General features: G+C 44.5%; 10 protein-coding genes across 17 annotated transcripts in view; 5 read left to right on the top strand and 5 right to left on the bottom strand.

Moving 5' to 3' along the window:
* Positions 1-25,440: 25,440 nt before the first annotated feature.
* Positions 25,441-29,001, bottom strand: LOC123483517 (DNA-directed RNA polymerase II subunit RPB4). The gene is made up of 5 exons (XM_045213708.1): positions 28,921-29,001; positions 26,937-27,051; positions 26,667-26,847; positions 26,435-26,530; positions 25,441-25,679 (listed from the first exon to the last, which is right to left on the bottom strand). Exons 2-5 carry the CDS (start codon positions 27,010-27,012, stop codon positions 25,601-25,603), a joined length of 432 nt encoding a protein of 143 aa, XP_045069643.1. The 5' UTR covers positions 27,013-27,051; positions 28,921-29,001; the 3' UTR covers positions 25,441-25,600.
* Positions 27,501-34,238, top strand: LOC123483513. 3 transcript variants are annotated; one of them, XM_045213701.1, is made up of 4 exons: positions 27,501-28,033; positions 32,013-33,087; positions 33,230-33,485; positions 33,738-34,238. In XM_045213701.1, exons 2-4 carry the CDS (start codon positions 32,117-32,119, stop codon positions 33,984-33,986), a joined length of 1,476 nt encoding a protein of 491 aa, XP_045069636.1. In that variant the 5' UTR covers positions 27,501-28,033; positions 32,013-32,116; the 3' UTR covers positions 33,987-34,238. The 3 variants fall into 3 exon arrangements, with proteins under 3 accessions (XP_045069636.1, XP_045069638.1, XP_045069633.1); XM_045213703.1 differs by lacking the exon at positions 27,501-28,033 and adding an exon at positions 28,090-28,705 and having other exon boundaries at positions 33,230-33,380; XM_045213698.1 differs by lacking the exon at positions 27,501-28,033 and adding an exon at positions 28,096-28,705.
* A 6,464-nt stretch (positions 34,239-40,702) lies between these two features.
* Positions 40,703-48,219, bottom strand: LOC123481250 (PHD finger protein 13-like). The gene is made up of 4 exons (XM_045215944.1): positions 47,783-48,219; positions 44,199-44,285; positions 42,227-43,148; positions 40,703-41,949 (listed from the first exon to the last, which is right to left on the bottom strand). The coding sequence occupies exons 1-4, from the start codon at positions 47,792-47,794 to the stop codon at positions 41,720-41,722; spliced, it is 1,251 nt and encodes a 416-aa protein (XP_045071879.1). The 5' UTR covers positions 47,795-48,219; the 3' UTR covers positions 40,703-41,719.
* Positions 48,220-49,172: 953 nt separating this feature from the next.
* LOC123482767 (kelch repeat and BTB domain-containing protein 3-like) lies at positions 49,173-51,014 on the bottom strand (the record flags this gene model as incomplete). Its single annotated transcript, XM_045211515.1, has 5 exons — positions 50,898-51,014; positions 50,470-50,537; positions 50,062-50,188; positions 49,645-49,929; positions 49,173-49,427 (listed from the first exon to the last, which is right to left on the bottom strand). Coding segments are annotated over exons 1-5 (852 nt in total), but the record flags the coding sequence as incomplete, so codon positions are not given.
* Positions 51,015-55,229: 4,215 nt separating this feature from the next.
* Positions 55,230-59,278, bottom strand: LOC123485080 (solute carrier family 35 member F2-like). The gene is made up of 8 exons (XM_045215949.1): positions 59,123-59,278; positions 58,454-58,629; positions 58,028-58,155; positions 57,728-57,887; positions 57,373-57,529; positions 57,203-57,255; positions 56,282-56,436; positions 55,230-55,682 (listed from the first exon to the last, which is right to left on the bottom strand). Exons 1-8 carry the CDS (start codon positions 59,236-59,238, stop codon positions 55,395-55,397), a joined length of 1,233 nt encoding a protein of 410 aa, XP_045071884.1. The 5' UTR covers positions 59,239-59,278; the 3' UTR covers positions 55,230-55,394.
* A 547-nt stretch (positions 59,279-59,825) lies between these two features.
* Positions 59,826-71,577, top strand: LOC123483521 (cullin-5-like). Its single transcript, XM_045213713.1, has 19 exons — positions 59,826-60,037; positions 61,210-61,319; positions 61,430-61,529; positions 61,760-61,936; positions 62,160-62,301; positions 62,417-62,562; positions 62,663-62,743; positions 62,860-62,953; positions 63,054-63,184; positions 63,524-63,631; positions 63,791-63,855; positions 64,198-64,330; positions 66,127-66,258; positions 66,352-66,475; positions 66,665-66,840; positions 67,012-67,173; positions 67,347-67,465; positions 67,933-68,056; positions 68,282-71,577. Exons 1-19 carry the CDS (start codon positions 60,014-60,016, stop codon positions 68,474-68,476), a joined length of 2,343 nt encoding a protein of 780 aa, XP_045069648.1. The 5' UTR covers positions 59,826-60,013; the 3' UTR covers positions 68,477-71,577.
* Positions 71,578-72,236: 659 nt separating this feature from the next.
* Positions 72,237-80,457, top strand: LOC123483525 (DCN1-like protein 5). 3 transcript variants are annotated; one of them, XM_045213718.1, is made up of 11 exons: positions 72,237-72,355; positions 74,757-74,825; positions 75,029-75,071; positions 75,173-75,275; positions 75,873-75,964; positions 78,044-78,114; positions 78,226-78,317; positions 78,430-78,538; positions 79,462-79,566; positions 79,741-79,840; positions 79,943-80,457. In XM_045213718.1, the coding sequence occupies exons 4-11, from the start codon at positions 75,205-75,207 to the stop codon at positions 79,999-80,001; spliced, it is 699 nt and encodes a 232-aa protein (XP_045069653.1). In that variant the 5' UTR covers positions 72,237-72,355; positions 74,757-74,825; positions 75,029-75,071; positions 75,173-75,204; the 3' UTR covers positions 80,002-80,457. The 3 variants fall into 3 exon arrangements, with proteins under 3 accessions (XP_045069653.1, XP_045069651.1, XP_045069652.1); XM_045213716.1 differs by having other exon boundaries at positions 72,239-72,355; positions 79,738-79,840; XM_045213717.1 differs by lacking the exon at positions 75,029-75,071 and having other exon boundaries at positions 72,239-72,355; positions 79,738-79,840.
* A 2,813-nt stretch (positions 80,458-83,270) lies between these two features.
* LOC123485081 lies at positions 83,271-85,956 on the bottom strand. Its single transcript, XM_045215958.1, has 5 exons — positions 85,817-85,956; positions 85,416-85,567; positions 85,147-85,333; positions 84,847-85,050; positions 83,271-84,523 (listed from the first exon to the last, which is right to left on the bottom strand). The coding sequence occupies exons 2-5, from the start codon at positions 85,555-85,557 to the stop codon at positions 83,704-83,706; spliced, it is 1,353 nt and encodes a 450-aa protein (XP_045071893.1). The 5' UTR covers positions 85,558-85,567; positions 85,817-85,956; the 3' UTR covers positions 83,271-83,703.
* An 867-nt stretch (positions 85,957-86,823) lies between these two features.
* Positions 86,824-106,539, top strand: LOC123483526 (calpain-5-like). 4 transcript variants are annotated; one of them, XM_045213730.1, is made up of 13 exons: positions 86,824-87,043; positions 93,785-93,947; positions 97,460-97,591; positions 102,474-102,682; positions 102,803-102,995; positions 103,077-103,270; positions 104,565-104,642; positions 104,787-104,982; positions 105,080-105,202; positions 105,299-105,495; positions 105,603-105,724; positions 105,830-105,966; positions 106,120-106,539. In XM_045213730.1, the coding sequence occupies exons 2-13, from the start codon at positions 93,792-93,794 to the stop codon at positions 106,297-106,299; spliced, it is 1,917 nt and encodes a 638-aa protein (XP_045069665.1). In that variant the 5' UTR covers positions 86,824-87,043; positions 93,785-93,791; the 3' UTR covers positions 106,300-106,539. The 4 variants fall into 4 exon arrangements, with proteins under 4 accessions (XP_045069665.1, XP_045069666.1, XP_045069663.1 ...); XM_045213731.1 differs by lacking the exon at positions 86,824-87,043 and having other exon boundaries at positions 93,184-93,947; positions 105,299-105,372; XM_045213728.1 differs by lacking the exon at positions 86,824-87,043 and having other exon boundaries at positions 93,185-93,947.
* A 26,973-nt stretch (positions 106,540-133,512) lies between these two features.
* LOC123482768 (unconventional myosin-VIIa-like) overlaps positions 133,513-140,964 on the top strand; it is a 24,606-nt gene continuing 17,154 nt past the window's right edge. The window contains exons 1-12 of the mRNA XM_045211517.1: positions 133,513-133,617; positions 134,284-134,412; positions 134,601-134,753; positions 135,810-135,994; positions 136,094-136,215; positions 136,420-136,562; positions 136,772-136,885; positions 137,407-137,560; positions 137,700-137,776; positions 139,849-139,968; positions 140,062-140,204; positions 140,345-140,555. Of these exons, the coding sequence (XP_045067452.1) occupies positions 133,513-133,617; positions 134,284-134,412; positions 134,601-134,753; positions 135,810-135,994; positions 136,094-136,215; positions 136,420-136,562; positions 136,772-136,885; positions 137,407-137,560; positions 137,700-137,776; positions 139,849-139,968; positions 140,062-140,204; positions 140,345-140,555 (1,656 nt within the window). The remainder of the gene's footprint in view (positions 133,618-134,283; positions 134,413-134,600; positions 134,754-135,809; positions 135,995-136,093; positions 136,216-136,419; positions 136,563-136,771; positions 136,886-137,406; positions 137,561-137,699; positions 137,777-139,848; positions 139,969-140,061; positions 140,205-140,344; positions 140,556-140,964) is intronic.

The raw sequence follows: 140,964 nt of genomic DNA on the forward strand, positions 1-140,964 counted from the left end.
ATGTTTTAAGTACCAAATATTGAGCTGATAAGCCTGCACCAACTTTTTGAAGGTCCTAGCAGATTTGTTAAACAACAGGTTTCATATTTTGACTAGTTGATGTCACAGTCAGTACAGATCATATGTCAATGCAACAGGTAAAAATGATAAGATTAAAAAGAGAGGGGCTCTGGGATTGTTTACTTTAGAAGGTGCCTATTCCACTTGATGTGTCTGAAGTATAATTCTGTATACGCATAGTTTTATCAAGACTTCCTGTCCAAGATGCAGTAAACTCGATTAAGATTAAGAATGTTTAAGACTGATTAAAATGTAGCATTGTGAAAACTAAGTACATGTTTATTTTCTTTCTTCCAGGACTGATGGAATGTCCACTATCAAGTTTTTTAAACATGTTTACCAATGATTCTGTAACTCTCCCTTTGAAAGGCTTCCTGAGGCAGGTGCCTTAGGAGAGCAGTTATTGAGACTGTGTACCATACAGTATGAAGGTACCCAGATCCGCCTGGTAAGGGAGCTCCAAAATTAAGTAAGGCCTGGCCATTGTTTTCCCCCCCTATGTTTTACCACACACGCCAGCACACACACACAACCGACCTGTTATGAATAGTTGTTAGTGGTGTTAATACCGTGTTTGATTTATTGTGTGGGGTCTTTTTATTTTGGTTTTAGTGGGTTTTTCAAACGTTAGAAAGGATGCACCTTAAAGGGCACACAAATAAAATTTTCGGAAGTTTCTTTTGTCAGAACGTTGGTTGCACATACACTACCAGTCAAAAGTTTGGAAACACCTACTCATTCAAGGGTTTTTCTTTATTTTTACTATTTTTTACATTGTAGAATAATAGTGAAGACATCAAAACTATGAAATAACACATATGGAATCATGTAGTAACCAAAAAGGTGTTAAACAAATCAAAATATATTTTATATTTGAGATTATTCAAATAGCCACCCTTTGCCTTGAGGACAGCTTTGCACACTCTTGGCTAAATTGAGGTGAGTGCTAATTATAATCTTTATTCAAGTTTGCTCATATATTAGCTGATCAGAACACTTGCGTAGTAGCCTGTCCTACACCCGACCAAAAGCCTGTGACTTGTCTGATAATCAATCAATGTGATTTTGTTTCACTGAATCTCTGTCTGTATATTTGGCTAACTGATCTCTGGCTGGACAAGTGGAACTGGTAGCTAATTTATTAATTTGCTCATCTATCACTGATCAGAAACATTTAGCATGCAATAATGTAGCCTAAATCAAGTGTAGGCCTTTTATTTATCTATTGAATCACGTTGTAGCCTTATATAGCCTTATACAGTGCATTCGGAAAGTATTCAGACCCCTTGACTTTTTCCACATTTTGACAAAAACCAAGCCATGAGGTCAAAGGAATTGTCCGTAGAGCTCCGAGACAGGATAGTGTCGAGGCATAGATCTGGGGAAGGGTACCAAAAAATGTCTGCAGCATTGAAGGTCCCCAAGAACACAGTGGCCTCCATCATTCTTAAATGGAAGAAGTTTGGAACCACCAAGACTATTCCTAGAGCTGGCCGCCCAGCCAAACTGAGCAATCGGGGGAGAAGGGCCTTGGTCAGGGAGGTGACCAAGAACCCAATGGTCACTCTGACAGAGCTCCAGAGTTCCTCTGTGGAGATGGGAGAACCTTCCAAAAGGACAACCATATCTGAAGCACTCCACCAATCAGGCCTTTATGGTAGAGTGGCCAGACGTAAGCCACTCTTCAGTAAAAGGCACATGACAGCCCGCTTGGAGTTTGCCAAAAGGTACCTAAAGGACTCTCAGACCATGAGAAACAAGATTCTCTGGTCTGATGAAAACCAAGATTGAACTCTTTGCCCTGAATGCCAAGCGTCACGTCTGGAGGAAACCTTGCACCATCCCTATGGTGTAGCATGGTGGTGCAGAGAAGAATGGGAGAAACTCCCCAAATACAAGTGTGCCAAGCTTGTAGCGTCATACCCAAGAAGACTCGAGGCTGTAATCGCTGCCAAAGGTGCTTCAACAAAGTACTGAGTAAAGGGTCTGAATATTTATGTAAATGTGATATTTCCGTTTTTCTTATTTTTATAAATTAGCAAAAAATTCTGAAACCTATTTTTGCTTTGTCATTATGGGGTATTGTGTGTAGATGAATTTCAGAATAAGGCTGTAATTCCTCCTCTCCTCCCTTTCTGCATCCTTTGACTCTCTATGTCCCCTATCCTCCCGGCCGGCTCGGTCCTCCCCTCCAGCTCCGTGGCTTGATGACTCATTGCGAGCTCACAGAACAGGGCTCCGGGCAGCCGAGCGGAAATGGAGGAAAACTAGACTCCCTGCGGACCTGACATCTTTTCACTCCCTCCTCTCTAAATTTTCTTCATCTGTTTCTGCTGCTAAGGCCACTTTCTACCACTCTAAATTCCAAGCATCTGCCTCTAACCCTAGGAAGCTCTTTGCCACCTTCTCCTCCCTGCTGAATCCTCCTCCCCCTCCCCCCCTCCTCCCTCTCTGTGGATGACTTCATCAACCATTTTGAAAAGAAGGTTGACGACATCCGATCCTCGTTTGTTAAGTCAAATGACACTGCTGGTCCTGCTCACACTGCCCTACCCTATGCTTTGACTTCTTTCTCCCCTCTCTTTCCAGATAAAATCTTGCGACTTGTGACGGCCGGCCGCCCAACAACCTGACCGCTTGACCCTATCCCCTCCTCTCTTCTCCAGACCATCTCCGGTGACCTTCTCCCTTACCTCACCTCGCTGATCAACTCATCCTTGACCGCTGGCTATGTCCCTTCCGTCTTCAAGAGAGCGAGAGTTGCACCCCTTCTCAAAAAACCAACACTCGATCCCTCTGATGTCAACAACTACAGACCAGTATCCCTTCTTTCTTTTCTCTCCAAAACTATTGAGCGTGCCGTCTTTAGCCAACCCTCTTGCTATCTCTCTCAGAATGACCTTCTTGATCCAAACCAATCAGGTTTCAAGACTGGTCATTCAACTGAGACTGCTCTTCTCTGTGTCACGGAGGCTCTCCGCACTGCTAAAGCTAACTCTCTCTCCTCTGCTCTTGTCCTTCTAGACCTGTCTGCTGCCTTTGATACTGTGAATGTCAAAATACTGCTAAAACATTTTCCCCGCTTCTCTGCGCTGTCTCGTATTGATGCCCATATGAGAGCTTCGGGTGGAGAATGTGTGATCAACAAACGGTATGAGAGTAGATATGGATATTTCTTTTAAACAGAGATACACTACATGACCAAACGTATGTGGACACCTGCTCGTCGAACATCTCATTCAAAAATCATGGGCATTAATATGGAGTTGGTGCCCCCTTTGCTGCTATAACAGCCTCCACTCTTCTGGGAAGGCTTTCCACTAGATGTTGGAACATTGCTGCGGGGACTTGCTTCCATTCAGCCACAAGAGCATTAGTGAGGTCGGGCACTGATGTTGGGGATTAGGCCTGGTTCGCAGTTGGCGTTCAAATTCATCCCAAAGGTGTTCGATGGGGTTGGGGTCAGGGCTCTGTGCAGGCCAGTCAAGTTCTTCCACACCGATCTCGACAAACCATTTCTGTATGGACCTTGCCTTGTGCATGGGGGCATTGTCATGCTGAAACAGGAAAAGGCCTTCCCCAAACTGTTTCCCCAAAGTTGGAAGCACAGAATCGTCTAGAATGTCATTGTATGCTGTAGCATTAAGATTTCCCTTCACTGGAACTAAGGGACCTAGCCCGAACCATGAAAAACAACCCCAGACCATTATTCCAACTCCACCAAACTTTACAGTTGGCACTATGCATTGGGGCAGGTAGCGTTCTCCTGGCATCCACCAAACCCAGATTTGTCCGTCGGACTGCCAGATGGTGAAGCATGATTCATCACTCCAGAGAACACGTTTCCACTGCTCCAGAGTCCAATGGCGGCAAGCTTTACAGCCCTCCAGCCGACGCGTGTGGCATTGCGCATGGTGATCTTAGGCTTATGTGCCAGTGCTCGGTCATGGAAACCCATTTCATGAAGCTCCCGACAAACATTTATTGTGCTGACGTTGCTTCCAGAGGCAGTTTGGAACTCGGTAGTGAGTGTTGCAACTGAGGACAGACGATTTTTACGCGAGTGTTGCAACCGAGGACAGACTATTTTTACGCACTTCAGCACTCTGCGGCCCCGTTCTGTGAGCTTGTGTGGCCTACCACTTCACGGCTTAGCCGATGTTTCTCCTAGATGTTTCCACTTCACAATAACAGCACTTACAGTTGACCGGGGCATCTCTAGCAGGGCAGAAATTTGAGGAACTGACTTGTTGGAAAGTGGCATCCTATGACGGTGCTATGTTGAAAGTCACCGAGCTCTTCAGTAAGGCCATTCTACTACCAATGTTTGTCTATGGAGATTGCATGGCTGTGTGCTCGATTTTATACACCTGTCAGCAACGGTGTGGCTGAAATAGCCAAATCCACAAATTTGAAGGGGTGTCCACAGACTTTTGTATATATAGTGTACCTTGACATTTAAACAATTTCCTCTCTTCATCTCCCCATTATTCATGAGCTGATCTGCTATCTGTATAATCATCAACTCAAATAGGAGATATTCTGTCATTCGTTGTAGGTTATCTAGAAAGCTTAGCAACTTTGGCCATTTGACTTTTGTTTGACTGCAGTAACAAAGTTTGTATGATTCGACAACGCTATAGCCTACTCGTGGTGCGCTCTGTGTGTCCTGAGCGCACTGTGTTGAGATAGCCTAGGCTACTGCTGAAATGTGCTGAATTAATTGAGGAACTTGATAACGTTCTGAATTTATGAACGGCCTGTTTTGCAATTCACAACAATGTCATTGGCGATCAAAGTTAGGCCTACTCTATTATTACTTAATATCAGTTTCACTTGCTGTGAAATCTTTACATAGTGGTGCAGTCAAGCCCGCATTGTGGCCCAGCGACAATCTTATTTTGGGAGAACCCTGACATATTTTCCGGGACTGTCTGGATAAATAGGAATTATTCCCGGTATTGAAACTTGGTAATATATGAATCCCTAATTTCTACCATATAGTGTCCAGACAACCCATTTTAAGCTGTTTGACCACAGTAAAATGCCAGCAACACTCCTACTATTCAGAGCCCCATTAAATGACACCATATATACATTCTACAGACCCTACTGAGTATTCCCTACAATACTTTTACTGCGGCACCCAGAATAGTTTTTGCTCTATAAGCCAATATGTATTCCATATACAGTGATTCACATTGTGGCGGCCAATGGAATGGGTGGAGTAAAAGGCCTGCAACACTCCGTATTATTCAGATATGACACCATATAGGCTACATATGTCTCTCTAAATCTATATTAGCCTATACATCTTTATTACACTATAATAACCACATTTTTTCCGCGTCTCTTAACCCTTCTCCTATGAATAACACGATTAGAAACAATTACTATTCCTGAATAAATTATAAAAAATAAGTTTTTAGTTCAAGAGACAATCAAAACTGGGCTGCATTCAGTAAGGTTTTACGTTCTGGAACGTTCAGTTGAACAGAAACGTTGCTGTACTGAACAACCAGTTGAAAAACAGGGCGAGGTTGGGTTGTGGGCGGATCACTTTTGTCAAGTTGCATTCAGGGGATAATGTCGACTGCATGAACTTTACAAAAATCATGTGATCAAAGGTCATGAAGTTTTGACTGAGGTCAACTGCTAGTTTCTGTAGTTGCTCTTCACTAACATCATCCTGCAGCCATCAGCTGCATTGTGGGAGGCTATTGTCAACAATCATTAGGATGTTTTTGTTTGATCCACCCGAACACAACCAAAGACATGGCTGAAAACAGGAACCAATTTGTTGTGATTTATGTGTACAGTGGATATACAGAAAACAAATAAATGTGATATTTGAGGCTCTCTCACTAATTGATTGTACACTGTGTAGCCTACATACACACATATTATTATATGATTTCAGTTTGTGAGTGTGTGATATGGGGGTTAGATATGCCTACATATTTATTTCGACATTATAAAGATAATAAAATGGCAACACTGCCATGTTGATCTGAGACTTGCTGTTGGAAAACCACATTAGTGTCCGACTTTCGGCTGTCACAGATGCACCTCCCTCGACTTCACTCTTCGACTTTTGTCTACAGTCAGTTGCTTTGGCCTTACCACTCAAACGCGCCCATAGGTTGTGAGTTGGGGAATGCTGTCAGCTTGCCACTGCCCTTTAAAATACATAATTAATTGCTTCAAGCCACACCTCGCCACACCCACCAAATGGGAGCAAACGTACCTCAAAGTCTGATCAAGAACGTACAACTACAGCTCATCCATGTAGTTTATGGGCCAATCCATGTAGTTTAGTCTGAGGACAAAGTGAGGGAAATGATCTTGGAGAAACGGAAGATGGACCACAGGAAGATTGAGGTGGGGCGCGCCCACAGGACTGGAAAACCCACTGTAATATTCATATGTGTAACCATACTGAATTGTAATTGGATGCATCATACTGTGCAATGATTGGTTAAGACCACCCAGGTGGTGAGGTCATTCTAAGATGATCATGGCCAGAGACACATGGACATGCACGTTATAGCTAGTTAATAAAGAGCTACGTTTATAAATATCCTGTCGTCCTGCATTTTATTATTTTGTACAAAGCGTACAAAACAAGACATGGTGTCAGAGTAAAAGGACTAAAAGATGGATTTTGCTGGAGTTCCTTCACCTCGAATGGATTGGGGGTCTACAAATCTACCCGATGCATGGCGTAAGTTCAAACAGCATGTGGAGCTGATGTTCACGGGTCCTCTGAAGGAAAGAGGAGAAGAGGAAAAGTGCAGCTACCTGCTCCTCTGGATCGGTGAAAAAGGGAGAGACATTTACAACACATGGACACTTACCGAGGCTGAATCAAAGGTACTGAAAACATACTACGATCGTTTTGAAGCATATGTTTTGCCAAAGACCAATACAATTTTCGCTAGGTACAAATTCCATGAGAAAGTACAAGGCGCTAGTGAATCGTTTGAACAGTTTGTCACTGAGCTGCGTCTGCTTGTGAAAGACTGTGATTATGCAAACAAGGATGAGATGGTCAGGGACCGTATTGTATTTGGAATACAATCACCGCGAGTGAGAGAGAAACTTTTGAATGTTGGATCAGAGTTAACGCTGGACAAAGCTATCGACATAGCCAGATCTCACGAGCTAGCACAGGTTCAGATGAAAACCATTTCAGGCGGCAGCACGAGCGCATCACGTGAACAAGCAGTGCACGCAGTCAGGCAGACATCAAAGCACACCTCCAGTGCCCAGAGAGCATGTTTCAGAACGGAGACAGACAGAACTCCAAAACAGAGCGACACAGACTCCAAACGCCCCAAAACATGTGGATATTGTGGATACAAAGTGCATGGCGAACAGGGGAATTGCCCAGCTAAAGGCAAACAGTGTACTAAATGTGGAAAATGGAATCACTTTGCAAAAGTGTGCAGAGTTTACCGTGGAAAAACAGTACATACAGTGAGTGAAGATGAAATGTCAATCAAAGAGTCAAATGCTGATGAACTGTTTATTGATTCAGTGACACAGAAAAGTCAGATATCAGAGACAGAGCAAGCCTTTGCTGACATTGAGATAGGAAGACAAGGCACAGAGCTAAAATTCAAACTAGACACTGGTGCACAAGTAAACATTATTCCTCTGAGTAAGTACAGAAGCTTGACATCTGAGTGTGAGCTACAGCCCACCACGCGCAGACTGACTGGTTATGGTGGTGAACAGCTCCCAGTAAAAGGCACATGCACTCTCAAATGCAAATACAAGGAAAGGGACATGATGTTGGACTTTTACGTTGTTGACACTCGAGCACCTGCAGTGCTAGGGTCTTAAAGCATGTTTAGACATGGACCTTATCAAGCTAGTTTTATCAGTGACAGCACCAGTAGAGATAGAGAATGTCATGGAGGAGTTTGCTGATGTTTTTACAGGAATAGGACTATTCCCAGGAGAATGTACCATTCACCTTGACCCAGACGCAACCCCTGTGGTCTACCCACCGAGAAAGATTCCACTTGCTCTCCGCGCCCGTCTGAAGAAAGAGTTGGAGAGCATGGAGCAATCTGACATCGTCACCAAGGTTACAGAACCGACGGATTGGGTCAGCAGCGTTAGTGGTGGTGGAGAAACCACGCACAGGCAAGCTCAGAGTATGTCTCGACCCAAGAGACTTGAACAAGGCTATCAAACGCCCCCATTACCCTTTACCGACGCTAGATGGCATCACACACAAGCTAGCGGGCGCACGCTACTTCAGTGTCATGGGACGCCAGATCAGGCTACTGGGCTATCAAGCTCACAGAAGAGTCATCTAAGCTCACAACGTTCAACACACCGTTTGGGACGCTACAGGTTCCGTCGCCTGCCTTTCGGGATTATCTCAGCCCAAGACGAGTTTCAGCGAAAGATCGACGAGGTGTACGAAGGCCTCGACGAGTCGTGGCAATTGTGGACGACATCCTTGTCTATGGTCGAACCAAAGAGGAACACGACAGAAACCTCAACGCGATGCTGCAAAGGTCCCGCGAGAGAGGAGTCCGGCTCAACCCCGAGAAGAGCACAGTCGGGCGCTACAGAGGTCAGCTACTTCGGGCATCTTCTCACAGCGAATGGAATCAAGCCAGATCCGCAGAAGATCTCAGCCATAAAGGAAATGGAGCCACCAAAGAACCGCGCAGAGCTGGAAACAGTGCTTGGCATGGTCAACTACTTAGCCAAGTTCGCACCCAGCCTCTCCAATGCTAATGCACCCCTGCGTCAGCTGCTAAAGCAGTCCAGTGAGTTCCTCTGGGACAACCAACACGACATCGCTTTCCAGAAAGTGAAAGACTTGATCACGAGAGAACCAGGACCAATCCTTGCCTACTACGACCCCAACAAAGAGCTCAGACTCCAGGTGGACGCGTCAAAGTATGGACTAGGGGCAGTGCTACTGCAAGAAGGAAAACCCATCGGCTACGCTTCCAAATCTCTCACAGACTGTGAAATCAACTACGCTCAAATCGAAAAGGAGCTGTACGCCATTCTGTTCGGATGTAAGCGTTTCCATCAGTATGTCTATGGACGACAAGTCATTGTGGAATCAGACCACAAGCCCCTCGAGTCAATCATGAGGAAACCGTTAGCCGCAGCCCCGCCAAGGCTACAGAGAATGATCCTTCAACTACAAAAATACGACTTCACAATCACTCACCGTCCAGGCAAAGACATCCCTGTCGCAGACACACTCTCCAGGAAGTTTCTTACCTACAAGGACAGCAGCCTCAGTGAAGGCATGGACATGCAGGTGCACACTGTGTACAGCAACTTACCAGTTAGTGACACAAAACTGAAGGAGATCCGAGCAGAAACAGAAAAAGACACACAACTCACACAGCTGAGGAAAGTCATACAGTCAGGATGGCCTGAGGAGAGGAGAAAATGCCCTCAGAGCGTCTCAGAGTTCTGGAACCATCGTGACGAACTATCACAGATCAACGGAATCATTTTCAAAGGAGAGAAAATCATCATTCCTACCAGTCTCAGAGAAGAGATTTTGACAAAGATCCATGCTGGACACATGGGCATGGAAAAGTGCAAACAGAGAGCACGGGACATTTTGTTTTGGCCCGGAATGTGCAAACAAATAGAGGACATGGTTGGTAAATGCCCCACCTGTCTTGAACGACGCCCCTCAAACACCAAAGAGCCAATGTTACCTCACCGTATCCCAGACCGGCCCTGGCAAGTCGTGGCAACCGATCTGTTCACGTGGAACAACGAGGACTACATTATAACAGTGGACTACTACAGCAGATACTTCGAACTCGACAAGCTTCACAGCACCACATCTGCAGCTGTGATACACAAGCTGAAAGCAGCCTTTGCCAGGCATGGCATTGTAGAGACTTTAATATCTGACAATGGGCCCTGTTACAAATCAAATGAGTTTGAATCCTTCACAAAAGCATGGGAGTTCACACACGTCACCACAAGCCCACATTACCCTCAAAGTAATGGCCTTGCTGAAAAAATCTGTGCAGATCGCTAAATCACTCATGGACAAAGCAAAAGCAGACAAGAGAGACCCCTACCTCAGTCTCCTTGAATACCGCAACACTCCAGTTGACAACTTCAAATCACCAGCCCAGCTGTTGATGAGCCGCAGACTTCGCTCAATCCTCCCCAGCACCAACCAGCAGCTGCAACCTGAGGTCGTCAGCTACAAGGAAGTGCATGCAAAACGTGCACAGAGACAGCAACAGCAAAAGCGATACTACGACAGGTCAGCCAGACCACTGCCACCACTGAACGACGGAGAGTCAGTTAGAATCCAGGAGCATGGCTACTGGAAGCCAGCAGTCGTCATCCAACCAGCTGACACTGAACGTTCATATCACGTTCGCACCGCAGAAGGAGCGGTGTACCGCCGCAATCGTCGTCACCTACTGAACACAAAAGAACAACACACTGACGAGATGAACTGTTCCCCTGAAAGAGAACGGGATGGACTAAACACAGACACAACACAACATATACCATACTTACCTGCAACACCACAAGAACTGTTGACTGACACAGAAGCATGCTCAGCTTCATATCACACAAGGTCAGGAAGAGAGGTCAAGCCTAGAGCTGTCCTAGACCTGTGAAATGTCAAAGGGTGTAGGCGGATCGCTGCCCTAAAAGAGTTTCCAGACTGTAAACTTGTTATTGAAAGTTAACTTGAAATGCTTTGGTATTGTATTTGTTTGATATGTTGAGATGTCATTGCTACAGTGAAAAGCTGAGTTGCTGAGAAATATTTGTTCTAAAAATAACAATATGCTGAATCATTGTTTGTCTGTTATGTTGATGCAGTTGGTGCAGTTTAAATGGTTACTTACCTCGAGTTCAAACTACAGAGCATATATTCAAAGAAACGCTTTATTGTTCTACATATTTTTTCTTTTTTTTAAAAGAAGGGGGATGTAATATTCATATGTGTAACCATACTGAATTGTAATTGGATGCATCATACTGTGCAATGATTGGTTAAGACCACCCAGGTGGTGAGGTCATTCTAAGATGATCATGGCCAGAGACACATGGACATGCACGTTATAGCTAGTTAATAAAGAGCTACGTTTATAAATATCCTGTCGTCCTGCATTTTATTATTTTGTACAAAGCGTACAAAACAAGACACCCACCACCGGCCCAGGTGACAGGCCCGATAGTGGTCAAGTTCCTGAGGTTCAAGGACAAGGTAGATGTTCTGGAAAGAGCCAAGAACTTGAGAGGAATGTACATCTTCCTCAACAAGGACTATCCTGAAGCTGTGCAACCAGAAGAGGAAATAACTTATCCCAGTCATGAAAGCTGCCAGAGCATGTCGGCACATTGCTTACATCCGTTATGACAGGCTCATTATCCACCCTCCCTCCCAAAAGCCTGGAAGTGATGAGAGAGCCAAGCCTATGGGTTTGTAGCTTCAACCCCACAGCACACACACACACACTTACACACACAAACTGATTAATGGACTGCAGAATGTATAATATTTTTTATCTTGCTTTGTTTGCTCTTTTCCATATTAAGCTACCCATGAAAGGGCTGAAAATAGCCCATATTAATATACAGTGGGGAAAAAAAGTATTTAGTCAGCCACCAATTGTGCAAGTTCTCCCACTTAAAAAGATGAGAGAGGCCTGTAATTTTCATCATAGGTACACGTCAACTATGACAGACAAAATGAGAATTTTTTTTCCAGAAAATCACATTGTAGGATTTTTAATGAATTTATTGGCATATGATGGTGGAAAATAAGTATTTGGTCAATAACAAAGTTTCTCAATACTTTGTTATATACCCTTTGTTGGCAATGACACAGGTCAAACGTTTTCTGTAAGTCTTCACAAGGTTTTCACACACTGTTGCTGGTATTTTGGCCCATTCCTCCATGCAGATCTCCTCTAGAGCAGTGATGTTTTGGGGCTGTCGCTGGGCAACACAGACTTTCAACTCCCTCCAAAGATTTTCTATGGGGTTGAGATCTGGAGACTGGCTAGGCCACTCCAGGACCTTGAAATGCTTCTTACGAAGCCACTCCTTCGTTGCCCGGGCGGTGTGTTTGGGATCATTGTCATGCTGAAAGACCCAGCCACGTTTCATCTTCAATGCCCTTGCTGATGGAAGGAGGGTTTCACTCAAAATCTCACGATACATGGCCCCATTCATTCTTTCCTTTACGGATCAGTCGTCCTGGTCCCTTTGCAGAAAAAACAGCCCCAAAGCATGATGTTTCCAACCCCATGCTTCACAGTAGGTATGGTGTTCTTTGGATGCAACTCAGCATTCTTTGTCCTCCAAACATGCGAGTTTAGTTTTTACCAAAAAGTTATATTTTGTTTTCATCTGACCATATGACATTCTCCCAATCCTCTTCTGGATCATCCAAATGCACTTCAGACGGGCCTGGACATGTACTGGCTTAAGCAGGGGACACGTCTCGCACTGCAGGATTTGAGTCCCTGGCGGCGTAGTGTGTTACTGATGGTAGGCTTTGTTACTTTGGTCCCAGCTCTCTGCAGGTCATTCACTAGGTCCCCCGTGTGGTTCTGGGATTTTTGCTCACCGTTCTTGTGATCATTTTGACCCACGGGGTGAGATCTTGCGTGGAGCCCCAGATCGAGGGAGATTATCAGTGGTCTTGTATGTCTTCCATTTCCTAATAATTGCTCCCACAGTTGATTTCTTCAAACCAAGCTGCTTACCTATTGCAGATTCAGTCTTCCCAGCCTGGTGCAGGTCTACAATTTTGTTTTTTGGTGTCCTTTGACAGCTCTTTGGTCTTGGCCATTGTGGAGTTTGGAGTGTGACTGTTTGAGGTTGTGGACAGGTGTCTTTTATACTGATAACAAGTTCAAACAGGTGCCATTAATACAGGTAGCAGTGGAGGACAGAGGAGCCTCTTAAAGAAGAAGTTACAGGTCTGTGAGAGCTAGAAATCTTGCTTGTTTGTAGGTGACCAAATACTTATTTTCCACCATAATTTGCAAATAAATTCATTAAAAATCCTACAATGTGATTTTCTGGAATTTTTTTTCTCAATTTGTCTGTCATAGTTGACGTGTACCTATGATGAAAATTACAGGCCTCTCTCATCTTTTTAAGTGGGAGAACTTGCACAATTGGTGGCTGACTAAATACATTTTTTCCCCACTGTAGGTCAATGAAATCAATAACTTGCTAACATCAGATAACATTCATATATTAGCCATTTCTGAGATTCACTTAGATAATTCATTTGATGATACACCAGTAGCAATACAATGATATAACATCTAAAGAGCAGACAGAGATGCTTACGGGGGAGGTTTTGCTGTATATACAGTGGGGATAAAAAAAGCATTTAGTCAGCCACCAATTGTGCAAGTTCTCCCACTTAAAAAGATGAGAGAGGCCTGTAATTTTCATCATAGGTACACGTCAACTATGACAGACAAATTGAGAAAAAAAATCCAGAAAATCACATTGTAGGATTTTTTATGAATTTATTTGCAAATTATGGTGGAAAATAAGTATTTGGTCACCTACAAACAAGCAAGATTTCTGGCTCTCACAGACCTGTAACTTCTTCTTTAAGAGGCTCCTCTGTCCTCCACTCGTTACTTGTATTAATGGCACCTGTTTGAACTTGTTATCAGTATAAAAGACACCTGTCCACACAACCTTAAACAGTCACACTCCAAACTCCACTATGGCCAAGACCAAAGAGCTGTCAAAGGACACCAGAAACAAAGTTGTAGACCTGCACCAGGCTGGGAAGACTGAATCTGCAATAGGTAAGCAGCTTGGTTTGAAGAAATCAACTGTGGGAGCAATTATTAGGAAATGGAAGACATACAAGACCACTGATACTCTCCCTCGATCTGGGGCTCCACGCAAGATCTCACCCCGTGGGGTCAAAATGATCACAAGAACGGTGAGCAAAAATCACAGAACCACACGGGGGGACCTAGTGAATGACCTGCAGAGAGCTGGGACCAAAGTAACAAAGCCTACCATCAGTAACACACTACGCCGCCAGGGACTCAAATCCTGCAGTGCCAGACGTGTCCCCCTGCTTAAGCCAGTACATGTCCACGCCCATCTGAAGTTTGCTAGAGTGCATTTGGATGATCCAGAAGAGGATTGGGAGAATGTCAAATGGTCAGATGAAACCAAAATATAACTTTTGGGTAAAAACTCAACTCGTCGTGTTTGGAGGACAAAGAATTCTGAGTTGCATCCAAAGAACACCATACCTACTGTGAAGCATGGGGGTGGAAACATCATGCTTTGGGGCTGTTTTTCTGCAAAGGGACCAGGACGACTGATCCGTGTAAAGGAAAGAATGAATGGGGCCATGTATCGTGAAATTTTGAGTGAAAACCTCCTTCCATCAGCAAGGGCAATGAAGATGAAACGTGGCTGGGTCTTTCAGCATGACAATGATCCCAAACACACCGCCCGGGCAACGAAGGAGTGGCTTCGTAAGAAGCATTTCAACAGTCTCCAGATCTCAACCCCATAGAAAATCTTTGGAGGGAGTTGAAAGTCCGTGTTGCCCAGCGACAGCCCCAAAACATCATTGCTCTAGAGGAGATCTGCATGGAGGAATGGGCCAAAATACCAGCAACAGTATGTGAAAACCTTGTGAAGACTTACAGAAAACGTTTGAACTGTGTAATTGCCAACAAAGGGTATATAACAAAGTATTGAGAAACTTTTGTTATTGACCAAATACTTATTTTCCACCATAATTTGCAAATAAATTCATTAAAAATCCTACAATGTGATTTTCTGGATTTTTTCCCCTCATTTTGTCTGTCATAGTTGACGTGTACCTATGATGAAAATTACAGGCCTCTCTCATCTTTTTAAGTGGGAGAATTTGCACAATTGGTGGCTGACTAAATACTTTTTTTCCCCCACTGTATATTCAGAGCTATATCCCTGTAATGCTTATAGAAAATCTTATGTCAAGTGTTATTGAAGTGTTATGGTTGCAGGCTCACCTGGCACATCTAAAGCCTTTTCTTTTGGGGTGTTGCTATAGTCCACCAAGTGCTAACAGTCAGTATCTTAATAATATGTGTGAAATGCTTGATAGTGTATGGGATGTAAACAGAGAGGTCTACTTTCTTGGGGACCTGAATATTGACTGGTTTTCATCAAGCTGTCCTCTCAAGAGGAACCTTCTCACTTTAACCAGGGTGTTTACAAACACTACAGGAACAAGATCATCCACATGTATTGATCACATTTTTACTAGTACTATAGAACTTTGTTCAAAAGCTCTATCCGTACCTATTGGATGAAGTGATCACAATATAGTGGCTATATCCAGGAAAGTCAAAGTTACAAAAGCTGGGCCTAAAATACTGTATAAGAGATCATACAAAATATTTTGCTGTGACTCTTATGTAGATGATGTTAAAAAATACTTGTTGGTCTGATGTGATTAATAAGGAGCATCCAGCATCCAATTGCTTATTCCAATTATTGATAAACATGCACCTGTTAAGAAACTGACAGTTAGAACTGTTAAGGCTCCATGGACTGATGAGGAATTGAAAACTGTATGGCTGAAATAGATGGAGCAAAAGGAGGGCTAATAAGTCTGGCTGCACATCTGACTTGCTGCAAATTGAGAAATTATGTGACTTTATTTATTTATTTTTTATTTAACCTTTATTTATCCAGGTAAGCCAGTTGAGAACAAGTTCTCATTTACAACTACGACCTGGCCAAGATAAAGCAAAGCAGTGCGATAAAAAACAACAACACAGAGTTACATATGCGGTAAAACAAAACATAAAGTCAAAAATACAACAGAAAATAGATATACAGTGTGTGCAAATGTAGCAAGTTATGGAGGTAAGGCAATAAATAGGCCATAGTGCAAAATAATTACAATTAGTATTAACACTGGAATGATAGATGTGCAAGAGATGAAGTGCAAATAGAGATACTGGGGTGCAAATGAGCAAAATAAATAACAATATGGGGATGAGGTAGTTGAGTGGGCTAATTTCAGATGGGCTGTGTACAGGTGCAGTGATAAGTAAGGTGCTCTGACAACTCTGACAACTGATGCTTAAAGTTAGTGAGGGAGATAAGTCTCCAGCTTCAGAGATTTTTGCAGTTCGTTCCAGTCATTGGCAGCAGAGAACTGGAAGGAATGGCGGCCAAAGGAGGTGTTGGCTTTGGGGATGACCAGTGAGATATACCTGCTGGAGCGCATACTACGGGTGGGTGTTGCTATGGTGACCAATGAGCTAAGATAAGGAGGGGATTTGCCTAGCAGTGATTTATAGATGGCCTGGAGCCAGTGGGTTTGGCGACGAATATGTAGTGAGGACCAGCCAACAAGAGCGTACAGTTCACAGTGGTGGGTAGTATATGGGGCTTTGGTGACAAAACGGATGGCACTGTGATAGACTACATCCAATTTGCTGAGTAGTGTTGGAGGCTATTTTGTAAATGACATCGCCGAAGTCAAGGATCGGTAGGATAGTCAGTTTTACGAGGGCATGTTTGGCAGCTTGAGTGAAGGAGGCTTTGTTGCGAAATAGGAAGCCGATTCTAGATTTAACTTTGGATTGGAGATGCTTAATGTGAGTCTGGAAGGAGAGTTTACAGTCTAACCAGACACCTAGGTATTTGTAGTTGTCCACATACTCTAGGTCAGACCCGTCGAGAGTAGTGATTCTAGTCGGCTGGGCGGGTGCCAGCAGCGTTCGATTGAAGAGCATGCATTTAGTTTTACTTGTGTTTAAGAGCAGTTGGAGGCTACAGGAGGAGTGTTGTATGGCATTGAAGCTCATTTGGAGGTTTGTTAGCACAGTGTCCAATGAAAGGCCAGATGTATACAAAATGGTGTCGTCTGCGTAGAGGTGGATCTGAGAATCACCGGCAGCAAGAGCGACATCATTGATATACACAGAGAAAAGAGTCGGCCCAAGAATTGAACCCTGTGGCACCCCCATAGAGACTGCCATAGGTCCAGACAACAGGCCCTCCGATTTGACACATTGAACTCTATCTGAGAAGTAGTTGGTGAACCAGGCGAGGCAGTCATTTGAGAAACCAAGGCTATTTAGTCTGCCAATAAGAATGCAGTGGTTGACAGAGTCGAAAGCCTTGGCCAGGTCGATGAAGACGGCTGCACAGTACTGTCTATTATCGATCTCGGTTATAATATCGTTTAGGACCTTGAGCATGGCTGAGGTGCACCCATGACCAGCTCGGAAACTGGATTGCATAGCGGAGAAGGTATGGTGTGATTCGAAATGGTCGGTGATCTGTTTGTAAACTTGGCTTTCAAAAACTTTCGAAAGGCAGGGCAGGATGGATATAGGTCTGTAACAGTTTGGATCTAGAGTGTCACCCCCTTTGAAGAGGGGGATGACCGCGGCAGCTTTCCAATCTTTGGGGATCCCAGACGTTAAGAAAGAGAGGTTGAACAGGCTAGTAATACGGGTTGCGACAATTTCGGCGGCTAATTTTAGAAAGAAAGGGTCCAGATTGTCTAGCCCAGTTGATTTGTAGGGGTCCAGATTTTGCAGCTCTTTCAGAACATCAGCTGTCTGAATTTGTGTGAAGGAGAAGCTGGGGGGGGGGGCATGGGCAAGTTGCAGCGGAGGGTGCAGAGCTGGTGACTGGGGTAGCGGTAGCCAGGTGGAAAGCATGGCCAGCCGTAGCAAAATGCTTGTTGAAATTCTCGATTATTGTAGATTTATCGGTGGTGATAGTGTTTCCTAGCCTCAGTGCAGTGGGCAGTTGGGAGGAGGTGCTCTTATTCTCCATGGACTTTACAGTGTCCCATAACTTTTTGGAGTTAGTGCTACAGGATGCACATTTCTGTTTGAAAAAGCTAGCCTTTGCTTTCCTAACTGCTTGTGTATATTGGTTCCTAACTTCCATGAAAAGGTGCATATCGCGGGGGCTATTCGATGCTAATGCAGTACGTCACAGGATGTTTTTGTGCTGGTCAAGGGCAGTCAAGTCTGAGGAGAACCAGGGGCTATATCTGTTCTTATTTCTGAATTTTTTGAATGGGGCATGCTTATTTAAGATTGAGAGGAAATCACTTTTAAAGAACAACCAGGCATCCTCTACTGACGGAATGAGATCGATATCCATCCAGGATACCTGGGCCAGGTCAATTAGGAAGGCCTGCTCGCTAAAGTGTTTTAGGGAGCATTTGACAGTGATGAGGGGTGGTCGTTTGACCGCGGACCCGTTACAGACGTAGGCAATAAGGCAGTGATTGCTGAGATCCTGGTTGAAGACAGCAGAGGTGTATTTAGAGGGTAAGTTAGTCAGGATGATATCTATAAGGGTACCCATGTTTACGGATTTAGGGTTGTACCTGGTAGGTTCCTTGATCATTTGTGTGAGATTGAGGGCATCTAGTTTGGATTGTAGGATGGCCGGGGTGTTAAGCATATCCCAGTTTAGGTCACCAAGCAGTACGAACTCTGAGGATAGATGGGTGGCAATCAATTCACATATGGTGTCCAGGGCACAGCTGGGGGCTGAACACAACAAAAAGAAGAAGAAACTGTATTATGAAGCCAAGATCAATGATATAAAGAATGATGGGGAAAAAAACGTATGTTGCCTATTATTTTAATGATTACTTAATTGGCAAATTGGGCAAACTTAGGCAGGGCATGCCAACAATGAACAGTGAGCCATCGTACTCATGCATAAAAAACAAGTTTTAATTTTGTAAAGTTAGTGGGAGAGGTGGAAAAATTATTGTTATCGATCAATAATGACAAACTTCCTGGCAATGATAATTTGGATGGAAAGCAACTGAGGATGGTAGGTGACTCTATATTCACTCCTATCTGTCATATCTTTAATCTGAGCCTAGAGGAAAGTATTTGTCCTCAGGCCTGGAGGGAAGCCAGTCATTCCTCTACCCATATGGTAAAGTGGCCTTTACTGGTTGTAACAGCAGACCTTTCAGCTTGCTGCCAACTCTTTGCAAACTGTTGGAAAACATTGTGTTTGACCAAATACTGTACAATTGTATTTCTCTGTAAACAAATTAACAACAGACTTTCAGCATGCTTATAGATGAGGGCACTCAACATGTACTGCACTGACAAAAATTACTGATGATTGGTTGAAAGAAATTGATAATAAGAAGATTGCAGCCTTTGATATTATTGACCATAACCTGTTGTTGAGAAAACTTATGTGTTATGGCTTTTCAACCTCTGCCATATTGTGGATTCAGAGCTATCTATCTAATAGAACTCAGAGGGCTTTCTTTAATGGCAGCTTCTCTAATGTCAAACATGTAAAGTGTGGTGTACCGCAGGGCAGCTCTCTAGGACCTCTACTCTTTTCTATTTTTATCAGTGACCTGCCACTGGCATTAAACAAAGCATGTGTGTCAATGTACGCTGATGATTCAACCATATACGCATCAGCAACCACAGCTAATTAAGTCACTGAAACCCTTAAACAGTTGCAGTCTGTTTTAGAATGGGTAGACAGAAATAAACTGGTCCTGAACATCTCTAAAACTAAGAGCATTGTATTTGGTACAAATCATTCCCTCAGTTCTTAAACCTCAGCTGAATCTGGTAATGAATAGTGTGGCTGTTGAACAAGTTGAGGAGACTAAATTACTTGGTGTTACCTTAGATTGTAAACTGTCATCAAATCAAATCAAATCAAATTGTATTGGTCACATGCGCCGAATACAACAGGTGCAGACATTACAGTGAAATGCTTACTTACAGCCCTTAACCAACAGTACATTTATTTTTAACAAAAAAAGTAAAAATGAAACAACAACAAAAAGTGTTGAGAAAAAAAAGAGCAGAAGTAAAATAAAATAACAGTAGGGAGGCTATATATACAGGGGGGTACCGTTGCAGAGTCAATGTGCGGGGGCACCGGCTAGTTGAGGTAGTTGAGGTAATATGTACATGTGGGTAAAGTTAAAGTGACTATGCATAAATAATTAACAGAGTAGCAGCAGCGTAAAAAGGATGGGGTGGGGGGGCAGTGCAAATAGTCAGGGTAGCCATGATTAGCTGTTCAGGAGTCTTATGGCTTGGGGGTAGAAGCTGTTGAGAAGTCTTTTGGACCTAGACTTGGCACTCTGGTACCGCTTGCCGTGCGGTAGCAGAGAGAACAGTCTATGACTAGGGTGGCTGGAGTCTTTGACAATTTTGAGGGCCTTCCTCTGACACCGCCTGGTATAGAGGTCCTGGATGGCAGGGAAGCTTGGCCCCAGTGATGTACTGGGCCGTACGCACTACCCTCTGTAGTGCCTTGCGGTCGGAGGCCAAGCAGTTGCCATACCAGGCGGTGATGCAACCAGTCAGGATGCTCTCGATGGTGCAGCTGTAGAATTTTTTTGAGGATCTGAGGACCCATGCCAAATCTTTTCAGTCTCCTGAGGGGGAATAGGCTTTGTCGTGCCCTCTTCACGACTGTCTTGGTGTGTTTGGACCATGATAGTTCGTTGGTGATGTGGACACCAAGGAACTTGAAGCTCTCAACCTGTTCCACTACAGCCCCGTCGATGAGAATGGGGGCGTGCTCAGTCCTCTTTTTTTTCCTGTAGTCCACAATCATCTCCTTTGTCTTGGTCACGTTGAGGGAGAGGTTGTTGTCCTGGCACCACACGGCCAGGTCTCTGACCACCTCCCTATAGGCTGTCTCATCGTTGTCGGTGATCAGGCCTACCACTGTTGTGTCGTCGGCAAACTTAATGATGGTGTTGGAGTCGTGCCTGGCCATGCAGTCATGGGTGAACAGAGAGTACAGGAGGGGACTGAGCACGCACCCCTGAGGGGCCCCCGTGTTGAGGATCAGCGTGGCAGATGTGTTGTTACCTACCCTTACCACCTGGGGGCGGCCCGTCAGGAAGTCCAGGATCCAGTTGCAGAGGGAGGTGTTTAGTCCCAGGATAACTGATAGATGCACACACACACACTACAGTTTAAGTTTACATACACTTAGGTTGGAGTCATTAAAACTTGTTTTTCAACCACTCCACAAATTTCTTGTTAACAAACTATAGTTTTGGCAAGTCGGTTAGAACATCTACTTTGTGTATGACACAAGTAATATTTCCATCAATTGTTTACAGACAGATTATTTCACTTATAATTCACTGTATCACAATTCCAGTGGGTCAGAAGTTTACATACACTAAGTTGACTGTGCCTTTAAACAGCTTGGAAAATTCCCGAAAATGATGTCATTGCTTTAGAAGCTTCTGATAGGCTAATTGACATCATTTGAGTCAATTGGAGGTGTACCTGTGGATGTATTTCAAGGCCTATCTTCAAACTCAGTGCCTCTTTGCTTGACATCATGGGAAGATTGTAACCTCCACAAGTCTGGTTCATCCTTGGTAGCAATTTCCAAACGCCTGAAGGTATCACGTTCATCTGTACAAACAATAGTACGCAAGTATAAACACCATGGGACCACGCAGCCGTCATACCGCTCAAGAAGGAGACGCGTTCTGTCTCCTAGAGATGAACGTACTTTGGTGCGAAAAGTGCAAATCAATCCCAGAACAACAGCAAAGGACCTTGTGAAGATGCTGGAGGAAACAGGTACAAAAGTATCTATATCCACAGTAAAACAAGTCCTATATCGACATAACCTGAATGGCCGCTCAGCAAGGAAGAAGCCACTGCTCCAAAACCGCCATAAAAAAGCCAGACTACGGTTTGCAACTGCACATGGGGACAAAGATTGAATCTTTTTGGAGAAATGTCCGCTGGTCTGATGAAACAAAAATAGAACTGTTTGGCCATAATGACCATTGTTATGTTTGGAGGAAAAAGGGGGAGGCTTACAAGCCGAAGAACACCATCCCAACCATGAAGCACGGGGGTGGCAGCATCATGCTATAGGGGTGCTTTGCTGCAGGAGGGACTGGTGCACTTCACAAAATAGATGGCATCATGAGGAAGGAAAATGATGTGGATATATTGAAGCAACATCTCAAGACATCAGTCAGGAAGTTAAAGCTTGGTCGCAAATGGGTCTTCCAAATAGACAATAACCCCAAGCATACTTCCAAAGTTGTGAAATAAAAGCCGAAATAAGTCATTCTCTCTACTATTATTCTGACATTTCACATTCTTAAAATAAAGTGGTGATCCTAACTGACCTAAGACAGGGAATTTTTACTAGGATTAAATGTCAGGAATTGTGAAAAACTGAGTTTAAATGTATTTGGCTAAGGTGTATGTAAACTTCCGACTTCAACTGTACATGTTAATGTTTTAAAACGTATGCACATTCTGAAGTATATTTTTAGTCTGTAATGTTTTTTTTCTCTATGTGTCAGACCCCAGTAAGACTAGTGGTAGCCATTGGCGTCGGCTAATGGGGATCCTAATAAATCAAATCAAAGTAAATCAAATCAACGTTTTGGGAAAACGTGTTGTTCAGTACAAACCGTTCCGCAAAGTAGCAAACTTTCAAGTGAACTGAATGCACCTCTCTGTGACAATTCAGTCACTTGACTGAACGCAGATAATTGAGTACAAATCTATGTAACAGGAAAAAAGGACACTGTAAAATGGAAAATAAAAATACACAGTAAGTTGAAAGATGATCTATATTGGCTTCGCCCCTTCTTTTCTGGTAAGTTTAAGTCAAATCGCAATTAAGTAAAGATATTCACGTTTGTGCTGTACTGACCTAAAGACTTGTGTTTGTGCATCTTTTTACAATTGAATCTTGGTTCTCTGTTGCAGTGAGCCAGCCAGGAAGCTGTCAATTTCCATTCCCCATGTCAGTCTCCCAGATCACCCAATCTCTGTATCTGAGTGGTGTGGATGCAATCTTCATGTCCACCAGTCTCTCCAGGAGGAACATAACTCCGATAGTCAATGTCACAGCAGAGCACCCCTGTCCTCTGTATGAGGGGGAGTGTCTCCAGGTACCCATCCTGGACCAGCCTCACGCCCTCTTGGCCTGCCACTTACTGCTGTCGCAGTGTATCCATAACAACCGGGCTCCCGAGTGGGGCAGCGGTCTAAGGCACTGCATTTCAGTGCTTGAGCCGTCACTACAGACCCCCGGTTTGATTCCAGGCTGTATCACAACCGGCCGTGATTGGGAGTCCCATAGGGCGGCGCACAATTTCCCCAGCGTCGTCCGGGTTTGGCTGGTGTGGGCCGTCATTGTAAATAAGAATTTGTTCTTAACTGACTTGCCTAGTGAAATAAAGGTAAAATAAAATAAAAAATCCCTGGACGGACAGGAGGCGGCTCTTTACTGTGTGAGTGGTTTATGGATATGTGTCCCAAATGGCACCCTATTCCTTATATAGTGCACTACTTTTGACCAGGGCCTAAAGGGAATAGGCTGCCATTTGGGACAGAACGATGGCTTGTCAGTTGGCTTTCTTCAATGTCTGAGAAAATAATGAGTGCAAGTAGACCCGATTGACATGTCCTAACTTGGGGAAAATTGCTGTGAAATGGTCTGTGGCTTCGCTGGGACTCCTTTCATGCAATGTTTCTCTACCAGCAATATCCAACTGTATATACAGTTTCATACAGCGGCATTCATTTGAGAAAATTGTTGAATGCATTTGACAAGATGAAGTGATCAACCACTTTGTATAGCAGCTAAATGTATTATTAATACAGATTTCTCATATAGATGTATTTATGAGAACATAAAACAAATTACTATGAAAAGTATTTCAGATGTTTATTTGAAAAGTATTTACATTTAGGAATGTATGTATTCATCCTAGCTTGGTAAAACAAAAACATGGTGTACAGTCTGATCTGGCGGTACCCATCCTGGGGAGAACGGTCCAAAGTAGTGCACTATATACACTACCGTTCAATAGTTTTTTTTGTCCATTAAAATAACATCAAATTGAACAGAAATACAGTGTAGACATTGTTAATGTTGTAAATGGCTATTGTAGCTGGAAACGGCTGATTTTTAATGGAATATCTACATAGGCGTACAGAGGCCCATTATCAGCAACCATCAGTCCTGTGTTCCAATGGCACGTTGTGTTTGCTAATCCAAGTTTATCATTTTAAAAGGCTAATTTATCATTAGAAAACCCTTTTGCAATTATGTTAGCACAGCTGAAAACTGTTGTGCTGATTAAATTAGCAATAAAACTGGCCTTCTTGAGACTAGTTGAGTATATGGAGCATCAGCAATTGTGGGTTCGATTAAAGGCTCAAAATGGCCAGAAACAAATAACTTTCTTCTGAAACTCGTCAGTCTATTCATGTTCTGAGAAATGTAGGCTATTCCATGCGAGAAATTGCCAAGAAACTGAAGATCTCGTACAACGCTGTGTACTACTCCCTTCACAGAACAGTGCAAACTGCCTCTAACCAGAATAGAAAGAGGAGTGAGAGGCCCAGGTGCACAATTGAGCAAGAGGACAAATACATTAGAGTGTCTAGTTTGAGAAACGCCTCACAGGTCCTCAACTGGCAGCTTCATTAAATAGTACCCGCAAAACACCAGTCTCAACGTCAACAGTGAAGAGGCGACTCCGAGATGCTGACCTTCTAGGCAGAGTTGCAAAGAAAAAGCCATCTCAGACTGGCCAATAAAAATAAAATATTAAGATGGGCAAAAGAACACAGACACTGGACAGAGGAAGATTGGAAGAAAGTGTTATGGACAGACGAATCTAAGTTTGAGGTGTTCGGATCACAAAGAAGAACATTTGTGAGACGCAGACCAAATGAAAAGATGCTGGAGGAGTGCTTGATGCCATCTGTCAAGCATGGTGGAGGTAAGTTGATGGTCTGGGGGTGCTTTGGTGGTGGTAAAGTGGGAGATTTGTACAGGGTAAAAGGGATCTTGAAGAAGGAAGGCTACCACTCCCTTTTGCAACGCCATACCTTGTGGACGGCGCTTGATTAGAGCCAATTTCCTCCTACAACAGGACAATGACCCAAAGCACAGCTCCACACTATGCAATAACTATTTAGGGAAGAAGCAGTCAGCTGGTATTCTGTCTATAATGGAGTGGCCAGCACAGTCACTGGATCTCAACCCTATTGAGCTGTTGTGGGAGCAGCTTGAGCGTACGTAAGAAGTGCCCATCAAGCCAATCCAACTTGTGGGAGGTGCTTCAGGAAGCATGGGGTGAAATCTCTTCAGATTACCTCAACAAATTGACAACTAGAAGGCCAAAGGTCTGCAAGGTTGTAATTGCTGCAAATTGAGGATTCTTTGACGAAAGCAAAGTTTGAAGGACACAATTATTATTTAAATTAAAAATCATTATTTCTAACCTTGTCAATGACTACATTTCCTATTCATTTTGCTATATTTCCTATTCTAACTCATTTCATGTATGTTTTCATGGAAAACAAGGACATTTCTAAGTGACCCCAATCTTTTGAACGGTAGTGTATATAGGGAATAGGGTGTCATTTGGGAAGCACTGTGTCCTTCTGGGTGGGTATATTCTGACATTATAACGATGGGTTTAGGTTAGAATAGGCCAGATGAGGAGGAATTGTCCTTAGTACTGGAAACTTCTCTTGGTCTGAATGTCATCAAGGATTTGCTGCAGCTCTTCATCCTCGAACCGCCCCTCCAGACTGCAGACAGAAGAAACAGGCTTCAGAACAAAACAGCACAACTACTGTCACTAAATTTATACCAAACTTTTACGCCTGATTTCCTGGTCAAGAGCCGACTGCTACCCAACTAGAGACCAGGTTTAGAGTCTGGGTTAGAGCAGGGGTTCCTACACTTTTTCACTCAGGCCCTCCTTCCAGCATTGGGGACATCCAGCGCCCCCCTGCGTAAGCTCCACGTCTATTTCTATGGGCACAAGCACTGTTCATGACACAAACTGTTCACACCCCTCTTGTTGGCGGAGAGAACATGTTGCAGGTTTAAAGCTTATTTTCTGCAATTCTACACATTTTGTCATGGGGTGCAGAGAAAATGTTGCAGTTTTAAAGCAAATTTTCTTGCAATTCTATACATTTTGCCATGTCTAATATGTGTTTATGTGATATTTCAGTGACTCAAACATTTCAACAAAATCTTCAGGCTAAAAAACTTAGATAAAAAACATTAACTGACATGGGCTAGTTGATCTGGACATTTTTGACAAGTTATAAAATAGCTCTTTAAGGTATGCAATGACTGACATGACAAGAGGAAAACTGATGATACACTACCCAATTTCGAAATTGCACCTTGTGCATTCTACCATTACAACTTTCTAGAGTATGTTGAAAGCCAGACTGACGACACCCCACCCCCCACCCCCCCTCCCCGCAGTTTGGGAACCCCTGGTTTAGAGGGTGGTGATAAGTGAGGAGACAGTAACAGCAGGTCTTACCTAGGGATGAGGGCTTTGGCCTCCTCCGCTGCTTCTGGACAAAGGTTGGCCAAACTGGCCAGCTCAAACTTATGCAGCTTCTTCTGCAAGAGCAAGCTGTGGGATACAGGACAATAATTGCAGTCATCACGAAAAGTTAATAAACACATTCACCACCATATAAATGTACATATACTTTTATAAGGTATTGACGTTTGTTTTTGGTTGTGATAGTGACAACAGTTACACTGACCTGCGAACGCTTGCGATAGTTTCTCTGTTTTTGAACCGGCTGAAACGTGCAGTATAATTCAGAGTTTTCATGAAGACCTCCGATAGCTCTTGTTCGTCCTCTGCACTCTCGTTCTGCTGCTTGCGATGCTCCAGAAGCATGTGTACCTCAGAGTTTAGAAGTGTCTCCGCGTTCTCGAACTCTGAAGAACACAGGGGAGGGGTGGGTTTTAAGTGAATTAAGTGAATCGTAATATTCAATCTAGTTAACATAAATAAGTTGGATACGAACCTTTGGGGAAAAGTAGCTGAGAAGCGTCCTCCTCAATATCTCCGACAGTTGTTGTTGAACCGCCACTGGACGCCATGCTACTTGTCACACTGAATGAATGATCCTTCCTACCTAGCTGCCGTTACAAAAAAAAAAAAAAGGTACAGAGCTGATATCCAGTTGCTTGCTCTGAACCAAAAGTTCCGTATATCGGCGCCTTATAATTTTTTGCACAATTGTTTTGGCATTACAAAAACATTAGCAAGACGAGTCTCCAAATTCATCAAGGAAGGAAGCTCCTAGTAGCTAACAACAACAAAAAACAGCGTACCAATTAGCGTCTCCTCAGAAACACTTATAAAGTACTTCTGGGTCACGGAATTTCTGAGATTTTCAAAATAAAAGTTCCCCACGTAATAGTAGAAAGGTGTCAATAACCTGTATTTATTCATGAAAAATAATTGTCTAAACCTTAACAATGATCAATATTTGTTCATATTTAAGATACATTTGCATAAAAATTGGGTTTCAAAACATGTAAAAAAAAAAAAAAAAAAAAAAAAAAAGGGTTTTAAATCATGTTCCAAGGTCAAATAAATGCCCCCATAATAATATAATACATATTGGTTTATAGATTAAAAACTATTCTGGGTGCCACACAAAGTATTCCACACTAAAAGTATTGTAGCGAATCCTCAGTAGGGTCTGTAGAATGTATAGGCTATTTTGTTTCACTTGGTGCTTTCAAAACAACTTGGAACTCAGAAAAAAACGAGGTCAAATTATTACTTCGGAAAGTCGGTGCTCTTGAAAGATGCCCGAGTTTCCGACTTGGAATTCCGAGTTGAAAGACCCTTCAAAACTATTTTTCCCAGTTAAAAGTCAGAAGTCTGAGATTTCCGAGTTCCCAGTTGTTTTAAAGGCGGCAATTTATACTGGACATGTTCAGGACATGCCCAACACACACAGCAGAGCAGCAAGCCAATAGGATGAATCTGACGTGCTTGTCATGAGATAGGGAGTCACGGGCTGCTTTTCAAACTGAAAGTAGACAGCCCTCCGCCTTGAATGAAGTTTTACATCGTCACATCCGAGTGTAGGGAGAGTGATGATCGGAGGTAACGTCCTTGGTGGAAATCTTGAAGTTGATCTTAAAAACAACTACCCTAAAGCTATTAATGTACCTAGTAAGCTAACGTATCTAGCTAGCACTCAGGTAGCTAACTACAGTTACCCATAGCTGGCTAACTAGTTTTAATAGTTTGGTCATTTATTCCAATACATTTCAGAATTCCAAAACATATGTTTATGAATCTAGTTACGTTTTATAGGCTCCTCACTACGAGACTAAGCCAATTTGCCAATGCTAAAATCTATGTCTATATGTATTTTTTAGCAAGCTAGCTTCATACTTTTTGCAGACATGCCGAAAATGCAGCCTTGTTGATTAAATTTAACACTTCGCGGCCACCAGAGTTTGACATGTGACTGCAGTTTGCGTTGAATTGTGGGTCATATCAACCCCGCAAGTGACCAAAGTTGTTCACTCGCTCCCTCGAGCTAAATCGAGGGCCGAGGGATCAACGTTAGTAAATTGGACCTGCACTTAAAATGGCAATCAAACTGCATCCGGTTTCGATAGGGATTCCCCCTAGGGAAAGTGGCTAGCGCAAGGACTGAGGGGGTAAAAATAACGTGTTTGGACTGCTGCCATGTTGTATATCTTCAATTCCACCTTTGAACCAGTTTCACTTTCATACACAACTCTAGACTACACAGAACTTAATCGGGTAAGCAAAACAAATATTTTGTGGAATACCATTCTTGCCTGTAGTTTAATAGACAATTATGTCCTTAGTTTATACGTCTTTATAGCCTATTGACATAGGTCTGCTGTATTCTTTCTAAAACTATTAGTTTTAAACGGCCAAATACCTTTAAACACAGAGTTAGCTGGGATTATTCTATCAGATCACGCCAGATAAATCAAAACCATTTAGCTCACCTGACTGTCGAAAAGGGAACAGAATGCAATGTGCGTATAGTTTCGGTTCCTCGCCTCTTACAAAAAAAAGGTGCTATCTAGAACCTAAAAGGGTTCTTCGGCTGTCACCATATGAGAACCCTTTGAATAACTTTTTTGGTTCCAGGTAGAACCCTACTGGAACCCAAAAGAGTTCTACCTGGAACCAACATTTTTTTATCCTATTGGGTTCGTTTCCCACGGGGGGCCAGTATATAAAAAAATAAAAAAAATAAACGTATGCATTCATTAACTGTAAGTCGCTCTGAATAAGAGCATCTGCTAAATGACTGAAATGTAAATGTAATGTAATGGATGAGCCATGAGTAGAATACATTGTATACATACAGTGCCTTCGGAAAGTATTCAGACCCCTTGACTTTTTCCACATTTTGTTACAGCCTTATACTAAAATTGATTAAATAAAACAATTTCCTCAGCAATCTACACACAATACCCAACAATGACAAAGCAAAAACAGGTTTTTAGAAATGTTTGCAAACGTATTAAAAAATAAAAAACAGAAAGACCTTATTTACATACAGTATGTATTCAGACCCTTTGCTATGAGACTCGAAATTGAGCTCAGGCGCATCCTGTTTCCATTGATCATCCTTGAGATGCTTCAACAACTTCATTGGAGTCCACCTGTGGTAAATTCAATTGATTGGACATGATTTGGAAAGGCACACACCTGTTTATATAAGGTCCCACAGTTGACAGTGCATGTCAGAGCAAAAACCAAGCCATGAGATAGAAGGAATTGTCCGTAGAGCTCCGAGACAGGATAGTGTCGAGGCACAGATCTGGGGAAGGGTACCAAAACATTTCTGCAGCATTGAAGGTCCCTAAGAACACAGTGGCCTCCATCGTTCTTAAATGGAAGAAGTTTGGAACCACCAAGACTCTTCCTAGAGCTGGCCGCCCGGCCAAACTGAGCAATCGGGCGAGAAGGGCCTTGGTCAGGGAAGTGACCAAGAACTCGATGGTCACTCTGACAGAGCTCTAGAGTTCCTCTGTGGAGATGGGAGAACCTTCCAGAAGGACAACCATCTCTGCAGCACTCCACCAATCAGGCCTTTATGATAGTGGCCAGACAGAAGCCACTCCTCAATAAAAGGCACATGACAGCCCGCTTGGAGTTTGCCAAAAGGCACCTAAAAGACTCTCAGACCATGAGAATAAATAGTCTCTGGTCTGATGAAACCAAGATCGTACTCTTTGGCCTGAATGCCAAGCGTCACATCTGGAAGAAACCTGGAACCATCCCTACGGTGAAGTATGGTGGTGGCAGCATCATGCTGTGGGGATGTTTTTCAGCGGCAGGGACTGGGAGACTAGTCAGGATCGAGGGAAAGATGAACAGAGCAAAGTACAGAGAGATCCTTGATGAAAACCTGCTCCAGACTGCTCAGGACCTCAGACTGGGGCGAAGGTTCACCTTCCAACAGGACAATGACCCTAAGCGCACAGCCAAGACAACGCAGGAGTGGCTTCGGGACAAGTCTCTGAATGTCCTTGAGTAGCCCAGCCAGCCGGACTTGAACCCGATCGAACATCTCTGGAGCGACCTGAAAATATCTGTGCAGCAACGCTCCCCATCCAACCTGACAGAGCTTGGGAGGATCTGCAGAGAAGAATGGGGTTAATACGCTTGAATGTCTAACTCGTGTCGGCCACGGAGATCGGGAGCACACAGTCCTCGTGAGCGGTGGTGGGGGGGGGGGGGTAATAAACACGGCAGTGACAATAACCAAAGAAAATTCTCTCGGGAGGTAATGTGGTGGGCATTTGATGTTAGAGTTTGAGTGGATGGCTGAGCTAGTCCGGAGAAAGAGATATTTGAGCTGACCAACAGCTCACACTGTTGTGTGTGTGTGTGTGTGTGGCAGCCAGCCTAATGCCGCGTTCATGTCATGTCGGGAACTCTTAAATACGTCCCTCCTACTGGGGGAAATGCACGTGAACACCTCTTCAACTCGTAATTACGACTAGGAAACTTGGGTATGATCTCTGGACCCTGATCTTTCCTACATGCTGAACTCAGACTTCATACACCACTGAAAATGGCAACAAAAATGGCTGCGATTTCCGCTGTCAATGGTGAGAATGGTTCTTGCATTCCTTCAGAGCTCTGAGCACGTGAACGCTCGAAGTCGTTCCTCCGAAGTAGGCAAGTCGTTCCTCCAATCTCTCCGACCTTGATGTGAACGCAGCCTAAGCCCCTGTGCTACTCGGTGGTGTGTGGGGCTGTGCGTTGCCACAAACGTCTCTAGGTGATTATTAGCCTAGCTCCACACATGATGTTACCTCACCGGCTCCTCTGCCTGGTCTGGACATAGACTACACAGGCCTACCCGGGGGAAGGGATATAGTTTGGTTGCATCCCAAATGGCACCCTATTCCCTTTATAGTGCACAAAAAGTGCACTGGTCAAAAGTAGTGCACTATATAGAGAATAGGGTGCCATTTGGGACAAAACCTGGGAGATCATGTTACTGTCCTGTCCACTCTCAGGGAATTAACTATACGTCTACTACCACTCAGTCTGTACTATACTCAAAACCTGCTACCCATCAAAGTCACTATAGATTATACTGTAAACAGTGTCTTCATGCTAGACTATAGTAGTGTTGTAGTAGTCTTAGTTTGTACGTCTGATTCTGAACCCTCACTGAACACTGTCCGTCTCTCAAACACCTCAGAAATACTACTATCCATTAAGTTGTGTTTAGTGGGCGGAGGAGGGCATCACTGAACAAACAGAGCAGACCATTAGAGCAGCAAACAGACAATTGAACAGAATATGAAGTCAATGAGGCTTGTAATGATCAAAGACAATTGGAGTATGTCAACAAAGACCCTCCTAGACCCCTCCCGTAATCCTATTCTCTATCAAGGATAGAGTTGATCCTCCCAGTCTCTGTTTGTGTCCACAATGGCACCCTAAGATTATTTCATTCATTCAGATCTAGGATGGGTTATTTTAGTGTTCCCTTTATTTTTTTGAGCAGTGTATATATATATGAGAGAGATCTTACCACCTCTTATTTTTTTTTATTTTTTATTTACAGAATCCTTCTAACTTCTTCAAACTCACGGAACCATAAGTCCCAGAAAGACAAGCCAAGATGGTTCTCACGCTGACAGCTCAGCCTTAAAGAGCCCCCTGAAACAAATGCATTTCAACCAAGGTTCCACCCTAAATCCCTCTAATGGTTCAGGGGACTCAGGGACCAGCAGAACCACGGCCAGCCAGGCCAGGGGAGCAGACACACGTTACGCCAAGAAGAACGTCCCTACTGTCAGATATCATCCTGACATCGCAGAGCAAAGAGCTGAGGCCCATCAGCATAGTCATAGCCCTGTCAAGAGCAGTCAGGTTAGGGGTACGCCTGTGGTCTCTCCCCCCAGGACCAACCAGGTTCAAATAAAATCTAATAAAATCAGCAGAGCCATGGCCAGCCAGGCCAGGGGAGCAGGAGAAAAGACCACAGATACATGTTACGCCAAGAAGAACATCCCTACTGTCAGATATCATCCTGACATCGCAGAGAAGAGACCTGAGGCCCATCAGCATAGTCATAGCCCTGTCAAGAGCAGTCAGGTTAGGGTTACGCCTGTGGTCTCTCCCCCCAGGACCAACCAGGTTCAAATAAAATCTAATAAAATCAGCAGAGCCATGGCCAGCCAGGCCAGGGGAGCAGGAGAAAAGACCACAGATACATGTTACGCCAAGAAGAACATCCCTACTGTCAGATATCATCCTGACATCGCAGAGAAGAGACCTGAGGCCCATCAGCATAGTCATAGCCCTGTCAAGAGCTGCCAGGTCAGGGGTAAGCCTGTGGTCTCTCCCCCCAGGCCCAAAGCCCTGCCCCTGGGGTTAGGTCAGAAGGTAGAAGATGGTGTTGTGGAGGCGGTGGAGCTCCAGACCCGGGGCCAGCGAGAGAACCCCAGCTGGTTTTCCTGGCGTCAGAACCGAATCACAGCGTCGGTCGCTCACCGCCTCGCCCACAGCCGCTTCGTTACTGGCCAGAGCACTACCCCGCCGGCTTCCTACCTGGCCGCCATCACAGGCCACGGCACCAACGTCAAGACCCGCGCCATGACCTGGGGCATCATGCAGGAGGCCGAGGCCGTGCGCAGGTACCACCTATGTATTTACTGTAATTGTCCTGCGATTGTTTTAAAATGTTGTATTTGTATTGTTTTTCTGTGGCTGTAAGGATGACAAACTAATTTCCCCTCTGGGATTAATAAAGTACAATCTCATCTAATTTTATCTCAGATATCAGATCCTGAAGAGCAAGGCCCTGGGCTGGGCGGTGAGGGTGCAGGAGTGTGGCCTGTTCATCGACCCCCAGCGCCCCTGGCTAGCAGGCAGTCCTGACGGCATCGTAGAGGACCAAAGGACCGGCCAACGGCTGCTCTGCCTAGAGGTCAAGTGTCCCTATAAGCACCGTCAGAACACTGTAGCCCAGGCCTGTAGAGAGGACCCAGCCTTCTGCGTGACGATACAGGACCAGGGGGAGGAGGGGGGACAGGTTAGTTAGGACATGTTTGTTGTGTCATTGTACGCCCTGACTTTGGCTATGCCAAGCTTTATTTATTTTTTGTTCGAACATACTATCATAATAAAGGCATTTTAATTATATGAAGAGTGCCTTGCCTTGGTCCCCTTGTTTTTTGATGACCAGTTAACCCCTTAACCAAAGAGCACCTTCAATCTACAAAGATCTACCTTCTAGTGTATTCTAGCAGCACTTCCCAATTATTTTTTCTTATTTTCTCTACAGGTGAGGTACCATCTGAAGCCAGACCACAGCTACTACACCCAGATCCAGTGCCAGCTGGCGGTGACAGGGTTAACACAGGCTGACCTAGTGGTGTTCACCCTGAAGGAAACAGCCATCGTCCCTGTGACCTTTGACCCTGCGTTCTGGGACGACACCCTGGCCAAGCTGGAGATGTTCTACACCGACGCTGTCCTGCCCTACGTCAGAGACAACGGACTGGACGTACCAGCTATGAGGCCGGAGGAGTAGCTAGCATGCCTGGACATTGTGGTAGAACCATGTGGCTAGCTGGTTGAGGATGTCAGATATAGAAGTCCCTAGACAAACTGTAGTTTTGTCTGTGGTGAAGGACTGGTCTGGGTTGTGTCTGTGGTAAAGGGCTATGGCGACTGCATAGATAAGTGGAACCTTCTGCTTTTGACAGGCAGGCTTGGAGATTTGAACCTATTACTTTACTTTACTGTGAAATATTTTAATGTAAATAAACCATGCCTGCCTTAAGACATCTCAGATACCTGGAGCTGATTTCGTGTGAGCAGAGATCAACCTATTACTGAACAAAAATGTAAACACAACATGCAACAATTTCAAATATCTTACTGTACATAGAAGGAAATCAGTCAATTAAAATAAATAAATTAGGCCCTAATCTATGGATTTCACATGATTGGGCAGGGGCACTGTTATGGGAGGGCATAGGCCCACCCAGTTGGGAGCCAGGTCCACCCACTGGGCTGGCGTGGTTATACGTGGTCTGCGGTTGTGAGGCCAGTTGGACGTACTGCCAAATTATCTACAACAACGTTGGAGGCGGCTTATGGTAGATAAATGAACATTAAATTCTCTGGCAACCGCTCTGGTGGACATTCCTGCAGTCAGCATGCCAATTGCACGCTCCCTCAAAACTTGACATCTGTGACATTGTGTTGTGAGACAAAGCTGCACATTTTAGTGGTATTTTATTGTCCCCAACACAAGGTGCACCTGTGTAATGATCATGCTGTTTAATCAGTTTCTTGATATGCCACACCTGTCAGGTGGGTGGTTTATCTTGGCAAAGGAGAAATGCTCACGAACATGGGATGTAAACACATTTTTGAGAGAACATTTGAGAGAGATATGCTTTTTGTGCGAATGGAAAATTTCTGGGATCTTTTATTTCATCTCATGAAACATGGGACCAACACTTTACATGTTGCTTTTTTATTTTTGTTCAGTATATATGATCAACAGTAGTGTGGCAGCTGACAGGAACATAGCGTAGTTGTGCTGGAGATCGGTTGCTTAAATAGGCACTGGAAGAATACTTGCTTATTAATGGTGATGCTTTGCTCCATTAAAACAAGACAGAACCATATTATCTGGTCTGGTGACTGATTTTGTGTACAAGGTGCTTGTGAAAATAATATGTAAACCAGGGCTGCCCAACCCTCTTCCTCGAAATCTACTGTCCCGTAGGTTTTCAGTCCAACCCTAATTTAGCGTATCTGATTCAGCTAGTTAAGGTCTTGTTGAGCAGCTAATAAGTAGAATGAGGTGTGCTAAATTAGGGTTGGACTGAAAACCCACAGGACGGTAGATCTCCAGGAAGATGGTTGGGCAGCCCTGATGTAAACAGTACAGAACAACGATGAGACTTACGAGTTAGTCGTTGACCTTTATTACTGCATGTGTCACATATAAGATATAATAAACAACTCTAAAAAAGCAAACTATTTACATCTTACTAAAGGTTTACCATCTGATATAAACTGAGTGTACAAAACATTATGAACACCTGCGCTTTCCATGACAGACTGACCAGGTGAAAGCTATGATCCCTTATTGATGTCACTTATTAAATCCACTTCAATCAGTGTAGATGAAGGGGAGGAGACAGGTTAAATAAGGATTTTTAAGCCTTGAGACAATTCAGACATGGATTGTGTATGTGTGCCATTCAGAGGGTGAATGGGAAAGAAAATATATAAGTGCTTTTGAACGGGGTATGGTAATAGGTGCCAGGCTCACCAGTTTGTGTCAAGAACTGCAACGCTGCTGGATTTTCACGCTCAACAGTTTACAGTGTGTATCACGAATGGTCCACTACCCAAAGGACATCCAGCCAACTTGACACAACTTGTGGGAAGCATTGGAGTCAACATGGGCCAGCATCCCTGTAGAACGCTTTCGACACCTTGTAGAGTCCATGCCCCGACGAATTGAGGCTATTCTGAGGGCAAAAGGGGGGAGGTGGGGGGTGCAACTCAATTAGGAAGGTGTTCTTAATGCTTTGTATGTACGCTCGGTGTAAATATATAACGTGTTTGGAAGAGTGGCAGGCATCCACTGGGCACTGTATAATAATAATACAACTGAGAGTCAGAAAGTCGCACTCGTGACAATCTTATACATCTTAAATGGCAACAACTGTGGAAATAACTGAAAATGCATATTTTGAGAAAGCAGTCCCCAGAAACCTGTCCATGTGTCTCAAATTGCACCCTATTCCCTACATTGTAAAATACTAAGGAGTGAATTGAACATACTAGTGTAGATGAGCCAAGGCAAGCCCTTAGGTTCAGTGATGCACAAATGAAGAGATGGGTGGATGGAGGGAGTAATGAAGGGAGGGGTGGATGGAGCCTGGAGGGACCTGGCCTTTACGACCAGGTCCACCTAAAGGATATCGCCCTCAACAGCAGACCCAACACCTCACACAGGAGCAACAGATCAACAGACACCCTGCCCAGACCAGCAAGACACTCTCCAAGACCTGCGGGACCCCCCCCCACCCCCCCAGACCTACACATAGAGGACCCCCGCCGAGAGGACCTACATCCAGACCAGAGCACCACAAGCCACATCCACACCCCCACCCCAAACAATTAACACCCCCCCAAGTCAACCATGCCCACACCCCATTTAGGCCCCCTCAGATCAGATCTATGCCCTTCCTACCCACCCCATGCCCCCTACTCCCGCAAAGAGGGCCTCAACATGAAAGTCACACATACGCCCAGGCCGTGAGCAGGCAAATAGACCCAACCCCCACTTACACTAGCCCAAGCCAATGGCATGTACCAGATGCTCAGCAGGCTCTGCTCACAATTGCTGGCCTGAGGCCAAACCACACGACCAACAACATTAGACACTTTATGGAACACAAAGCCTTCACTATTTCATCCTGGAATATCCAAGGCCTGAGGTCATCTGCCTTTGGCCTAAAGAGCAGGAACCTGGACTTCACCAAAGAAAAGGGAAATACAGACATTGTCACCCTACAAGAAACACGGTATAGAGGAGATGGACCCACTGGTTGCCCTCTAGGTTACAGAGAGCTGGTAGTCCCATCCACCAAACTACCAGGTGTGAAACAGGGGGCTCAGGGGGTATGCTAATTTGGTATAGAGCAGACCTAACTCACTCTAATAAATTAATCAAAACAGGAACATTTTACATTTGGCTAGAAATTCAAAAGGAAATGATCTCAACAGAGAAAAATGTCCTCCTGTGTGCTACCTATATCCCCCCACTAGAATCCCCATAGTTTAATGAAGACAGCTTCTCCATCCTGGAGGGGGAAATCAATCATTTCCAGACCCAGGGACATGTACTAGTCTGTGGTGACCTAAATGCCAGAACTGGATAAAAACCTGACACCCTCAGCACACAGGGGGACAAACACCTACCTGGAGGTGACAGCATTCCCTCCCCCATATGCCCCCCTAGGCACAACTACAACAACATAACCAACAAAAACGGGTCACAACTCCTGCAGCTCTGTCGCACGCTGGGTATGTTCATAGTCAATGGTAGGCTTCGAGGGGACTCCTATGGTAGGTACACCTATAGCTCATCTCTTGGCAGTAGTACTGTAGACTACTTTATCACTGACCTCAACCCAGAGTCTCTCAGAGCGTTCACAGTCAGCCCACTGACACCCCTATCAGACCAAAGCAAAATCACAGTCCACTTGAACAGAGCAATACTCAATCATGAGGCATCAAAGCCAAAGGAACTGAATAATATTAAGAAATGCTATAGATGGAAGGAAAGTAGTGTCGAAACCTACCAAAAAACAATTAGGCAACAACAAATTCAATCCCTTTTAGACAACTTTGTGGACAAAACATTCTACTGTAACAGTGAAGGTGTAAACCTGGCAGTAGAAAACCTAAACAGTATATTTGACCTCTCAGCTTCCCTATCAAATCTAAAAATCTCTAACAGAAAACCGAAGAAAAGTAACAACAGTGATAAATGGTTTGATGAAGAATGCAAAAACCTAAGAAAGAAATTGAGAAACCTATCCAACCAAAAACATAGAGACCCAGAAAACCTGAGCCTACGCCCTCACTATGGTGAATCACTAAAACATTACAGAAATACACTACGGAAAAAGAAGGAACAGCATGTCAGAAATCAGCTCAATGTAATTGAAGAATCCATAGACTCTAACCACTTCTGGGAAAATTGGAAAACACAAAAAAAAAAAAACACGAAGAGCTATCTATCCAAAACGGAGATGTATGGGTAAACCACTTCTCATTTTACATTTACATTTTAGTCATTTAGCAGACGCTCTTATCCAGAGCGACTTCCAATTAGTGCATTCATTTTTCATACTGCCCCCCGTGGGAAGCCAAAGGAACTGAATAATATTAAGAAATGCTATAGATGGAGGGATAGTGTCGAAACCTACCAAAAAACAATTAGGCAACAACAAATTCAAATTCAACAACAAATTCAAATTCAACAATATTTTTGGCCCTATAACAAAGAACAAACAGCAAAAAAATATACATGATCAAATGCAAATCTTAGAATCAACTATTAAAGACTACCAGAACCCACTGGATTCTCCAATTACATTGAATGAAATATACAAACCCTCCAACCGAAAAAGGCCTGTGGTGTTGATGGTATCCTCAATGAAATGATAAAATATACAGACCACAAATTCCAATTGGCTATACTTAAACTCTTTAACATCATCCTTAGCTCTGGCATCTTCCCCAATAAGGACTGATCACCCCAATCCACAAATTTGACAGCAATAACTACCATGGGATATGAGTCAACAGCAACCTTGGGAAAATCCTCTGCATTATCATTAACAGCAGACTAGTTCATTTCCTAAGTGAAAACAATGTACTGAGCAAATGTCAAATTGGCTTTTTACCAAATGACCGTACGACAGACCACGTATTCCCCCTGCACACCCTAATTGACAAACAAACAAAACAAAACAAAGGCAAAGTCTTCTCATGCTTTGTTGATTTCAAAAAAGCTTTTGACTCAATTTGGCATAAGGGTCTGCTATACAAATTGATGGAAAGTGGGGTTGGGGGAAAAACAAACGACATTATAAAATCCATGTACACAAACAACAAGTGTGTGGTTAAAATTGGCAAAAAACACACACATTTCTTTCCACAGGTCATTGGGGTGATACAGGGATGCAGTTTAAGCCCCACCCTCTTCAACATATATATCAACGAATTAGCGAGGGCACTAGAACAGTCTGCAGCACCCGGCCTCACCCTACTAGAATCTGAAGTCAAATGTCTACTGTTTGCTGATGATCTGGTGCTTCTGTCACCAACCAAGGAGGGCCTACAGCAGCACCTAGATATTCTGCACAGATTCTGTCAGACCTGGGCCCTGACAGTAAATCTCAGTAAGACAAAAACAATGGTGTTCCAAAAAAGGTCCAGTTGCCAGGACCACAAATACAAATTCCATCTAGACACCGTTTCCCTAGAGCACACAAAAAACGATACATACCTCGGCCTAAACATCAGCGCCACAGGTAAATTCCACAAAGCTGTGAACGATCTGAGAGACAAGGCAAGAAGAGCTTTCTATGCCATCAAAAGGAACATAAAATTCGACATACCAATTAGGATCTGGCTAAAAATACTTGAATCAGTTATAGAACCCATTGCCCTTTATGGTTGTGAGGTCTGGGGTCTGCTCACCAACCAAGAATTCACAAAATGGGACAAACACCAAATTGAGACTGCATGCAGAATTCTGCAAAAATATCCTCAGTGTACAACGAAAAACACCTAATAATGCATGCAGAGCAGAATTAGGCCGATACCCACTAATTATCAACATCCAGAAAAGAGCCGTTAAATTCTATAACCACTTAAAAGGAAGCGATTCCCAAACCTTCCATAACAAAGCCATCACCTACAGAGAGATGAACTTGGAGAAGTGTCCCCTAAGTAAGCTGGTCCTGGGGCTCTGTTCACAAACACAAACAGACTACACAGAGCCCCAGGACAACAACAACAACACAATTAGACCCAACCAAATCATGAGAAAACAAAAAGAGAATTACTTGACACATTGGAAAGAATTAACAAAAAAACAGAGCAAACTAGAATGCTATTTGGCCCTAAACAGAGAGTACACAGTGGCAGAACAACTGACCACTGTGACTGACCCAAAGTTAAGGAAATCTTTGACTATGTACAGACTCAGTGAGCATAGCCTTGCTATTGAGAAAGGCAGCCGTAGGCAGACCTGGCTCTCAAGAGAAGACAGGCTATGTGCACACTGCCCACAAAATGAGGTGGAAACTGAGCTGCACTTCCTAACCTCCTGCCAAATGTATAACCATATTAGAGACACATATTTCCCTCCGATTACAGAGATCCACAAAGAATTTGAAAACAAACCCAATTTTGATAAACTCCCTTATCTACTGGGTGAAATACCAGTGTGCCATAACAGCAGCAATATTTGTGACCTGTTGCCACAAGAAAAGGGCAACCAGTGAAGAACAAACACCATTGTAAATACAACCCATATTTATATTTATTTATTTTCCCATTTGTACTTTAACTATTTGCACATTGTTACAACACTGTATATATACACATAATATGACATTTGAAATGTCTTTATTCTTTTGGAACTTCTGAGTGTAATGTTACTGTTAATATGTATTGTTTATTTCACTTTTGTTTACTATCTACTTCACTTGCTTTGGCAATGTTAACATACGTTTCCCATGCCACTAAAGCCCTTACATTTAATTTAATTGAATTAAAGGGTTGGGTGAAGGTAAGGGAGGATGAAGGGAGGGGTGGGGGTAAATGAGATTAGCATGTGAGAAGATGTTATGTTCTCACCACAACAGTAACAACAGACTGTTACCAACCACATCCCTCTTTCACCCCTGCCCTCACTCCATCCCCCCATTCCCTCTTTCGCTCTCCTGTAGCCCCTCATTCCTTCCTGAGTAGACATGATTGTCTGTGAATGTTCTGGAGAGAGTGATAGGATCTTACAATGCCTGGATAGGTATTTTAAGTATCAGCTAGCCACATCATATGTTATAACAATCTGGTGCCTGTCGGCACAGTTGATGACCATTGGTTGATGAATGCAACATCTGAGCAGGGGAACACAACCGTAGACTCATGGCTTAGTTGCTGATGGCAGTGTCCTGGGTCGTGTTCATTAGGCACAAAATTTAAGAAAAAGGACTGAAACAGGGAGGACTACCTGGACTTGTCCAATAACAAAAGTTAATTTACTTTTTCTGTGTTTTACTGAACACAACCCTGGTGGCTGGAGGTGGTTTTTGCAGAGTGGCAAAATGGACCAGCATAGAACTTGATGCTCACTAGTGGTCAATGTCCCAAATGGCACCCTATTTCCTACATAGGGCTCTGGTCAAAAGTAGTTCACTATATAGGTTACCTAGTCAGTTGCACAACTGAATGCGTTCAACCGAAATGTGTCTTCTGCATTCAACCGAACCCCTCTGAATCAGAGAGGTGCGGAGGGCTGCCTTAATCGACATCAACAGCGCTCGGGTTGAGTTATTGTTGGGGGTTAACTGCCTAGCTCAAAGGTAAAACTGCAGATTTTTCCACCTTGGGGATTCAAACCAGTGACCTTTCGGTTACTGGCCCAACACTCTTAACCACTAGGCTACCTGCTGCCAATTGGGATGCAGCCAATGAACCAGCTGGTGCTCTCTAGTCGCTGAAGCGTTTGCGGGGGGCGATCCGCGCCCGGTTGGAGCGTCTGATGTTGGTCTTGGCATCTCGGCAGGGCTGGCAGGTGAAGACTTCAGGAACGTGCGTGCGGCGGATCTTAGCGCAGGACAGGTGCACCCAGGTGCCACACTCACTACACTCTATCATGGGCCGACCCGCGAACGGCTTCAGGCAGAAACAGGTGATCAGGTCCCACGAGTCGTCCTCATCTGAGAAAAGAGAGAAATAGAAGAGAGACGTTATATTAAACACAGCCTCTGTTTTAAACTATCAATGATGGTTGTAGATAGTAATGAGGTAATGAGTGAGCTGTGTCCAAAACGGCAACCTGTTCCATATTACTTTTGACCAGAGTCCTACTAGGGTCCTGGTCAAAAGTAGTTCACTATATAGGGAATATGGGCCTTGGTCAAAATTAGTGCTATAGAGGACAGCGTTCCATTTGGGATGCACCTTTAGTCTCAGGTGGGATTCCTTTCTACTCACCCTCCATCTTGCTGTTGTCTGCAGACATGTCCTCTCCATCGCTCCCTCCCTGGTCTGTCTGGTAGTTGCTCCTTCCATGGTCCCGGTCCTGGTCGGGACTGCTGCCCTCCTCTGTGTGGTAGCCTGTCTCTTGGTCTTCAGCTAGCTGACCTCTCAACCTCCTGTCCATCACCATCCTCAGGATATCTGACCTCTGACCCCTGTCTATCCCTCCTTCACTACCAGACCCCTCCCAGCTCTCCCTAGACCCCTTCTCCTCTTCTTTTCTTATCTTATTTTCTGTGTCTCCCGGCCTGTGAGGACTGCTCCCCTCCGTCTCACAGCTTGTCGTTGTCATGTCAACAGGCTGCTCTGTCACTTCCTGTTCCAGTTCTTCACTTCCTTTCTTCTGAGGGGTTGTAGCGTCGCTTGTCTTCCCAGCTGACCCGTTGGGGTCTGGTGTGTCTGTCTGACCGATGTTGGTCTTGTTGTTGTGGTCAGAAAGAGAGCTGCTGGGGGTGGCTTCAGGGAAGAGTTGAGTCAGGGAAGATTGGGGAAGTTTACAGTCATGGTCATGTTTGGGAACCGTGAGAGGATGTATTTTGTTGTAAGTAGGACAGCTGTTGTGGTTGGTCCGTCCAGACTGGGGCTGGTGCTGCTCATGGAGCTCTGGCGTTCTGCTGACTGTTGATCTAGGGGCAGCCTGTTTCGTATTGGGAGACTTCTTGGCACTTCCTCCTCTAGGCTTCTTCTCCCCCTGACCAGGCCCAGCTGGATTCTTGTCTGACCTCCTCCTCTTCACCTCCTTCCCTTTCTCCTTCTGGCTCTGAGCGGAGGAGCCACAGTCTGAGTTAGGAGAGGACTGGTAGGCCCATGGACTGGTACTGTGGCTGGTGCTGCAGGGGTTACTGTCCCTGGGCTTGCTCTCACTACACCACCACTCCTACAGGGGGATACATCACCATGTAAACACCAGCAGAACTGGATACATCATTCAACAGAAATATACTGAACAAAAATATAAACGCAACATGCAACAATTTCAAAGATTTTACTGAGTTACAGTTCATATAAGAAATCAGTCAATTGAAATAAATTCATTAGGCCCTAATCTATGGATTTCACATGACAGAGCATACAGATATGCATCTGTTGGTCACAGATACCTTTAAAAAAAAAAAAGGTAGGGGTGTGGATCAGAAAACCAGTCAGTATCTGGTGTGACCACCATTTGCGGCGTGACACATTTCCTTCGCATAGAGTTGATCAGGCTGTTGATTGTGGCCCGTGGAATGTTGTCCACTCCTCTTCAATGGCTGAGCGATGTTGCTGGATATTGGCGGGAACTGGAACACACTGTCCATGGGGCACTCTGTTCACAATGTTGACATCAGCAAACCGCTCGCCCACACGACGCAATACACGTGGTCTGCGGTTGTGAGGCCGGTTGGATGTACTGCCAAATTCTCTAAAACGATGTTGGAGGCAGCTTATGGTAGAGAAATTAACATTGAATTCTCTGGCAACAGCTCTGGTGGACATTCCTTCAGTCAGCATGCCAATTGCATGCTCCCTCAAAACTTGAGAAATGTGGCATTGTGTTGTGTGACAAAACTGCTAATTTTAGAGTGGCCTTTTATGGTCTCCAGCACAAGATGCACCTGTGTAATGATCATGCTGTTTAATCAGCTTCTTGATATGCCACACCTGTCAGGTGGATGGATTATCTTGGCAAAGGAGAAATGCTCACTAACAGGGATGTAAACAAATTTGTGCGCAAAACTTGTGAGAAATTAACTTTTGTGCATATGGAAAATGTGTGGATCTTTTATTTCAGCTCATGAAACATGGGACCAACACTTTACATGTTGCATTTATATTTTTCTTCAGTGTAGAAACAATAAGAATCAATTAATTACAAGAGCAATTTGGTGTTAATAAGCTACATCTGAGTCTTACTTGAACAGGAGAAAACTGTGTTTTATCAATCTACCTCTGTTTGATAGGGGATGTATCCAGCATAGGCCAACACAAAGGTGCAAAACTGGTTGAAGTCTTCCACAGTGCGTTTTCTCTTTCTCTGCGGAAACAAACACCTTGTTATTATATACCATTAATAACCACATTGTAACATATGCCGGGTCCCTCCCATCCATGCAGCTGGCTCGTAACGCTGGGTAGGCAGAGTGTGTGCATTTGAGACCATTCCATTGGTCTTGAAAGCAAACTCTGGCTACTCGGTGCACCCAGCGAGCTGAAACAAATGCACCTAAGTGCAATAGTAAACTGCCGTGAGCCAAAGCGCGGGAGGCACTGTCACACCGACCAACCAACCAGTTGTAGGCAAGCCTACACTTCGTTCGGTTGACAACATCGAGACAGTTATGTAACAGACAAACCCGATGTGTGAAAGCAGGCTTTACGGTAATGATACAACGATTTCCAACTGCTTTAGAACGTCAGGGCCCACGCCTTTTGAAATGTAAACGTTATTAACATGGATAGATGGTGGGACTGACTCGGTGTGGCCAAGAGAGATACCTATACTGCAAAAACGGCTATATATCCTAGAAGTAGTGATCAAGCTCAAGCTAAACTAGAAAAGTACATTTCCTGAAGAAAATGTGGTGTGCTTGCTAGCTTGTTTTAAAGTATTTATGGTTGTGAAATAAGTTATAGTAGTGGTAGTGACTGCAGTAGTAATGGTAGTGACTGGTTATAGTTGAAAATGTAGGTAGATGGAAAGATTGATTGAATGATTGATAGGATAAGATATGATGGGCCCGTGTAGTTCAGTTGGTCGAGCATGGCGCTTGCAACGCCAGGGTTGTGGGTTCGATTCCCACGGGGGGTCAGTATGAAAAAATAAAAAAATAATGTATGCACTCACTAACTGTAAATCGCTCTGGATAAGAGCGTCTGCTAAATGACTAAAATGTAAAATGATAGCCTGAACATGTGAAAGTTGGTTTGGTGTCTCTAGCTTGATCGGTTAAAGAGTTACTGTTGGTGGGATAGCTTATGCTAATTTATGCAAATGTATATAGTTATAGCTTATAAAGATTTAAAACAATTTGAAATTAGGATAGCCTGAACATGGTCAAGTTGGTTTGGCATATCTAGCTTGAACGGTTCAAGAGTTATTGTTGGTGAGTTATTTTATGCTAATTTATGCACATTTATATAGTTATAGTTGATAAAGATTTTAAAGAATTTTAAGTTAGGATAGCCTCAACATTTTAAAGTTGGTCTTATAGCTTAATTGGCAAAGGAGCAGGACCATTTTGAATAGCTACCTCTGTAGTCATATTGTTCTCATTCAAACCCATGGTAATTTATGCAAATGTTAAATGGTTATAGGTGAAAAAGTATCAATACAATTTTATTTTATTTTAAATTCTGTTTAGGAAGGTCATAAAAAACATGATACAAGACAATTTATTTCAAAAGAACAGAATAACATGTTTTGAGTTGTATTTATCTGTGCTTCATAGCAGAGGCTATGAAATCAACAGCAGATTTATATTCCCCTGCCCTACCACAGTCAACACATATATTTTATAGTAACAATGTAATGGAATATATACTAGAAAATAGAAAGGATCTTTTCCCCAAATGGCTATTGCTGATTGTCGCCTTGGTTATTCTAGGAAAAAGTAATACTTTGAATCTGAGACAATCTGCACAATTTGTAGAGTTGTTTGGCAAAAATAGGTTAATTAAAAACCTTGGAATCTGCTCTGTCAAATAGGGTATAGCAATCAAAACGTCTGGCCTGCATGGACCTCTGTAGACTGATATGGAAGAAGTGCTATTTGGTAAGCTCCAGTCCCTTCTTTTCCAATGCATTGGTGCGTTTCTCAATGCACAATGCGCTGGTGCACTGGTCATCAGTCTCTTCATTCTCAATTGATAATCTTGTCACCCATCAGACTATTGTCAATTTAATATTTTCTTTAGGCCACATCTATTATTATTATAATATGTGTGAAATTTGTTTCAATATAGTTTAGGTGTAGTTTGGACGGGCTAGATGGGCAGGCAACTGTTGTCTTACAGTCAGAAAATACACTATAGTCTTCTTTTAGTATTTACAGTCTATCCGCTTCTGGATCAATCAATACATTTTCTGACTGATTACAATTTACATTTGGTGTCCTGAGGTTTCTTATGACCTATTTTAACATAATAAATGCATTCATTCAGCAATTTATTATAGAATATTTACACAATTGAAATAACAACTGACTGTCATGGCCATTCTAGTAGTTATGGATTTCCGGCCCGCTGAGTGGTAATAGCTGAAGCAGTTTAAGCGCTAGAGCGAGTAGAATAATAATAATAACAATAATAATAATATGAGTATATAAGAAATCTAGAGTTGTGCTTTTAAGGAACCCACAACTTTAGGCTAAGATTATCGAAATAAACTTTCAAAAGGCCTGACACTGGAATGACACAAAATGGACATCCCTTCAAAAACGTGTAGCCAAATAGCCTACAACGAGTGAAAACCTAGTCTATAGTTCAAGAAAGACTCGTGAATATTGCATAGACCTGTGTTGATATACAGAGGCTATTGCAACACTGTTGCAACTCGATTGGACATTATGTTTCACTTAATGGCAACATTGTGTCGGAGTGTGTAAAGCCGGGGCGGAAGGGCTTAATGGGGGAGGGGAGGAAACGAGGGCTGAAACAGATTGTAGGTGCACGTATAACAGAAACACTGACAACGAAGCCGGTCTCAATGGTTTCTCGGAGTGCCAAAGGTAGCCTAGTCGTCATTTCAACAAGACAACTTTTCGTGTATAGGCTGGCTAGTCTTATTGTAATTTTCATCCCATCCGAGATTTGACAGTCAGGAAAAAATGTACTTCATGTCTGTCTCTACACAGGGGTCATCTGCATAGGAACTGATCAACGCATAACGAATCAAACACAGTGCCCAAAATCACTCAAATGATCCTCTACTGTCCTTAAAAGTAATTTTATCTAAAGATGGCGACGAAGATGTCACTTCATCGTAACCTGATTGCTGGGCGGTCACCAGAGAAAAATGACAGTTGAAGTAGGCTAGTAAAATGTAACCTTCGCTTCTCCAAATAGTTTATCTAAATTAGAGAGCTTGATCAGAAGGCATCCTAGTCTAGTTTACTCACGGATCTAATTTGTCATGAACATAAAGTTGCGATAGCGGAGTGCCAAATATTTCAGTGACACAATAGAATTCCTCCTGACATGGCTTCTGTAGTCTAGCCTAGACTACACACACTCGATGCTGCGCAGGAAAAAAAACAAGTTGTGTCAACGTTTTCTGGACACACAAACTAGTGGACACGTTTCACACGAAGCATCCATCGTCGTCGACGTTTTTTTCACTGACCATCATTTAAAGGTGTTTGATTCATTAGGCTACGCGGAAAGAACATGGTCGTATCCAAGTCCAAGACGCGCGCCCTGGACACACCACACACAACAACAAGCTAGTAGCCTACACAGAAACGTATTTCTTACCACTTTGGAAAACATTTACCAACAATGTAGGCTAACGACAATGTAATAAACCATACATACCTGGGTTAACATTATTGTATGTCCCTGTAGATCAAATGGGGAAAAAATGCTGAAGGTGATGTCTTGTCCTTGCTCGGCTGTAGCCTTGTCCTGATTATCTTCAAATCAACGAAATTGGGTCTTTTGAGAAAATAAATCTCAATGTTCTAGTTACAGCAAAACAGTCACCATTTAGCTACTAGACATTCTAGCATTGTCAGCAACTCCCCAGTTGAAATGTAGCCAATTATCTTGTTTGATCCACATTACAAAAAAAAAGATAAACCATTGATCAACTGTCCTAGAATGCAGACTAAGAGCGAAAATTCACTTTTCTTTGATAGTCTCTCTACGAACAATCGTCTTTGTCGCTGCGGCACAAGCTGTCCTACGATTAAAAAAGCAACGAAAAGTACACGGACTCGTAAGAGTGGGAGATCAGCGAAACGATCACATTCTATTAGTAACATCAGTTCCCCGAGCAGGACAGGACCGCTTTAACTCAAAAGAGGAGGGTAACTCCCGTTTCGTAGAGCGATTAACGAATACTATCTAAAATACCTATTGCAGTATAAGAAATATGCGTTATAAATTGTAGCACAATATTATAATACTATAACACATTTGCATGACACAACAAAAACAAAACTTACTACATACAGCGTATACTTTGTGCAACACCCCTGTCCAGTCAGATGGTTGAGGCCGTCCGTCATCTAGTAAGACACTGAACATTAGGACACATTATCATATCTCCCGCGAAAAGTCGGCAACCGATCATGGAGCACAGGCGCCCTCATTTATTTTGAACTGATTTGAAGCTCCATGTTTTTAGCTTTGAGAAAGTCACTATGTGACCATGTAAAATCATAATTTCATTATGTTTGTGTCAAATGGTTAGCCCTCTGCGCAAGTGTTTACAAATATTTCAACATTACCACATTGTGTTTGGCTAGACAAGCCTACTCTGGCACAAAAACATTCCATAGTCTACCAATAGATGGTGTTGTAACACTTGTTACCTGGGACAGTAAGCTCTCACTTTCTCACTTCTAAAAAGTGAAGGCAGGCCCAGTCCAGTTACACTGAAAATAAAGACAGAAAACCTGCACACAGAAAAAATGCCATTCCAGAGTTCTTTAATAGATCCTGCCCCGCAATAGATGACATGTCAGCTGCAACAGCCGTGGTCAGGTGATCAGACATATCCAGAAACAACCAAGAAAAGTCTGTGGGCCAGAAGACTCAGAAACCTCTACTGTGGCTTTGAACCCATATAGCATTCTTGGGAATAGAAAATGTTTTAAATAAACTAATAAATACTTGAGATATGACAAAACATAATTTATTTCATTGATGCTGAGTGCAGCTTTTTTTGTGTGTGTGTGTGTTACATGTCCCTCCCTCCCCAGGGGTCTCTGTATCTGTTGAAGCTGATGACCTGACAGTGAAACTCTGTCAGGGGGTGTGGCATTGGTGTCACTTCCTCCCACTGGCCCCGCCCACTGTGGTACGCCTGGACTTCGTCAGTGATCTCATCAGGTGAGTAGTCTCCTCCCAGGATGTAGATTCGGTTGGCCATGCCCACGGCACCTACGTTGCACCGGGCACACTCGAACGACCCCTCCCCTTGCCACACACACGTCTCCAGACAGAAGCTGTACACCTGGACAGAACACAGAACACAGGAATTTCGTAGAATTGTTGTCAAGTTTGTTTTAATGACAAAGTCCCTATGTACTGTATCTATGTCAATAGGACCTGCCTGATTAAATGAAGGATAAAGAAATACAAAAATACTTGTAGATGGAGACATCCATCAATCAAATAATCAGTCAATCAATCAATCAATCAATCAACCAGTCAATCAACAAGTCAGTCACCTTATACATAGACAAGTCACAGAGGTGTAGAGTGTTGTTGACGGACACAGCCTTGACCAAGGTGGCGTGGAAAAACTGACCAAACTCTGCCAACAGGTGGCTCCACTGGTCAGAGACGGCATCGTAGCGCAGGAAACAGTCCAGCGAAGGGTTGAAGGAGTCCGATATCTCCACCGATGACCCCAATGTGTAGATTGCACTGGATTCTGGGTAATACGAGGCCACAGGGAGGGTTAGAGGTATGTGTGTATGTGTGTGGGGGTTTCTGTATTTTTGTGCGTGTATCTGTGTGCATTGTGTGTGTGTGTGTGTGTGTGTGTGTGTTTTGGCCAGGGGGTCGTAGTACTCCATCATCATCATCATCATCATCATCATCATCATCATCATCATAATTATCATAATTATCCTCATCCTCACCTCCATTAGGCTAGGAGCCCCATCCCTCTCTCCTCTGGTCCTCCCTCCTAGCACATACAGTCTGCCCAGGGTGGTGACACATGTGTGCATGGTACGGGGTTTCCCCATGTCTGGGGCACTGCTAAGGCTACACCACGTACCCACACACACCCTGCTGGTACACACACGCGCGCAGGCGCACGCACACACACACACACACATTTTGACTGGTAAAATCCCCATTCATATGTGTGTGTGTGTGGGTGTGTGGGTGTGTGGGTGTGTGTGTGTGTGTGTGCGTGCGCCTGCGCGCGTGTGTGTACCAGCAGGGTGTGTGTGGGTACGTGGTGTAGCCTTAGCAGTGCAAGTAGCCGTGGCAACAGCCTCTGTCTGGTCTGGAGGTCGTGACTTGTCCACCTCAGCAATGACCTCACCGCCACCTCCTCACTGGGCACGCTCAGACTGTCCGACCCCAGACATACCTCCAGCATGCCCACCTGGGAGGACAGGAAGTAGATCAGTGTTTCCCAACATTAGTGTTTAAAAGCAATCCAATGCTTTTAAATCCTTTTAAATCCTTCAGGGGGAGTGGACCCATGCACACTTTTACATGGCTCACATAGTGACTATCTCAAAGCTAAAAGGAGTAGCTATCTACTTCAGTGTTTCCCAATTCTGGTCCTGGGGACCCAGAGGGGTGTATTTGCTCTAGCACTAACACACCTGATTCAACTTGATGATGAGTTGATATGTTGAATCAGGTGTGCTAGTGCTAGGGCCCTTTTATTTCAATGCACAAACTTATTTTTGTGAGTCTCAATAAATTACAATGGGAACCTATCAGAGTGGCTCCTCACCGGCATATCCAGGAAGTCTGGAGTCATTGAGAGGTCGTGAAAGTTCTGAACTACAAACTCATTGGCCCGCTGGAGGAGGGAGGCGGAACTGTATCCCTCGGTGAGGATCAATAGCATCAGGCAGTTGGAGAGCTCCAGGGTTCCGATCAGGAAGTCACTGCATGCTCTGAAGAGCACAGACACCTGGGAAACGGAACACCGGTCAATATATCAACATCATCTCTCAAGTTTCTGAATGGATTTGACATACAGTATGTATCTGACCCAGATCTAGGGTATGTTGCAAATACTCTCCAGAGTAACAGAAGTCCAGGAACCAGCGTACGGCTTCCGGAGACTGGTTACCCAGGATTACCATCCCATCCCCACACTCACGCATGTCCAACTCAAACATGGCCCGCAGAACACCAGTCTCAACGTCAACAGTGAAGAGGCGACTCCGGGATGCTGACCTTCTAGGCAGAGTTGCAATGAAAAAGCCATATCTCAGACTGGCCAATAAAAAGAAAAGATTAAGATGGGCAGTCTGATATATGGCTTTTTCTTTGCAACTCTGCCTAGAAGGTCAGCATCTCGGAGTCGCCTCTTCACTGTTGACGTTGAGACTGGTGTTTTGCGGGGTACTATTTAATGAAGCTGTCAGTTGAGGACCTGTGAGGCGCCTGTTTCTCAAACTAGACACTCTAATGTATTTGTCCTCTTGTTCAGTTGTGCACTGGGGCCTCCCACTCCTCTTTCTATTCTGGTTAGAGCCAATTTGCGCTGTTCTGTGAAGGGAGTAGTACACAGCGTTGTACGAGATCTTCAGTTTCTTGGCAATTTCTCGCATGGAATAGCCTTCATTTCTCAGAACAAGAATAGACTGACAAGTTTCAGAAGAAAGTTATTTGTTTCTGGCCCTTTTGAGCCTGTAATCAAACTCACAATTGCTGATGCTCCAGATACTCAACTAGTCTCAAGAAGGCCAGTTTTTATTGCTTCTTTAATCAGCACAACAGTTTTTAGCTGTGCTAACATAATTGCAAAAGGGTTTTCTAATGATCAATTCGCCTTTTAAAATGATAAACTTGGATTAGCAAACACAACGTGCCATTGGAACACAGGACTGATGGTTGCTGATAATGGGCCTCTGTACGCCTATGTCGATATTCCATTGAAAATCTGCCGTTTCCAGCTACAATAGCCATTTACAACATTAACAATGTCTACACTGTATTTCTGATAAATTTTATGTTATTTCAATGGACAAAAAAATTGCTTTTCTTTGGAAAACAAGGACATTTCTAAGTGACCCCAAACTTTTGAACGGTAGTGTAGCTGTAGATGAATCAACTGTCCATTAGGAGGTTCTGCCCAGCCTTAACCATGGAATCTCATACCTGAATATTTATATACAAATACTGTATTTTTCTTATAGTAATTGTCATTCTTTTTAAAACACAATGTGAAACCTATAAGAAAAACATTTATTTTGTAGAGGTTACATTCTCAGAACATAATTCATAATTCATATATTTCATATTTCAATTCAATATACACTGCTCAAAAAAATAAAGGGAACACTTAAACAACACAATGTAACTCCAAGTCAATTACACTTCTGTGAAATCAAACTGTCCACTTAGGAAGCAACACTGATTGACAATACATTTCACATGCTGTTGTGCAAATGGAATAGACAACAGGTGGAAATGATAGGCAATTAGCAAGACACCCCCAATAAAGGACTGGTTTTGCAAGTGGTGACCACAGACCACTTCTCAGTTCCTATGCTTCCTGGCTGATGTTTTGGTCACTTTTGAATGCTGGCGGTGCTTTCACTCTAGTGGTAGCATGAGACGGAGTCTACAACCCACACAAGTGGCTCAGGTAGTGCAGCTCATCCAGGATGGCATATCAATGCGAGCTGTGGCAAGAAGGTTTGCTGTGTCTGTCAGCGTAGTGTCCAGAGCATGGAGGCGCTACCAGGAGACAGGCCAGTACATCAGGAGACGTGGAGGAGGCCGTAGGAGGGCAACAACCCAGCAGCAGGACTGCTACCTCCGCCTTTGTGCAAGGAGGAGCAGGAGGAGCACTGCCAGAGCCCTGCAAAATGACCTCCAGCAGGCCACAAATGTGCATGTGTCTGCTTAAACGGTCAGAAACAGACTCCATGAGGGTGGTATGAGGGCCTGACGTCCACAGGTGGGGGTTGTGCTTACAGCCCAACACCGTGCAGGACATTTGGCATTTGCCAGAGAACACCAAGATTGGCAAATTCACCACTGGCGCCCTGTGCTCTTCACAGATGAAAGCAGGTTCACACTGAGCACGTGACAGAGTCTGGAGACGCCGTGGAGAATGTTCTGCTGCCTGCAACATCCTCCAGCATGACCGGTTTGGCGGTGGGTCAGTCATGGTGTGGGGTGGCATTTCTTTGGGGGGCCGCACAGCCCTCCATCTGCTCGCCAGAGGTAGCCTGACTGCCATTAGGTACCGAGATGAGATCCTCAGACCCCTTGTGAGACCATATGCTGGTGCGGTTGGCCCTGGGTTCCTCCTAATGCAAGACAATGCTAGACCTCATGTGGCTGGAGTGTGTCAGCAGTTCCTGCAAGAGGAAGGCATTGATGCTATGGACTGGCCCGCCCGTTCCCCAGACCTGAATCCAATTGAGCACATCTGGGACATCATGTCTTGCTCCATCCACCAACGCCACGTTGCACCACAGACTGTCCAGGAGTTGGCGGATGCTTTAGTCCAGGTCTGGGAGGAGATCCACATTTACATTTTAGTCATTTAGCAGACGCTCTTATCCAGAGCTACTTACAGTTAGTGAATGCTTACATTATATATATATTTTTTTTCATACTGGCCCCCCGTGGGAAACGAACCCACAACCCTGGCGTTGCAAACACCGTGCTTTACCAACATCCCTGCCGGCCAGTCCCTCCCCTACCCTGGGCCAATTGTGCGCCGCCCCATGGGTCTCCCGGTCGCGGCCGGCTACGACAGAGCCTGGATTCGAACCAGGATCTCTAGTGGCACAGCTAGCACTGCGATGCACAGTGCCTTAGACCACTGCGCCACTCGGGAGATCCCTCAGGAGACCATCCGCCACCTCATCAGGAGCATGCCCAGGCGTTGTAGGGAGGTCATACAGGCACATGGAGGCCACACACACTACTGAGCCTCAAAGTTGGATCAGCCTGTAGTGTGGTTTTCCACTTTCATTTTGAGGGTGACTCCAAATCCAGACCTCCATGGGTTGATAAATTTGATTTCCATTGATAATTTTTGTGTGATTTTGTTGTTAGCACATTCAACTATGTAAAGAAAAAAGTATTTAATAAGATGATTTCATTCATTCAGATCTAGGATGTGTTATTTTAGTGTTCCCTTTATTTTTTTGAGCAGTGTATTTCATTATATTTTGTCTCAAATATGTCTTAACATATCTTTGTAGGAAATGCACCACAATCATGTATTCAATTGTGTATGTCATATAAGTTACACATATACAAATACACCACTGCCATATAAGGAAAAACATACAAACTCTTACTAGATCCTTATTAGATTACTTAGATTTTTGTGCAAATAATGGTCATCTGCCATTCAAGATTCTTATTTGGGTCCTGTGCAAGCTCTATAGCATAGTAGTCTGTCTATAGATCATTCCTGTGGAGCTAGTTAGACAGTTTAGGAGTCAGGGAGAGAGATGGAAGATTGATTGACAGAGGGAGAGGGGTCTACCTTCCTATATCTCAACTGTCTGTGAACACACGGAGGCGGTGTCTACATGTCAGTTATTATTTGTCCCAAAGCAGTTCAGTAGCATTGCTTCGTGCCTTGTTTAGCATCATAGATAGAGTGAATCACAAAGCAGAATATTAGTTCGCTAACTGTTTATAATAGAGTTTTTGACTAGCACTAGCTCGGGAAAAAAAACGTTTTCTATCCATAGATTTGATGAGCTGATCAGATCCGATGTTTGTAAACAATGTTGTGCGCGTGCTACTAACGGTTTCAGCACCACCGACAGCTCTCTACCCTACCAGAAGAGCAAAGCCACGCGAGGATATGAAGTGAAAAATACTCAACGTATGACCTCGTTCCAAGATTTCAAGTATCAAGTATGTTTTGTTGCCTCAAATCATTATTATTTAATCAGGTAATGTTGCACGCATTGAGCCCTGCAGATAACATAGACATAGTCTATCTTCATGTGAAAATAGCATGCTTAATTGGGTTTATGCTCCAACCGGGTTTGATATCAATGAAGACTCACTCATTAACTTGACACACCCAACAATGAATGTGGAATAAAACATGTATTTATTATTCCTCCTGCCAAGTCAACTAGTGGAGAAATGATACAACTAATACACAACACCTATACTGTACATATATACACCAGTGAATCTGTAGATCTGTTAGAATGGTAAGAATGATAGAAATTAGACAAGGAGATGAACAGCTATAGACTGTTGGGAAGTGCTCATCTAGTAGATCAGATCACATCTTGGTACTCCATCCCCCTGCCGGTACTTCCTCCTTCTGTGTTCTCTGATTCCATGAAACCCCTGGGCGTTCACCCTCTTCCTCTTCCTGCTCCTCCTTCTCTTCCAAGACCGCCACCACCACGTCTTCATTGATGATGTCATCAGGGTTGTTGTAGCCGCCCTCCTCCCAGCCCACAGAGGGGGTGATGGGGCCTGCAGTGGCAGGGGTCGTTGCCACAGCATTGAAGGAGACAAAGCCCACCAGGATGATCACCAGAGACACAATGTACAGACCTGAGAACTACACACACACACCAGATGAGCTATATGAGGACATAGGAGATAACACATTAACAACAGTCATTGGTGAACAGGGTCACGGTGACCAGGGGATTTACATTTACATTTTTACATTTGAGTCATTTAGCAGACACTCTTATCCAGAGCGACTTACAGTTAGTGAGTGCATACATTTTCATACTGGCCCCCCGTGGGAAATGAACCCACAACCCTTGTGTTGCAAGCGCCATGCTCTACCAACTGATTTATTTTCAGTACTAAGATGCTTTAAGATAAGGGCAGCTATGTCCTGTGATCAGGACAGCTTTATCTCTGTTTCTGGGGACTGATCTTATCACTACTGTCTCCTTGATCTCACAGAAATTAGATTAGACTAGTTTGACAGAGATTACAGCGAGTACAGACATAGTATAGCAGCAATCAATCTATTATCCAGCTATGGAGTCATCAAATCATTGATTAACTCATCTCTTTATCTGTTTTCCAAAACACAATCAGTAACTGAACTGTCAAATGGCTCAACCTACTGTACCTACTATCCTCAGTGTTTCTGCTGCTGTGTGTGTGTGTGTGTGTGTGTGTGTGTGTGTGTGTACTAACTGTGTATTGAAAGAGAAACAGGCCACAGAAGAGGCTGAGGAGGTCTGCAGTGAGCAGGGAGAGGTTGACTGCTGTAGCACTGGTCTTCTTGACCACTATGGGCATACAGCTGTAGAGGGTGTACATACACAGGGCATAGCCAGCAAACAGCAGGCCTGGGGGGATAAGAATTATACATGATAAAATGAACATACTATACTATGCATTGTTGTTGCTTGTTTTCCCAGAGTATGATAGACAACAGCATTTCTAATATTTTTTACTTGGCTCTCTGATCTAAGGTGCATCTGTCTTTTAAATATTTTATTATGTATTCATATCTGAATATTATTGATCCTTGTCTTGTCTTTTGTAACCATTGTTGATGCTTGTGGTGATAAAACAATTTCCCAAGTTGGAATCAACAAAGTACTACTACTCTACTCTACTCTCCCTACATACAGCTGTACTGGGTGTAGTCAGAGAACAATAGGCCTGAACAGAAAACACCTACAGTCATTATACAGGGCAGAAAGTATTATTAACAAGGAAGATCAACTGTTGCAGCTCCCATAAAACACAAGATAAAGAGCAGCAAAGAGCTGTATGTGGAAACTGTACTTCAGCAAGCTGACACAGCATACATTCTGTACTCTCTGTAACCTTGCCACCACCACATCTGTAACCCTAAGAGAGCGGTAATAACCAGTGGCCTGGGGTGGTCTAGTCGTTAACACTACCGAATCTGCGGACCCGCAGCTACTTTGTAACAAACCCTCTCCTTATTTCCTTCTTCTACACTGTCCTATCTCTTCAATAAAAAAACATACAAAAATGTCAACAAATATACAGGTAACTGACAAAATTCTCAATCCCTCATTTACTCAAGTGTTTCCTTTATTTTGGCAGTTACCTGTATATTTTGTTTTATGTGGTACTAACCGATTCTCCAGTCCCATTGGATGTTTTTCACGTTGTTATGCTCCAGAACACCCCTGTAGGAACACAGCAGACCACTCAAATCAACCACATTCCCATTCTACTACCTTCTCCCCAAACATGCACACACAACACACATCCACGCGCACACACACGTAAACACACACACTTACAGCTGTATGCCACTGATGAGTGTGCCGAACAGGCCGACCATGCCTAGGAACTCCCCTCTGCTGAGGTGTTTGACGGTGTACTCCTGACACACGTTAGACACAGCATATAGACTGGCACTGAGCAGGACCAAGCCATCACCTAGCAGAACGTCTGAGGCTAGGAGAGAGGGAGGAGAAGAGAGAGGGAGGAGAGGAGAGAGGGAGGAGAGAAGAGAAGAGAGGGAGGAGAGAAGCGAGATAGGAGAGGAGGATGAGGAAAGAGATGAGGTTAATATGTTACTTTTTATTATGATATGAACTGAGAGATTGAATGAAAGAATTAATGAATTAATGAATTAATGGAGTGGGTTCTTACTGGATCCCAGGTCTCGTCCAGCCAGTAGGTCAGCTCCCACCATGGCCCCCACCCCCAGCAGACAGACACACACAGAGACGTAGTGGATGGGTCTGTAGCACGTCTTCAGGAAGCAGCAGGACAGTATCATCAACACAGGGATCACAAAACAGTCCAGCAGCTGGAAGACAGAGAGACACACCAGAATAGTCACATACATTGACATAACTCAGCACACGCACGCATACACACATGCATGCAGGCAGGCACGCAAGCTCGCACACATAGACATACACACACACACCATCTCGTAGTTCTGACCTGTATACTGGTGAGTGTAGTGTACTGGTAAGCTTTAACCACTGTGTAGTTAGCCTCGACGTCCACCAAGCCTACTAGGAGATACTTCCACCACCTCTTCTTTAAAATCTGAAACATATTGCCATCCCCTACAGTACGTTAGTAGAGGGTAGTCTGGAGGTTATTGCAATGCTACACAATTATAACATTTTATAGAATTGACAACTGTACTATTCTGATGAAGAGCACCCTAGGGTGGTGTGTGTGTGTGTGTGAGAGAGAGAGAGAGAGAGAGTCTACCTGTTCTTCAGAGCAGCACATTGGTGTGCGTGAGTGTGTGTGTGTGTGTGTGTGTGTGTGTGTGTGTGTGTGTGTGTGTGTGTGTGTGTGTGTGTGTGTGTGTGTGTGTGTGTGTGTGTGTGTGTGTGTGTGTGTGTGTGTGTGTACCTGTTCTGAACAGCAGAGCGGTGGTGTAGGTGAGGCAGAGCAGTGTGTAGCTCATAAAGCTCTGGAGCATGGGCGCGTCCACGTGGTAGTCTGAAGCCAGGTACTGGGATGTTACTGCTGTGCCGCAGATGAGAGCAGCCAAACCCTGACCCATGGCTACTGTCTTCACCAGCTGCCTGTTAGGACAAAGCATAAGTGAAGAGGAAATTCAGCAACACTTGGAAGACAGTGGACGTTGATAAAGCTGCGTCTTTATTGGTAAAACCAACATGTTTCGGCCCTCTAGCCTTCATTAGGGTTTTAACACAACTCAGTCCAAGCAGTTACTGTATGCTAGCTGCCAGGGACATACACAACTACTGGACAGTGGAGATCCTCCATTCTTGGACATTGAAAGACCTTCACTATGTCACTATCTGTCCCAAATGACACCGTATTCCCTATATAGTGCTCTACTTTCAATCAGAGCCCATAGGGAGCTGGTTAAAAGTAGTGCACTATATAAAGGATAGGGTGCCATATGGGATCCAGATAATCACTGTTATAACAAATCTCTCTCTCTCTCTCTCTCTCTCTCTCTCTCTCTCTCTCTCTCACTCTCTCTCACACTCTCTCTCTCACTCTCTCTCACTCTCACTCCAGTTGAGTTTTCTCTCCCCACAGACTCACCATGTAAACACTTCTTTAGGGTTGAACTTCAGAAGCTTCCGGATAATAAGACATTTTCTATCATCATTGTCGCTGGGGTCTGTAGCTATAATTCCCTCTGGCTCCTTCTCAGCCATGTTGTCTCAATGTAACAGTGGGGTCCTGGGATGGGGAATACACTGCTGTGTGCTGCCTGTACTGAGGCTTTTAAATGTCTACTGTGCTGCCTGGGCTGAATGATTAACAGTGTTCTCTAATCAAAGTGCAAAGATCACTTAGTGCTTTCAGATGATAGGTGTTATAGTAGTGATGAAAGTGTGTGGGACAAAGTGGGTGAACGTGTGGGGGGGGGGTATTTAGATCAGTGATTACTTCATTTCAGCCAGGTAATTACTCCATCCAAGGAAGGAAAGTGGGAGGAAAGGCTTGAATGAATGAATGAATGAATGAATGAATGAATGAATGAATGAAAAAGAAAGAAAGAAGAGGAAGGAGTAAGGCTGTGTGGATTCTAACAGGGCCCATATCCCTTTTCTATGTTGCTCACTTGTCTCCAAGTTACATAGCTACTGTGCATACCATGCACTGACCTGTAATAGAACTCAGTGGTTCCATGGCAGTCAAAAGCTAAGTTTAGCACTGGCCCAGCCCGGGCAACTGTGGCCTACTGTATTTACTTTCCAACCCCTGCAAGATCCTAGTTGGTGCAGTGTCTTACGTGCATTTAGTAGACAAAGAGCAAAGAGCAGCACATAAAAAGGGCAGTTAAAATGTCATGACACAATACTGTAAACTGGACAAATATCTAACCTTTTTCTCTGTGTCTATTTTTAAGTCGGATGCTACGTTACCTAATTCCCTCCAACCACACACTCGCGAGACTGTGCGAGGAGGGCACAAGTTGGAGGAAACATGGCGACGTCTAATTTGTTAAAGGTAAGAGCCTCTGCACTTCAGCATTTTACCCGGATTTGAACACGTAATTATGTGCCCCGATGCCCATAGTCTGGATGTAAATAAATTAATGAATGAGTTAAAAACAAACCCGACCACGGACACTGTTTGTCAGGTTTTTTTGTTGTTGCACTTAAGGCAACAGAAAGGTCTCTCTTATTAGTTAGCTAGCAAGGGATGCTAAGACAAGCTGGCTAACGATAGCTAGCCAGCCATCTGGCTAACGTGCAGTACAGTTGTCACCGGCATAAGCATATCGTCTTTTAAATTGACAGTTAATCAATAATATCATACACAGTTCATTGTAGTAACAGTTGTCTGTCCACATTAAACTGTAAGAGAATATGCAGCAGGCTTGTCCAGGTGGTGGAACAACCAGCTGAATTGGCAAGCTAACATTTGCTCTGTTTGACAGCTCTCCCAGCACCGTAGTTACTAGCTAGTTAACTGTACATACAGTCTTGACTGTTACACTGTTGACAATGTAGGCTGTAGCTAAGGTTTTAGCGGAAGCAGGATTTATTTTAGCGCATACAGTCTTGACTGCTAACTACAGATTGATCAGAGTAGGGTGCAACTAACGTTACACTGTTGACTGTAGTCTGTAGCTAAGGTTTTAGTTGAAGCAGGATTTATTTTAGCGAACTGAACCATTGTAACGTTATGTTTTAAAATAATATAATAGAAAACTATTAAACATACAATTTGATTCAGAACAGCGTCAGTAGCAAGTTACTGAGTAATGGGTTAGGAAGTAGGAACAGTGTTGTTCTCGGTCTCTCTCCAGAATTAATGGCCCTAGGTACTGGGTAGTGTGGTGGTGAGTAGTGTCATCTCTCTGCAGAATAAACACTCACTGTAGTCTGAGATACTAATTAGTAGGTAGTAACAGTAATTATTTCAGTTTCTTTCCAGAATAATGTCCCATTGCAGTTTGACAGTAGTTGTAGTGAGTACTGGGTCATATTCACTAGGCACGGAACAGAAGCAAACAGGCCGAAACAGAGAGTGACTACTTGAAATTGTCCAAAAATAAATGCTTGTTTTCATTTTCTGTTGCAAAACATTTGCTACGGTGTGGACTAATGAATACGACCTTGAGTAGTAACAGTATAGTAGTAGTGAGTAGTAACCGTAGTATCATCTCTCTCCAGAATAAAGGCTCCTTGCAGTTTGAGGACAAGTGGGACTTGATGAGGCCCATCGTCCTCAAGTTGCTGAGACAGGAGGCTGTCACCAAGCAGCAGTGGTTCGACCTCTTCTCGTAAGACACACACTGCATCACACCACACCAAACTGCACAGCAGACACACACACACACGTACTGCACCGCACACACACACACACAAAAACACTTGTTATTGTGTGTTGCAGAGATGTCCATGCTGTGTGTCTGTGGGATGATAAGGGCCCAGCTAAGATCCACCAGGCCCTCAAAGAAGACATCCTAGACTTCATCAAACAAGCTCAGAACGTAAGTGGAACTGTGAGTTACAGAGGAAGGGTTTCGGTAATGGTTGAAATCACATTTGAGGTTGGAATGTGCCGTTCTTCACACACACACACACACACACACACATACACACCTTTCCAGTACAGTGATAACAGTTGTAGGCAAGAGGCTGACTCTTAAACCCCTGAATCCTGACCTCTACCTATGCAACCTGTCTCTGACCTAACCTCTGACCTGTGTTTCCATGGCAGCGTGTGTTGAGTCACCAGGATGACACAGCATTACTAAAGGCCTACATTGTGGAGTGGAGGAAGTTTTTCACGCAGTGTGACATCCTGCCCAAACCCTTCTGTCAGCTGGAGATCACACTGATGGGGAAGCAGGGCAGCAACAAGAAGTCTAACGTTGAGGACAGCATCGTACGCAAGGTGAGGGGGAGGAGAGGGGAATGAGAGAGATGGGGAGGGAGAGGGGAGAGGAAGGAGAGAAGCAGGGCAGCAACAAGAAGTCTAATGTAGAGTACAGCATCGTACGCTAGGAAGGAGAGGTGTGAGAGGGAAAGAGGGAAGGATGAGGAAGGGGAGAGATAGACAATGGTGGTATGCATCAACTGTCTTGTCCTGCTTACTCTCCCCCCCGCCTCTCCTCTAGTTGATGTTGGACACATGGAATGAGTCGATCTTCTCCAACATAAAGAGCCGTCTTCAGGACAGTGCTATGAAGCTGGTTCACGCTGAGAGGCTGGGAGAGGCTTTTGACTCACAGCTGGTTATAGGAGTAAGAGAATCATACGGTAGGACACACACACTGAGTGGCTAACATCCACACATTTTATATGGGACGTAATGGTGAAGTATGGTATGTTTTCGGTATATTGACAAAGTGTGTGTGTGTTTGTGTGTGTGTAGTCAACCTGTGCTCTAACCCTGAAGACAAGCTCCAGATCTACAGAGATAACTTTGAGAAGGCCTACCTGGACTCAACCGAGAGGTTCTACAGAACACAGGCCCCATCATACCTACAGCAGAACGGAGTCCAGAACTACATGAAATATGTAAGGACTGCTCTCGATGTGTGTGTATGTTTGTGTGTTGATGTGACAATGTCTCTCAGTGACTGTGTATACATTCACTGACTGTGTGCGTGTCTTGCAGGCAGACACAAAGCTAAGAGAAGAGGAAAAGAGGGCAGTTCGATACCTTGAGACTCGTCGTGAATGTAACTCTGTCCAAGCAGTGAGTAGGCAGACTGTTTACCTATGAGGCTGTATAGACTGGTTTAAACTCATATTCACAGTCGACAGATGATGATGTCATGTAGATCAATGTTAGTCTCTGTTGTCTCTCTCCAGCTGATGGAATGTTGTGTGAACTCTCTGGTGACGTCGTTTAAAGAAACCATCCTGGCCGAATGCCCCGGCATGATCAAACGCAACGAGACAGACAGTGAGTAACACGTTACATTACTACTGTTACCCACTAACCTTGGGACAGGTTGTAGAAGAGGGTCCTTCTTTGTGTGACGTTAATGTCCTTCCCCCTGCAGAGCTCCACTTGATGTTTTCCCTGATGGATAAAGTTCCTAGTGGGATAGAGCCCATGCTGAAAGACCTGGAGGATCACATCATGAATGCTGGGCTGGCTGATATGGTGGCTGCTGCAGAGACTATCACTTCTGTATGTACACACACACACACACACACACACACAGAGAGCCATGTCGTACTATACTTGTGAGGACTTTTTGGGGACCAACAATAATTCCTATTCAAAATGCTATTTTCCTTAACCCCTAAACCTAACCGTAACGCCTAACCCTAATTTGAACCCTAACCCTAAACCTAACCCCTAAGCCTAAAATGTCCTAATTTCTCTGAATTTTAGTTGGTTTACTATTCTTGTGAGGACTTCTGGTACTAGTAAGTATAGTAAAACATGTATACACACACACACACACACACACTCAAAATCAGCTAGTAAATCTGTATGTTTCTCTTCTTATTCCTGTGTGTGTAGGACTCTGAGAAGTATGTGGAGCAGCTGCTGACGTTGTTTAACCGTTTCAGTAAACTGGTGAAGGAGGCTTTTCAGGACGACCCTCGATTCCTCACCGCCAGAGACAAGGTACACATACATACATACATACATACATACATACAGTGAGAGAAAAGGAGGTGAAGGGAGCAGACGGAATGGACGGGTGGAGAGAAAAGGAGGATGGACGGAGGAGGAGTAAAAAGAGGGGGGGAGCGGGAGGTTTGACAGTTCTGTGTTTCTCTCCAGGCCTACAAAGCTGTGGTGAACGATGCCACCATCTTTAAACTAGAGCTGCCCCTCAAACAGAAAGGGTGAGACAAACCTGAGTTTTATGTTTATATTATATTCCTTGGTTATGGGTCAATATGGCTGCTGGTCCACTCATCACGGAACATTAGCTGCATCCCGATTCTCCACCCTTTTCCTGAGGGGTGCATTTTCACACTCCACATCATGGATTAAAAGCATATGATTTGTGTAACCATTGTCTGGAGGTAGTTTCCATTATTGTCAAATCCATGCAAGAAAGTGTGCACATGTAGACTTCGGAAAAAGGGTGGAGAATCGGGCGCAGCCATTGACTTGAATGTGGATGCCTGTTCTAGTAACTATATTTCTGTGTGTACTACTAATCTGTGTGTGTGTCTTTACAGGGTAGGTCTGAAGACCCAGCCTGAGTCGAAGTGTCCAGAGCTGCTAGCTAACTACTGTGACATGCTGCTGAGGAAAACCACCCTAAGCAAGAAACTCACGTCAGAGGAGATAGAACTCAAACTCAAAGAAGTGGTGAGGACTCTCACCTAGTACTGTAGAATGAGCCCACGATTCTCAATCCTTGGATTGGTGTAAGCATTGGCTGTTGTGAAATCCATGACGGGAAGTCTGCACTTTCAGAGAAGGGTGTAGAATTAGGATGCATCTGTAGTCTTATATCCTGTTAACCCCCCCCCCTTGCTGGTGTTGAAGTACTGTGCCTTTGGAAAGTATTCAGACCCCTTGACTTTTTCCACAATTTGTTACGTTACAGCCTTATTCTGAAATTCATCTACACACAATACCCCATAATGACAAAGCAAAAATTGGTTTCAGAATTTTTTGCTAATTTATAAAAATAAGAAAAACGGAAATATCACATTTACATAAATATTCAGACCCTTTACTCAGTACTTGGTTGAAGCACCTTTGGTAGTGATTACAGCATCGAGTCTTCTTGGGTATGACGCTACAAGCTTGGTACACCTGTATTTGGGGAGTTTCTCCCATTCTCTGAAGATCCTCTTACGCTCTGTGAGGTTGGATGGGGAGCGTTGCTGCACAGCTATTTTCAGGACTCCAGAGATGTTCGATCGGGTTCAAGTCTGGGCTCTGGCTGGGCCACTCAAGGACATTCAGAGACTTATCCCGAAGCCACTCCTGTGTTGTCTTGGCTGTGTGCTTAGAGTCGTTGTCCTTTTGGAAGGTGAACCTTCGCCCCAGTCTGAGGACCTGAGCGCTCTGGAGCAGGTTTTCATCAAGGACCTCTCTGTACTTTGCTCTGTTAATCTTTGCCTCGATCTTGACTAATCTCCCAGTCCCTGAAAAATATCCCCACAGCATGATGCTGCAACCACCGTGCTTCACCGTAGGGATGGTGCCAGGTTTCCTCCAGACATGACGCTTGTCATTCAGCCCAAAGAGTTCAATCTCGGTTTCATCAGACTAGAGAATCTTGTTTATCATGGTCTGAGAGTCTTTAGGTGCCTTTTGGCAAACTCCAAGCGGGCTGTCATTTGCTTTTTACTGAGGAGTGGCTTCCGTCTAGCCACTCTACCATAAAGGCCTGATTGGTGGAGTGCTGCAGAGATGGTTGTCCTTCTGGAAGGTTCTCCCATCTCCATAGAGTAACTCTAGAGCTCTGTCAGAGTGACCATCGGGTTCTTGGTCACCTTCCTGACCAAGGCCCTTCTCGCCCGATTGCTCAGTTTGGCTGGGCGGCCAGCTCTAGGAAGAGTCTTGGTGGTTCCAAACTTCGTCCATTTTAAGAATGATGGAGGCCACTGTGTTCTTGGGGACCGTCAATGCTGCAGACATTTTTTGGTACCCTTCCCCAGATCTGTGCCTCGACACAATCCTGTCTCGGAGCTCTACGGACAATTCCTTCGACCTCATGGCTTGGTTTTTGCTCTGACATGCACTGTCAACTATGGGACCTTGTCTAGACAGGTGTGTGCCTTTTTAAAATCAGGTCCAATCAATTGATTTTACCACAGGTGGACTCCAATCAAGTTGTAGAAACATCTGAAGGATGATCAATGGAAACAGGATGCATCTGAGCTCAATTTCGAGTCTCATAGCAAAGGGTCTGAATACTTATGTAAATAAGGTATCTGTTTTTTTATTTGAAAAAAATATCAAAGCTTTCTAAAAACCTGTTCTCGCTTTGTCATTATGGGGTGTTGTGTGTAGATTGCTTAGTATATATATTTTTTTATCCATTAAAGAACAAAATGTGGAAAAAGTCATGGGGTCTGAATACTTTCCGAAGGCACTGCATGTAAAGAATAAGGATGTGTTTTCTCTCCCTCCCTCCCTTCTCTCTCTAGTTGCTGGTATTGAAGTATGTTCAGAATAAAGATGTGTTTATGAGGTACCATAAAGCCCACCTGACCAGAAGACTGATCCTGGACATCTCAGCCGACAGCGAGATAGAAGAGAACATGGTGGAGTGGCTCAGGGTAAGAACACACTCACACACACACTCTTTCTCTCTCTCTCTATATATCCCCTTTTGATTTAGTTTTTTCCCCTGGTTATGTGTGTGTGTGTAGGAGGTGGGGATGCCTGCAGACTATGTGAATAAGCTGGCCAGGATGTTCCAGGACATTAAAGTATCGGATGATCTCAACCAGGTCTTCAAGGAGATGCACAAACACAACAAGCTGGCTTTGCCAGGTAACACACACTAAGACCAATGGCCTGAGCTTGTGTGATTATTAACCACAGCCTCAATACTCCACCTAATGGTGTACCATAGTAATACACTAATACTCTCTCTGTGCCTGTCTCTCTTTCTCTGTCTCTCTGTTTCTGTGTCTCTCTCTCTCTCTCTCTCTCTCTCTATCTCTATCTCTCTCTCTCCAGCTGACAGTGTGAATATAAAGATCCTGAATGCGGGGGCGTGGTCGAGGAGCAGTGAGAAGGTGTTTGTGTCTCTGCCTACTGAGCTGGAGGATCTGATCCCAGAGGTAGAAGACTTCTACAAGAGGAACCACAGCGGGAGGAAACTACACTGGCACCACCTCATGTCCAATGGCATCGTGAGTGGAAGATGCGCACGCACACACAAACACACAGCAAACACACACACTCAGAAACATAATCCGTGTAAAAACTACTATCACCTCATGTCCAACGACATAGTGATCTCCCTCTTCTGCCCTGTGTGTGGGGGGGTGCCTGTGTGTTTTTGTGTGTGCGTGCGTGTTTAGATCACCTTCAAGAACGAAATGGGTCATTATGACCTGGAGGTCACGACCTTTCAGCTGGCTGTCCTATTCGCCTGGAACCAGCGGCCGCGGGAGAGAATCAGCTTCGAGAACCTTAAATTGGCCACCGAGCTGCCCGATGCTGAGCTACGACGCACACTCTGGGTAACACACACACACACACACACATACACACTCTCTGGGATAGAAAAATGAAAGCACACACGCCAATATAAACGCTATTCATACACAGAGAAGAGACTGAGAGAACAAACTAATTACCTCTCTTTCCTTCTCTTTCTCTCCCTCTCTCTCCGCTGTCTCCTCTCTGTCTTTAGTCTCTGGTAGCGTTCCCTAAGCTGAAGAGACAGGTGTTGTCCTATGAGCCTTCAGTCTCCTCCCCTAAAGACTTCACAGACAGCACCCTGTTCTACGTCAACCAGGACTTCTCTCTCATGTACGTAGCTACAACAATAGCTTTGAACCCACTGTTAGCCCGCTGAGCTTAATAGAGGCATTGAATGCACCTAGGGTGGCTAAATTCTGTTAACTTTCCCCAAATTCTCAGGTTTTCAAAAAAGTACTAATTGGAGCATTCCAGATGTAACTGCTTATTCCATCCTGATTCCAGGAATCTTCCCACAGGGATTTCTTGAAAATCTGGGATTTTTGGGAAAGATGGCAGAGTTTTGCAACCTTAATTGCACCTCACTGCAACAGTTGTTGGCTTACCATGTTGATTCATGTTCTATTTAGTTAATGTAACTGTATGTATTCTAATGCATCAGTCATTTTGGGGAAGTTTCAATGTTGATGAAAGCTTTGTTGTCATGGTTTCCTACTGAGGACCAGGGTGGAATGTTGAGGAGCAGTTTCAGGTGTGATGCTGATCAGATATTGAGTTCTTTAGTCTCTGTTTCTCAGTAAAAACTCCAAGGTCCAGAAAAGAGGCAAGATTAATCTGATTGGTCGACTGCAGCTGACCACGGAGCGAATGAGAGAGGAGGAGAACGAGGGCATCGTCCAGCTGAGAATATTAAGAACCCAGGTAACATTACACATTTTAAAGGTCCGATTTAAGGAACCTGAAGTTTCAGCATTTTTGTTTCCCAAAGACTTTAATGGAGCACTACTGCCTTCCACCCTGCAAGCCTTGAGTGAAAACTTGAAAAACTAGGTTTGATCAATCATAACAATACCAGTTGAGTGTGTGCCGCGACGTTGAGTAAAGATATAATGCTGTACGTTGTTTGACCCACCCACCCCCCTCCAGGAGGCCATCATCCAGATTATGAAGATGAGGAAGAGGATCAGTAATGCCCAGCTACAGACAGAGCTGGTAGAGATCCTCAAGAACATGTTCCTGCCCCAGAAAAAGATGATCAAGGAACAGATCGAGTGGCTCATCGAACACAAATACATAAAACGGGACGAGACGGACATCAACACCTTTATCTACATGGCATAGAACCCCTTACCTGGACTGGAACCACCTACCTACCGCTAGACCTGGCTGGACCCTCGCTGCTGCAGGAGGAAGAGGAAATGCAGGAAGAGGAGGAGGGACCAGTGGTTGTTTCAGAAGAAGAGGAAGGAGAATGTCTCTCTGCGGCCGAGAGGGGGCGGGGGGTGGCGGTTGGTTGGTTGGTTGGTTGTATGAGATAGATGGTGTAGTCTTCAGACTGTGGTGCGGACAGGAGGACAGTGGGGCTGACTGACTGACAGTCTCAGTATCAGAGTAGAGACATTATTAAATAAATAAAATCTCCCTGCCTTACCCTCCTTACGCAGTCCGCACAGAGACAGACACAGACAGACAGACAGGAGGACTAACGGACTAGTAGTCTATATCATTATGGAGTGGACACGGAGAGGAGTGTATTTTGCCAAATGTACCTTGTGTGTGTGTGTGTGTGTGTATATGTGTGGCTGCACCTTGACAGCTTGCTGCTCTGTGGAAGTCTTGCAATCATCTGAGGTCCCGTCACGTGTGTGTGTGCACATGTCTCACGTTTTCCTTTATCTCCATCCCCCCAACAGCCACACCCCTCAGAGAGGATCATGACTCCTCACATATCAGCCAATCGCTGGGTGAGAACAAACGAGAACATCAGCACTTTTCTGTGTTTGAATGGCTTTATACTGTATATCAATTTACTTCTCCTTTTCAATGCTCATCTTTATTTTTGTGAACACTTGTGTGTTGTTGTGTGTATCGTTTGTTAAATGCTGCACAGCGTCGTCCAATCGATCGAAGTCACAAAGCTCTCTAGCGATCTTTGATTCTCCTCTTCTTTCTCGCTCTCCCCCTACCCATAGCCAGTGCAGGACAGGACATGACAGGTGTATTGTTGTCATACCATGAGGGGGTGTCATGACTGTTCATGACCCAGGTTTCTTCCCAAATGCCACCCTATTCCATAGGTACTGCATTACTTTTGACCAGAGCCCTATGGGGGCAAAAAGTAGTTTCAATTCCCTATAAAGCGAAAAGTAGTTTATATTCCCTGTATAGGAAAAAGTAGTTTATATTCCCTACTAAAGGAAAAGTAGTTGATATCTCCTATATACGGAAGAGGGTGCCCCAGTAAAATCCCTCCAGTGCAATAGCTAGATAGCCCTTCCTACTAGAGCACTTCCTGTGGTGAGAGGTCATGTTGCTAAAGCAACGGCACTGCAGTGTTGCTATTAATGTACCCTACCCAATGCCTTTTACAGAAGACTGTGTGTTGCAGTATGAAATGAGTGCGGAGGGGTGAGGATGGAAGAAGAAGAAAAGTGTTGGGGCCGTGTGGGGCTGACTTATTTATTTATTTCATTTGTATCAGAATGTGGTTTGTTTGTATGCGAGTGTTTGATAAATAGGTCTGGTCTGTAGCAGGCTACTAGGTGTACATAGCCACTTATTGATTTGGAGTAATGGTACATGATGAAATGTATGAGACAACTTAATAACACTATCCCTATTTTACTCTTTTTTAGTTTGAGTTTTACTCTTGGCATTGGGATAATATTGTAGTGTGGGATATTAAAGTGCGCCCCAAATGGCACCCTATTCCCTATAGGGCCTATAGGGCTCTGGTCAAAAGTTGGGCACTATGTAGGGAATATGGTGCCATTTGGGATGCAACCTAGGTGGCAATTTCCTATTTTCTCTCACTCTGATTTGAATGCAACCACATTGGAATCAATTTAGACACCTCAAGACAAAGTTATTGTCAGATGATGGAAACGTTACTTGGGATTTAGCAGTTATGAATTGTTTGGTCATGGCTTTACTTCATCCTACCATGTTTAATTCATACACACTACATACCTACGCAGCACCGTATAGTCCACCGTTCTACAGTGGAGGACACCTATGAGAAACACACGTACACACACTGACTATTGTCAAAACAGTTAATAGTTTATTCTACCAGGTAATGTAATGTGTGGATAACTCTACTACCTGTCAACTGTTGGCAATAAGAGGCTCTCCTCCACGTGAGCTAGTTACATTTCTCAACCGACTGACTAGTTAAACTTTTTGAACAGTTACTCTGAAGGATATCTATCACTTTGTGAATAAATAGTGTGTGTTTATCATCATTGACAGTTTATGCAGTTATATCGTCCACTGAATGACATTGTGTCCAGCAGGCAGACAGGTTTTAGTAACATTGTTATTTTTCATGTATTCCTTCCCTGGAATCTGACATTAATGGTTACGCATCACTGCTGTAGTTGTTGCATCAAAACAACCTGGAGAAGAAGTGTGTCCCAAATGACACCCTATTTACTATTTAGTGCACTACTTTTGAGCAAGGCCCATAGGACTTTGGTCAAAAGTAGTGCAGTATATAAGGAATAAGGTGTCATTTGGGACGTAGGCAAAGTGTTATTACATTCTAGTAATTTAGCAGATGCTCTTATCCAGAGCGACTTACAATTAGTGCATTCTTCTTAAGATATGTTATCAGAGTAATGTACTTAATGTAACTCACTCTGATACATTTAGCTATTCTCTAGATTTGAGCCATGTTCAACAATGTTTTAAGATGACACAACTTAGGTCACTTTATGAGTAAAAACAAATGAACAGTATTAAACTATGACTTAAACTCAATATTTGTAACAACTCATGTTTTTCTCTCTGCACAGAAATGTCAGATAGAGCAGCTCTTATTGTGTTAAGAGACTAGACTGACATCTTGCTTCAGTTTAATGTGTTTGTGTGTTTGTGATGATGATGATTGTAGACAGATGGGTAATCCTAAAACATGTATCTCTCTCCCTCCCTCTTCCACTCCTTCTCTACTTGCATATCTGGAGCCTTAAGTGAAAACTTGAAAAACTAGGTTTTATCGATCATAACATTGCCAGATGAATGTGTGTCCCTACTTTGAGTAAAGATCTAATGCTGTAAATTGTTTGAATGGGAGTATCAGGCTCAACTACTTTGATGTGCTGCATTATTCTTTTTTGTTTTGTTTGTGACTTTTTGCTCATTTTTTTTTGTATAATTTATTTCCTGGCAAATATAAACTGTACTGTAAAGAGAGAGTCAGTCATCTCCACTGCTCTTGGTTTCCTTTGTCTTCTGATGTTTTCTATAGACACGGGATGTAACATTTGCTTCTTCCTCTGAGTGTACTTTGATAGTAGCCTTCCTGCATGTTAACATTTACATTTTAGTCATTTAGCAGACGCTCTTATCCAGAGCGACTTACAGTTAGTGAGTGCATACATTTTTTTTTTTTTTTTATCATACTGGCCCCCCGTGATCGAACCAACAACCCTGGCGTTGCAAACGCCATGCTCTACCTACGGAGCTACACGGGACATACCATAGCCTCTTCCAAAAGGTCTGAAACTTTATGGCACAGAAGATCGTGTGATGATGGCCTTTTGACATATAAATCATTAGTAATGGCGAAGTTAAATTGACCTGCTATGATCGCAGATGCCTCACACTGTAGGGAGATGTGGGAAAGAGACAGGCAGAAGATATGACAAGTGACGTGTATGTCATTTCTGGTAGAGGGAGGAAGGGGATTGTTTTATTTATACCTAATCCTTAGTTATTTTATATATATTTATTTTTAAACCAATTTCATGATTTCAATATTATTTAAAATCAAGCACGGTCAAATAGAAATTCGACCTGTAATTTGATTTATTTCCATAGCGAGTACGACTCAATCGCGCACCCCTTGAAATCATGTGGTACGTTCCATAGCTCTCTGTTGCCCCGGAAGAAAGCAGTTTGCTTTTACCACTTGGAAAGTGATCAGCTCGTCAGATTGCAACCGTAAAAGTGCATGATCAACTCTCATAAAAAGAAACACAACTCTTGGAATCCAAGGTTTGCATAAAATATTCACATACTTTTAATATCCAAAACTGTGTTGTAACCGTGGATGAACTGACGTAAACCTGTGACAAATATTTAGCTAGCTAGCCAACAACGGCTAAATATGTTTTCTGACTGTTGTGTTGAGAAACTAACTTGGCTAGCTAGTTAGCATTCCAGCTAATCGTTTCCATTGTTTTGGTCGAATTTGATTGATCTCTTTACCCCATGTATTCTAGCTAGCTAGACATGCTAGATAAATACAGATTGCTTTGCTGGTCCCACGTATTCGACTACTGTTGGCTTTTGAACATCATGACAGAAATAACCTGCGAACTGACTAGCTAAAGTAGCTGGCTGTTGGCTACCCGTGTTAGTTGGCTAGGTAGCTAGCTAATTAGCTTACATTTCTAGCTAACTCGAACTAACGTTAGCTAGCTATGTCTTTCTTGATAACAACAAATAAGCAACACCCCAGTCGTGTCTGTATTGTTGTAATCTTTATGCAGATAGTTACTTTTGTGGTTAAGATGATTAATCACATGTATAGTCATGATTAAGCCAGATCAAGATAATATTGCTTGCTTCACTTAGCTAGCTACTAACCTTAGGTAATTGATTGCAAAATAACGTTGATCCGGTAATTTTACATTTTAAACTGCATCGTTGGGAAAGGTTCGTAAGCAAGCATTTCGTTGTAAAGTCTACTCCTGTTATATTCGGCTCATGTGATACATTACATTTGATTTCGAAAATCAATGCATGTTGTTAGCTAGTTGTCTAGTTAGCCTTTGCCTTTTGCTTTTGTAATCGCAGTTAAATTGCCTAGCCGCTAGCTAACGTTAGCACTCAGGCTAGACCTGTCATACGAAATCTTGTCAATATATGTTTTATTGGATTTGATAACAACCGTTCTTCCGTACATTGTACTATAGTTCGTATTTAGACTATCTAGCTAGTTACCCAGTGCAGTGGGTTTATTAATTTTTCTCTCCGTTCGACATTACGGTGACGCAGTTATTCTGGCCAGCGTTGTTAAACGTTAACTAGCACCTACAACAATAATTGGGAGAAACTCCTGTATGTGTGTCGATGCATATCGTTATTTGTTGTAGTTCTGTGTACGTTAACTGGGTAGCTAGCTAGGTAACTAACGTTAGGTAGCTAGTAGAGTAGCGATCGTTGATGTGTCTGCTGTCTGTACATGAAAGCATCCGGTAGAAATGTAACATTAGCTAACTAGACGATCAAAGTAACTTGGATGAAATCTGGCCGCTAGCTCTGATTCTACAGTAGCCAGCTATTTCACATTTGTTTATCAGCTTCCAACCGAAAGGTCCACATAGGTCTCCTGATGTGGTTTAAGCATTGTTGTGGACGTAGAGCATCCAATTTTGGCTGGTAAGGTCTCCCTTCCGGTCTTTAGAGCTTGGGAGTGCAGAACCGGAATCGCAAAGCACGTGAAATACACTGAGTGTACAAAACATTAAGAACATCTTCCAAATATTGAGTTGCACCCCCCAGAACATCCTCAATTCGTCGGGGCATGGACTCTACAAGGTGTCGAAGGCGTTCCACAGGGATGCTGGCCCAGTTTGACGCCAAAAGTTTCATCCGAAGTCTTGGTTGAATCTTTGCCAAGTGCAGTTCAGTCATCATGCGCTGTTTGAATGAACATTTCTAAAGGCTTTCCTTAAAAGTCTTCCCAATTAAATGTTGACTGCAAAGTACGTCTACCTGGCAGAATGATATCTATGATCTGTATCAATCGGTAGGGCATTTGTTTAGCAAACTCACATGTACGGTACTGTAGGCCTACATTGTACAGTACAGAAACACCACTAGCCAAATGGTCTCTTGCTAGGCACACAATTGAATGAAAGGGCAGCTACACCCTCCCCACAATATTTGTTTTGATTTTCCCAGACCTCATAAATGGTCTCCTGGTGTGGTTTTAAAGCATTGTTGTGGATTTAGATCATCCAATTACTTTCGTTTTTCTATTAAAAAATATGGTGATTTCGAGAGTGACTTCATAAACTATAGGAAAACATAAAATTTTACACACAGGATGCCTTTCCTTTAAAAAAAATAGAGAGTATACCCACTTCTCCAGGCACCGCTACACCACTACAGCTACTGTCTATTGAATGGGCTAAGGTCCACATAACTTATTGACCAGATAGCAGCTAGCCAAGTAACGATGCATGCGTTGGATGAGATCTGTTTGTTTAGATGAGCTAGCTGCTTCGATATACAGCCAACTGGCTAACATTAAACATAGGAGTTATCTGATCTGTGGTTTACGCCTTGTCTGGCGCACAACCGTGAAAACCACTTACACATTACAAAGTATATTAGCTACAATGTCATCTCCCCTCTCCTCCTGCTCTCTGTCTGTCTGTTGCTGTAGGATAGTACAGTGTTCGGACTGGCTGAGGAGGCAGACCTACAGACGGTATCACAGACATTGGACAGATTTGTAAGTTAACAGACTCGAGTGAACTATTGGGATGGCCCAGTACTATAGCTAGTTGAGCCACTGCCAGAGCAGGGGCATTCTGAGAGTTGATTAGCTATGTAATGTGACCATACTGTCTTGTCTTTATGTATGCTTTATAATGTTATGGTACTATGTAGGTCATCACCTCAAGTCTCTCACTGTAAACTGTGTTTTTATTATAGAATCTTATAGATTTGAATGGACAAGGAGACCAGAAATACATAGGTACTTCTCCTATATACTATCTGTAAATAGTATACTGTTTATGGTATGGCTCTCAGCTGAGTGAGCTGACAGATTCATTGTGTGTGTGTGTGTGGACCCAGCCCAGCTAGTTAACCCGTGTGGAGACTCCGCGATGCCTGTGAAGAAGAAGAGGAAGTCTTCAGGGTCAGATGACCCGGGACTCAGGAAGTGTAAAATCACCTGGTGAGGAACCCCTCCTCACCCACCACCCGTCACCCCTGCTCCTCACCCACCACCCCTGCTCTCCTTCTCCTCACCACTCCTGCTCCTCACCTCACCACTTCTCCCACCATCCTTCACTATTGGATGTTTGGTCTTTTCCCTCCACCCCCTACACAAACCCCATTTTATGGCCCCCACCCCTCAAAAACCTGCTGTATTTAGAGCGGTAGTGGAACTCTGCCTCACCCAACCCTTCTACTGAAGACCCTCCTTCTCCTCACCCATTCCACCATGTGTGTGTGTTGCAGCTGCTGCTTGCTGGCTTTGCTCTGTGCAGTGAGCCTGGCTGCTTGACTGGGGAACTCAACACTCAGCACATATTTGTCCCCTTATGCAGCACAGACCTCAGTCAGTCCGCAGGAGAGGAGGGGGGGAGGAGTGTGTGTGACACTGAATATCTTAAGAACTCCTCTCATGCATGTGTCTGAGTCTGTTTAGTGACTATGTTCTATCCTGTGGTGTAGTTCCTGACTGTGTTCTATCCTGTATGTTGTAGTTTCTGACTGTGCTCTATCCTGTGTTTTGTAGTTTCTGACTGTGTTCTATCCTGTGTTGTAGTTTCTGCAGACCCCAGGCTCCAGGCCGGTTGATCAGCCCAGATGACCAGTTCTCCAATAAGAAATGTCTGGCCTGGTTCTACGAGTACACAGGTACAGTGCCTTCAGAAATTATTCATACCCTCGACTTATTCCACATTTTGTTATGTTACAGCCTGAATTCAGAAATTTTTTCTCACCCATCTACACACAATACCCCATAATGACAAAGTGAAAACATGTTTTTTGAAATATTAGCACATTTATTGAAAATGAAATACAGAAATATGTCATTTACATAAGTATTCATACCCCTGAGTCAATACATGTTAAAATCACCTTTGGCAGCGATTACAGCTTTGAGCAATGTTCCCTCTTATTTTTTTCCGGCACAGAGCAAATTTCTGCTCTGAGCGCAAACTTGAACGTTGTGAAAACTCTGTGCAACTTGTGGCGCGTGTTTACTTTGAACACTGAGGCTGTACCTGCTTTAAGTTAGTTATAACAGTGGTCAATTAGGCTACTGTTGCTATTTTATCATAATCTAGGCCTATTAGAGTGGCCTTCCATAAAAAACAATGGAGAAAATGCATCTCATAACATTTTAACATGGAAATAGCTGTTCTATCATTCAGCCTACAGTAGCAGCCAATGTGGTGTTCAATGTAGGCCTACATTCCATAAAAGTTTTTTGGGAAAAACAACCTTTTAAGGATTGACATTAACCTGTTGATCCACTTGTCCTTCAGACAAGGTGACTGAAAATGTTGTGGTGTTTGATGCAAGAAACCACTTTACAAAATAAAATTCATTATTATTCCCTTACCATTATTACAGAGAATCAGACAAATTATGCTACCCTCTGCCTATTGGCTACTTAGCTTATTCAAGCCTGTCTCAAAATACAACACTGCCCCTTTAAGACAGAAAAAATGCTATTTACCTGACTTGCTTTTCAAAGATGATTAGAAATGCACACGTTTTGTACTCTTGCAGGAAGCAACCACTCCCCCACTGCTGACTAGAAATGAGCTGTAACTGGGCTAATAACTCCCTTAGTAACATGCCCCAAACATAATGCTTTGTATTCAGGACATAAAGTTGATTTCTTTGCCAAATTCTTAGCAGTTGTACTTTAGTGTCTTATTGCAAACAGGACGCATGTTTTGGAATGTTTTTTATTCTGTACAGCCTTCCTTCTTTTTACTCTGTAATTTAGGTTAGTATTGTGGAGTAACTACAATGTTGTTGATCCATCCAGTTTTCTCCTATCACAGGCATTAAACTCTGTAACTGTTTTAAAGTCACCATTGGCCTCATGGTGAAATGCCTGAGCGGTTTCCTTCCTCTCCGACAACTGAGTTAGGAAGGACGCCTGTATCTTTGTAGTGACTGTATGTATTGATATACCATCCAAAGTGTAATTAATAACTTCACCATTCTCAATGTCTGCTTTAGTTTATTTTTACCTATCTACCAATGGGTGTCCTTCTTTGTGAGGCATTGGAAAACGTCCTTGGTCTTTGTGGTTGAATCTGTTTGAAATGTACTGCTCGACTGAGGGACTTTACAGATAATTGTATGTGTGAGGTACAGAGATGAGGTGGTCATTCAAAATAATGTTAAACACTATTATTGCACACAGAGTGAGTCCATGCAACGTATTATGTGACTTGTTAAGCACATTTTAACTCCTGAACTTATTTAGGCTTGCCATAACAAAGGGGTTGAATACTTATTGACTCAAGACATTTCAGCTTTTCATTGTTCATTCATTTGTAAAAATGTATAAAAACATAATTCCACTTTGACATTCTAGGATATTGTGTGTAGGCCAGTGACACATCTCAATTTAATCAATTTTAAATTCAGGCTGTAACACAACAAAATGTGGAATAAGTCAATGGGTGTGAATAATTTCTGAAGGCACTGTTTGTCATATCATGATGATCATAGATACAAAAATAGGACGGCCTATTAACTTTGATACACACTCGGATAGAACTCTTTTTAAGTCGCAAGGAACTCTGAAGTTGATTATTGGTCACTAAATATAGAGTCATTTATACCATTTTGTGTGTGTGTGTTTTGTGCATGCTTCCCGTGTGTGTGTGTGTGTGTGTGCATGCTTCCCGTGTGTGTGTGTGTGTGTTTTGTGCATGCTTCCCGTGTGTGTGTGTGTGTGTGTGCCAGGTCCAGATGAGGTGTTGGGTCCAGAGGGGATGGAGAAGTTCTGTGAAGACATTGGAGTGGAACCAGAAAACGTTAGTCTTCCTCTCCTCCTCTTTTCTCTTCATCCATCCAGCCATCCATCGTTGATAATTATGATGTATGTTCTCTCCCCCTCTCTCTCTCTCTCTCTCTCTCTTTTTCAGATTATCATGTTAGTTTTAGCATGGAAACTAGAAGCGCCAAATATGGGATTTTTCACTAAGGAGGAGTGGCTTAAGGGAATGACTTTACTACAGTGAGTAACCTTGATTTACCACATCACATGTCTATGTTTCTGATGCTTCTGACTCTATAGGTGTGACTGGGAAACCATGTGTGTGTGTTTGTGACACTACACCCCCCTATAGGTGTGACTGCATAGAGAGGTTACAGGGGAAACTGGACTACCTGCGCAATCAGCTCAACGACATGATCATCTTTAAAAACATCTACAGATACGCCTTCGACTTTGCCAGGGTGAGTCCTCTATCACTGGTTCATAGTCAGGAAATGGTTTGACTTCTTGAAGAGAGGATCTGGATGCATTCGGAAAGTATTCAGACCCCTTGACTTTTTCCACATTTTGTTATATTACAGCCTTATTCAAAAATTGATTAAATTGTTTTTTTCCCTCATCAATCTACTCACAAAACCCCATAATGACCAAGCAAAAACAGGTTTTTAGAAATGTTTGCAAATATATAAAAAATGGAAATATCACATTTACACAAGTATTCAGACCCTTTACTCAGTACTTTGTTGAAGCACCTTGGGCCACTCAAGGACATTCAGAGACCTGTCCCGAAGCCACTTCTGCGTTGACTTGGCTGTGTGCTTAGGGTCGTTGTCCTGTTGGAAGGTGAACCTTCGCCCCCAGTCTGAGGTCCTGAGTGCTCTGGAGTAGGTTTTCATCCAGGATCTCTCTGTACTTTGCTCCGTTCATCTTTCCCTAGATCCTGACCAGTCTCCCAGTCCCTGCCGCTGAAAAACATCCCCACAGCATGATGCTGCCACCACCATGCTTCACTGTAGGGATGGTGCCAGGTTTTCTCCAGACATAAGGCTTGGCATTCAGGCCAAAGAGTTCAGTCTTGGTTTCATCATACCAGATAATCTTGTTTATCATGGTCTGAGAGTCTTTAGGTGCCTTTTGGCAAACTCCAAGCGGGCTGTCGTGCCTGTTACTGAGGAGTGGCTTCCGTCTGGCCACTCTACCGTAAATGCCTGATTGGTGGAGTGCTGCAGAGATGGTTGTCCTTCTGGAAGGTTCTCCCATCTTCACAGAGGAACTCTGGATCTCTGCACTGTACTTACATTCTCTTCTTCTTTATCATCTCTCTTACCCCTCCCTCTGCCGCCCTCCCTCTCCCCCTCCCTCTCCCCCTCCCTCCCTCTCCCAGGATAAGGACCAGAGGAGTCTGGACATGGACACAGCTAAGTCCATGCTAGCATTGCTACTGGGGAGAACATGGCCACTGTTCCCTGTCTTCAACCAGTTTCTGGAGGTAACACACACCCAATGCTGACCACACAGCTGTGTGGTTCCTGTACTGACTCGCTCCTAATATTTATCACCTTTCTCCACCCCCTTATCTCCTCCTCTCTCTGTCCTCCCCCTCTCCCCACTCTTCCTCGCTTCTCTCTCCTCCCCCTCGCTTCTCTCTCCTCCCCTGCAGCAGTCCAAGTACAAGGTGATGAATAAGGACCAGTGGTATAACGTCTTAGAGTTCAGTCGTACAGTCAGCACAGACCTCAGTAACTATGACGAGGATGGAGCCTGTGAGTACACACACACACTAAACCACACAAAAACACACACACAAATAAAAAAACACACATACACAGTCCCTCTCACACTAACACTACTCTTTCTCTCTGCAGGGCCGGTGTTATTGGATGAGTTTGTGGAGTGGCAGAAAGCTCGGCTGGCAGCGTTATAGCGGAGAGAAGAAAGAGGGAGCAGGAGGAAAACGAAAGAGAGAAGCACACATGAAGATGTTCTCCCTCCGTTTGAAATATACAGAAACGGCACATATACACCTTCCATGGACTGTGCACACACACACACACACGCATACGGTGTCATGGAGCGCACACACACTTCCAGTGACGGCCTCTGTGCTTCGTGAGCCAACAGTGAAGTTCTCTCTCTCTGAAGATACTTTTCCAGTGTTCATTTAAACAAGTTCAACAAGAAGAAAACAAACAAAAAGCTAAACTAAAGAGGGAACTATTTTTCATATATATTGCATCTGTGGCCACAGTTGTCTAGCCATTGTTAAGATCGACTGGGGAATTTATCGGTTTCCTTGAACATTTTTTTCCCTTCATTTTTGAGTCTTACCTCGTTTATAGTATGTTTTCTGAACAAGAATAAAGAATGGAATTGTACCAAACCTGCTTCTAACCTCTGATTGGTACAACCAAACTTGCTTCTAACAAATAACTTAGCAAATACCAATTTCTCAAGCAAGAATTTAGCTAGGACAGTCTGGGAGTGGTCTGAGTGGGGAGGGGAAAACTATATGTTATTGGCAGAGAGGTTTGGAACTGCTTCTTATTGGTCTATTAACAAATGTACTGCCTGGTGACCACCAGACAGGCCAAAACAGGCTGTAATTTCAGGCTGTCTTTTCAAACAGCTCTTACACTGAAAGTACATTATCATAATTTTCACAGTATTACTCCAGCCTCAGTATGGAAATATACACAGTGTACAAAGCATTAGGAACACCTTCCTAATATAGAGTTGTACCTCCTTTTGCCCTCAGAACAGCCTCAATTCGTCGGGCATGGACTCTACAAGGTGTCGAAAGCATTCCACAGGGATGCTGGCCCATGTTGACTCCAATGCTTCCCACAGTTGTGTCAAGTTGGCTGGATGTCCTTTGGGTGGTGGACCATTCCTGGTGCACACGGGAAACTGTTGAGTGTGAAAAACCCAGCAACGTTACAGTTCTTGACATTCAAACCGGTGCGCCTGGCACCTACTACCATCTTTTGTCTTGCCCATTCACCCTCTGAATGGCACACATACGCAATCCATGTTTCAATTGTCTCAAGAAATCCTTCTTTAACCTGTCTCCTCCCCTTCATCTGCACTGATTTGAAGTGGATTTAACAAGTGACATCAATAAGGGATCATAGTTTTCACCTGGATTCGCCTGGTCAGTCTATGACATGGAAAGAGCAGGCGTTCCCAATGTTTTGTACACTAACCCTAACCCCATAAAATACAGGGAAATCACGTTTTTGACTGCACTGGGCCTTTAACCCAATAGAAAGAACACGAAAAAGTCCAGAGCCAATAGCCATCGGCTTTATATTTAATCAATCACTTCCCTCCGAACACTTCATCCCATATTGTGTACCTCTAATTTGGAGCCCTGTCTTGCAGTCGTGTGATTCGCTAAACTCATAATGATAAATGTTTATGTTCACTCCTATATAGGCCAGACTATAGTTGTTGTTATTCCAGGCTTATTAGTGCTACAGTGCCTTGCAAAAGTATTCAGCCCCCTTGGCATTTCTCCTATTTTGTTGCATTGCAACTTGTAATTTAAATTGATTTTTATTTGGATTTCATGTAATGGACATACACAAAATAGTCCAAATTGGTGAAGTGAAATGAAAAAAATAACTTGTTAAAAAAAATTCCAAAGAATAAATAACGGAAAAGTGGTGCGTGCATATCTATTCACCCCCTTTGCTATGAAGCCCCTAAATAAGATCTGGTGCAACCAATTACCTTCAGAAGTCACATAATTAGTTAAATAAAGTCCACCTGTGTGCAATCCAAGTGTCACATGATCTCAGTATAGATACACCTGTTATGAAAGGCCCAAGAGTCTGCAACACCACTAAGGATGGGGCACCACCAAGCAAGCAGCACCATGAAGACCAAGGAGCTCTCCAAACAGGTCAGGGACAAAGTTGTGGAGAAGTACAGATCAGGGTTGCGTTATAAAAAAATATCCCCAAACTTTGAACATCCCACGGAGCACCATTAAATCCATTATTAAAAAATTGAAAGAATATGACACCACAACAAACCTGCCAAGAGAGGGCTGCCCACCAACACTCACGGACCAGGCAAGGAGGGCATTATTCAGAGAGGCAACAAAGAGACCAAAGACAACCCTGAAGGAGCTGCAAACCTCCACAGCGGAGATTGGAGTATCTGTCCATAGGACCACTTTAAGCCGTACACTCCACAGAGCTGGGCTTTATGGAAGAGTGGCCAGAAAAAAGCCATTGCTTAAAGAAAAAAATAAGCAAACACGTTTGGTGTTCGCCAAAAGCCATGTGGGAGACTCCCCAAACATATGGAAGAAGGTACTCTGGTCAGGTGAGACTAAAATTGAGCTTTTTGGCCATCAAGGAAAACGTTATGTCTGGCGCAAACCCAACACCTCTCATCACCCCGAGAACACCATCCCCACAGTGAAGCATGGTGGTGGCAGCATCATGCTATGGGGATGTTTTTCATCGGCAGGGACTGGGAAACTGGTCAGAATTGAAGGAATGATGGATGGCGCTAAATACAGGGAAATTCTTGACTAAACCTGTTTCAGTCTTCCAGAGATGTGAGACTGGGACGGAGGTTCACCTTCCAGCAGGACAATGACCTTAAGCATACTGCTAAAGCAACACTTGAGTGGTTTAAGGGGAAACATTTAAATGTCTTGGAATGGCCTAGTCAAAGCCCAGACCTCAATCCAATTGAGAATCTGTGGTATGACTTAAAGATTGCTGTACACCAGCAGAACCCATCCAACTTGAAGGAGATTGAGCAGTTTTGCCTTGAAGAATGGGCAAAAATCCCAGTGGCTAGATGTGCCAAGCTTATAGAGACGTACCCCAAGAGACTTGCAACTGTAATTGCTGCAAAAGGTGGCTCTACAAAGTATTGACTTTGGGGGGGGTGAATAGTAATGCACGGTCAAGTTCCATTTTTTTGTCTTATTTCTTGTTTGTTTCACAATATAAAAAATATTTTGCATCTTCAAAGTGGTAGGCATGATGTGTAAATCAAATGATACAACCCCCCCAAAAAAATCCATTTTAATTCCAGGTTGTAAGGCAACAAAATAGGAAAAATGCCAATGGGGGTGAATACTTTTGCAAGCCACTGTTATGTGCAAGTATTGCCTGGGGAAAAGGTTACAACCAAATACACTGGGACTAACTTTAAATTAACACAATCATCCAAAGTTAACATGTATTTTTAATGTTTTATTTCCAATTGCTTTTTACAAAATAATCATGGAATCTGCTGGATTTGATGACAAGTTAAAATCTCAAGTGTTTCTGGGAATTTGTGTGTGAGAATTTGTGATTGAGAAAATGTTTTACAATGGAGTGAAATGGCGAGGCACTACCTGTTAAAGTTGTCCAGTAAGAAATACAAAATTTTTTCTGTTTCAAACCATTTTGGTACCGTGTCTCTGTATGCCCTATTGAACATGACCCTGATCTTTCTGCTCAGGGGCTGCATCTATCAAGACTAGGAGGGCTGATCTAGAACCAGTTTCGCCTTTTAATTCGTAATGATTAAGATTATATGGACAGGTTAGGACTGGATCATTTATCAGCAGCCCTACTCTGAGACGCTTTATGAATACAGGCCCAGATCTTGTATGTCACATCTCCAGTTGAAATACGGGTTTCTCCTGGCCCTGGGATGGGCTGGCTGGACTGGCTGTGTCCCTTTCGTCAGGGTCTGAGTCTCTGCCCGGGGGGCTCTGGGGGTCAAGGGGGCTGGCGGTGGCAGCAGCCATGATGGTGTTGAGCCTGGTGAGGGACAGTGAGCGCTGCTTGGCCCGGGGGGCAGGGGAAGTACATTCCATGGGGGAGGGGTTTGGCAGGTGACCATAGCGATGCCCCTCCTCATCGTACTGGTACAGACGAATCACACGGCTCCGTCTAGCTGGCTGGGGAGGAGAACACATCTCTTCTCCCTCCCCCTGCCTCACCTCTCCCCCCTGTCTCGCCCCAACAGACCCTTGTTCTGAATCACTGCTACTATCGCCTCTAGATCCTCCCTCTTCAACCTCTCCCTTGCTCTCTTTCCTCCTCTCCTTACATTCTGTCCTCCCCTCCTCTCCCTCTCTCCCTTCCTCACTCTCTCTTCTTCCTTCCTCCCCCTCTCTCCTGCTCCTCTCTTTTCCATCAGTGCTGTCTCCAACCTCCATCCCCTCTTCTCCTCCCCCCTCCCTCCCTTCCTCTCCTCTCCCCTGGTCGCAGCCCTCCAGATAAGCAGTGTTCTCTTCATGACGTTTGCCCCTGAAGCTTCTCTGAGGTTTGGCCGGTGGAGATGGGCTGACTTTATCCATGGTAACGCTTGTCGTCGAGGCAGAGTCATCCTCATCCTCTTGTTCCACATCCTTCCGGAATGCCACGCTGACTGTTTCACCATGGTTACGACGTCCCTGTCCTAGCGACCGCACCCAATTCACACACCTTAGAGAGAAGGAGTGCTGGTAAAATGTATCTGTATTTAATGTTGATGCTGTTTAAATGGGAAGTTCAGTGTTTTACAACTAGACTACTTTCACTCTGAAAGCAGTCTATGGGCCAAGAGAAACTAATCAATCCATGGTTCGGTTTTCTTTAAACAACCACTACAAGTTTCAGCTAACCATGATTTAGTTTCTCCTGGCCTATATTCTACTTTCAGGGTGAGGAACCATCTAACATGAAGTTGTAAAATACTGAACTTCATCTTTATCGAATGTAAAATAAAGGTGAATAGATGTTTAATATAGGTAGATAAACCCATGCACCTGTCCAGTAGAGGCCTGCTCAGAGCTCCAGAGCTGAGCCCCACCAGGAACGTCACCACTACTGATGCCGTCACCGCCGCCGCAAACGCACCGTCAGAAACCACGGGAACATCCCTCTCATCTCCATGATCACCCAGAACACTCCTGACCGTCCGCCTGGGTTCGAGCACAGGGTCCTGTCGACTGCTGGCAGTCCTGAGGGAGCTAAAGAGTGAATGCATGGGTGAGTCCCAAATGGCACGCTATTATATAATACACTACTGTATTAACACAACATGGATGCCTTACAACAGTACTTACAGCAGGTAGGATGTGAGTGTAGTTTGTCCTCCGGCCAGTAGGACGCAGTAGTACAGGCCGCTGTGGTGAGGAGAGGCAATGTGGATCCGCAGGCTACCATCTCGTTGCATAGCAACCACATCCTTCTGGTTGGCATGCAGACTGCTCAGGACCCGACCGAACGGGGTCTGCCAGTACTGGACCACTCCTACACACACAAACACCAGTATAACAGGTGTATGGGGACATTCCACAAAGGTAGTCTTTTTTGTGTGTGTGTGTTATCTCACCTGTATGTGTTGTGTTCATGCAGGGCAGTGTGAGGCTCCTCCCTTTGTGAACTCTGACCCTGGAGGTGTGGCTAAGGGTTAGACTGACCACGCCCATACAGAGGGCTGAGCCAATCAGCAGAGACCCCATAATTCTCCCCATCCCCACCACTCTACACAGGGACACAGTAAGGACAATGTTTCCCAGAATGCTACATATACCTCATAACATGTTTTTATATTCCACAGATAAATAATAAAGCAATCAACCAATCAATAAATCAATTAACCAATCAAGTATCAGACAAACTTTCTCTTGGCATACTCCTTCATTAAAACACACAGGGTGAATAAGTAATAGCCTTGTGGGAAAAATAATTGTTCAATACACTGATCCTCATCACAGTATCATTATTACTTACTGTGTAGTTTGTTCTGAGTGTATCTCCTTATACAACAAACCGTCTTAAATTAAACTAACAAGTTAGATGTTTCATGCCCATCTCCCCCGTTGTCTGATGTGAATGTTGTCTTTCTTCAGTTCAGAAAAGTGTAAAGTGCAGTTTCTCACATGACTTTTCATATGTCCGGTGACTCCGGTCCCTTGGGGTTAAACATTAATGACACAGCGCGACAGACAGACACATGGCTACCTCGGTCACGGCCACTGGCTCTACCTGGCAGTACATTACGCTGTTGTCCTTTTACCCGGTGGCCACATGGGGGCGCTGCAGTACTGTAAATAGCAGCGACGTGAAAAACGTGTTGTTTCCAAACAAACTGTAATCTGATGCGGATTAGATGAAAGCGTTACATTGTTTCCAGACTGGCAAATTGACCGATCTGCAATTTGATTTGTTCATACAGGCAGCCTAATTCTTGTATTTGTTCCACTAATTGTTCTTTCGACCAATCACATCAGATCTTTTCACGTTAGAGCTTTTTCAGATCTGATTGGCCAAGAGACCAATTAGTGAAAAAGATCCGAATTGGGCTGCCTATGTGAACGCAGCCTAAACGCATGCCACTGTGCAGTCAGGCATACATCTTCGAAAACGTTGTACACCAACATTATATCTGTCTTTGTGCGTTTTGAAACGAATTAGACCTAATTCTGAAAAAAATATAAAATAATGGGTTGTTAAGTTGCTTTAGTTTAAATTCTTTATGAAGCGTGAGGTGAGGAGTTTTGCCCGGAATCTAAAGATAGTCACTTTTTTTCATGACAAGGGAGAAATAGACTACTGTTTGGAAATTAGCCGAACTAGGCACTTTCCAAAAGAGACGTGGATTTATTCTCAAATGTTTTATGTGAAAAACAGTAGGATCCAATTAATATTTTCAAGAGCATTGATTCAACTTGATCATGTCAGTATAGCAGTATGTCGAGTCGACACTAAAATAGACCACATGTTTCTGATCAACATGGTCACGGAACCGGAGTAACTAGTAGAGCTCAGCTCCTGCCGTAAGACACTCAGCCCTCCCCTGTGTGTAAGAGAGAAAAAGAGAGCGAGAAAGGGACAGCAAGTGAGCCCTGAAGAGCTCGTGCATCAGAAGAGCAGACTCCGGGAGAGAACAGGGGATCTGAAGCCCCAGTAGGACCGGAGAGAAACAAATACGTCACCGAGGGAGTCAACTCTTCCAAGGTAAACTGGCCCTAATTAAAGCAGCCAGTCGGTTTGACGGAAATGTATGACGATAGATTAATTTATTTAAACTTTTTTATAGAAACTGATTTTTATCATACTTGAGTAAAAGTAAAGATACCTTAATAGCCAATTACTCAAGTAAAAGTGAAAGTCACTCAGTAAAATACTACTTGAGTAAAAGTCTAAAAGTATTTGGTTTCAAATATACTTAAGTATCAAAAGTAAAAGTGTAAATCATTTCACATTCCTTACATTAAGCAAACCAGAGGACACAATTTTCTTGTTTTTTAAATTTACGGATAGCCAGTGGTACACTCAACACTCAGACATAATTTACAAATGAAGCATTTGTGTTTACTGAGTTCACCAGATCAGAGGCAGTAGGGATGACCAGGGATGTTCTCTTTAAGTGCGTGATTTTGACCATTTTCCTGTCCTGCTAATCATTCGAAATGTAATGAGTACTTTTGGGTGTCAGGGAAAATGTATGGAGTAAAAAGTACATTTTCTTTAGGAATGTAGTGGAGTAAAAGTACTCAAAAATATAGACACCCCACAAAAACTACTTTAGTAGTACTTTAAAGTATTTTAACTTAAGTACTTTACACCACTGAATTGTATGTGATGTCGGAGCTCCAGTCCGCCCACACTAGTCGTTGCGCAACTCCGTTGATGTGAAGTACAGTACATCGTGGAGTTGAGTTTTACTTGGCTACCAACTGCTGTGTCTTCAAGTATAAAACACGTTTTGGCGTTAGTTCAGTTAAATAGTCTACTATCTCCTTGTGTGTGTGGTTGATATGCTTAGCTTACTCGCTGGAGAGCAGAATATACACTTTCTTTCTCCCCAGCAGCTGCAGCATCTGTAAAATGTGTTTAGACTTACTGAGCAGAGCTACTACCTTTGGGCCAAACTGTGGAGGTCTGTTATGAATCCTGACTTTCTCTCTCTCCATCCCCACCTAATTTCTCCTCAGTGAAGTTCTAAAGCCGGATGAGTCATGTAGGACTCAACTGTTCAGTGGAGTTCTATACTCTTGAGTATGGTTAATGGGGACTGAACTGTGAACAAAGAGACGGTTGTAGTATAGTTTGTCTCTGCCATTTCAGTCTGTGCCATGTCTTATGGTGTTATGCCTGAACACCCTCACACCATGCCAGTCACACCCTCTGCTAACATTGGGTTGGTGTTGTGGTTAGAGTAGCTAGCAGATTGTAACGGGCTAATGTAATGCTCGCTCCATTAGCCTTTACAGGATAGGTACTGTTTGGCCTAGCACAGAGAATTTTGACCAACCTTAACTTGGCAATACTATCTTTGTTATCGGTTCGGCCAAACATGTATTTTCTAAAATGTCTGTGTCCAGTTGCAGGTGGTTCGTTTGAATTTTAGAAAATGCTCCATTATTAAATAAATGTTTTGCTCCATGATGTAATCCAACAATGTGTACACCACCATCTTGTCTATTTCAAATCTTCTTTCATTGATTGAGACAGGTGGGTCATGATTAGGATACTGTTAGTCTTTCTAATGGTAAAGATAGAGATACAGTGCATTCAGAAAGTATTCTGACCCCTTGACTTTTTCCACATTTTGTTATGTTACAGCCTTATTCTAAAATTGATAAAATTATTTATTTTCCTCATCAATCTACACACAATACCCCATAATGACAAAGTGAGAACAGGTTTTTAGAAATTTTTGCAAATATATTAAAATACAAAACAGAAATACCTTATTTACATAGACCCTCTGCTATGAGACTAAATTGAGCTCAGGTGCATCCTGTTTCCATTGATCATCCGTGGCTGCAGTCCAAACACGTTCTTTTTACCCCCTCAGCCCTTGCGCTAGCCACTTTCCCTCGGGGGAATCCCTGTCGAAACCGGATGCAGTTTGATTGCCATCTTAAGTGGAGGTCCAATTCACTAACGTAGATCCCTCAGCCCTCAATTTAGCTAGAGGGAGCGAGTGAACAACTTTGGTCACTTGCGGGGTTGATATGACCCACAATTCAATGCAAACTGCAGTCACATGTAAGACACTCAGCCCTCCCCTGTGTGTGAGAGAGTGTTACATTTAATCAACAAGGTTGCATTTTCGGCATGTCAGAAAAAAGTATGAAGCTTGCAAAAAAATATAGACATTGATTTTAGCGTTGGCAAATTGGCTTAGTCTCGTAGTGAGGAGCCTATAAAACATAACTAGATTCATAAACATATTTTTTGGAATTCTGAAATGTATTACAATAAATGACCAAACTATAAAACTAGCTAGCCAGCTATGGGTAACTGTAGCTAGCTACGTTAGCTTACTAGGTACATTCATTGCTTTTGGTTGGTTGTTTCTAAGCTCAACTTCAAGATTTCCACCAAGGACGTTGCCTCTCTGATCATCACTCCCTCGCTTAGGCAAGGGACATTTTTAAGGTACACTCGGATATGACAATGTAAAACATAATTCAAGGGCTGAGGGTTTAGGGCCGAGGGCTGTCTACTTTGAGTTTGAAACGCAGCCCTTGAGATGTTTCTACAACTTGATTGGAGTTCACCTGTGGTAAATTCTATTGATTGGACAGGCACACACCTGACTATATAAGGTCCCACAGTTGACAGTGCATGTCAGAGCAAAAACCAAGCCATGAGGTCGAAGGAATTGTCCCTAGAGCTCCGAGACAGGATTGTGTCGAGGAACAGATCTGGGGAATGTACCAACATTTTTTTGAAGGTCCCCAAGAACACAGTAGCCTCCATCATTCTTATATGGAAAATGTTTGGAACCACCAAGACTCTTCCTAGAGCTGGCCGCCCAGCCAAACTGAGCAATCAGGGTGGAAGGGCCTTGGTCAGGGATGTGACCAAGAACCCGATGGTCACTCTGACAAAGCTCCAGAGTTCCTCTGTGGAGATGGGAGAACCTTCCAGAAGGACAGCCATCTCTGCAGCACTCCACCAATCAGGCCTTCATGGTAGTGGCCAGACAGAAGCTACTCCTCAGTAAAAGGCACATGACAGCATGCTTGGAGTTTGCCAAAAGGCACCTAAAGGCAGTGGTGGAAAAAGGACTGTTGTCATACTTGAGTAAAAGTAAAGATACCATAATAGAAAATGACTCAAGTGAAAGTCACCCAGTAAAATACTACTTGAGTAAAAGTCTAAAAGTATGTGGTTTTAAATATACTTAAGTATCAAAAGTAAATGCAATTGCTAATATATACTTTAAGTATTAAAGGTGAAAGTATAAATAATTTCAAATTCCTTATTACGCAAAGCAGACGGCACAATTGTCTTGTTTTTTTAAAATTTATTTACGGATAGCCAGGGGCACACTCCAACACTCAGAAATAATTTACAAATTAAATATCTGTGTTTAGTGAGTCCACCGGATCAGAGTCGGTAGGGATGTACTCTTGATAAGTGTGAATTATACCATTTTTCATGTCCTGCTAAGCATTAAAATCTAACGATTACTTTTGGGTGTCAGGGAAAATGTATGGCGTAAAAAGTACATTATTTTCTTTAGGAATGTAGTGAAGTAATAGTTGTCAAAAATATAAATAATAAAGTACAGATACCCCAAAAAACTACTTTAGTACTTTAAAGTAGTTTTACTTAAGTACTTTACACCACTGCCTAAAGGACTCTCAGACCATGAGAAACAAGATTCTCTGGTCGGATTAAACCCAGACTGAACTCTTTGGCCTGAATGCCAAGCGTCAGGTCAATCCCTACGTTGAAGCGTGGTGGTGGCAGCATCATGCTGTGGAGATGTTTTTCAGCGGTAGTGACTGGGAGATTAGTCAGGATCGAGGGAAAGATGAACGGAGCAAATTACAGAGATCCTTGATGAAATCCTGCTCCAGAGCGCTCAGGACCTCAACAGGACAACGACCCTAAGCACACAGCCAAGAAAACGCAGGAGTGGCTTCGGGACATCTGAATGGCCTTGAGTGGCCCAGCCAGACCCCGGACTTGAACCTGATCGAACATCTCTGGAGAGACCTGAAAATAGCTGTGCAGCGACGCTCCCCATCAAACCTGACCGCTTGAGAGGATCTGCAGAGAAGAATGGGAGAAATTCCCCAAATACAGGTGTGCCAAGCTTGTAGCATCATACCCAAGAAGACTTGATTCTGTAATCTCTGCCAAAGGTGCTTCAACAAAGTACTGAGTAAAGGGTCTGAATACTTATGTAAATGTGATATTTCCGTTTTTGCTAAAATTTCTAAAAACCTGTTTTTGTTTTGTCATTATGAGGTATTGTGTGTAGATTGATGGAAAAAAACGATTTTAATCCATTTTAGAATAAGGCTGTAACGTAATAAAATGTGAAATGTCAAGGGGTCTGAATACTTTCTGAATGCACTTTACAAAGAGTGAGAGAGTGATACATGATGAGTGTGGGATAGAACGAAGAGCAGTATGGAGAAAGTAAGGAAAGTGAGACCGAGTTATAACAAACAGGCAGAGCAAACGAGATGAGTGCACGTAAAAGGACTGAAAGAGGGGAGAGAATGAGAGTGATATGGAGGTAACAGAGTAGTAGGAGTGATTTTGACAGGTGGAGATAACACTGTTTCCTGTCAGGCCAGACAGAACCCAATAGTCCCCTTCTTAGACACATTCCATTCATACCCCTAGTCCCCTTCCGTAGTTCCTACTCCCTCAGATCTGCAAGGAATAGATAGTTGTTGGTAGTACCATGATAGCTCCATCTAGACCTCCAGTAGACTAAGTCCAACCAGTAGCGGTGTTTGACTGAACTGCATACAGTATTCCTGTAGTGTTGTGTGTGTGTGTGTGTGTGTATACTGAACAAAAATATAAACGCAACAATTTCAAAGATTTTACTGAATGTGGAGGTCCTGGTCTGGCATGGTTACACGTGTTCTGCAGTTGTAATGCCGGTTGGACGTACTGCAAAACTCTCTAAAACGACTTTGGAGGCAGCTTATGGTAGAGAAATGAACATTCAATTCTCTGGCAACAGCTCTGGTGGACATTCCTTCATTCAGCATGCCAATTGCACACTCCCTCATCTTGACATCTTTGGCATTGTGTTGTGTGACAAAACTGCACATTTTAAAGTGGCTTTTTATTGTCCCCAGCACAAGGTGCACCTGTGTAATGATCATGCTGTTTAATCAGCTTCTTGATATGCCACACCTGTCAAGTGGATGGATTAACTTGGCAACTGAGAAATGCTCACTAACAGGGATGTAAACAAATTTGTGCACAATATTTGAGAGAAATAAGCCTTTTGTGCTTATAGAACATTTCTTGGATCTTTTATTTCAGCTCATGAAACATGAGACCAACACTTTACATGTTGCGTTTATATTTTTGTTCAGTGTAGTTAGTACTTCTAGCTGTTGTGAACTGACCACTCACTTCATCCCTCTTCTTTCCCCTCCTCTCGTCTCTAGGAGAGGTCTATGGTAAACCCTGTGTGTGTGTGTGTAGTGTGTTTGTCTGCATTGAGTAGTGTGTGTTCTGTCTTTTACAGGGTTGTCAAACGCTAACATGATTACACTGCCTGGCTACATCCCATAAGCATCTCCATGACTACCAGAGAGTCCTGCTGACTGTTCGACCAGTAAACAGCAGCAATTTGTGTGTTTAGCAGACAGACTCTATGCAAAAAAACTTCAGACCGTAAAAGCACACTATGCTAAAAGGTCTGATAACCTCTGATCTAACATTGGAGTTGGAGCTGGTTACTCCCAGTGATCCATGGGTAAACTAGGAGTGTCTGTTGTGTGTATTTGTCACGTGACTGGAGAGTTATGGTGTGTGCTGTGTGTGTTGAAAAATAGGATATCCTTGTACAACAGTGTTTTTTTTCTTCTCTACTTTCAATGGGAGGAGTCAGTATAGAATGTAAATAATGGGTCTCTGTCACTCACACACACCCTTCTCTTGTTTGCCCTCTTCTGGGCATAAAGCTCATAATAGACTCCCCACCAGAAAAATTTAGCTTTCAAGGAGGCTGCTGAGGGGAGGACGGCTCATAATAATGGCCTGAACGGAGCGAATGGAATGGCATCAAACACATGGAAACCATGTTTGATTTATTTGATAACATTCCGCTCCAGCCATGACCACGAGCCCTTCCTCCCCAATTAAGGTGCCACCAACCTCCTGTGCTACCATTAACAATATCAGGGTTTTTTCTGGATCAAAAAGTGGCTTAGGTGGTCGGCGTGGCAATGGGTGCGCCGGCCCCCATCCTGGAGGTGTAGATGCATTTTTAAGCCATTTTCCTGCAATTATACACATTTTGCCATGGAGCTGAGAGAAAATGTTGCAGTTTGAAGCTAATATCTAGCAATTCTATGCATTTTGCCATGACTGATGCAGTGTTATTTTGTTCAAACATAATAGCAAAATCAATACTGCTAAATTCGTTGTTTTGTGAATTTTTTATTCTCACTGATTATCTATCTTTTATTTAGGCGACTGTTAGTTCTCTCTTATTTAAAAATATAATGTTATGGGTCCATTATAATTTCTACATACTTTGTCTGGTTTTAGTCGTTTAAGTTTACACTAAAAGCGTATTTCCATCCTGAAAATATTATTTATACACTGTTTGGACTTGTTTGTGTAACTGTGTGTGTTCCAGGGAGATGGTTGTGTCGTATGAGAACCAGTGTTTTGCTGCTGTGTGTGTGTTCCAGCAGGGTGATGGTTGTGTCATATGAGAACCAGTGTTTTGCTGCTGTGTGTGTGTTCCAGCAGGGTGATGGTGGTGCCATATGAAGGCCAGGGCTACTCCTCCCTGCGTAGGGAGTGCCAGCAGCGTCGGGTCCTGTTTGAAGACTCTTTGTTTCCAGCTACGGACCAGTCTCTGTTCTACAAGACCAACAGCATAGGAACCATCACCTGGAAGAGACCTAAGGTACCATAAGGTACCACACACTGACGGGAGGTGTGTGTGTGTGGGGGAATAGGAGCGTTAAAGGGCAATTCCGCCACTTTTCAACCTCATATTCATCATCAGCACCAAACCAGTGTCCACATATGTGTAAACAGTGCGTTTCTATGATCTGTGGTTAAAAAGATAAGAAAAGTCCCCCCCCCAAAAAATCTGACACCACAGGGTAGGATTTAAAGTCAAAACTTGCAATGACTTTCTAGCCAGAGGGAGGGTGTTTTCTTGCTCCCCACATCACCGCGAATCTCAGTGTTTGAAAATCACAGTTTTTAAGAGTCCATGTTATCGCAGAAACGGACTTAACAGCACGATTGCCCGGCCGTCCCATCTTCAGTGAGCTGTTCATTATTTTATTTTTACGGATATGAGGGTTATTTTATTTTCATGATGGTCTTTATCCATAACCGTCAGTTACACGGTTATACGGTAATTGTGCCAGCTCTAGAGTTAAGGTGTTTGAATAAGCATCCGACAGAGTTTGTTTATCTCACGGCTTTTCAGCCAGAGAGGTGGTGGGGGAAGAAATGGAAGAAATGTCAGGGAATGAATAGAGGATTGAATGGAAGAAATGTTCTGCTCTATGAACCCTTCGAACAGTGTGTGTGTACATTTCCCCAACCTTTGCGCCGTGACCAACCAAACAGGAGTGGTAGTAGTTAATATCAGATGACAAGTGACCAGTAGGTTATCACTGCTGATAGATGTAAACACTATTGCAACACGGACGCACGCACGCACGCACACACACACACACACACACACACACACCCCGGTTGCGCAGCACTGAGCTGTATCAGGAGCTAACGCAGCGTTGACTGTCTGAACACAGGAGACTGAACACTGACAGCTTCCAGGTCCTCAGAGAGAGAGGGGGGAGAGAGTGAGAACACAAATGAATGAAGAGGGAGTTAGAGAGAGGTATGGGTAGAGATGGAGAAATAAAGAGAGAAATGTAGAGAGAGAAGGTATATGAGGTGTAGAGTAGACATTCCGTCCAGAGGGAGAGTGATCATGACAGTCAGGTAAAACAAACAGCAACACTCTGGTGACTACCTACAGTACCTACCGTCTGTCTGTCTGTTCTGATTCACAACCGTGTGTGTGTGCCTAGTGTTCAGATATGAATCTGTTACAGTACATGCCGCTCCCATGATATGTTCTACTTTTTTATACTCAGTATAATTGTCCAGGTAAGGGAGGGTGTAACAGCAGGACTGGTTGGACCAGTAAATAAAGCTGTAGTGTAAAGGTATTACTCATAGATAATATATCTATTGTATTCCTGTTTTTATCCAGCCTTGCTCCAACACAGAAGCTGTTCAAGCCCAAGGCAAAAGGTTACTTCTCACCCAGTGAGATTCCTCAGGAGGGCTCCCTGGCTCAGAGAAAGAGCGGGTAGGGTGTGGTGGTGTGTGTGTGTGTGTGTGTGTGTTAAGAGCAGCGAACCATGGAACGGGTTGAGAAAATGATCCACCCTACAGTGTGTTAGACTTACTGATCTTCTTTGGGAGTGTACCAGAGGTTCTCATCCCCAATGTCTTTCACAAGACCTCTGATCCCCCTGTTATCCTCTAGTTATAGTAGTGTCTAGTACAGTCCCAAGGAGTAGTTTAGTGTTGTCAGGCCTGCTTCTCCTCTTCCTCCTCCTCTCCTGGTCCTCCTCCGGTCCTGTTCCAGGGCCTACATCACCACCACAGCCTGGTACTGTCCTACTAGGGCTGGGCAGTGTACTATATTTTACGATTTACCGGTGTTGATGCTCGGACCGGTTTGGGTTTTTACTTTACCTTCTATAATGGTATTTGAATGTTTGGTTTGCTAAATGTGATACGCCATGTGTAACGTCCATTTATATAGTTTACTTCGCTACTTGAGTCATCTCTCTCCGCTCTCTCTCTCCAAGCCGCTTTCCACACAGACCTAGCCCCGCCCTCTGTCACTCGCGGAGCGCATTTCTCGTTCCTCAACCACGAGACACTTGCGTTCAGTCTGCATTGTCAATGCAGCACGTGCAACAATGTTGATGACAACGATGCTGTTTTCACTTTGCTTCTTATTATAAATCCACTAGCGTTCTATAATTACACTATTAGTTTGTGCTTCTTACAACAGCTAGTTTGTATTTTCTTAGCAAGTTGGGCCCAAATCTTGTTAGCGGCTAATGCTAATCGCTAGCTAGCTAATAAATGTATTGATTCAGAGCAAACGTAATTAGCTATACAGCCTGATAATACCAGTGATGGTGTAGACCTAATCAGCATGTGCAACAGTATCTTCTAAATCAAAGAGGAATATGCGAAGCAAGAATGTTAGCTACATGAACTAGCTAAGAGAACATTCAATGTAGCCAAGGATTATAGGGTCCCCTCGGAAACACTTATCAACACTTTGGTTCCTACCCTGTCACAATAACGCCTCCCTGGCATTTTCATTCATTGTCATGCGAAACAACACTGTATTCAAAGTGCCCACTATTATGTTCTAACTATAGAATGAATCATTATTTCCATGATTCCAACAGTTCACCCAAGTGTTTTGCTATAAATCGCAAGTCAAATCACAATTGCAACATTCGGTTAAAAGGAAGGCCTAGATTGTTTGCTTATATTGTGCAGCCCTACATGGCAGTATGGAAATGATCTCAAATGAGTGCAGGAAATACAGAAATTGATGAAAATGCTGAAATATATTTTTGGTTGAATTGGACAGTATAAAACAATCAGAATGGAGAAAGACCTATTGAAATCACTTACAATGTATGTGTTGCCACCCTAGGGTCACGCACTACTCATAAAGCATATGTATAACTTTTATTATACAAAAACATAAAATACCGTCAAATTTTAAAAAAGACTGAAATTATATTTTGGCCATATAACTCAGCCCTATGTCCTACAACACCCTGCCTAGAGATGCTACTCTCTGCTGGGGCTGAGGGATTGAGCAGGGAGGGGTGGAGAAGGGAGTTAACAATCTGTGGTTCTAGAGGTCCCAAGTGGAACCTGTATTCCCTGCACAGTGCACTACTTCTGACCAGAGCGCTTTGGGCCTTGGTCATAAGTAGTGCACAATATAGGGAATAGGGTGCAAGTTGGGATGCATCCAGACTGTTGGGAAACCCTCCCTCCACCCCAGCCTGCCATTAGTGGTCAGCTCAGAGCACAGCACAGCCACACAACAGTCTCTGAGTGCCATTAATTAACATGAGATCACAAGGATAGAGTGATGGATGGAGGAAGAGAGAGAACTTTATCACTAATGGTTCTCTTGGCTTCTACTCGGAAGCATCTCAGAAACAAGTTCTTCTTCGTCTTCTAAAGGGGGGTTAGCCTAATATTCTGTGTCTTTTCTCTTGCTTTGCACCCCCCTCTGTCTCTTTCCCACCCTCCCCTCTGTGTTAACCTCATGTTGTTAAGAGACGTTACTTAGTATTGTAAATCTAGCTTTAACCCCATGTTGTCTCTCCTTCTCTATAGGAGCTGTGTGATAACCCCAAGTTGTTTGTGAATGGTATCAGTGCTCATGACCTCCTCCAGGGCCAGCTGGGGAACTGTTGGTTCGTAGCTGCCTGCTCCTCCCTGGCATCCAGAGAAACTCTGTGGCAAAAGGTAAGACTCTCTGGCCATGTGCATGCGTGCTGTGCGTGTGTTTGCCTTGGGTGTGTGACGTGCAGTAGGAGAATATGATTAGAGACCTGATCGAGAAGGATTTACAGTTGTCCCCACCACAAAAACACAAGCATGGACACACACACACACACGGAATGACTTGGAATTTATTATCGTTTCCGGCTCCTATTTGGAGGAGTGTCTTGTGTTTGTGCATGCGTGTGTGTGGTGGTGTGGCCCTTCTAAGATGTCAGTGTGTTTTTTTCCACTGAGTTCACAGTGAATCATTAGCATTAATCCCACTGGTCTCAACTTTTTGTGTTCAACTTTCCACCACTTCAGAGAGGCTCTGCCTAGCGCCTTACCCCTAGCCTGAAGGACGTCACTGTGTTGCTATCAGGTTCACCTCCTCCATTGTCCCTGTCCGTACAATGGCTCAAAATAGTAGTCCTTTGCTTCACAAGCACACGTGACTGCCCTGCATGACAATGACTTAACAATTGCACCACCGAAAAGGTACCAATTGGGCAGCGCAATTGGCGATATTTCAAGTTGTGGAGTGATCTTACTGGCATGATCTAACTCCGTACCCCTATATCACTAAATCATCACATTACAGAGAGGGCTCTGATCTTTCATCTGAAACAACTGAGCAGGTTTATTATGTTCCTCCATTTCCTGAACAACAGAGGGTCTGTCACTGAGGAAACAGCTGCTGTTGGGTTGGAGAGCTTATTTCACCCAAGAGACAGACCTGGCAGGAGAGAGCTAAACAGACCGGGCCGATGAAGAGTTCTAAGCATTTTCTGTTCATTTCCCGGATGATTCTACATGTTGAAGTGCCACCCAGAAGGTGATCTACTGCACACAACCAATGTTCATTATGGTGTGTCTTCCTCTTAACACAGGCTCTCTGGATAAAGCTCTCTCCCCTCGAGCTGGGACTGTTGACCAACCTAGTGTCCGGTACAAGACTGTGTTAGTCCGCTGAGCTAAAGCCTCAGGCAAGGTTACATGTCTTCACTAAACTACCTCTGTTACACCTGCACCATCATGACTGTTATTATTAGCTCCCAGGGAATAAAATATTGTTGTTATGAGTAGTAGTGGTGTGTGTGTGTGTGTGTGTGTGTGTTTGGATTAATTAATGGTTGTTTAGTCCCGGTGTTTAACGACATGTTCTATTTTTTACATTTTTGTCATTTTAGCAGACACTCTTATCCAGAGCGACTTACAGTTAGTGAGCGCATACATTATTTATTTATTTATTTTTCATACTGGCCTCCCGTGGGAATCGAACCCACAACCCTGGTGTTGCAAACGCCATGCTCTACCAACTGAGCTACATCCCTGCCGGCCATTCCCTCCCCTACCCTGGACGACGCTGGGCCAATTGTGCCAGGATCTCTAGTGGCACAGTTAGCACTGCGATGCAGTGCCTTAGACCACTGCGCCACTCGGGAGTCTATCAAGAGTCGGTAACAATGTGTTCTAGAAGCAGCTCGTTAACACAGAGACAGTAGAATTAATTGCACCAGACTGTACCTTCCTACTGTCCCCTCTACCCCAACACACACACACACACACCCTGTTGTTAATCCAGTGGGAGGGTGTTGCTATACTGTATAGGCTCCGGATCACTCTCATTAACGCACTCTCTTTCTCTCTTTCAATCTCGCTCTCTTTTTCTGTCTCTCTCTCTCAAAAGTGTTACATTTGCCTTCTGGTATGTAGTCTACCATTTGTCCAGTCTGTGTGTGTGTGAGAGAGTGTGTATTGATTGTCCTATGAATTAACAGCAACCGTTGCTACTGTAGCCTGAGGCTAAGCCATCTCTATCCTGTCCCCTGTCCTGACCATTAACACACACACAGCAGGACAGAGTACCTACCAACAGATCTTTATTGGACAGTAGTAGAGGACATGGCCAGTTTTACAGTATATAGTTGTGATATTTCATGCAAAGGGTATATGGTAACCACTACATCAGTACAGTGTAATAGGAGAGTAATACAGTGTAGATTAGAGTCAAAGTACAGTAGGTAGTTGGAGTTACATTGCAGCATTGGTTCTCTAATATATTATATTCTCTAATATTCAGAACGAGCTATTCATTCAAATCATTCAGGTTTTCAATGTAAATGTACAGGTAACTGCCAAAATAAAAGAAACACTTCAGTAAATGAGGGATACAAAGTATATTGAAAGCAGCTGCTTCCACACAGGTGTGGTTCCTGAGTTAACTAACATCCCATCATACTTAGTCATGTATAAATTCTGAATTCTGGAGTGGCAGAAACAGCGTTTTCAACCACCATCAACAAAACACCAAATGATGGAATTTCTTGTTGAAGAATGGTGTCGCATCCCTCCAATAGAGTTCCAGACACTAGTAGAATTTATGCCAAAGTGTATTGAAGCTGTTCTGGCTCGTGGTGGCCCAACGCCCTATTAAGACACTTTATGTTGGTGTTTCTTTTATTTTGGCAGTTAACTGTATCTATAGGATTATAAACTCCTAAGTTAGTGATTCTGCAACCTACTGTACCTTTATCAGAAGATGGTTTCTAGTGGCTTGCTGACTGACATGCATAGATAGATAGATGCTCAGGAAGGAAGTACACACACGCGCACACATAGATGAGAGATGGGACTCGGTGGGTGTGTGTGGGCGGGGGGCATAGAGAGCGAGAGGGAGAGGAGTGTAGACTGGTCCAACCTAGAATGGCTGTAGTAGAAGGCTTTCCCTTAGAATGGAGAGAAGGAGACTAGAGGGAAGAGGAATCAGTTAAAGGGATACTTCGGGATTTTGGCAATGAGGCCCTTTATCCCTTTCCCCAGAGTCAGATGAAAGTGTGGATAGCATTTTTATGTCTGTGTTAGATGTAGTTTCACGAGCCAGTGCTAACTAACGTTAGTGCAATGGCTGGAAATCTATGGGTATCTGCTAGCATGCTTTTCAATGCTAGCAGATACCAATAGACTTCCAGTCATTGCCCTAATGCTAGTTAGCATTGGCTCGCAAAACTACCTCTATCTTCCTTCATACTCGACACAGAGAAGTACACACTTCTGTGTCCAGAGGGCCTCATTGCCAAAATCCAAAAAGTATCCCTTTAAGGTTTGTAGGTCAGGCCTGATTGAACTCCACGGAGATGCTGACCTTGTCAGCCTCCGCCCCCTCCTTGAAGGCAAACAGGAAGTACATGACCTTGCGGACCTTGGCCAGCTCCGCGATTCGCTCCCCGAACTCCTGGATGTCTGCCTCCAGACACTTGAGGGGCGTGTCCTCCGAGTCGCCTGCGTTCCGCCAGAATGTTCCGACGGGGTCTAGAAGCTGCCGGGTCATCAGGTGTGTGAGATCAGGGGTCCAGAGCTGGGAGATCCCCGTGACGGTCACTCTGCCATGGCCAATCAGAGACACCGACCAGTGGACGAACGTCAGCTTCTGATTGGAGAAGTCCAGACGGTAAACTGCCTCGTGGGGGAGGAGCAACCGCTCCCCCTCCTGTCGCTTCTGACCGCTCCGCTGCAGGGACTGGACACGCAGCCGCATCACCTAGCGACAATAATAACTATATTAATAATGTAATAATACTATAATATAACTAGACTTTTGACCACTCCACTGCTCCGCTGCAGAGACTGGACACACAGACGAATCACATTGTAGAATAATAATAATAATACTTTTTATAATAGTATAACTACAATATGCTGGATGTACTGGATTCTCAGACGCAGGTACCATTCAATCGACTCCTGAAAACTGTCCATGCGTTTGTCGGTAAATAGGCTACTTTTTTTCAGATAAGCACATATTTAAGACAGTACCAAACTACTACACATAGCAGAAGATGATTTTTGAATTTTGTATGTCTACTAGAAAATACTTTTGCCTAAAGTGACTTACAGTAAACGCATTACTCAGTATATCTGACCCATGCAAGAATCAAACTCACAACCAACTGTGAACCATTGCTTGTGCTATTTCAATCACCAACCACATATCAACCATCTTAACCACATCTCAACCTCATCTCAACCATGTGAACAGTCTTACCTCAGTGAGAGAGGTGTCCTCTGCAAAGCGTAGCTCCAGGGCTGAGCCAGACGAGGCTGCCGAGTCTGTGTCCGTCTGAGAGCTCATCTTTCTGTGCTGGGAGGGAGCGAGGCCTGTCTGTCTGTCTGGATGGATATCTGTGTCTCTGTGTGTCTGTGCCTGCAGATAGTTTCACTGTGTTCCTCGGTCTCTGTCTCTTATGCCATCTCTTTTCCCTCCCCCTCCCTTTCCCAGAGGGTAGTATGGTTGGGTTGGTTCTCTGGTTGGGACTATTGATTGTGTGGCATGTACAGTGAGGGAGGGAGGGATGGAGAACCATAAGTTAGGAGGGGGTGTGTGGTGGTGCTAGGCAACAGGAAGTGATGACATCAGAAGAGGAACCAGGGATTTTCCTGAGGGCTTCTGGGAGCTGGTTGGTCATAGCTGGATGGGCTGGTTATTAATATACACACACTGGGCTGGCTGTGTGTGTGTGTAAGTGTGTTTTTTTTATCTGTGTGGGTATGCGCCTATGTCTGTTTGTGGTGTGTACATGGTTGTATGTATTATTTTGCTTTTGTTGTTATGATGCACTAGATGGTTGCTTGTTTTGGCTCCTGTTTTAGTTAGCTGTGATGTGTTCTTTTAAATAGATCTTTTTAGATTTTTATTGAGCAGATAGTGAGAGAGACTGGCAGTGGGCAAAGTTGGAGCGAGATTGTATCAAAGGGCAGTAGGCTGGATTGGAACCCATGCCGATACTAAAGAAGTGTGCCGGACCGCTAGACCAGCCAGGGCAAACAACTGTGACGTGTTCTAAGCATCTTCTCTCCCTCCCAGGTGATTCCGGACCATAAGGACCAGGAATGGGATGAGAACAAGCCGGAATCTTACGCCGGAATTTTCCACTTCCGCTTCTGGCGCTTTGGAGAATGGGTGGATGTTGTCATCGACGACCGGTTGCCCACGTCGAATGGCAACTTTGTGTATTGTCACTCCAATGACAGCAACGAGTTCTGGAGCGCCCTGGTGGAGAAGGCCTACGCCAAGTTAGTACACACACACACACACTGATTTTGGTGGGGAAGGCCTACGCCAAGTTAGTACTATAGATAGACTGTTGTGTTTATGTGTAGGATGAATTGCTTTTGCTGACTGTGTGTGTATAGGATGTATGGGTGTTACGAGGCATTGGACGGGGGCAACACAGCGGATGCGTTGGTGGATTTCACGGGTGGCGTCTCGGAGCCCTTGGACCTGCTGGAGCAAGGGTTGGGCACGGACGAGGAGAAACGCTCAGCGCTGTTCGACAGAGTCCTCAAGGTCCACAACAGAGGAGGCCTCATCAGCGCCTCCATAAGGGTATAACACACACACACACACAGATGCACGCGCGCGCGCGCACACACACCTATAGTCCTGACCCTTCACCACTACCTCCAGGCGGCCAGTTCAGCGGAGATGGAGGCTCGTCTGGCCTGTGGTCTGGTGAAGGGTCACGCCTACGCTGTGACAGACGTTAGAAAGGTCCGGCTGGGCCACGGCCTCATGGCTTACTTCAAGTCTGACAAACTCACAATGATACGACTCCGAAACCCCTGGGGAGAGAAAGAGTGGAACGGAGCCTGGAGCGACAGGTAGGTTTTAATGTTTGTTATTTACCTTTAGTTATACAAGAAGTCCCATTTAGGTCAGAATACTTATTTCACAAGGAAGACCTGGCCTGGTAGGAGGGGGGAGGAGGAGTGTGTATGGCTGGGTATGGCAGTCGTTATACCCTAGCTAGCTCAACACCAACACATTTTAAATAGGCTACGAAAATCATTCAAATCCAGATTAAAAGGCAAATGCAGTTTAGAGGCATTACTTTATGACCATGCGGATCCCTGGGAGCTGGAGGGAACGCTGTTTGTATGGCTGGCTGGCTTGATTGAGAACAGAGATCTGTATATAATGACTAGATGCTCATGTATAAGCCCTAATAATGGGATTCGTTGTCCCAAAGGCGGGAAGGCAGGTGACCAAGCTTATGGCCAAAATAAGCCTATTGAAACGCATTGGCCTTATATTGGACAGGTTTTTGTGAGAGTGAAACCTCTCGCTTCGCCTCTTCCTCTCTGTGGAAAGCACATTGACGCAGTTGCAGGGAACAGCGTGACTTTTTTTCAACACATTGCAGAACTAAAGATGGCTGTAGTAGATTGCTTTGGCTAGGTAGGGATGTAGCTCAGTTGGTAGAGTATGGCGTTTGCAATGCCAGGGTTGTGGGTTCGATTCCCATGGGGGGTATGAAAAATAAAACTATTATGTATGCACTCACTAACTGTAAGTCGCTCTGGATAAGAGCGTATGCTAAATGACTAAAATGTAAATGTAACTGCTGTTTGACTTAACATGAAACTGAACTAGAGTTTTAATCCTGGTGCTGAGTTAGTGCGTAGCAGGCAGGTGAGTTTTTAAATTGTGTAGAAATGCAGTAAATGAGCCTCTATATATATGTTTTTTTTTTATTTTTATTATGTATACTTGGATGAACCCATGCCCCTCTGTGTGTGTGTGTGTGTGTGTGTGTGTGTGTAAGTATGTATGTGTATATAGACCTGTTCCTGACTCACTGCTCCCTCTGCTGGTGGAGAGAGGTAGTGTAGGCCAACAGGGAAACATATTTAGCACAGATAGATGGTTCATTCCTGTTAGAATGTTTGTTTAATTTATATCCTGTATCATAGGAAAATTCCAAAAAGGATCTCGGCACAAAGGTCTGGGGGAAACTGTCCATGTGAGCCACTGTTGGTGTCCATGTCTCAGAACCTTGAGTCCCCTACTCTCAGTTCTGTTCTGTTAGCATTCTTTCACTCTACACACCACACCTTCAGACAAACACTGCACGATAGAGAACTTCTCTGCAACAACTTCTCTCCTCTCTCTCAGCTCAGAGGAGTGGGGGAAGGTGAGTAAGAGTGAAAGAGAGAAGATCGGAGTGACGGTGCAGGACGATGGAGAATTTTGGTGAGTTCTAACCCTTGACCTATGACCTCTACCCATGAACCCTAACATTTCCTCCACACGGCTGAGAAAATGGATGGCCATAGGATGAAGCTTGATGACTTTCCATTTTCCTGTCCCCCCCCCCCTCCCCTCCCCCCACCCCAGGATGACATTTGATGACTTCTGTCAGTACTTCAGTGATTTGATCATGTGTCGTCTGATCAACACTTCCTACCTGTCTCTCCACAAGACCTGGGAGGAGAGCTCTCTAAAGGGCGCCTGGCAGAACCATGACAACCCGCTCCGCAACCGCGCCGGGGGCTGCACCAACAACAAACACACCTTCCTACAGAACCCACAGGTAGGGGTAGGGATTGGGGGGTGTTTATCTATGTGTGTATTAATGTATAGGACGGGTGTGTGTGTGTGTATTAATGTGTGTGTATCTCTCCCTGTAGTATGTGTTCAATGTGAAGAAGCCAGAGGATGAGGTGCTGGTATGTCTACAGCAGATAGACAGGAGAGCCAGACCTAAAGAGGGAAAGGGAGAGAACCTGGCTATAGGCTTCGAGATACACCGGGTGAGAAGTGTGTGTGCGTGTTTATCACCTCACGGTGTGTGTGTGTGTGTGTGTGTGTATGGAAGTGTTAATTAAAATGAATGTGTGTGTGTGTAGGTTGAGTTGAACAGGCAGTACCGTATGCACACTCGGCAGCAGAAGGTGTGTGGGAGTGTGTACATCAACTCCAGGTGTGTGTTCCTACGCTGTGCCCTGAAGGAGGGTCGTTATGTTATCATACCCACGACCTTTGACCCCACTCTAGAAGGAGACCTCCTGTTACGCATCTTCACCGACATCCCCGCTGACTGCAGGTACATACATGCACACTCACTCACTCACTCACTCACTCACTCACTCACTCACTCACTCACTTACTCACTCACTCTCCTCATTCTCTCTCTCTCACCTCCCCCCATAGAGAGTTAACCCTAGATGAGCCAGCCCAGACGTGTTGGTCAGGACTGTGTGGTTTCCCTTCCCTGGTCACTCAGATTCATGTCCACAGAGCAGATGGACTGGCTGGACAAGACTCTGATGGAGGTATACAAACCTTCTCTCCCTTCTCCGTCCGTTCCTTTTTCTTCTCTGTTCTGGTCCTTTTCTTGTCTTCTTCTCCTCTTGACAGTCTGTATGTGTGTGTTGCAGCTTCAGACCCATATGTGATCATTCGTTGTGAGGGGGAGAAGGTTCGTTCTCCGGTCTATAAAGACACTCGCAGCCCAACCTTCGACACGAAGGCTCTATTCTACAGGAAGAAAACTAACCAGCCTATACTGATAGAGGTGAGGAGACTGCTGGGGGGTGGGGTCCGTGTGCGTGCTTGTGTGCATGTGGGTTAAAGTGGAGTTAAAGTAGAGTGAACATCACAATTAGTGTTGTTTCTATAAGTAACCGTTCTCTCAATTCAATTCAATACAACTTTATTCATCCTCCAGGTGTATAACCACAACGTGTTGATGGATTCCTTCCTGGGTCAGGTCAGTTTGACCTCTGACCCCGGCGACCCCCAGCAGGTTACCGTCCACCTGAGGGACAAGGGTAATCACCAAGACAACGACCTCCCGGGCACGCTCACCATCTCCATGGTGACCAGCAACATTCTCACTAACATCTGACTAACCGTCAATCAACCAATCTATCAATCAGTGCCTTACTCTCTCCGTCCCATAGGAGAGAAGAGCCAAACAGGTGCCAGTAACAGAGTATATGATTGGCCAAGAGGTCCCTACTGTTTCTCTATGTGCTGGAACTGGCAGTATACATGATTACACTGTTCAATATACACATTTTACATTTTAGTCATTTAGCAGACGCTCTTATCTAGAGCGACTTACAGTTAGTGAGTGCATACATTTTTCATACTGGCCCCCGTGGGAAACGAACCCACAACCCTGGCGTTGCAAGCGCCATGCTCTACCAACTGAGCTACACATCATCACTATATGTACTGTATACACTATATGTTTACAATTTATATATCTTTAAAGTTGTATTGTTTTGCCAAAGATTTGATCATACATATCAATTAATTTGCCATAAAACATATCTGTTGAGGGACCAAAGTTAGCCTTCCAGACAATATAGTGTTGGTGTTTTTACTGCATGTAGTACTAGCCCCGATCACATTGGGGCAACAGAGGACAGATCGTCTCCTAGTTCTCCTTTCTCATCTAATAACCACTTTAACTTGTGCCTTTACACATACATAAATACAGGGTTGAGTATTTCGGCTGTATATATTGTCCTGTTTACATTTATTGACATTATTTTAGTTTTACATTTCAGTCAGCTTTGTACTAGTCTCTCTCAAGTAGCTGAGTTGGTTCTGGGTGCCGAGAGCAGCTACTGACATTTCTAGTCTTTAGGGGAGACATTTTAAAAGTTATTATTGTTAATAACTTTATAATTAAACTTTTAAAAAAGGAGATATGTTGCTCTGCTTTGTATCACGTTGATTTTCCAGTGGGAGGCCCAATAGCGGTAGACAGACTAGACTAGATTCACTAGAGGAGAAGAGCGATTTAAGCTACAGTTTCACACCAATACTGCCACTCTTACATTAGACTCTACACTCAAACACTCAACTCCTTCATTCCTTTCGTTCTCACACACACTCTGTGTATGACCCATATTACTCTATCATATTCTATTACCTCCAGTTACTACAGTGCCATGTAGATCATGTTTCAAATCATATCACAGTTATCCATAGCATTCTCGTCATCATGAAGACTTCATAACACTGTCATAAGTGACATAGCAGGTGTCAGTAGTGCCAGTCTCTGTCATGGTGGTGGGTCCTTGTCAGAGAGAGACTGGTTCATCTGAGCAGGCTTGTTTCTTATCTTTAGAAGTAAACGTTTATTATATTTTAATGTACTGCAGGGCGATTTAAAGGCTATTTAATGGATGATTTTGTTAGTTTTATACTAATCTGTTTCTCTTGAAACTTGTTGGCTGGTTTCAGTCGAATGTGTACTGTAATAAATACTTAAAACACTGTCAGTCTGGTGTCGGGTCATTCTGTGTCCCATCCTCCATTTTATTGTGTGTCTGGTCCCATTACTCAGCAGAACTCTCTTGATAGAGTCCACTATCAACCATGCTATGTAGAGCGAGAGTGTGTGTGCTGTTAGGTTCAGTGAGGTGTGAGGAACACCGATCAATATGTCTTTCAGAACAGCCTGACCTTTAATACAGCAACACCATTAGAAGACAGAAATATGCACCCTTTTTGTATGTGTACAGTATATGCACTGTGTCTTTTCAATGTGAAGCAATGCATTTTCTGTGTGCATGTTGAATGATTGTGTTGTGTGTGTCTAATTGTGTGTGTGACCTCCACTACGTTGTGCCTCACTGCCCCCCATTGGGTTTCCTGCCCCCCTCTCTCTCCCTCCAGCTCTATCGCTCTCTCCCCAGTAACTCTAAATGGGATCAGTGGTAGTGAATGAGCCGGTGTGTCACAGCTAATACCTTCACAGAGAGAGGGAGCAGGAGTGAGGGAGGCACTAATACCTCTATAGTGCAGCAGGTGTCTGACCACCCACTGAGCGAGCGAGAGAGATTCAAGAAGCCCCTCTCTTTCTCCGTCCTGCCTTCATCCATCCACCCTACTGCATTCTGTGGACTTATCTGAGTGAACATAGACCTGGGACACCTATCCAGAACGAGTGAGAGAGGGGTATAGAAAGAGGACTGTACACAGAGGTAATAACATACAGCCAAGAGGCTAAAAGAAGCATGGAGGCTTTGGCTTTTAAAGCTACTTTTTTGCTAACGTCTCCCTCGTGTGTGTGTGTGTGTGTTACAAGGCTTATTTTTGTTTGTCCAGATGACATACTTTTCTGATTGTGGTAGAGTGTGTTAGTACAGTATGTTGCTCTATATCTGACACTGTGTCCATTCTATTCTGCTCCGTATCTCTAGTCCTAGTATGTGGTTTCAGGGTGTTCACATGGAGAAACAGTAATGATTAACTAACCATTGAATCATAGGCAGACCTGCCTTGTGTGTGTGTGTAAGCAGCGCTGATAGAGCCCTCTTTAGCTACTCTACTTCCTGTATGTACTGTATCTCATTTAGAGCATCCTCTCTGCTCCGGGTTGTGGATACTGACTAGTTACAGAGAGGGACCCTCCACCATCTCTCCTGTCCTTCCTTGGACTCACACAGCTAGTGTTGCTTTATCAGCTGTAGAAATTATTTAAAAAATGTTTAGTTCCTGCAGCAGCTTCAATAGTGTTCAGATGACATTCAGATAACATGTAATGTGTTTATAGGCTCTGCTGTTACTACCGTCAATAAACTACAGTTACATTACTACCTCTCCCAGAGGGTTAACTACTGGCACAGTGCAGTGGGAAGTGTGTCTGCCAAAGAACTCAATAACACTTTTCAATTTGGTGATATGTAATAATAATATGCCATTTAGCAGACGCTTTTATCCAAAGCAACTTACAGTCATGCGTGCATACATTATTATTTTTTTTTGTGTATGGGTGGTCCCGGGGATCGAACCCACTACCTTGGCGTTACAAGCGCCGTGCTCTACCAGCTGAGCTACAGAGGACCACATGTAGCAAACAGGAAGCCTTTATATGAATGACATAAAGAATGTATTCTACATGAATGCTACATATCACTACTCTAAGTAAGGTGTTACCGTTAATTCTATTGGCACAGTGGGTAGTGAGCCTGCATCAGAAATACTGAGTTTCTGGTTCAACTCCAGAGTTAATTACCCCCCAACTTTGTTACAGGAGTTTAAATCAGTTCAAATCAGAGGTTTTACATCGCCATAAACTCATTCCGTTAGTCTTATTGTAAGTAGATCCTGGTTAATCATTATACACTCTCTGTATCTCTCTCTCTCGCTCGCTGTCTTCTATAAGTTGATCGGTTTATCAGAGTCTGACAGTTTTGGTGTTGCGTGAGAGTGTTTAGAATTGAGTTTTAATGGAGGCAATGTGGGTTAGCCTAATATCCTGTATCCTTTCTCTTGCTGTGCATCCCTCTCTTTCTCGCTCTCTCTTTCTCTCGCTCTCTGTCTCTCTCTCTCTTTGTGTCTCTCTGAGTTATTTCAGGAGGTATAGGGTCTCGGGGGGCAGTATGTACAGCTGAGGAGGGCGGGTTCAATGTACTTTTATAATGGGTTTCTGGAATGTATATTGCATTGTATTGTATTGTGCAATGTGATTGGGTTTGGCGGTATGCACTGGTGGGTGGGGTGGGGTAATATGGTGTTTTTAGTGTACTGACGAGGGCTCAGTTAGTCTCTCAGTCTCTCTTCCTCTGTCTCTCTCTCTCTCTCTTCCTCTCTTTCCGTCTCTGACCTATAAAACAATAAAAGTCTGGGTCCTCGCTGGTGGAGGCGATGGAATTACAGACGGGCTGTTTCTCAGAAGCCCACACTCAGGTGATCAACAACAATGACTGGCATCGCTCAGAGAACGAAGGGAAAGGATTATATCTCCTTCTTTCCTTCTCTCTCTCTAATTTTATTTGAATCTATATTTCTCTCCTTCTCCCTCTCTTTCTCTCTCTGTTATATATGTGTGTGTGTGTATGTTGTACAAGAAGCTGTACATATTCATGTTTTCCAGTATTGCTGTTCTATATCTGTGTTTTCATATTCAAACACGTACATACACACAACTTATGCTAGGTCTCCCTGGCTGCAACCTTTGTGTCAGACCTCTGCTGTGGTAATTAGATGCTAAAATATTGATGGAGAGTCGTTACCCTTCCTAGCCCTACCGCATGGGTTTGTGTGTGTTCTCAGCAGTGGTTTAATCAGGCTTGAGGGCACAGAGCCGACATCTATTTACTACAGGAAACTAACCAATAAATTGCATTTTCCTGTCTCCCCCAAACATCCCTCCCCCTAAACCTCACTCTCTCTCCCCTAACCCTCCCTATATCCCCAAAACATCCCCCTCTCTCTCACCCAACCCTCACTGTCTCCCCAAACATCCCTCCCCTCCCCCTAAACCTCCATCTCTCCCCCCAACCCTACTTGTCTCCACGAAACATCCCTCCCTCTCGCCAACCCTTCCCGTCTCACCCAAATACCCCTCCCCTACCCCTAAACCTCCCTCTCTCCCCCCAACCCTCCTTGTCTCCCCCAAACACCACTCCCCCCAACTCACTGTCTCCTCCTACTGTGTGTGTAGCAGGAAGGGTGTGTCAAAAGCTTAAACTAAAGTATAATTAGGGGGATGAATAATTTACTAGGTCCCTGTGGGCCCTGGTCAAAAGTATTGCACTACATAGGAAATAAGGTGCCATTTGGGATGCAGCCACTGTTACTCACTTTGTCATTGTGACTTGATGGCTGCCTGAGTTGCTAGCTGCTAACAAGATCCTTTTCTCTCTGTCTTGCTTTTCCCCTCTCTATGTTTTGGTCTCTGTCACTCCTCTCTCTCTGTCTCAGGGTGGACACGTGGAGAAGTCTGATGTCCAGGAATAAGCTCAGAAACCAGAGTCATGGTCATTCTGCAGCAGGTAAACACACATGCACACGTATGCGCGCGCACACACACACACACACACACTTTCTCTCTATCTTTCTGGTATGTTTTTGAGGTGAACAACGCAGCCGCTTTTCCGCTCCATTACAGGAGTGTCAGGTGTGTGTATGTGTGTGCGTGTGTGTATGTGTGTGTGTCGGTCTTCTTGATGTCCAGTAAATGTGGTGTTCGGCTCGTCAGCCTTTCTGATCGTCTAATCACCCCTGACAATGGCTCCTCTTTAGCTGAACAGGCCCCTACACATGCACACAGACACACACACACACACACAACTCTCAGCAGAGTACCAGAGAGAAAGAGAGAGGGGGTGGGGAGCCAGGGGCAGCAGGAAGGAGAGGAGTGTGTGAATCATTATGTTCTGTACTGGAGTGGTACTGGTTGGACCAGTCAGGGATCTATTAACCCACTGGCTACAGAGGAACTAGGAGGACCTAGGAGAACACAGTCTGAGGCTCTGGAGACTGTGGCTATGAGAGGGGATCGTTTGGCTACAGAGGAAGGATCTAGGGAGAAACAGTTGAGCAGGTCTAAAGAAGGTTGAGAAATTCTCAGACAGGCAGCAGCCCAGAAGGAGCTAAAATGGTCTAACAGTGAAGTTCTGAGAATCTTGTGAAGAGATCAACAGGAGGCCACGCTAGCAGCCAGAGGAATGTTGCTGAGAGAGGAACAGACTGAACACACACACACACCCTGATATGAGTTTACCATGGCGAAATTAGCGATGACTTCAGCAGAGCCTTGGCCAACCGAAGGCTGGGACAGCAGTGTCCGTCGCCTCAGCTACATATGCCCCACCATCATACAGGTAACCATAACTAACCTCATACAGGTACTGTTACTATGGACACAGTAGCCATCAAACCTGGGTCAAGCACTGTCAAAAACTGGCAGAGTTAGCACTCTTGTGACTATTCAAGCTAAACCAAGCTCAGCTAGTCACAACTCTATGGTGCCAGGTGTAGTTTATGTTGTAGTTTATGGTGACAGTGGTCCTCTGTAGCTCAATTGGTAGAGCATGGTGCTTGTAACGGCAGGGTAGTGGGTTCGATCCCCGGGACCACCCATACGTAAACATTTATGCACACATGACTGAAAGTCGCTTTGGATAAAAGCGTCTGCTAAATGGCATATTATTATTATATTATTATTGTCACCATGGTGACAGTGTGCTCATTCAGTGGTGTTGTTGTGTTCTGCTCACATTCCTCCCTGATGAGAGACTGGCATCCATTCATCTCTCTCTCATGACCAAACACAATAGAGAGGACGGGGAGGAGGAGAGTGTGTGTTTGTGTGTACGTGCATGCATGTGTGTGTGTGGCTGGTAGTTAATGAGTGTGAGAGAGATCACTCTGTACAGGGGGTGTTGGGGGGCTTACACATGAGTATGGTATCTGCATTGAGAGTGTGTGTGTTAGACCAGCAATAACAGTGTTAGAAGTGTGTGCTGGATGTCTTGTTGAGTGTTTTTAGATGATTTATGCTATGTTAATTGAAGCAGAAAGCAGAGGGCTGGCTGGTTTTATTGACCAGTGTTGATTGGTGTCAAGTGTCTGTTCAATCAGCCAATCAATAGCTTTCGCTGTGACCTTTGACTCTATCTAAATGCAAATGAGCTGAGGTCTCATTGCCTGCGTAAATCACCTATTATTGTGACATCACTCTGAGGTTTTGGCTCAGAGTACCAGTAACACGGGTTGCGTTCTAAACAGCACCCTATTCCCTTTATTGTGCACTATTCTATACTGAACAAAAATATACAGTAATCGCAACATGTCAAGTGCTGGTCCCATTTTTCATGAGCTGAAATAAAAGATCCCAGAAATTGTCCATACTCACAAAAATCGTATTTCTCTCAAATGTTATGCACAAAATGGTTTACATCCCTGTTAGTGAGTATTTTATCCTTTGTCAAGATAATCCATCCACCTGACAGGTGTGGCATATCAAGAAGCTGAATTAACAGCATGATCGGTGCACAGGGGGTGGTTCTGAGGAGTATTTATGTCTGTAATAAAGCCCTTTTGTGGGGAAAAACGAATTCTGATTGGCTGGGCCTGGCCCCCCAGTGGGTTGGCCTATGTCCTCCCAGGCCCATCCATGGCTGCGCCCCTGCCCATTTATGGGAAATCCATAGATTAGGGCCTAATGAATTTATTTAAATTGACTGATTTCCTTATATGAACTGTAACTCAGCAAAATCTTTGAAATTGTTGCATGTTGCGTTTATATTTTTGTTCAGTATAATTTTGACTAGAGACGCTATGGGAACTGGTCAAAAGTAGTACACTAGGGAATAGGGTGCCATTTGGGACGCAGATAGTGACTCTTGGCTTGGAAGCTTACGCACTAAAAATACATGTAGTGGTTTGGACCAATGTAAATCTGGTCTATGCTTATGCTGGAGTTAATTGCTTATGCTGGAACTGTTTATCGTAGTCATATGAGCTGTGGTTTGTGATGTAATACTTACTGAAAACCACTAGGTGGCAGAATGGTACCTTGTCTTCTCTGGAGGGTGGGTCTGTAAGGGATAGGATAGGGTTGTTATGTGTCTCCTCTCCTCTTCTTGTGTGTTTGTCTGTGTTTGTTGTGGTTCGTGTGTGTCTCTAACAGCAGCCACATCTCTCAGTGAATTATTGACCGGACTGGGGAGAAGGATATAGCTGCAGCCAGGGGCGGTGTGTTCATTAGGGCGATATGGGCGACGCACTGCCAAACGGGAAAAGGAAGGGATTTTTTTTCTAATCAATTATATCACGGCAACAGTAGTTATCAGTGTTCTAATCTAGACGTCTGATCTGCCACTAAATGTCCAATCAGGCTAAAGTCGTGCTTCAAATGGCCCTGCCCGTTTTGGGGCGATTTCAGTCAGGTTGAAAATCGCCCCAGAAGTCTCTCATAGACTCTCATGTAAAATCTTTTTTTTTTCAAATATCAGAGCTTTCAATACAATCTCTATGGGTTCCGGGAGGGCTTGCACTTACGCGCTTTCGTCATACGTAACATAACCATGAACATAACTAAGAAAAGAGCGGGTAGCAGCGTCAATCAATTCACGTACTACTGTCAAGATGGCTAGCGTTCAGTGCAACTCGATTGTCTCTTTGAAAGAAGTTCCTTTTTGTCGGTGAACAAATCAAGATAAATTGGCAACGAAACAATTAGGACCTCCCAGACCAAATTTAATAAGTCAACAGGTTTCTACTAAAGGGGGAAAGTCCTACACCCGAGGATTTTCCAAAAATTGGTACGAACGAAAAACCTGGCTAGCAGGCTGCGATGTAGCTAATGCAGTCTTCTGCTACCCCTGCTTACTCTTTCACCCTGAAGGCGGCACGGCAGACAGCACCGCTTGGACAGCGACTGGTGTAACGGACATGCACCATCTTTCAGAAAAGATTAAGAAACATGAGCTGTCAAAAATCCACATGGATAGCTGTTTGAGATTGTCTGCTTTGGGGAGAGTGAACATTGCCACTCAACTGGATGAGGGATACAGGCTAGCTGTCCGCCGCCAAAACGATGAGGTTAGCAAGAAACGCCACATCCTCAGCCGGCTAATCCAGTGTGTGAAGTTTTGCGGAGTGTTTGAGTTAGCTTTGCGAGGCAAAGATGAAACTGAGGGCTCCACCAACCCTGGTATTTTTCTTGGACTTGTCAACTTTGTGGCACAATTAGATGAGGTGTTTGATGACCATCTTAAAAATGCTAAAGTTTTCAAGGGCACATCAAAGAACATTCAAAACGAGCTACTGGAGTGTATGCTAGCGGTCATGAGGGAACATATTGTGGAGGAGGTGAAGTCGGCGAACTTCGTAGCTATCCAAGCTGACGAGACCACGGACGTTTCTACACAGACACAGCTGGTGCTTGTGCTGAGGTACATAGATAGCAACCACAAAGTGCAGGAGCGCTTTTTTGAGTTCCTTCCCATCTCGGAATCAACCTCAGTCTCAATCGCCAGTGTGCTTTTGGAGAGACTGAAAGGTCTTTTTGCCGACGACGAGAAAGTCAAACTCATTGCGCAAGCTTACGATGGAGCCAGTGTGATGAGGGGAGAGAAGGCTGGTGTGCAGCAAAAGGTGCGTGAGCATTTCAAGAATGCCCATTACGTGCATTGCTATGCGCATCAGCTGAATTTGATCATGCAGCAAGCTACTTCTCGCATCAAAAAAGTGAACATTTTCTTTTCCGATCTGAGCGGGATTGCAACTTTTTTTTCCCGGTCACCCAAACGCACCAACATTCTTGACCAGACTGTTGCACGAAGACTGCCCAGACCTTCATCCACACGGTGGAACTTCAACAGCAGAGTCGTGAACACTGTCTACGAGAATCGAGACGACCTCATAGAATGTTTTGAAGCCATCCGGACGGGTTCATTGGGTTCATTTGACCAGCCCACCGTGAGAGAGGCATCTGGCTACGTGAGGATGCTACATGATGAAGATGTTATTTTTTTCCTGGGGCTTTTTCACAAAATCATGCCCCACGTCGACATTCTGTACCAGAAGCTACAGAAGAAGGACATCGATGCTGTCTTCATCAAACGTGCCCTCGACAGCTTCACAAGCAGTGTGCAGGCCATAAGGTAAGATTAAACAATATCATTCGATCTTTCTCAAAGCAGAGCTTTATTTGAAAATGTATGCATGAAAGGAGACTGCATTTGTGTTTGGAATTACATTATTCTCATTATATATGGCCAGTGGTGTAATCTAGTTTATTTTATATACTATGTGTACTGTACAGTGGTGCTCATAAGTGTATGAACACATTCTAAAGTTGACTAAAAAGAGGAATACAAATATAAAAAAATCATCTTTTGGAAATTGATCTTAATGACTTAATTAAAAAAGTTGGAAAATCCAACCTTTAAGGACACCAATTTTCTTTTCTTTTTTATTCCTCTTTTTAGTCAACTTTAGCATGGGCTCATAAGCTTATGAGCACCACTGTATACTGTGCTGAACATCCAGGCTATGTGAGACACAAAGGCTAACTTAAACACTAAAGACTTTATGCATCCCTGCCCATTTTAAGTGGAACTGAAGTATTTGTACTATACATGGATACATTGCATATACCTGTGCATCACATAGACAACAATACTGTACAAAGCCAACAAACACATTGGTCTGTTTGCCTTCAGGGACTCCTCTCAACAGCAGCTGCAAGAAGCAACAGGAGCCAAAAGACCCAGAATAGCTTTGAGAGAAGAGGAGAAGCAGAGGCTGTCTGAAGAGGTCTGCAACACCATCCTGGATCACACCAAAGAAAGGTTCTCTTTCTCTGGCCACCTTGTGAGTGCTACCTTACTGCAAGCAGACATGTTTGAAAGGTACTGCCATTCATTTCCTGATGAGGCTCTGAATGCCACTGTGAATGCATACCCCATGCTGAGCAAGGCAAAGCTCAAGACAGAACTATCTCTGATCTATGAGAATCCTGAATTCAAGGGCTGCTGTGGTGCACTGGCACTGTACCAGGTTCTCATGAGCTACAACCTCCAGGAGACGTTCTCTGAGACTGTGACTCTGTTGAACATCCTCATAACTACTCCCATGACAACAGCTGAAGCTGAGAGATGTTTCTCAACTTTGACACGAGTTAAGACATTCCTGCGAAATTCAATGGGCCAGGAACGTCTGAATGCACTGGCCATGCTTTCCATGGAGAGGGAACTAGTCCTCAGCATGCCTGATTTCAATGAGAAAGTCATTGACCGCTTTGCTGCATTGAAAGAGAGAAGAGAACAGTTTCAGTACAAGTAATGTAGCCTCTCTCTCTCTTTGTCCCTCCCTGTCTGTATCTTTAACACACACACGCCCAAATCAGTTCACAGTTGATGTTGTTTAAAATAGTTATTTTTCATTTTAAAAAAAGTAAAAAAATAAAATAAATCTGTTCATGTTCATTTTTACAAATCTATATAATTGGCCAGAATATGGTTGTTCATATTTACAAATCTATACAATTGGCCAGAATATGGTTGTTCATTTTTACAAAGCCATACAGATAGCTGTGTTTACCTTTTCTATAAATTATTTTCAAATTCTGTTTTCAGGCAAAATGTCTATCACTGTTCATTTTCACAAATCTATACAAGAGGGCAGAATATGGAAGTCTATAAAAATTTCTTATTACCAATAACTTGCATCAATGTTTTCAGTAGCCTCTATCAAAAGCTCCTGCTTGCTTGTTGTGAATTATGCTCAGGTGCACATATTTCCAATTCAACCATGAGGCCTTTTTGAAGCAAGTAATGTGTATATCAGTATTGACTTATATGCTGCCCCTGTCTTCATGTTGTTGCTGGACATAACTTTTTTAAAATGTGTGTAGGTCACCTAAATCATCAGAAAAATTGCCCCCCCTGAGAATTTTTTCAGGAGCCGCCACTGGCTGCAGCACAATATGGCTACGGGAGTATGGGCGAGTGGGTGTGTCGAAAGGAAAGTAGTGGGCGTGTGAAAAGGAGTGGGTGTGTCGAAAGCGCTCTGCTATGTTAGATGGTTTTATTGAGCAGTGTTTTTTTTCTTCCGTTTTTTACCACGCAACTACCGTACATTTGAGCTACCATACCAGAGTTTGAACTTTGTTTTGAAGCCACAGGATGAGTCTGAGTCGTATTTCACTGTTAGCTTTACACAAATTATTGTTCATTTTCAGTTATAAAACTGACGATAGTTTATTTTTTATTAAAAGTACTGATGATGGGTGTACTGTTGCTTCATGCGTTGTATGCCTGTGCTTACTGTGACTCACCTTGATACTAGGTAACTGTTGTACTTCCCACACCGTTGGCAGACAGTAGTGCTTGTCAAGCTGGAGCGAAGGGCAGTATGTCCTGGTGTTGTTGCTATTCATGCCCTCCCCATTGAGAGTAGTATGTGCATGTATTAAGGTGACATCTAGATGGTTATCAATATTAGTTATTTTTGATGTAGGTCGCTATCCTACTTGAAAAAAAAAATGGGAGGGGAAAAAATTGCCACATTAGCTACCGCCGGCGACACGACCATGACACCCATTCTTTCTATTATTCCTACTGGGTATCGTGGTCAGGTCTCAGGTCCGTAGGAATGTCCATACAACACCAGTGCACTGATCGCCGGCTTATAGACTCGTCGTGCAGCCCAATCAGCCACGCGAAACGATCTTGAGTGGCAACAAATCTGCCCAATTAGCTGATTCGCTTTCCATGCACCCACTGCTTTCGACACACCCACTCTGCCATACTCCGGTCGCCATATTGGGCTGCAGCTACCCATAACCCCAGTTATGGGTAGCTTTAGGTTTAGTGGCCACCCATTCCAAAACAGACTGAAACTCTTTGTTAAGGGTTTCAGTGACTTCATTAGCTGTGGTTACTGATGCGTATATGGTTGAATCATCAGTATACATGGACACACATGCTTTGTTTAATTCCAGTGGCAGGTCATTGGTAAAAATAGAAAAGAGTAGAGGGCCTAGAGAGCTGCCCAGTGGTACACCACACTTTACATGTTTGACATTAGAGAAGCTTCAATTTAAGAAAACCCTTTGAGTTCTATTTGATAGATAGCTCTGAATCCACAATATGGCAGAGGTTGAAAAGCCATAACACATACGTTTTTTCAACAACAGGTTATGGTCAATATCTAACAGTACAGCTCCCACAATCTTTTTATAATCAATTTCTTTCAACCAATCATCAGTCATTTGTGTCAGTGCAGTACATGTTGAGTGCCCTTCCATATAAGCATGCTGAAAGTCTGTTGTTAATTTGTTTACAGAGAAATAACATTGTATTTAGTCAAACATAATTTTTTCCTAAAGTTTGCTAAGAGCTGGCAGCAAGCTTATAGGTCTGCTGTTAGAACCAGTAAAGGATGCTTTACCATTCTTGGTTAGCGGAATTACTTTGGCTTCCCTCCAGGCCTGAGGACAAATACTTTCCTCTAGGCTCAGATTAAAGATATGACAGATAGGAGTGGCTATAGAGTCAGCTACCATCCTCAGTAGCTTTCCATCTAAGTTGTCAATGCCAGGAGGTTTGTCATTATTGATCGATAACAATAATTTTTCCACCTCTCCCACACTAACTTTACAAAATTCAAACTTGCAATGCTTTTCTTTCATTATTTGTTTTTTTATGCATGAATACGATTGCTCACTCTTCATTGTTGGCATTTCCTGCCAAAGTCTGCCCACGTTTCCATTGAAGTAATCATTAAAATAATTGGCAATATCAAATGGTTTTGTGATGAATAAGCCAGCTGATTCGATGAAAGATGGAGATGAATTTGTCTTTCTGCCCATCATTTCATTTAAAGTAGTGTTTTTCCATCATTCTTTATATCATTATCTTGGCTTAATAATACAGTTTATTCTTCTTTTTGTTGATTTTAGTCACAATTTGCAGTAAGTCAACCAGTCAGATGTGCAGCCAGACTTATTAGCCACTTATTTTGCCCCATCTCTTTCAACCATACAGTTTTTCAATTCCTCATCAATCCATGGAGCCTTAACAGTTCTAACAGTCAGTTTCTTAACAGGTGCATGTTTATCAATAATTGGAAGAAGCAATTTCATAAATTCATCATCAGACCAACAAATATTTTTTACATCATCCACATATGAGTCACAGCAAAATCTTTTGTATGATCTCTTATACACTATTTTAGGCCCAGCTTTTGGAACTTTGGCTTTCCTGGATATAGCCACTATATTGTGATCACTGCATCCAATGGGTACGGATACAGCTTTAGAACAAAGTTCAACAGTAATAGTAAAAATGTGATTGATACATATGGATAATCTGTTTCCTGTAGTATTTGTAAACACCCTGGTAGGTTGATTAATAACCTGAACCAGATTACAGGCACTGGTTACAGTAAGAAGATTCCTCTTGAGCGGACAGCTTGATGAAAACCAGACAAGCTTATCCTGACGACCGACTGCCCTGTGCGATATATCACACAAATGGGCCTTGCCCCTCAGAATATCCTAAAGGTAAAACAGTAAGCGCCAGGGTCGGTGCAGTGACATCGAGCCTATAAAACTTCGCAAATGTATGAGGCGAAGCCCAACTCGCTGCTTAGCAAATATTTTGGATATATACAGTAACCATTCCTCTAGTGGAATGAGCCCATAGGCCAGCAGGAGACTGAAGACCCTTACTTGTGTAGGCCAAAGTGATAGCCCCCACTATCCAGTGGGAGAGGCGCTGTTTAGTGAGCACTTTACCCGTGTAAGGTTTCACCCAGGAAACAAACAACTGATCATATTTTCTAAACCCCTTAGTCCTGTCCATGTAGATGCGCAGAGTGCTTACTGGGCACAACATAAGCAACCGTTGATGTTTCAGAGAGGAAAACGGTGGGGGATAAAAACTGTCAGCTCAAGGGGAAGACACATCAAAGATGGGTTAATAACCTTAGGGATAAAGGTGGGGTTAGGCCTCAATGATACCCTATCATTACCGGATGCAAACTGTGCACATGACGAGCGCACTGAGAGTGCGTGAATGTCACTTACACACTTGGCGGAGGCCAGTGATAGTAATAGCGCTGTCTTAAATGAAAGCATCTTAAGATCCACTTGATCCAGGGGCTCAAAAGGCTGTTGGCATAGAGCATCGAAAACAACTGATAAGTCCCATGACGGGACAAGCTGTTTGGACACCGGACACAAATGATGTGGACCCTTCATAAAACGAGCGACAAGGGGGTGTTGCCCCACTGTCGTGCTCCCAAAACCCACATGACAAGCCGAAATAGCTGCCAGATATACACTACCAGTCAAAAGTTTGGACACACCTACTCATTTTTTTAGTCATTTAGCAGACGCTCTTATCCAGAGTGAGTGCATACATTTAATTTTTTTCATACTGGCCCCCCGTGGGAATCGAACCCACAACCCTGGCGTTGCAAGCACCATGCTCTACCAACTGAGCTACATTGTAAAATAATAGTGAAGACATCAAAACTATGAAATAACACATGGAATCATGTAGTAACCAAAGAAGTGTTAAACAAATCAAAACATATTTTATATTTGAGATTCTTCAAATAGCCACCCTTTGCCTTGATGACAGCTTTGCACACTCTTAGCATTTCTCAAGCAGCTTCATGAGGTAGTCACATGGAATGCATTTCAATTAACAGGTGTGCCTTCTTAAGTTAATTTGTGGAATTTCTTTCCTTCTTAATGTGTTTGAGCCAATCAGTTGTGTTGTGACAAGGTAGGAGGGGTATACAGAAGATAGCCCTATTTGGTAAAAGACCAAGTCCATATTATGGCAAGAACAGCTCAAATAAGCAACGAGAAACAACAGCCCATCATTACTTTAAGACATGAAGGTCTGTCAATACGGAACATTTCAAGAACTTTGAAAGTTTCTTCAAGTGCAGTCGCAAAAAACATAAAGCGCTATGATGAAACTGGCTCTCATGAGGACCGCCACAGGAATGGAAGACCCTGAGTTACCTTTGCTGCAGAGGATAAGTTCATTAGAGTTACCAGCCTCAGAAATTGCAGCCCAAATAAACGCTTCAAAGAGTTCAAGTAACAGACACATCTCAACATCAACTGTTCAGAGGAGACTGTGTGAATCAGGCCTTCATGGTTGAATTGCTGCAAAGAAACCACTAATAAAGGACACCAATAAGAAGAAGGGACTTGCTTGGGCCAAGAAACACGAGCAATGGACATTCAACCGGTAGAAATGTGTCCTTTGGTCTGGAGTCCAAACGGTTCAAACCGTCGTGGCTTTGTGAGACGCGGTGTGTGTAAACGGATGATCTCTGCATGTATTTCCCACCGTAAAGCATGGAGAAGGAGGTGTTATGGTGTGGGGGTGCTTTGCTGGTGACACTGTCTGTGATTTATTTAGAATTCAAGGCACACTTAACCAGCATGGCTACCACAGCATTCTGCAATGATACGCCATCTGTCACGATCGTCGTATGAAGCAGACCAAGGCGCAGTGTGATATGCGTACATCTTTTAATGAGTACTTAATAACAATAACAAAACGATACGTGATGTCCTAAGGTTAACAAAACACAAACCTCTCCGGAACAAGATCCCACAAATGACAAGTGCACAACAGGCTGCCTAAGTATGGTTCCCAATCAGAGACAACAAGACACAGCTGCCTCCGATTGGGAACCACCCCGGCCAACACAGAAACACACAATCTAGAAAAGAACACATAGAAAACAAAACATAGACACTACACATATAAACTAACACCCTGGCTCAACATATAAGAGTCCCCAGAGCCGGGCGTGACCACCACCCTCTAACTACCCCCCCGTAGCGCCCCTGGTCTGGTCCCGCTGGCTGGAGCTGGACTGGACATCAGTGGAGCGGATTGCTTAGGCTCCGGTGTGGAGCAGCTGACCGGTACCTGACCAGGCACCGGTGAAACAGGCACGGGCTGTGCCGGACTGACGACGCGCACCACAGGCTTGGTGCGGGGAGCAGGGACGGGCCGGACCGGGCTGGCGACGCGCACCACTGGCTTGGTGCGGGGAGCAGGAACGGGCCGGACCGGGCTGACGACGCGCACCACTGGCTTGGTGCGGGGAGCAGGAACGGGCCGGACCGGGCTGACGACGCGCACCACTGGCTTGGTGCGGGGAGCAGGAACGGGCCGGACCGGGCTGACGACGAGCACCACAGGCTTGGTGCGGGGAGCAGGAACAGGCCGGGCCGGGCTGGCGACGCGCACCACAGGCTTGGTGCGAGGGGCAGGAACAGGCCGGGCTGGGCTGGCGACGCGCACCACAGGCTTGGTGCGAGGGGCAGGAACAGGTTGGGCCATACTGGGAACACGCACCACTAACTTAGTGCGGGGAGCAGGAACGGGTTGGGCCGTACTGGGAACACGCACCACTAACTTAGTGCGGGGAGCGGGAACGGGTCGGGCCGGACTGGGAACACGCACCACTAACTTAGTGCGGGGAGCGGGAACGGGTCGGGCCGGACTGGGAACACGCACCACTAACTTAGTGCGGGGAGCAGGAACGGGTTGGGCCGTACTGGGAACACGCACCACTAACTTAGTGCGGGGAGCAGGAACGGGCCTGACCGTACTGGGAACACACACCACTGGCCTTGTGCGGGAATCAGGAACGGGCCGGACCGGACTGGTGACACACCACTTGCTTGGTGCGAGGAGCGGGACTGGGTTTCCTCATAAACCTCCGCTCCCTCTGCTGCCTACTCAGTTCCTCTCGCCGTGCCTCCACACTCTCCTTCTCCCTCATGACCAATGGCCCCCGTAACCTGGTGGCCTCCTCTCCTAGTCCACAAACTCGCCCTGTAGCTGCCTCCAGCAGCCCCGTCGTCCATGCCGTGTGCCCCCCCAAAAAAATGTATTGGGGTTGCCTCTCGCCTGTCCGACGACGGCCCGGTTGGCGCCGCTTCTCCTCTCCTGCCTGGACATCCTCCCTCATCGCCCTCCGGTAGCGGACGGCCTCCTCCTCGGTGATCTTCCCCCAACCGAGGAGGACATCCACTAGCGTTACCTCCGGCGTTTGCTCCTGGACACGCTGCTTGGTCCTTAATTGGTGGGATCTTCTGTCACGATCGTCGTATGAAGCAGACCAAGGCGCAGCGTGATATGCGTACATCTTTTAATGAGTACTTAATAACAATAACAAAACAACAAAACGATACGTGAAGTCCTAAGGTTAACAAAACACAAACCTCTCCGGAACAAGATCCCACAAATGACAAGTGCACAACAGGCTGCCTAAGTATGGTTCCCAATCAGAGACAACAAGACACAGCTGTCTCCGATTGGGAACCACCCCGGCCAACACAGAAACACACGATCTAGAAAAGAACACATAGAAAACAAAACATAGACACTACACATATAAACTAACACCCTGGCTCAACATATAAGAGTCCCCAGAGCCAGGGCGTGACACCATCCCATCTGTTTTACGCTTAGTGGGACTATCATTTGTTTTTCAATAGGACAATGACCCAACACACCTCCAGGCGGTGAAAGGGCTATTTTACCAAGAAGGAGAGTGATGGAGTGCTGCATCAGATGACCTGGCCTCCACAATCCCCCGACCTCAACCCAATTGAGATGGTTTGGGATGAGTCGGACAGCAGAGTGAAGGAAAAGCAGCCAACAAGTGCTCAGCATATGTGGGAACTCCTTCAAGACTGTTGGAAAAGCATTCCAGGTGAAGCTGGTTGAGAGAATGCCAAGCGTGTGCAAAGCTGTCATCAAGGCAAAGGATGGTAGAATCTCAAATATAACACTTTTATGGTTACTACATGATTCCATATGTATTATTTGATAGTTTTGATGTCTTCACTATTATTCTACAATGTAGAAAATAGTAAAAATACAGAAAAACCCTGGAATGAGTAGGTGTGTCCAAACTTTTGACTGGTACTGTACCTTAACAGTAGAAAAAGCTTTTCCTTTGTCTATTAATTTCTGTAGAAACAACAGGATTACTGGGACAGAGCACTGGAAGGACACTGTCTGTGACATAGTGCACCGTTCCTCAAACACGCGCCATTTACAATCATAAAGAGACCTGGTGGATGAGCACTCTGAATAGTCAAAATGACATTTTGCGGAAGCCCGGCAGTGTTCAAGTTGAACCGTTTACGGGCCAGGCCCAGAGTGCCAACCGTTCCGGGTGAGGATGGAAAATCTCCCCGTGCGCCTGACACAGTGGGTCCCGACGCAATGGGAGGGGCCAAGGTTGACTGCATAGTAGTTGAGTGATCTCCACTAGCCAGTGTTTTTCTGGCCAATGCGGCGCTATTAGTATGAGAGACAGACACTTCTCCCGCACCCTGGCTAGGGTGGGGGAAATCAGGGCCAGTGGGGGGAATGCATGCAGGAGGACGCGTGGCCACTCATGCGCCAACGCATCCACTCCCATCAGTGCATCCCGATCCCTCAAGGAAAAGAACAGTGGATACTGTGTATTCTCCATCGATGCATAACGATCCACTGCAGGAATTCCAAAGTGCATCCAAACCTGATTGGCTACCTCTCGGTGGAGTTTTCACTCCCCATATAGAGGGTTCCCCCTGGAGGGTAAATATGCCCCCAGATTCAGCACTCCTGGTACATGAGTAGCTCTCAGTGACTGTAGATGCACACTGCTCCACATAATCAGTCTGTGTGCCAGTGTGTGAGGGGATCGCAGGCCCCCTTGTCTGTTTATGTAAGCCAGAACAGTGGTATTGTCTGTTCTGACTAGAACATGACGACTCTCCAGAAATGGGAGAAACAATTTTAATGCTAGGGACACTGCAAGGAGTTAAAGGCAGTTTATGTGAGTAGAACCGAGATGGGGTCCCCACACCCCGTTCACCGTTCTGCCCTCGTGGGTCGCACCCCAACCTGAGAGAGATGCATCCGTCGTGAATACTTTTCTGGCTAAAACAGTGCCTATCTGGACACCCTGTGACAGGAATGTTGGGTGTCTCCAGGAGTGCAGTGCCACCATGCAATCTATGGAGATCTGTACACAGTGATGTTTGTGACGTATTGGGCTCAGACCTAGTGAAGAGACCCAGCGTTGAAACCCTCTCATATTCAAGCGTCCTATTGGGATGACTACTAAAGCCGATGCCATCAAACCTTGCAGCCTCAGGCATGTTTTGAAAGAGACCAGGTTCCCTCTGCGAAACAGTGCTAGGCAATTCTCGAATGTTCTTATACGTTCCACTGAGAGGTGAGCTTTGAATGATACCGAATCTATGGTTAGTTAGACCTAAGAAAGAGATTGTCTGCGTGGGCATCAGAACGCTATTTACTGTGTTTATTCTGAAACCTAGAAATGTCAGGTGTTCCAAGAGCAGCTGACTGTGTTCTAAGATATCGTGTCATGGTTGAGCGCACAGCAGCCAATTGTCTGTGTATGTCATCAGCTGAATGCCCCTCTCTCTGAGTGGGGCTATGGCTGCCTCGGTACACTTCGTAAAAACCAGAGGTGTCAGTGAGAGGCCGAAAGAGAGGACCAGAAATTCGTAGATTACGCCTTGAAAAGCGATTCTTAGACATTTCCTGAGGAGGTTATATTGAGATGTGAAAGTAAGCGTCCTTCAGGTCGACGGATATGAACCAATCGTCTGGGCACACAGAACATAGCAGAGCAGTGTGTGTCAAGATCTAGGATAGAGGCGTATGCCGCCCCCCTTTTTTGGAACCAGGAAATATCTTGATTAAAAACCGCAGTGGCTTTGTTCGGGAGGAACAATTCTTATCGCCCTTTTCCCTATTAGCGATGTGATTTCCTCCTGAAGGACACACACTGTGTCAAGGCGTCAGTGTAATGCGGTAGGACGAAGTCAGGCGCAGGACACAGAGCTAATCGGAAAACGTACTTTACTCGTACGTATCTTAATGAACACACCTCCACGCAGGGAGGAACAAACCCACTCACATACGACAACCAAAACGATGAACAAACATGCACAACACACAGTGTGAGCCAGAGGGTTAAATAGGGAAGACATAACTACATGATGGGAAACAGGTGAGACCAATACAGACAAAACAAGTTGAAACATGGATCGGTAGCAGCTAGTACTCCGGTGACGACAAACGCCGAAGCCTGCCCGAGCAAGGAGGAGGGGCAGCCTTGGCTGAATTCGTGACAGTACCCCCCTTGACGCGCTGTACCAGCCGTGCGCCGACCCCGGCCTCGGGGACGGCCAGGAGGACGCGGAGCAGGGCGAGTCGGATGACTACGGTGGAAATCCCTCAACATGGAGGGATTGAGGATGTCCCTCCTAGGGACCCAGCACCGTTCCTCCGGACCGTACCCCTCCCACTCCACGAGATACTGCAGGCCCCCCACCCGACGCCTCGAATCCAAGATGGAACGGACAGAGTACGCCGGTGCCCCCTCGATGTCCAGTGGGGGCGGAGGAACCTCCCGTACCTCAGACTCCTGGAGTGGACCAGCTACTACCGGCCTGAGGAGAGACACATGGGACGAGGGGTTAATATGGTAATTAAGAGGAAGCTGTAACCTATAACAAACCTCGTTCAATCTCCTCAGGACTTTAAAAGGCCCCACAAACTGCCGACCCAGCTTCCGGCAGGGCAGGCGAATGGGCAGGTTTTGGGTCGAGAGCCAGACCCAGTCCCCTGGTGCATACACCGGGGCCTCACTGCGGTGGCGGTCGGTGCTCACCTTTTGTCGCCTGATGGCCCGCTGCAGGCGTACATGGGCAGCGTTCCAGGTCTCTTCCGAGCGCCGAAACCACTCATCCACTGCCGGAGCCTCGATCTGGCTCTGATGCCAAGGTGCCAGGACCGGCTGATAACCTAACACACACTGAAAGGGAGAAAGGTTAGTGGATGAGTGGCGGAGTGAGTTTTGGGCCATCTCTGCCCAGGGGATAAAACCCGACCACTCCCCTGGCCGGTCCTGGTAATAGGACCGCAGAAAACCTGAGGTCAGGCTGATCGAGACCCCCAGACGTTCCATGAACGCCCTCCAGACCCTTGAGGTGAAGGTGGGGACCCCGTTCCGATACAATATCCTCAGGCACCCCGTAGTGCCTGAAGACGTGTGTAAATAGGGCCACAGTAGTTTGTAGGGCCGTAGGGAGACCTGGCACTACGGGGTGAGACGGCAGGACTTAGAAAACCGATCCACAACGACCAGGATCGTGGTGTTCCCTTATGAGGGGGGAAGGTCCGTAACAAAATCCACCGATAGGTGGGACCACGGCCGTTGTGGAATGGGTAGGGGTTGTAATTTCCCTCTGGGCAGGTGTCTAGGTGCCTTACACTGGGCGCACACCGAGCAGGAGGAAACATAAACCCTCACTTCCTTGGCTAAAGTGGGCCACCAGTACTTCCCACTAAGACAGTGCACTTTCCGACCGATGCCAGGATGACCAGAGGAGGGTGACGTGTGAGCCCAATAGATCAATCGATCGTGGACCTCGAGTGGCACGTACATACGACCCTCTGTACACTGGGGGGGAGTGGGCTCTGTACATAACGCCCGCTCGATGTCCGCTTGCGATGGTCAGTCAAAATGAGGAAAGGGTGTTTAGCCTCCTCAAGCCAATGCCTCCACACTTTCAGAGCTTTAACCACAGCTAACAGCTCCCGGTCCCCCACATCATAGTTGCGCTCCGCCGGAATGAGCTTCTTTGAAAAGAAAGCACAGGGGCGGAGCTTTGGTGGCGTACCCGAGCGCTGAGACAGTACAGCTCCTATCCCAGCCTCGGACGCGTCCAACTCAACCTGGAATGCTAAGGAGGGATCCGGATGAGCCAGCACTGGAGCCGAGGTAAACAGGTCCTTCAGCTGACCAAAAGCCCTGTCCGCCTCAGCTGACCACTGCAGTCACACCGGTCCCCCCTTCAGCAAGGAGGTAACGGGAGCCGCTACCTGACCAAAGCCCCGGATAAACCTCCGGTAGTAGTTGGCAAACCCTAAGAATCGCTGCACCTCCTTCACCGTGGTTGGAATCGGCCAATTACGCACGGCCGAAATGCGGTCAATCTCCATCTCCACACCTGACGCGGACAGGCGGTGCCCTAGGAAGGAGATGGACTCTTGGAAGAACAGACATTTCTCCGCTTTCACATACAGGTCATGCTCCAACAGTCGACCAAGCACTTGACGCACCAGGGACACATGCACGGCATGTATGTGAAAGCGGAGAATTGTCTGTTCTTCCAAGAGTCCATCTCCTTCCTAGGGCACCGCCTGTCCGCGTCAGGTGTGGAGATGGAGATTGACCACATTTCGGCCGTGCGTAATTGGCCGACTCCAACTACGGTGGCGACGAACGCCGAAGCCTGCCCGAGCAAGGAGGAGGGGCAGCCTCGGCTGAATTCGTGACACACTGATTACCGCTGAGCCTGAGTGTGTATCATTCCTTTGAATCGAGGTGGGGTGACAGCGAATTGTAGTCTGTATGCCCTGTCTATCGTGCCCTGTACCCAGTTTGACACTGCGGGGCTTCTCCCCACAGACGGTGCAGCATCACCCTCTGTTGGTGGGAGGGTGTACGACAGTCCGCGACGCGCTGTGCATGCTCGGCTGGCCCGCACCGGGAAAGTGCTCATGCGGCCTTTCACTACAGAAGGAGCGGGAGCTCCCTCTGGTGGCGTTATAGGGAGGCACCCTGTTTGTTTTGATTTTGTGTGAAACAACATGTCTGACTGCGCCCTTGGCCTGTAGCCTGGTTGTGCTAATGGTAATTATTTTATGTGAACTGACATTGGGGAGTGTTTGTGAGACAAAAGGTAGGAGCATCCACTTGAACATTGTCTCTTCTCCTCTTTGGGCTGTACTCTGTGACCACCGACTTGGGCCCGGTACGCCAGAAAGAACACTGAGGTGCCTTTGAACTTTCCCACTGGAACAGGCTCAGGATTGGTGGAGGAGATATAACGGTGCTTGGGGGAGGCCCGTTCTCGCCTCTCTGGTGATGGGGACATCGCTAAGCCATCCGCTTCTTCCTCCTTTCCCCCTGGGTGGGGTTAGGGTCTGGCTGGCTCATTGGTGCCATGGGTGGAAAGGGAGGCTTCTTAGACCAGGGGCCTTTAGGGTCCAAGTTTCTCTGCTGCCCTGGGCTCGCAGCCTGGGGGGCTGGGGCCGTCTGGGGATCTTAAAGGTTGAGGGGGGTCGACCTGCTGCAGCTTGGATGAAGGTGCAGCGAGGCAAAGGGGAGGCACTTGGCTGTGTCTTCCTGGGCAGACAGAGTTGGAGAGCTTCACCCTCCCTCTTCTTCATCTCGACAGTGGGACTGAAAAGGCCTTTAGGGTCTACTGGAGCATCCAGGATCTTCAGCTTCTCACTCTCAGACACCGTGGATAGACTGAGCCATTGCGCCTTCTCCTAGGATATCATGAGCCCCATCGCTCTTCCTGACGCCTGGACGGCGGCTTTAAGCAGATGCAGATTGAGGTCTGTGCAATGCAGATCTCGTCCCACAAACCCAACTCCAGTGTGAATGCTATCTCCTCCTGTACCTTAGCTTGGTATGCCAAGAGTATGGAGGCGGTGCTGAGAGCCTTCATCGCTGTGGCGACCGACCTGTAGACCTTCTCTGTCGCGGAGGACTGGAAGCGCTCGTACTTGGTTGGTAAAGTGGGGCGAGTCAAGCTCATGGAGGACTTCTGGCTGGGGTGTAGATGAGAAGCTACCAGGGGTTCGATGGGGGGCATGTGGGCAAGCCCAATCCCTTCCATGTCAACACAGTTCAACACCGACCCACCTTGGACAGGGTTCTTGGAGGAGAAAGGTGTACTCCAGGTACGGGTAACCTCCTCTGGGCATTCTGGGAAGACTGGTAGTAATTGCCTGGCCGCCCGTTTGGCTTTGGGTAGCCTCTTACCCTCGTAGCGGGACGTGGTGGTCTCTGCTACTGCAGGGAATCACCAGTTTATCCGTAGCGCATTTGCACACGTCCTGCAGGTCCACACCGAGAGCTGATGGGGATGGCGCCCCGTCTGCGTCTCAGTTTTCGGATTACTGACAACAGGCTTGTGGCTTAGCCTGAGGGGATGAAGGAGTCTTCGTCTCCGTCCGATGATTCTGAAAGGAGGCTGTCGGGAAACCCCATGGATTCGTTGTCGTCTCCAATCAGGAAGCCCAGCAGGGAGCCCGCGAGGTCGTTGCTGGTTTCCTCCAACAGCAGGGCAATGGCATCGAGCTGGTCGCCCCAGCTAGCGCTAGCCGTCGCTCCAGGATTCCCGGTGGGGATATCCATCGTCTCTGATGAGCCACCTGGGACGCCAGCCCCCATGTTAGGGTTCTGTTTGGCGTGCTAGCCTGCAACGGAGAAGAGGGCACATTGTGGACAGCAGCCTGGGAGGCTAACGCTTCCTGGGCATGTTGCAGCCCAAGGCAAGTGGAGCACACAGAGTGGGTGTCCTTGGTTGATATCATGTTTCCACAGGAGCAGTTTAGCTAATTCCGGAAAATGTAGTCGTGTTGAGGTAAGCTTTCTGATGAAAAGTGAGAAGAGGTGTTTGAATGACTCAGAGATGCTGCTTTTATAGGGTAGGACGGACGCCCCTCCCCGATGCACATGTCTCGACGTCTAGCCAATCATGGCTGGTGTAGTGTAATAAAGGCTTCTGACAAATACGCTGGGGGCGTATCCCATAAGTGAAATACCGAAACAAATACCTGAAAGAGAACCTACACACTTTTAGTTTTTGTTGTCCTAGGCTACCTGGCTAAAATGCTTGCTCGCTAGCCTAACTTCCTTTCATATGCAACGATGAGCCAGCTAGTTAACATTAGCCTACTAATAATCGTCTAGCTACATATTGAACTTCCATCCTCTCAGGCAAGGGGCACAATGTATGAATTTATGGTTGGATCAGAATCGCCATTATAATCATTGGCCAGTACAGATAATTAAGTAAAACCATAAGTCCAAATCCCTATCTCCATCCATGCCAATTTAGGAAAGGGCCAATTTTAGCTGGCTAGCTAGCCACTGGAGGACAACAACACAATGAGATGCAACAATTCAAGTTTTTGACATTTGGCTTTTGATGTGATTGCTGTGAAGCCAAATCCAAACTGGCTTCCCTTGACACTTTTTTTTTGGTGCGCCAGGACCATTCACAGTTGAGCTCACTCAGTTTAGCACTATGCTGATTGGCTATTATTTTTTTTTTAAATTGCAAGGGAGGCCAAATGCTCGCTGGCTTCCCTTGCATTCAATGCTATGGGCGGCAACAATAAGAAACACCTATCTGATGTAAGACACACCTATCTGATAAGGCATATAGCAGGGATCATCAACTGGATTCAGCAGCAGGCCGATTTTTCCTTGAGTGGATGGTCAGGGGGCCGGAAAAAATTGCAGATAGTTTGTAGACTGCAAATTGACTGCAAGAAGCCCAAACAGATATAACATTTGACTTAAACATAATCATTTCAAACCTTGCTTAGTGTATAGTGTGTACGATCACACATATCGCTCTATTATGCGTGGGGAATACTTTGGAACAGATTTCCAAAATTAAAATGTTTTTATAGTCTTTAATTTTATGCATTATTTTTCTCAGGGGCTAAATAAAATCACCAGCGGGCCAATTTCGACCCGCAGGCCACCTGTTGGGAACCCTGGCATACAGGATAGACAGAGATAGGGGGGAGAGAAAGAAGGAGAGGGGGAGACATAGAGAGAGATCGAATGAGAGAGAAGGGGGGGGGGGGGGTAGAGAAGGACGGAGGGGGAGACAGAGACACAGATCTGGTAGGCTTTATGAATTATTGAGACTGTGGTTGCTGATAGTGGTTTTGGCCCTGGTGACAGGTGTGTGTGTGTGTCTGCCTGCCTGCGTGATTGTGCGTGTGTGTGTGACAGCTGTGTTCTGTGGTGTAGTGTTCAGTCCAGTCCCAGGTCGTTTGCCAGAGGGGTATTTACTTAATTAAACAGACATATAACACACAGAGGGAATGATGCTACCACCCAGCCCCTATCACTCTCTATCTCTCCACCCAACACTCCTCCCCTCCACTGCTCTCTCCACTCCTCCTTGCTGTCACTGCTGTAGCAGGTATTCAGAACCATTGACCACATGTGCTGTGGAAAGACATGTAGAGAGAGAGAGAGAGAGAGAGAGGGACAGAGAGAGAGAAAAGGGAGAGAGGGATGAGTAGAAATAGAGAGGGAGCAGTGATGGTGTGAGTGGATCAGGAATACGAGAGCAGATAGACACAACACCAGGACCTAGATTCAGTTTCCTCAGGAGCAGAGGAGAGGAGGAAGTAGATCTACAGAAAGAGGAGAGGAAGGAAGAAGGAGGAGAGGAGGAGTAGATCTACCCAGGGGTCTTCTTTCATCCTGTAGCTGTGTCTCTCAGGAGGTCTTCCAGACAGTCACACAGACAGCATTTTCTCTCTTTTGTTGCTGTTGTTGTTTTTATCTATCTGTGTGGGTCTAAGCCTGTTCCACAGACAGACAGTCTGTTTGTAACTATGTGTAGGAGCAGTGTTGGCTGGAGGCAGGGAGGATAGTGGATTGTTATTTTTCTATTATTACTCGTTCCTGTTCTCAAACTTAGAACCAAAGAGGAAGAGGCGGAGCCAATATTCATTGCATCTTTGATATCAGAACACGTTACCGTTGGCGACCACCTGGTGTGGAGTTGGTGGGATGTATATAGGACTTGAGGACTTGACTACTGGGCAAATTAGGGTTGGATGGTGGAAGACTTTGAGAAGGTGTATGTGAGGAATAGAGTACTGGAGGACTAGGGTTTGGCCAGTGGAAGACATTGAGGGTTGTCTGTGTGTGTGGACTAACATTGAGGATGTACAAGCGTCGTGACTATGTGGACCTTTATGAGAAAGACCAGGCTAAATGGGCTCTAGTACGAAACGTCAACACTGTCTTCAAGCACTCTACACTGCTACCGGTAGGACTACAACACTGTGTGTGTGTGTGTGTGTGTATAGGACTGTGTTTAGTATTGTGAATGGATTGCAGGTAATCTTGTTGAGCTATCAGAGGAGCTTAGGCAGTGTTGTAATTGGTTTACCATATAGAAGCCACGTTTACGATACAATAAAATCTATTGTCCCCAAGGGAAAGATATTAGACAGTTCATTCTGCTGTATATTAAAAAGCAATCAAGTACAAGAAGCGGAGGTACTGTATGTGGTAAATAATAAATCACTAAGGGGTGTTAGGCCTGATGCACAGCGGTGTGTGTGTGTGACATTGATGATGTCATTGAATTATGTTGATTATGACACTGAACCCTGTCAGTACTGCTCTAAGATGTCATCTCGATCAACCATATCACAACCTCTTCTATGTCTGCAATACACCTTCTGCTTTTATAATACTTTGCCATCTCTCTCGCGCTCTCACTCTCTCTCTCTCTCTCTCTCTCTCTCTCTCTCTCTCTCTCTCTCTCTCTCTCTCTCTCTCTCTCTCCCTCTCGATATGTGGACCTGTAAATATACTAACTCCGTCCCAAATGGTACACTATTCGCTACACACCTAGTGCTCTATATAGGGAATATGGTGCCATTTGGGATGCAAACCATGTATTGTGTTGGTTTGATGGGTTGTTGTATTTATCCTCTCCCAGGGGGACTATGTGTGGTTGGACCTGAAGACGGGCCGGGAGTTTGTGGTCCCTATCGGAGCCGTGGTCAAACTCTGTGACTCTGGACAGATACAGGTTCTGGATGATGAGGGAAACGTGAGTCTCAAACATCCACGCAACACATTTACACAACATTCACACACCCTTCTTACAACGTTCTCACATCATTCCCACAACATTCACACAACATTCTCTCAACATTCACACAAAATAATAATTTGGGGTGGCCAAAATGTTGCAGGCATTTGTTCCAGCACTACACAAACAGCCCCTTCTTTCTCCAGGAGCATTGGATATCCCCCCAGAATGCAACCAACATTAAGCCCATGCACCCCACCTCCATCCATGGGGTGGAGGACATGATCCGCCTGGGAGACCTCAACGAGGCCGGTATCCTCCGCAACCTGCTTATACGATATACAGAACACCTTATATATGTAAGTACTACTACTGTACTACTACTATACTAGTAGAGTAATACAACCTGCTCATACGATTTAGGGAACACCTTATATATGTGAGTACTACTACACTACTACTATTCTACTACTGCAGTGCTACTACTATACTACTACTGCTAGGAGCTGGTGAGGCACGCCTGGAGCTCTTCTTTCTTTCTTTCTTTCTTTCTTTCTTTCTTTCTTTCTTTCTTTCTTTCTTTCTTTCTTTCTTTCTTTCTTTCTTTCTTTCTTTCTTTCTTTCTTTCTTTCTTTCTTTCTTTCTTTCTTTCTTTCTTTCTTTCTTTCTTTCTTTCTTTCTTTCTTTCTTTCTTTCTTTCTTTCTGCATTCCCTCTATCTGTTTGAGTCTCTCCTGCTCTCAGTCAACCTGTGCTTTTGTCTTGTTTTTCACATCTTTCTCTCCCTTCTTCCTCCCTCACTCTGTCCCTCCTCTTCCTCCTTTCCCCTCTCTCTTTCTTTCTCGTTCTTTCCTCCTTCCTTCCTGTAGACTAACTGTGGTGGGAGAGTAAGTACAGGGGTATCATGCATGGCTGCCTGAGTGTCCGTATGAGTGTGTGTGTGTCTGTCTGTCTGTGGGTGTATGAGTACATGTGTTAGTGTTTGTATGTCTTTGTGAGTGTGCGTGAGCGTATGTATGTGCATGAGGTACTTTTGTTACTCCATTTCTGGCATGGCTATCGTGGCTCCAGTGACCGTTACTGATACTCAATTGTCACTGACTGCATCTGAGAGACGAAACCCACGTCACTTCTGCTCCCAACTCACACGTACACACAGACTTCATCCTCCCCTCATTTTCATGTGGCAGGTGAATGAGAATGGCCAACTATAAAGTACTACTGTCCTGCTGCAATGTGCCTGTCTGTCTGTCCATTTAAACTGATCACAGAATGCAGAGTTGTTGTACTAACGTGCATCTCATCTCTACTGCAGCACTGCACAGCACTGCATGACCCATCTTAGCTTCCCTTTTGTAGGATCTTTGATTTGGTGTCCTACCTTTGCCCTTTGCCCTCTGCCCCCATCCCCTCCAGACGTATACAGGCTCTATCCTGGTGGCAGTAAACCCCTACCAGGTGCTACCCATCTACACAGCTGACCAGATCCGCCTGTACACCAATAAGAAGATAGGAGAGATGCCTCCACACATCTTTGCCATCGCAGATAACTGTTACTTCAACATGCAGAGAAACAACAGAGACCAGTGCTGCATCATCAGGTGTGTGAGCGGGAGAGGAGTGTGTGTGTCTGGGTGTGTGTGTATATTCTCAGAAGCGAGTGAGAGCACCAAGTCGGATCTAATTGTGTGTGTTCTCAGTGGAGAGTCTGGAGCAGGGAAGACAGAGAGCACTAAGCTGATCCTCCAGTTCCTAGCAGCCATCAGTGGACAACACTCCTGGATAGAACAACAGGTCCTGGAGGCTAATCCTATACTGGAGGGTAGGACACACACACACACACACACACACACACACACACACACACACACACACACACACACACACACACACACACACACACACACACACACACACACACACACACACACACACATATACACACACACACACACACACACACAATAATAAACCCTATAGTAGTTATAGTTCTGAGTGTTGAGGGCTTTGTGTTGTCTGTCCGCAGCGTTTGGTAACGCTAAGACGATCCGTAATGATAACTCTAGCCGCTTTGGGAAATACATCGATATCCACTTCAACAAGAGAGGAGCCATAGAGGGGGCCAAGATAGAACAGTACCTGCTGGAGAAGTCACGAGTCTGCAGACAGGTATGGATTCAGGAGGCGGGGTTATAGGGTCTGCAGACAGGGTTGTATTCATTAGTGTACATCATAGCAAAATGTAGCAAAACGTTTTGCAACAGGCAGTGTTAGCTAGCTGAAGTAAGCAACTGTCCTATATCCTGTGATACAGTCTAGGAGCTGTGTTATTTTGGTCACTATCGTGTCATCTCTATTCCCCCTCTCTCTCCCTGCAGGCTCGTGATGAGAGGAACTACCATATCTTCTACTGTATGTTGAAGGGCATGCCTTCAGACCAGAAGAAGAAACTGGGACTAGGGAAAGCCACAGACTACAGCTACCTTACTATAGTAGGACAACACTTAGCTAACACTTTAACAACGTTAATATAACAGTAGTGAGAAAATATAATTCAACTAAAGTTCTCTCCTCTCCTCTCCTCTCCTCTCCTCTCCTCTCCTCTCCTCTCTCTCCTCTCCTCTCCTCTCCTCTCCTCTCCTCTCCTCTCCTCTCCTCGTCTCGTCTCGTCTCGTCTCGTCTCGTCTCGTCTCGTCTCGTCTCGTCTCGTCTCGTCTCGTCTCGTCTCGTCTCGTCTCGTCTCTTCTCGTCTCTTCTCTTCTCTTCTCTTCTCTTCTCTTCTCTTCTCTTCTCTTCTCTTCTCTTCTCTTCTCTTCTCTTCTCTTCTCTTCTCTTCTCTTCTCTTCTCTTCTCTTCTCTTCTCTTCTCTTCTCTTCTCTTCTCTTCTCTTCTCTTCTCTTCTCTTCTCTTCTCTTCTCTTGTCTTGTCTTGTCTTGTCTTGTCTTGTCTTGTCTTGTCTTGTCTTTTGTCTTGTCTTGTCTTGTCTTGTCTTGTCCTCCCTCACTCCCTCCAGGGGAAGTGTACTGTGTGTGATGGTCGTGATGATATGAAGGAGTATTCAAACATCCAATCAGCCATGAAGGTGTTGATGTTCTCTGACACTGAGAATTGGATGATCTCCAAACTATTGGCCTCTATACTACATATGGGGAACCTGCGTTATGAAGGTAATAGATACACACACACAAATGCACGCATGAATGCACACATGCACGTGCGTGCGTATACACACACTCACACATATTGAAATGACATCATGCTGACTTCACTATCATCTACCTCCAACCTCTGACCCCTGACCCCTAGCTCGTACCTATGACAACCTGGATGCCTGTGAGGTGGTCCGCAGCATAGACCTGACTTCTGCTGCTACACTGCTGGAGGTAACACACGCACACACACACTGTACCCATAAACCTACCGTACATACACACACCTACTTTATCCACTGAGTGGTTGTACAGCAGTAACCTGAACTAGTTATGTCATAGCTGCCGGAGAGCTACAGGTGAGTACTAGACCACTGGGGGGGAGGGAGGGAGGTGGAGGGAGGGAGGAGGGAGGGAGGGAGAGAGAGAGCAAATTCAATCCATTCTAGACAATTTCCTGGACAAAACGTTCCACTGTAATAGTGAAGGTGTAAACTTGGCAGTAGAAAACCTAAACAGTATATTTGACCTCTCAGCTTCCCTATCAAATCTAAAAATCTCTAACAGAAAACCGAAGAAAAGTAACAACAGTGATAAATGGTTTGATGAAGAATGCAAAAACCTAAGAAAGAAATTGAGAAACCTATCCAACCAAGAAAACCTGAGCCTATGCCTTCACTATAGTGAATCACTAAAACAATACAGAAATACACTACGGAAAAAGAAGGAACAGCATGTCAGAAATCAACACACACATTTCTTTCCACAGGGCCGTGGGGTGAGACAGGGATGCAGTTTAAGCCCCACCCTCTTCAACATATATATAAATGAATTGGCGAGGGCACTAGAACAGTCTGCAGCACCCGGCCTCACCCTACTAGAATCTGAAGTCAAATGTCTACTGTTTGCTGATGATCTGGTGCTTCTGTTACCAACCAAGGAGGGCCTACAGCAGCACCTAGATCTTCTGCACAGATTCTGTCAGACCTGGGCCCTGACAGTAAATCTCAGTAAGACAAATATAATGGTGTTCCAAAAAAGGTCCAGTTGCCAGGACCACAAATACAAATTCCATCTAGACACTGTTGCCCTAGAGCACACAAAAAACTATACATACCTCGGCGTAAACATCAGCGCCACAGGTAACTTCCACAAAGCTGTGAACGATCTGAGAGACAAGGCAAGAAGGTCCTTCTATGCCATCAAAAGGAAGATAAAATTTGACATACCAATTAGGATCTGGTTAAAAATACTTGAATCAGTTATAGAACACATTGCCCTTTATGGTTGTGAGGTCTTGGGTCCGCTCACCAACCAAGAATTCACAAAATGGGACAAACACCAAATCGAGACTCTGCATAAAGATTTCTGCAAAAATATCCTCAGTGTACAACGAAAAACACCAAATAATGCATGCAGAGCAGAATTAGGCCAATACCCGCTAATTATCAAAATCCAGAAAAGAGCCGTTAAATTCTATAACCACTTAAAAGGAAGCGATTCCCAAACCTTCCATAACAAAGCCATCACCTACAGAGAGATGTTTATTTATTTTCCCATGTGTACTTTAACTATTTGCACATTGTTATAACACTGGAAAAACACTGGAACTTCTGAGTGTAATGTTTACTGTTAATATTTATTTCACTTTTGTTTACTATCTACTTCACTTGCTTTGGCAATGTTAACATACGTGAGCGAGAGAGAGAGAGAGAGACCCATTTGTACTTTAACTATTTGCACATTGTTACAACACTGTATATATACATAATATGACATTTGAAATGTCTTTATTCTTTTGAAACTTCTGAGTGTAATGTTTACTGTTAATATTTATTGTTTATTTCACTTTTGTTTACTATCTACTTCACTTGCTTTGGCAATGTTAACACACGTTTCCCATGCCAATAAAGCCCTTAAATTGAAATTGAAATTGAATTGAGAGAGAGAGAGAGAGAGAGAGAGAGAGAGAGAGAGAGAGAGAGAGAGAGAGAGAGAGAGAGAGAGAGAGAGAGAGAGAGAGAGAGAGAGAGAGAGAGAGAGAGAGAGAGAGAGAGAGAGAGAGAGAGAGAGAGAGAGAGAGAGAGAGAGAGAGAGAGAGAGAGAGAGAGAGAGAGAGAGAGAGAGAGAGAGAGAGAGAGAGAGAGAGAGAGAGAGAGAGAGAGAGAGAGAGAGAGAGAGAGAGAGAGAGATCCTAGTGGCACACTGGTGAAACACGCAAATCTGGACTGTTGTCACCGTTGGTTGATGGTGTGAAATAAGTGTGTTTTCTGACTTAATGTTGCTGTGTGTGTGCACGCGTGTAGGTGGACTGTAAAGACCTGATGAACTGTTTGACCAGTAGGACTCTGATCACTAGAGGAGAAACAGTCTCCACTCCCCTCAGTATAGAGCAGGCTCTGGACGTACGGGACGCTTTTGTCAAGGTAACACACACACACACACATTAACATGCTCTCAGGTGTGTAACACACTTTTTCACACACTCTCTGGCATATGTATATTGTGTGTGTGTGTAGGGGATCTACGGTCGTCTGTTTGTGTGGATTGTAGAGAAGATCAATGCAGCGATCTACAAGCCTCCGTCCCACGAGCCCAAAGCCCTCAGACGCTCTATAGGACTACTAGACATCTTTGGCTTCGAAAACTTCACCATCAACAGGTACACACACACACACACACAGAATAGAGACACACATCTGACCACTGCAGTTTGTGTCAGTTTACCTGCTCTAAGTTCATATATGTGTGTCTGTGTGTTCCTGTGTGTGTTGGTGTGTGTGTGTGTCTCCCCATCAACAGTTTTGAGCAGCTCTGCATCAACTTTGCCAACGAGAACCTGCAGCAGTTCTTTGTGAGGCATGTGTTCAAGCTGGAGCAGGAGGAATACAACCTGGAACACATCAACTGGCAACACATCGAGTTCACAGACAACCAGGACGCCCTTGACATGATCGCTATCAAACCCATGAACATCATCAGCCTCATAGACGAGGAGAGCAAGTTCCCCAAGGTAATGATGACAGTAAAACCTTGAGGAGGGGAGAGGAGGATAGGGGGTGGGGGAAAGAGGGATGAGAGACATGATCGTATCAAACCCATGAACATCATCAGCCTCATAGATGAGGAGAGCAATTTCCCCAATGTAACTACACTATAGATAGATACAGTACATATACAGATGTAGGATCTTAATTTGATCACCCTGTTGCAGGAAATGTCAAACTTGTAGCGTATGGTGGTTTAAAAAGGCTTCTGAAGTTTGTAATTTCCACTTAGAAATTTCAGACTTGATTTCCCCCTACAAAAATGTCCATTAATTATAATCCACATAATAATTCACATTTCCTGTTGCTGCAGGATTATTTTCCTGCTGTAGCAATCTGGCTCAAATTAAGGTCCTACATCTGTAGTTCCCTAAC

This window comes from Coregonus clupeaformis, chromosome 5, assembly GCF_020615455.1.
Source record: "Coregonus clupeaformis isolate EN_2021a chromosome 5, ASM2061545v1, whole genome shotgun sequence".
Taxonomy (NCBI): domain Eukaryota; kingdom Metazoa; phylum Chordata; class Actinopteri; order Salmoniformes; family Salmonidae; genus Coregonus; species Coregonus clupeaformis.

Bases quoted from the DNA above. Each gene is read 5' to 3' on its own strand.
- LOC123483517 (XM_045213708.1), bottom strand. From the start codon at position 27,012: ATGGCGTCCAGTGGCGGTTCAACAACAACTGTCGGAGATATTGAGGAG. The intron at 26,531-26,666 runs GTCAGTGTAACT...TGTATCCCACAG, and splicing joins ACTATCGCAAGCGTTCGCAG to CTTGCTCTTGCAGAAGAAGC. The intron at 25,680-26,434 runs GTAAGACCTGCT...TTCTGTCTGCAG, and splicing joins GCCAAAGCCCTCATCCCTAG to TCTGGAGGGGCGGTTCGAGG.
- LOC123483513 (XM_045213701.1), top strand. From the start codon at position 32,117: ATGCATTTCAACCAAGGTTCCACCCTAAATCCCTCTAATGGTTCAGGG. The intron at 33,088-33,229 runs GTACCACCTATG...ATTTTATCTCAG, and splicing joins GAGGCCGAGGCCGTGCGCAG to ATATCAGATCCTGAAGAGCA. The intron at 33,486-33,737 runs GTTAGTTAGGAC...TTTTCTCTACAG, and splicing joins AGGGGGAGGAGGGGGGACAG to GTGAGGTACCATCTGAAGCC.
- LOC123481250 (XM_045215944.1), bottom strand. The intron at 43,149-44,198 runs GTAGATTGATAA...ATCCCCCTGTAG, and splicing joins ACATCCCCTATCAAACAGAG to GAGTGGTGGTGTAGTGAGAG. The intron at 41,950-42,226 runs GTGAGTAGAAAG...CTCTTTTCTCAG, and splicing joins AGACAACAGCAAGATGGAGG to ATGAGGACGACTCGTGGGAC.
- LOC123485080 (XM_045215949.1), bottom strand. From the start codon at position 59,238: ATGGCTGAGAAGGAGCCAGAGGGAATTATAGCTACAGACCCCAGCGAC. The intron at 58,156-58,453 runs GTACACACACAC...AACGTACTGTAG, and splicing joins CGCTCTGCTGTTCAGAACAG to GGGATGGCAATATGTTTCAG. The intron at 57,256-57,372 runs GTAAGTGTGTGT...GTGTTCCTACAG, and splicing joins CTCATCAGTGGCATACAGCT to GGGTGTTCTGGAGCATAACA.
- LOC123483521 (XM_045213713.1), top strand. From the start codon at position 60,014: ATGGCGACGTCTAATTTGTTAAAG. The intron at 60,038-61,209 runs GTAAGAGCCTCT...ATCTCTCTCCAG, and splicing joins CGACGTCTAATTTGTTAAAG to AATAAAGGCTCCTTGCAGTT. The intron at 63,632-63,790 runs GTACACATACAT...GTTTCTCTCCAG, and splicing joins TCCTCACCGCCAGAGACAAG to GCCTACAAAGCTGTGGTGAA.
- LOC123483525 (XM_045213716.1), top strand. From the start codon at position 75,205: ATGCCTGTGAAGAAGAAGAGGAAGTCTTCAGGGTCAGATGACCCGGGA. The intron at 78,115-78,225 runs GTTAGTCTTCCT...TCTCTTTTTCAG, and splicing joins TTGGAGTGGAACCAGAAAAC to ATTATCATGTTAGTTTTAGC. The intron at 79,567-79,737 runs GTAACACACACC...CCTCCCCTGCAG, and splicing joins TCTTCAACCAGTTTCTGGAG to CAGTCCAAGTACAAGGTGAT.
- LOC123485081 (XM_045215958.1), bottom strand. From the start codon at position 85,557: ATGGGGAGAATTATGGGGTCTCTGCTGATTGGCTCAGCCCTCTGTATG. The intron at 85,334-85,415 runs GTGAGATAACAC...TTGTGTGTGTAG, and splicing joins CATGAACACAACACATACAG to GAGTGGTCCAGTACTGGCAG. The intron at 84,524-84,846 runs GTGCATGGGTTT...CTTCTCTCTAAG, and splicing joins AGCAGGCCTCTACTGGACAG to GTGTGTGAATTGGGTGCGGT.
- LOC123483526 (XM_045213728.1), top strand. From the start codon at position 93,747: ATGAGAACCAGTGTTTTGCTGCTGTGTGTGTGTTCCAGCAGGGTGATG. The intron at 93,948-97,459 runs GTACCATAAGGT...CCTTCTCTATAG, and splicing joins TCACCTGGAAGAGACCTAAG to GAGCTGTGTGATAACCCCAA. The intron at 105,725-105,829 runs GTATACAAACCT...TGTGTGTTGCAG, and splicing joins TGGACAAGACTCTGATGGAG to CTTCAGACCCATATGTGATC.